Source organism: Neopsephotus bourkii, unplaced genomic scaffold (genome assembly GCF_033783945.1).
Source record: "Neopsephotus bourkii isolate Nb327-2 ecotype Australia unplaced genomic scaffold, CSIRO-AGI_Nbou_v1 NB_962, whole genome shotgun sequence".
Classification (NCBI taxonomy): domain Eukaryota; kingdom Metazoa; phylum Chordata; class Aves; order Psittaciformes; family Psittacidae; genus Neopsephotus; species Neopsephotus bourkii.
Window position 1 is genome coordinate 2225447 of NW_026901456.1, and position 130877 is coordinate 2356323.

The 130877-nt window shown below is 38.9% G+C and overlaps 5 protein-coding genes and 1 long non-coding RNA gene across 13 annotated transcripts; 2 read left to right on the forward strand and 4 right to left on the reverse strand.

The window, feature by feature from the left end:
• Positions 1-31730: 31730 nt before the first annotated feature.
• LOC133215349 (uncharacterized) lies at positions 31731-39265 on the reverse strand. Its single transcript, XR_009726390.1, has 4 exons — positions 39142-39265; positions 37186-37248; positions 32368-33340; positions 31731-32307 (listed from the first exon to the last, which is right to left on the reverse strand). It is a non-coding gene; the product is annotated as an uncharacterized LOC133215349 (long non-coding RNA).
• A 2248-nt stretch (positions 39266-41513) lies between these two features.
• N6AMT1 (N-6 adenine-specific DNA methyltransferase 1) lies at positions 41514-47323 on the forward strand. 2 transcript variants are annotated; one of them, XM_061358991.1, is made up of 6 exons: positions 41514-41687; positions 43218-43307; positions 43910-44000; positions 44890-44973; positions 45716-45857; positions 46857-47323. In XM_061358991.1, the coding sequence occupies exons 1-6, from the start codon at positions 41545-41547 to the stop codon at positions 47006-47008; spliced, it is 702 nt and encodes a 233-aa protein (XP_061214975.1). In that variant the 5' UTR covers positions 41514-41544; the 3' UTR covers positions 47009-47323. The 2 variants fall into 2 exon arrangements, with proteins under 2 accessions (XP_061214975.1, XP_061214976.1); XM_061358992.1 differs by lacking the exon at positions 43218-43307.
• Positions 47324-49206: 1883 nt separating this feature from the next.
• LTN1 (listerin E3 ubiquitin protein ligase 1) lies at positions 49207-80892 on the reverse strand. The gene is made up of 30 exons (XM_061358993.1): positions 80742-80892; positions 79044-79247; positions 78623-78721; positions 77499-77729; positions 76392-76444; positions 75790-75970; positions 74923-75096; positions 73640-73830; positions 72895-73042; positions 71734-72519; positions 71211-71252; positions 70007-70199; positions 67470-67709; positions 66336-66489; positions 65872-66022; positions 64952-65153; positions 63938-64094; positions 63675-63779; positions 63279-63421; positions 62364-62499; positions 60742-60886; positions 58749-58962; positions 58228-58465; positions 57178-57252; positions 56061-56247; positions 53577-53748; positions 52617-52837; positions 51873-52067; positions 51050-51217; positions 49207-50276 (listed from the first exon to the last, which is right to left on the reverse strand). The coding sequence occupies exons 1-30, from the start codon at positions 80781-80783 to the stop codon at positions 50214-50216; spliced, it is 5310 nt and encodes a 1769-aa protein (XP_061214977.1). The 5' UTR covers positions 80784-80892; the 3' UTR covers positions 49207-50213.
• Positions 80893-81999: 1107 nt separating this feature from the next.
• RWDD2B (RWD domain containing 2B) lies at positions 82000-85101 on the reverse strand. Its single transcript, XM_061358994.1, has 5 exons — positions 85025-85101; positions 84570-84788; positions 84418-84485; positions 83309-83674; positions 82000-82596 (listed from the first exon to the last, which is right to left on the reverse strand). The coding sequence occupies exons 2-5, from the start codon at positions 84774-84776 to the stop codon at positions 82359-82361; spliced, it is 879 nt and encodes a 292-aa protein (XP_061214978.1). The 5' UTR covers positions 84777-84788; positions 85025-85101; the 3' UTR covers positions 82000-82358.
• Positions 85102-85254: 153 nt separating this feature from the next.
• Positions 85255-105889, forward strand: USP16 (ubiquitin specific peptidase 16). 5 transcript variants are annotated; one of them, XM_061359003.1, is made up of 18 exons: positions 85255-85358; positions 87372-87470; positions 90026-90204; positions 90834-90937; positions 93314-93417; positions 95210-95391; positions 96425-96517; positions 97193-97323; positions 97678-97765; positions 98558-98636; positions 99501-99592; positions 99992-100048; positions 101182-101349; positions 102309-102978; positions 103683-103774; positions 104919-105005; positions 105320-105476; positions 105561-105889. In XM_061359003.1, exons 2-18 carry the CDS (start codon positions 87410-87412, stop codon positions 105683-105685), a joined length of 2469 nt encoding a protein of 822 aa, XP_061214987.1. In that variant the 5' UTR covers positions 85255-85358; positions 87372-87409; the 3' UTR covers positions 105686-105889. The 5 variants fall into 5 exon arrangements, with proteins under 5 accessions (XP_061214987.1, XP_061214989.1, XP_061214986.1 ...); XM_061359005.1 differs by lacking the exon at positions 85255-85358 and having other exon boundaries at positions 87062-87470; positions 95213-95391; XM_061359002.1 differs by lacking the exon at positions 85255-85358 and having other exon boundaries at positions 87063-87470.
• A 2071-nt stretch (positions 105890-107960) lies between these two features.
• CCT8 (chaperonin containing TCP1 subunit 8) lies at positions 107961-119312 on the reverse strand. 3 transcript variants are annotated; one of them, XM_061358997.1, is made up of 15 exons: positions 119157-119312; positions 117481-117571; positions 116841-116920; positions 115626-115775; positions 115176-115356; positions 114391-114452; positions 113582-113719; positions 112961-113139; positions 111975-112041; positions 111810-111897; positions 111594-111709; positions 110218-110289; positions 109902-110066; positions 109379-109498; positions 107961-108195 (listed from the first exon to the last, which is right to left on the reverse strand). In XM_061358997.1, the coding sequence occupies exons 1-15, from the start codon at positions 119214-119216 to the stop codon at positions 108118-108120; spliced, it is 1647 nt and encodes a 548-aa protein (XP_061214981.1). In that variant the 5' UTR covers positions 119217-119312; the 3' UTR covers positions 107961-108117. The 3 variants fall into 3 exon arrangements, with proteins under 3 accessions (XP_061214981.1, XP_061214980.1, XP_061214979.1); XM_061358996.1 differs by lacking the exons at positions 115626-115775; positions 116841-116920; positions 117481-117571; positions 119157-119312 and adding an exon at positions 108845-108943 and having other exon boundaries at positions 115176-115410; XM_061358995.1 differs by lacking the exons at positions 115626-115775; positions 116841-116920; positions 117481-117571; positions 119157-119312 and adding an exon at positions 108823-108943 and having other exon boundaries at positions 115176-115410.
• Positions 119313-130877: the final 11565 nt, after the last annotated feature.

Genomic DNA, 130877 nt, shown 5'->3' on the forward strand with positions numbered 1-130877 from the left:
TATGTATCAAGATCCCTAAACTTCTTTAAAACAAGAGCAGCCATCCCAGCCACAGCTGTCAGCACTCACGCTGCTGAAGCCAAGAGCAGGTCACGCATATGACACTTTTTCATACTCAGGCTCGAAGCTGCATTGGTCATTTTTAAACAGGATAAATACTTTTGAGGTATTACTGAAACTGCTAGGAACTACAGTAATAAGCACAGCAAAGTTTTCAGGGTGAGGCAATACCTTTTATTAGACCAGCTGATGATACTGGAATAAACAGGCAAGCCTGTCTGAGACCCTTCTGAGCCAACACAGGCCTATATGCCTCAAAGTTTGTCCAGTTTTTCCTATGTGTATAAACTAGATAGAGAACCATACTTCTTCCTAGAAACATTTCCTCACTTAGGGGAGACCATCACAGCAACGTGATTATTGCTAGTGGCACCCACACACGAACTCAAGACCTTCCTCCCATCTGAAAAAGCAGACAAGCTGGCAGACACACAAGCTCTTTTTCAGAACAATGACTATGAAAAAGGCTTCTGCCCATCTTCCTCTTGCAGTGTTTTTAGTTACCGTAATAGGGAAAAGAACCTCTCACCACAGGCACCATCCTGCCTAATTAGGACAGTTTGTGGTAAATCTTTGTCTTCTTCAGCTCCCTCGATAAATATTACAGCACCATGTGGTATAGATCACCATTTTTAAGCATCCAATTATAATTATCTGCAAAAAGACAATGCTATTGGAAACTGGTCTTGTCAGCAAAGTCAGTGCCTGTACCTTCTCCAGAAGTCAAAACAGTCTAAGAGAACAAAGCCTGGTAAATCTGCATTTGGAAAACGCTGACTCTCGGGGCTTCATAATGCTGTTCAGATTGGCTCTACAGGCTCTGAGAAGTGGTCTCATGGCTGCTGTGTCTAGTATTTGTCATATCTAATTTTTGTACAATATTGCTTGAGTGAACTATATGTTTCCTTTGGGATACCATGAGGTGTACCAGTCAGCCTAACAGACAGCATGGTGGATTTTTGATCAACGAATCGTCTGTCTGGGTGAGGCTATCCTCTTTCTTGTACTACAAATGTGCACAGATTTTGCCTCACATGGACTTATAGAACTTACTCGCACATTGACTCTGGAGAAACAAAGAAGCAAAATGAGGATCTTCAGCTTCCTCCAGCATAAAAATATTCCATGCTCTTGGGAAGATCCACCAGCAGTCAGCATCACCCCTGTGCAGCTGAAGGAAATCCTTTCAGGGTTGTATCTTTTATAAGCAAAGCTCTGGGGTCAGACCTAGCCTTCTCTATGCTCCCCAGGTAAGTGACATTGGTATTTATTGGAGTAGGTTTTCAGCAGCATACACATGGAGTTAATTATGCAGCCCATATTGCCGTTAATGACAGCCAAGCACCTAATCCTCCACATGCAGCACGCTGAATATGTTACCCTATGAAACTGCAGCTTCACAGTTATTGTACTTCAGTTTATGTAGTTTCCCTTATGCTGTGCTGAATGGATTTTCATTCTGTGTCCAGGAGCATTCCAGTCCCTCCAGTAGCAAACAATAAATGAATCTTAGGAGGCTCTGGTGTACTTAGGAGGCTCTGGTGAACCTATCAAAAGAGGCAATTTATTTCTGAACTTGGCACTAGGCACGGCATGCCTTGTAAATGTCAATTTGTGTATGTGTGAGCATCTGACACTGCTCAGCAGCACATGGCTGAGGCCAAGAATTTGTCTGAGTTTGGCTGATTTGCAAGCCTAAAAATATTCTCTTTTATCAATATCCATTTTTTAATGCTTATTTGCATGCTAAGAAAATTCTAAGCAGGCGGTGTTTTCATGGCTCAGTCCACAACAGCTCTACTGAGATCAAGTACGTGATGACCTGCCATAAACTGTGTGATGACACAGTTAGAACCATTGCATAAGAAGTGGCCCATATATAGGCATACTTTGATTTTCACTGTTTGTCTGTTCTAATCCTGCAGGAATCAGAGACATTTTATTGTTTTGTCTTCATTTACATGCAGTGCCCAAAGGCCTCTGGCAGGGCTATATAAGTCAAATGGGTTGTTATTACTACAGTAGTTCCTATCATGGGCCCAATTCGCTTCCCATTGACGTCAATGGCAAATCTTCCAATAATTTTTGTGAAAGCTAGATTAAGCCAAAAATCTATGATCACACCCTGTTATGTTTTGTACCAAGAGTATTGTGGGCTCCAGCTGAAAATTTTTGCATTTACTACAGTATGGGAAACAAAGGGGGCTCTAAAAGAGGCTCTGATGGCAAATGAGTGCACACGTGTGGCAAGCTGCTCTGTTTGTCATTGGAACATGACAACGGTGGGTGCCAAAATAAAATCTTCAGAAATACTAAGAGAAATGTAAATTTTTAACTTCTTTTAGAAAAACTCAGGAGAGTTATGTGAGTTTTATGACAGTTTTGAACATCAGGAACTAGCCTGATAATACCGCACCACAGTAAAGCAGTAGAATTACTCCAACACCACCATAGGCTTACAGCTTGGATGCACTATTTTTTCCATTTCATCAGTCCTCTTCATTTGGTGACTATCAGTACTGCCCTATTACTTTCAATTTCATGCACTGATCTTTAGTGAGCATTTTCCTTCCTTTCCCTAGTCTTCTTGATCTTTTTCCTTGATTTTTGCACTCTCATCTGTGCACTGCTTTCTCTCTCTAATACGAAGGAACTTAGCCACTTATAGGCACCCAGCTTGTCACACCTGCAAAGCATTTTCTCTCTCTTACCAACTTTTGTCCTTTTTCAAGACCAAAACCGCTCACTGCTTCCAACTTCTACTTTCAGTGCTACTGCTCCTCCATCCATCTAAATGATTCAGCTTTTCTTCCTCTTCCTTAGAACTTTGAAGCGCCCCCCCCCCAACTCATTGTTTTCCACAGTCAAATTTTCTGACACGAAAATTCTCTTGTCTGATGGACTCTGCAGCCCATAGGTCTGCACTGGCACCATTGATCCATCTTGAAATCCAAAGAAGAGGTCAAAACAAGATGGATGGAAACACAGATAAAAGCTCAAAATGTGATGGTTAATTAATGGCTCAAAATTGAACTGAGGTTGATATGGGGTCCAACATTATTAAACATATTCTTCAGTGATCTGGATAATGGGACTGGATGCCCACACCAAGTTTGTAGATAACACAAAACTGGGAAAAGAGATATGGGGTCCAACACTATTAAACATATTCTTCAGTGATCTGGATAATGGGACTGGATGCCCACACCAAGTTTGCAGATAACACAAAACTGGGAAAAGAGATACGATGGAAGGAGATAAGCCACCACACAGAGAGACCTCAATAGGCTGGAAGTCAGCTGAGAAGATTGCTGTTTAATATGTTAAAGAAACAAATGCTTGAGGTTTAATGAAGACAAATACAAAGTTCTGCAGCTGGGATGGAATAGTCCCAAGCAGCAGTACAGGCTGGGGACTGGATGGCTGGGAAGAAGCTCTGCTGAAAAGGTGCTGGGGGTCTGGGCAGACAGCAATCTGGGCAGCGCCAGCAGCCTGGCCTGGCAGCCAACGTAGCAATCTGTATCCTGGCTGCATCAGCAAAATTACAGCCAGCAAACCAAGATATGTGATCACTCCTGTCTATTCCACACTTGTCAGGCCACACCTGGACTATTTCATAGAGTTTTGTTTTCTCCCTGCTCAAAAGAGACATTGAAAAATTGGAGACAGCTTGGTGGATGGCAATCACCAGTGATTAGAATGCTGGAAAACTTGATGCAGAAGGAAAGGTGGAAGGAGTTGGGTATTTCATCCTCAACTCCTAGCCAAGAGAAGGCCATGAGGAATCTAATCATAGTCTTCTAAGACCCAAAAGGTAGTTTTAGATAGGTAGACAGAGGTCAGAGGAGTATTGTCTTTACAGGGATTCACACCAACAGAACAAGAGGCAATGGGCATAGGTCACTAAAGAGGAAATGCAATCTAGGTATTAGAAAAAATAATATTCACTGTGAGAACAATTAAGTATTATAAACCATTTCTCACGGAAGTGGTGGAATCTCCTTCACCAGGACCACTCCAAATTTGGCTTGACAGGGCTTTGGATAACTGAACTCAAGGTCCCGCTTTCAAGAGAGGGAGAGATGATGTCAAGGAGTCCCTTCCAATCTCGGATTTTATGTGATGCTGTGAAACCACGGGGGAAGAAGCATGTGTCAAATTCTGGATGTCTCATCCCAAAGAAGCTTAGAAGCATTAAGAACAAGGCATGCAGGTGATAGCATAGGCATAGGACAGGCTCAGTAGATGAAAGCAGATGAAAGCAGACATGTACAAGAAAGTACACATGAAGGGCAATGATCTTTGCAGGCTCTTCTCCCTGATGAAAGCAGAGCTGATGTCTGAAAGAAAGAGATGAAAAATGAGTGAGCTGTTTTTCACCTTCACACAGTGACCAGGAAATTCAGCCTGGAGCAAGACACTGCATGGGTAGATGTTGCACAAGTGATGGTTCCTGCCTGGAATAATTTGTCCATGTATACAACACAGTATAAGCCAGAAGGTAAATGAGACTTACAGACTCTCTGGAGAGTGCCAGAGACTAACATAGTATTAGTCAACATGACAGCACTAGTTAGGAACTAGCTCTGGGAAATGGCAGCTGAACAGTTCAGGACCAGGATGTGAAGCCTTCAGTCAGTAGCATGTACCACTGGAAGCAAGCTGAAGATGTCGCACTCTCTGGAAGCTGCTGAGCTGAGCTGCCGACAGCCTTTCAGCTCTCACTGTGCTGCTGAAAACTTTTCTGTAGCCTGTGGTGATGGAGGCCTGAAGTCATCTCTGGTGGCCCTGAAATATCCCTACCACCTTACAGCCAGCAGAGTCGTTTTGTAGATAGTACATATCTGTGGGTTAGGGAGAAATTCTAAAGCAGCAAGGGGCATGTATGTGTAGGGGGGTCCTATGTGAGAAATGTACACAGGTGTTAGAGTTGTGTGAAATGTTATTCTTTAGAAATTATTTGGTTCTCTTTTACTGACACAGTTTCTCCTGGGTTTTGTTTATTTATTTTATTTTTTTTTTTATTCTGGAGAGGTCTGAGATCACCGAATCATAGACTAGTCTCAGTTGGAAGAGACCTTAAAGATCATTTAGTTCCAAACCCCTGCTCAAAGCCCCAACCTACCTGGCCTTGAATTTTTCCAGGGATATGGCAGCCACAATTTCTCACAGGGCAACCTGTCCCAGTCTCTCAGCACCCTCATGGTAAAGAGCTTCTTCCTAATAACTAATCTAAGTCTACCCTCTTTCAGTTTAAAGCCATTCCCCCTTGTCTTGTCACTACATGCCCTTGTAAAAAGCCACTCTCCAGCTTTCTTGTGGGCCCCCTTTATGTACTGGAAGGCTGCTTTGAGGTCTCCTCAGAGCTTTCTCTTCTCCAGGTTGAACAACCCAAACTCTCTCACCCTGTCTTCACAGTAGAGGTGCTCCAGATCCTCTTTGTGGCCCTCCTCTGGACTTACTCCAACAGGTCTGTGTCTTTCTTTTGTTGGGGGTGCCATAGCTGAACACAGTGCTCCAGGTGGGGTCTCAAAAGAGTCAAGTAGAGGGCGAGAATCACCTCCCTTGACCTACTGGTCACACTTCTTATGATGCAGCCCAGGATATGGTTGGCTTTCTGGGCTGCAAGTGCACATTGCTGGGTCACACTGAGCTTCTAATCAACCAGCACCCCGAAGTCTTTCTCCTCAGGGCTACTCTCAGTCCATTCTTGAACTTCATGAGGTTTGCACTGGCCCATCTCTTAATCCTGTCCAGGTCCTCTGGGTGACACCCCTTTCCTCCAGTGTGTCAATCACTACACAGCTTGGTATCATTGGCAAACTTGCTGAGGGAGCGCTCAATCCCACTGTCCATGCCACCAACAATGATGTGTCAGTGCTGTTGAACAGCACTGGTCCCAACACTGATGCCTGAGGAATGGCTCTCATCACTGAAGATCGAGCTGCTGACCACAACTCTTTGAGTGTGACCATCCAGCCAATTCCTTTTCCATCAAGTGGTCCATTCATCAAATCCATGCCTTTGCTGTTGAGAGACAAGAATGTCCTGTGGAACAGTGTCAAATAACTTGCACAAGTCCATGCATCACCAGAAAAATCAGGCTGCAAGAGGGAAAAAGGAGATTGCATTAATGTTGCATAGTAATACCTCAGCACATGCCACAGGCCGCACACTGCTCTTTACTCCTCAGTGTAGTCTTTCCAGGAATAACTTCCAACAAGTAAACTAAGCCTACAAAACTGCTGATCTGAGATTTCAGAGTGCTGATCAACAAGGAGTAGGACTATGTCATATTTGTTGTGTTCAGACACATGCAGTGCAAAGTGTAGAAGACAGTCAGCAAGGTGTAGGCACATCCCATACCCCACCTTACTCACAGATTGCTCTGTTTGTGCAAATGAAGAAAATTTGTCCCTCAGGGAGGAGCTGCAGGATCTGCATTCACATATGCTAAATAACTGCAAATGTTAGCAGGTTTAACGGCTTGCTCTTAAATGAGCCACCCAGGTAATTTACTGCACACATGACCCAAAATAATCTGTGAGTTTTGACAAGTGACACACTGCAGTTTAAGAAAAATCACAGTGCCCACACAGACTAACCTGCTGGCTGGAAGAAAAAAAAAGCAACACCACTTTCAGGACAAATAGTTTCAAAATACTGTATTAATGAATTTCACAATTTGTGCATGATCATCATTCTGGAAAACTCAACACAGTAAAGATTATTTGGTATTCCATAAGCATATGACAAGACTAGCAAGACTAGTTGTTGCAATCTGTTTAAGATGTATCTACCCCAGATATTGTTTGGGGTTTTTCATAACTTTTGAGAAGCAAGAAAGCGAATCACAAAGAGTTTAAATTACTTGATTAAGTGAAATTATAGAATAGGGGAGATCTGAGTCCTATGATACCCGTTCTATGGACCGCCTTATCTTAGCCTCTAAATTATACATGATGTCAACTCTAGTACATAACAAGAGTCAGTTCCTGCCCTGGAAAACAGAAATGTAAAATTAATATATATTTGCAGATATTAAGAGTCATCAGACTTTCTTTCTTTTCACGAAGCAGATACTGATCCTCATTTCTACCTCTTGTAAGCACTGGAAAGCCACATCCATTGAGGAATAATGAGTAAGATTCTGCTCCGCATCACGTATCAATGTTTTACTGCTCTGCATCACGAATTACCAGTTTTCTGCTCTACATCATGTATCAATATGTTTCAAATCCAAGGCCATAATCCTGTCTCTCCAGACAGCAGATGGAAGACAGGGAATGGAAAGGACTAACTAGAAACAGAATCTGAAGGACGTGTGCTTGCATAAATACAACGCAGGACACACTTTGGCTGGTGGAAAGTTATGGTGACAATGAAGAAGTCAAGGAGAATGCAGCTTGGATTTCAGGAAGATCAGAAGCCTGCAGAGCTGGAAGATGGACAAATATGTCTTGTAAATGTAATAAAATTTGATGAAAGCTGCTGTTACATAGACATGAAACTATATAACACCATATTTTCTGTGTTATTTTTCAGAGTACATCCTCAGTAGTGTAGAAGGCCTTTCAGTTGTGTATTTTGTACTCACTTTTTTGTTGTTTGTTTGTTTTTTCTGGTGAAGAAACAGCAAAAGAAGGAAAAACAAGATCTGATTGCACATTTAAATTTTAAAGGGATAAATCTGTATCTGTATTCTAAGGGATAAATCCACACTTTCAGAGCTGCAGGTTTTGGGCCAGAGAATTTCTTCTGCATGGCTAAGCTTTTAGGAGAGTAGCGTATCTGAACACCCAGAGCAGATGAATAGTGGCAGTTGAGCAGAGGTGGTGACAATTGCATTTAAATGGGTCATGTACAGTCATGTACACTGGCACAACAGCAGACCCACAAGAAAGTCAGAAAAATAAATCATGAAAAATGTTATAAAAACATTAGGAGAAAGCATAAGCTTTATCCCTAACTCTGTATCAACCCTGAGGCCAGCTTCAGTTTTATGTCAGTGAGGGAAGCGGATGGGTAGAAGTAGTAAACATTTATTTGCCTTAACATACAAAGTATGTTGATGATACTTATATCTTTTTTTCCTTTATGCTTAATGGTTGAAAATGGTAAGAAACCAGAATACACACTCTTCAGCTTATGGTAACTGCCAGCAGAATATAAATTGCCATCAACATTCAGTTAGAGGCTTAGTCACAGGATCTTATCCCAGCTCCCACCCCAAGAGTAAAGATTTGCCTTTTCTACAAACCAAACAAATGATTGTATTTTTTATAAAGATAGCACATCACTATGGTATATTATGTGGTGGGTTTCTTCTGTGAATAACCACAAATTGCTACACACTGCAAGTAACCACACATTGTAAGTACTGCTGCAAGTACTTACAGAGCCAGTAGTTTCTCAGACTAAAGAACCCTGAAATAATGGGTCATACAGGCTCAGAAGACATATATCTTTCGAGAAGAAGGAAAAGTAATCACTGGACTCAGCCTACAGACACTTAATGTTTTATTCTACTTTAATCAAAGCCCAATTAGTCACAAGATAAACAGACTTCAGCAATAAAATGATTGTCTCACGCTCATCTTACACAACCAAAGAGAAAAAAAAATACTGGTTTTCTTAATGGAAAACATTTTTGTTTGAGTTAAAGAACATTTACAAAATGATCTGCCAAATCACAATCTTTGCAAAGGAAGAATATTTTAATTGGCTTTCAATTTTTTCCTGATGAGGCAAATTTGTTATCTTTTCTATTCACACACCTAAAACCAACCTTTAAAGGAGTTTTTCAGGTACTGTGTTAGTGCTATCAGTATTTTTCTTAGTATAACACCTAGGCTATTGTGATACCTCTATACAATGTTCTCCTGATGGCACAGAAACCTCTTCAGCAAATATACTTTAGTCCGCTCATAGCTGGTGTGTACTAAAGATAAATAACTAGTGAATTATACATGTGACTTCATTTAATATTCTTGGTAAACTGTTTATTATGTCTGTGGCTATGCACTGTTCTCCCTCTGTCTCCCACTCTTTACTTTGCACAATTTCGTGATTAATGGTTAAAAAAAGACAAAACCTCTGCCAGTTTGAACAAATAGTTCTGGGGACTTGATACAGCTGGGCAAGATTCCAAATTTGAGGAGGCGCCAGTAAACTAATGAAGAATGTTGCTGATCTGCTCTAGCCATGCAAAATCAGGATTTCATATTGCACAAACTATGCAGGGTCAAACACAGTTGACATTAAGCTTAGGAGTCCTTAGGATGTTCTTGGATGTTGGTGATTCATCAGGTCTGATCCAGCTTCTCAGCTTGTTCCTAGGAAGCACTATGCTGATAGATGTGATACTGAAGTTACAGGTTTTTTTAAGTTCTGAAGTCCAGTAAAAATTCCTACGGTACATTTTTCTTGTGAGATGAGCTCTATTAAAGTCTGCTGTGTTGGACAAATTCCATCTCTGAATAATTTATGCCCTCTTAAGTGACCTATAAAAAATTAAGTGTATATGGTTTTACTCCTTGCTTCCAGCACTGGGGCTGGATGCAGATCCAGACAACTGAGAGGCACAGAGAGCCACTAACAACCTGCTAAATACAGTGTTTTGTGAGTGAAAGCAAGAGATCTCTCCTGAGATCTTCTGAGTTGTCCAGAGACAACTAAGTCTTGGTGGGTTTGCAAAGGTTAGGAATCCCAGTTTCTCCAGGCAACAGTACATCCGTGTATGATAGTCAACTGGGACTCTTCAGTCTGGAAAAGAGGCATCTGAAAGTGAGTATGATAGCAGTCTCCAAAAACATGGTATGACATGGAGGGGTAACTTTCTCTTCCACTGTAAGAACTTCAGGGCATTAAATGAACCTCTTGGAATCTAGGTTCTGAACAAATCAACAGGTGTGTTTTATCATGCTGTAGATCCACTTCCCACAGGACACAGATGTTCTGGATGCCAAAATTTTACACGAACAGCTACAACAAATGCACAAGTTAAAGGTTTTCTTAATTAGACAGAAACCTCACACAGAAAGCTGGAGGCTGAGAAAATATTACATAGAAGTGCTATACATGTGAGCTCTATACTCTTCTCCAGCCTCTTTAGGCGCTGTCAGAGGCAGAAAAAGTGAGAAAGCTTCATCTGTGGCTTGACATTGTTGCTATTGCCATGACTACCACTTTTCTTCTAGAAAAATAAAGCACCCCTCTGCAGTAGTGGTGCAAACCAGCTCTGTCTGGTTTCAGTGTCTGGCACAGGTAACCATAACATTCAGATTCCTCTCTGCCACCCTACCTTGCTGATCTGAATTTAATAAAACTCCTCAAAATCAGAAGCAGATCGTGAGGAATGGTACTGAAATCTTTCATATCATTATTCACAATGAAACATCAAACAGATGCCTGTAAGAGACAGCTTCATGGGAAGAGTGGGATGCAATTCCCCTACCTGCTGATCCTGGCATGTAATCTATTTTGCTATCTGTTACATAGGACACTGATAAGACTTGTTTGCTATCAAACATAATTGGACATCTAAACAATTATTGGTACAAATACCTGCTTCCATTGATCTGCAGCTTGAGGCCTTCAGCAAGTTGTGCCACATCACTTTTTACACATCGCCAGCAGGTCAGTAAAAGCATGTTTTCCAAGCACAGCGCTGGGTACCTCTGTTCAGTGACAGCTGCAGCTGCCAAGGAAGTATTTAAGATGGCAGTTTTTTCTTAAAAACATGCAGCTTAAATGCAAGGAAAGGGGGCTGTGACAAGTTGTCAAAAATGAACATTGGCAGCGGTGTATGGAAACAGTAATCAAAGTTTATAGATATCTTTCATTTAATGTGAAACTGAAACCTTTCCAAATCAAAATCATCATCAGAAGTTACTTTTGAAAGAAAAGATGCGGTTGCCGCCATTGTTTGCTAGGGCCCTGAATTCAACAGAAAGGCTTTGGCATGTGTCAAGTACATGTTTGCTGAACTGGATCCTCTGTGCAACACAAAGAAAAGCTACTGGGTTGAGATGGGTAATATGTCCCCTCTTCAGCAGGAGACATTGTATTAAACTGCAAAGTCTAAGACTCTAATACCTCTGTAGGATAAAATTGCATAAATTTTATTTAATCTATGCCAGATAAACATCTAATTTGAAAAAAAACCAAATCATTTCTTTTGTACATAGAAATAAAATACAGAACTGCTTTGCAGTCTTTCATGCACTGTAAATGAGATATGGGCCAGAATATTTGCAGAACTAATTCAGAGACATTGAGGTTTGCCAGAAAATCTTATTTTAAATCAGGTACTTAATTTTACTACTGGATATCTTAGGCTTTTATAAATGACAGAAACGTTTTAGGAAGCTTATTTAGTTGATTTAGACTTTTTGCCTTTTTCATAAAAAATACTAAACATAAGCTGTTTTCCTGTATTCATGCACAAATTCCTGCCTGTGCAACTACTGCTGAATTCTAGGCCCACCTAGATATATCCTGCTTTCATTATTTGTTTAACTTATCGATCCTGAAACCATTCGTGCTCCTTTATGCTGAATTTTGCATTATGACAGTAGGCCTGGGGAGCTGTACACTGAGTTATAATACCTCTAATATGGTATGAAACTCTTAGAACAAGGCCAGATCTCTTTGTTGGATGGCTACCCCAGAATCCAGTCATGGAGGCAAGTGCACACTCCACCTGAAATGAACAGCATCTGTTGTTGTTCTTGACTTGCTTCAGGAGACTGTAATTTGCATCTGCACAGAGATGGAGATGGTTTAGCCTTTATCAAGGTCTGCAGAGAACCTCACCCCTTAGCAAAAACCCAGATCAGCTGTATTCAGAACTATGTGGATTAATTACTCTAAGGACTGTATAAACAAGAGCATTCTTCTTGCAGATTTGAGGCAGGACAACTTGGTAACATATTTTTGCAGGAATTTAAATCTTGAGTTATTTCTGGAATTCTTAACAGCAGTGCCAATTAAATGTGCAATTCAATAAGTAGTGAATTGTGTCTATTAATTAAAGGCTACAGGCACTTTGTATCCTCAAGTCTAAAGAGTTGCACAAAAACATTTGCTTTGGCTGTCTTTTGGAAGCTTGTGTTCCAAGATAAGTGATCAACTGTTAACAAATCTGAACAGCATTTTTAAACACAATTTAAGAAAGAAAATAAAATGGGTTGGTGTTTGCTTTTCTTTTTTTTTTTTTTTAATAATTGAAGGCCTGATCATAGAGAGGAAAGTCCCTACTTTAACTAAATACCGTAATTAAAATAACAAGCACAAATACTAGCTATAGGGCAAAGCAGAAAAGCATTATTTCACCATCCCCCTCAAAATAAGAGAGTGTTACCTCCATTTTGTATGTGAGAACTATAATGTGCAACAAAGCTGTATGCATTTTCAAAATTCGAACAGAGCCATCAGAGTCATGGTGAATGCCCAGAATTGCCTGCATCCTCACTATGGGCTGAGTTTGCCTGACTGCTGCCATATAAGTCTCATGCTACTGACAGACATGCTTGCCCTCACTGTAGCTACAGGCAGGCACTTTTATCTACACCTGCTTCCCACTGGTAGCCAGACCCTGAGCACATCCTGATGCAGCACTCACTGCTTATTCAGCCAATGTGGCATCTTCCAAAACCACCATATAAGATCATGCAAGGTCAAAGGCTGAGGGGAAGGTGTGTAAGCACATGTGTGTCCCCCTGAAATGGATTAATACTATCAAATTCTTTCACATGAATGACTAACAGCTACCAGAAGTACAAATTCTGATTATCCCTGGTTTTGCCAAGTTGAAGTACACTTTTCCTGAAGTGCCACTCTCGAAGATAAACCTGACCTATCGTATCATGCTGAGCAGACCAAATACTTTGTGAGCTTGCATTTATAAATGTGGCCCTGCCCCAGTCAAAGCAGGGATTTTGTGTGGTGCTACTGCCAATGAGAACTTCTCTGTGATCATGGGTTGAGGAGGCGTGAGGCGGGGAGAGCTATAACAGGGATGCCGGAGGGGTTCAACCTTTCCAGTTCTTCTGACTCACGACATAAGCCTGAAGTTTTGCATACCAACCACTTAAAAATATTTTGAAGACATTATAATTGTTTTCTGTTATTATTATTTTGAGGACAAGGGGGAATGGCTTTAAACTAAAAAGAGTAGATTTAGATTAGATATAAGGAAGAAATTCTTTACTGTGAAGGTGGTGAGGCACTGGAACAGGCTGCACAGAGAAGCTGTGGTTGTCCCATCCCTGGAAGCTTTCAAGGTCAAATTGGATGGGGCTTTGAGCAACCTGGTCTAGTGGAAGGTGTCCCTGCCCATGGCAGGGGGGTTGGAACTGGATGAGCTTTAAGTTCCCTTCCAACACAAACCATTCAGTGATTCTATGAGTCTATGAAGTTATAGCTCTTATTAAATACACACCAATTTGGGACTAAAAATATGTATCATATCTAACCCAATATCAAACCAAACAGTAATCATGCATTTCATGTGATTTCAAAGACTGTGGGGGATGCCATTTTTATCTCTCCCTTCAAAGTTACTGCTAATTTATCAGAGAACCAAGTTGATGTTTACGTGGCAGCAGTCCTGCTATCTCTGCAGATTTTTTTTCAAAGGCAGACCAAAATACTGCTGGATTATCATCCCTGTGACACATAGTGGGCACCTGAAGACTGCAAGCTATATTTCCCAAACGGCCCCTAAGAAACAGGTACACTTTTGCATGTCTACATATACAACGATATGACATGGCAACACCAGGCTCCTTAACCCTGATGCCCTGTCTCTCACCGTAGCCAAAACCAGGGGTCTCACAAAGAGCACAAGAATACAGCACTGCATCACTGCGAGAAGCCAGAGGGCAAGCCTGAGATACACACTCTACAGCAAAGGAGCCCATGGGGACAAACTCAGTGGGCTTCCTCCTGGAAAGATGCAGTCTGAGATCCTGCTGGTGTAGCACAGGGCAAAGGGCAGCCTCCGGGAAGGCTTTTGCAGCCCACACCAAGTCCCATGGTGCCAGAGCTAGTCCCTTCGTCATGGGCTAGAGTTCACCACAATTCAGAAGTAGTTATAAGAGACACACATTAGAAGAGGAAGAAGGGGATCACCCTCAGGTCTCCCTTTTCAAGTGGAGACTGTAACGAGGACGGCATCTCCCTAACAGAGCAATGCTTTAATTTTCTCCTGACTCCCTTGGTGTCTCTATACATCCATCACAGTGCTATTCTGCAGGCTTTATCATATATAGTTAAATGTGTGCATGCATTATAGGTTTTAATTTACAACTCCGGTTTTAAAAAACTGAAACATAATCTGCCAAAAAGTAATGTTTTTCAATTATCCGTTCTGTTCTAACACCACATTTTTAAGACAGAGAAAACCACTCAATTTATTTTAAACTTAGATTATTACTTTAACTTCTTTTAAAGTCTTGGGGGTTTCTTCTGAGTTTAACGAGCTTCGCAGGGTTTTTACAGAGCAAGTGTTTAACATGTGTTGGTCATGCAAGCAGGAATTTCCACTGAAGAAAATTATTTCAAGTTGCATAAATTAGAAGAGAATTTACAATGTTCTTCTCTGATTGTTGGAAATAGTTTGAATGCAAGAGAGGAACAAAAATATATCAAAGTTAAAAAAGGATATTTTAGTATATTGCAAAAATCTACTGTGTTATTGTAGTGAGATCAATTTATTAATTCATTATCCAATATCATGGGAGCCCTAAATTCAGATGTTATATGTATGTATCTGTTATACGATGCTGTCTGCAAGCTGAACCAATTGTCTGGGTAAAAAAGGAACAGGAAAATAAGGAAGACCCTCTCACAGTACACCTGTGAAACCTTTAATGCACAGAAATATAATTACCAGGCTTCTCACAGCCTGTTAGAAAATCTTTCTCATAAGAAAATGTGTCGAAGACATGTAGGAGAAGACTGATGGCATTTCAAGAGGTTCATTTCAAGAGAAGAATGTTCCTTGTAATGCTAAAGTAAACTACAAAATAAGTGCATACACGAGAATTAAAAATCTGCTGAAGCAGCACAGCATAAATGGAATCTTAAAATAATAGTTTTTGTTTTATTAGCACCTGAAAGCTAAATCAGAAGTTAAACCCTAAATTCCAGATAAGCCTGTTTGCAATATGAGCAAAATACATCTGCGGGTTCAGGCTAGGAGCGTGGTAGAGAAATAAATCTCCCTGTACTTGCAGGTGTTAAAAATCAAAATAACACTCAACATCCAACACTTGTTTGGAAATCTATCATGAGCCAAAGTTTCCCATGTTTTATAGGTTAACCTATTATGCATTTTGCAATCACTTGCTGCATGCCACATGTAGCATTCTAAGAAATAAGCTAACTAATTACAAAGTCCTGAACTAGACTCATACCCATGTTCAGCTCAAAATAAACTTCCTTCTTTTCTGTTCACTTTAAAGCAAGATTTGGAAATCGGACACAGGATACAGCAAATCTGGATTTCTGCAAGATATCAGAGGGCTTTCAAGAGTACATCTAGCACTTCCAGACATAAAGGTCTAAAGCTTGCCTGGTTTTTGAGATCTCTTAATTGTGTCATCATTGTCCTCAGAGGTCACCCTGCACACTGCAAAAACACTGCCCAATGGAACATGTCTGGCAGGTTGTATTCAAAAGGAAGTTGAATATGAGGTCAAAGGGGGTGTTGGAGATCAGGATCCGACTGTGACATAAATGTGTGTGGAGCTTACACAATGCCTGCATTCTCCTGACTCTCATCTGCCTCTGACCAGTGCTATTAGTTACACCTGTTCATAAAAAACACTGTGCCTTGTGTGCAAAGGCTAATGTATCTTCCTTAAACTCCTCTTCCTGGTGCTTTCTAGCCTCCCTTGTGCTGGTACTGGAAAAGGCTGCAGACTCAAACTGCCAGAACTACACTGATCACCCAGATACCAGAATGATGAAAAGTAACTTTCAAAAATAGGAAGGGGATGCTGGAAGCCCAAAAAACCCTGTCCACTGCAGCATGGCAAAGATGACAGCCTGATTCATACGGCTATAAAGGATGCAGACGTCCTGAGGTAGCTGCACCAAAACCTCTGTACCAGACAGGATTGAGAAGAGCAAGCTGATCGGGAAAAAGAAAATGCTTTGTGACTTGGCAACTACACTTCATAACATTTAGGTTCTAAACAGCCTGCCTGTTTGCCAAAAATCCATCTAAGAAAAAAATACACTGGCTATTTTCCCTTTGTGATGATCTGTCCTCTGATGGGTATCTGTTGTGGGAAGAGAGATGGCTGGTGGAATGTGAGATCCATTTAAGGATTGAATTGTGCAAAGAATACACATGGGGAAAAGCAAATGGAAACCGTACTGTGGGCACGGGGGTGTACTGGTCCCTACCAGTCCTGAGTCTAAGGCAGCAGAAGCCAATGCCTGCACTGCAGTGCATCATTTGCATAAACCCAAGCTACTTTTAAGTATGAATATAACTTCAACCACTAGAAGATGCTAGTGCAGTGACTATACCTGTACTGAGTAGGGCTGCGTTCAAAAGACAGGAATGATTCTCCTGGTGAATTTATCCCTTTACTTGTCATATTTTCTCTATTTAAATGTTCTGCCAAAGCATCTGAGGATGCCTGGTGATACTGTTTGAGGATGTGTGGCTTACTGCGCCAACTTAAAGGCCAAAGCTATTAAAGGGACAATGTCTGTATATTGTGCAGAAGAACAGGGTAGTTCATTTAGCAAAATACCTGTTGTATCTGGAATTTTGTGCCTTGTATTGCATCAGTCTTTGTTTCAGTTAAGAAACACCTGACTAGACATGTGATCATGTCATTCTAAATTCCCTTTTTTCTTCTTCTAATTTAAAAATTTTTATGGAAACTTGTTGGCACAGCTTTTCAGTCTGTAATGCATACCATTGCTAATGAGCACAGCTGCAGTGGGCTGTAAATAAAGAATCAAATATAGAACATGAATCCGAACAGATTTACTCTTCCTTCCTCCCTCAAACCCACAAAGTACAACTGGACCCCAAAGCCACCACCATTTCCATTGATTCATGTGCAAGTGGCTGTGTGTGGATGGCAATAAACACAGCAGCACTGGACGGGGATAAAAGCAGGCGTAGTAAAAGAAGGGGATGCTCTCATCTCCTCACAAACCAGAGTGTCCATGCTGTTTGACTGGCAATTTTTATTCCCAAGGCATATTAAACCTTCACGTTTTTCAAATCCTCTTTCTCATGTTTAACTGCCATGTTGGTGACTTCCCCCTTAGCAGGGATGATGGAGCCATACTTTTTCCATCATTGTAGGGTTCTTTTACAATCCCCAAAAGACATCAAGAACAAACTAACAATGGAGCTGATGATTTATTCTAGTTTCTTGCAGCTTAGGGGAGATATAATGAGGTTACTGCAGAAGTATCTCCATGTTAATGTTATGCATTTCAATGTGTTTGATTGTTACAGCTCAGAGGCAATGTTCAAAGTGAACATCATAATTAAGAACTAACGTGGTTAATACATCACTATCAACAAAGGGAACCTATTGCACAGATCCTTGTGTAAACTGGTTATAGGAGACAAAACCTACAAATGAAAGGATAGAGAACACGCTCTAGATCCTTGGACAGAAAATTAGGTGGATCAGCACTGATGAGCTAAACTGTTGAATGCTGTTTTAACATATTGTTTTGAGCATCCAAATAGAGAATACTATTTAATTTAGATGAGCTGAATTTTAGATTTTTAAAATAAAATACTGTGGCAAGCATAGACCTTAAAGTAGTTCCTGAAACCAGGCTCTCGTATTCTTTCAGTTAATTGAAAGAGAAATAGTTTCAGGTGTGAAAAAGTAATGGCTTTAAGAAGATAAAATCTGATTTTTTTGTGTACCTAATTGCATGGCTTCTAGCACAGCACTATTCAGTGCTTTGACAGTGCAGCTGGCAGTGTTTTCCAAAGCTATATGATTGAAGAAAAGGTAATTGATTCTTGTTTACTAGAAATGGATGGTTTAGCTCAAGGTTGTGTAGCAAACACTTAAGTTTCATCTTGTAGCTATAATGTAAAGATCAGTATAGGTTATTTTTTAAATGTAACTGATGCTGCATTTGCCATTAGCAGTGACTTGCACGTTCTGCAGTAGAATGTTTCAAGGTATTTATGAGGCAAGCTTTTCCTGTATGTTCTCAAAGGTTTGGGCTGTTTTTCACTTTATTCCTAAGTGGATTGAAAATTCAATTGGTTTACAACTGTAAGAAGGTAATTAAAATGTTCTCCATTGCTGAAATATTCTTTAATATAAAAGTATGGGTTTGATATTTTCTTCTGGTGTTTGTTATGTGAGAGGTATGTAATGGGAATGCATAGGAAGAGGAAAACAGGAGAAAAAAAGAATTCTAGTGAACTTAGAGAGTGAGCACATCTCCCTATGTGTTGATCTGTGATTTTGGTTGCCTGCTCTATCACAGGTATCTTCAGCAACCTGAACTAAGGGCATCCATCTCTCTGGGACTAATTTCTTTATCTAATTGGGCAGTCTTTCCCTACCTTATCAGCACACAGATAACTCCTATACACCACAGACTGGAAAGATTAAGTACTATATTAATGAAGACTGTGTAAGTGCTTAAGGAAAGGGAAATATTTTATATGCTCAGAATTACTGTTCCAGGTTCTCTGGTATAAAAAGGAAGTATGCCTTGAATGTTTTACGCTGCAGTACCCCTCAATACCTTTTTCTATTGCCCCCAAAAGAACCTTCTTTTAAAAGAAATAGTGTCAATACAAAAAGCCAAGTTAATACTTCTCATTTAATTGTAGATAGTTAAATTTATTATTTAAATTTAAATCCCTCAGAAAATCAGAAAGAAATATAGAAGTGTATTGATGCTTTCTTACTATATCTAGATAAGATTCTATTACTGCAATTCGATTTTAAGATTATCATAGAATTATAGAATGGTTTGGGTTAGAAAGGACCTTTAAGATCATCTGCTATAGGCAGGGATACCTCGCATTATAGCAGGTTGCTCAAGGCCCCATCCAGGCTGGCCTTGAACACTGCCAGGGATGGGGCAGCCACAGCTTTCTGGGCAATCTGTGCTAGCGTCTCACCACTCTCATAGTAAAGAATTTTTTCCTTATACCTAACCTGAATCTCCCTTGTTTAAACTTGAACCCATTGCCTCTTTTCCTATTGCTACAGTCCCTGACTGAGAGTCTCTCTCTGGCATCCTTGTAGGCTGCTATGAGGTCTCCATACAGTTAACTATATTCACTTTGAGTTGACAACCTGTGGCACCTTTGAAAGTGTTTATTAGACATTTCTTGAAAACATTCTGTATTTAAACTGTACCTAGTTGATCATGTGTGGAAACTACAGTACCAAAATTGCTGATTATTTTTTTGAAACTTGACTTTAAAACTCAGTTTTCTTTTTGCTTCTAAATTACCATTAAAAATTACTTATGTATTAAGACCTGCAATGTTTGGGGCTTTAAGCATGTATCCTTTTGATTTCTCATGCTACTAATATTATGTTTAATCAGGAAATACAGTTTTAGAAGATACCCAAGATACTTTGATTGCAGCTATAAAGGGCAACTGAGGCAAGATTATTTCTGACCAAATAGGGGACCTTGAAATAGGTTCTGTGATGATGCTACTGAAATGGAAAAAAGCATCAGTTTTAAAAGTGTAATAGTGCAAGCTAAAATTATTTTTATGATTCTAAGAATATGTAGCTTTAAATCTCAGGAAAAAGTAGACCAAGAATTGCTTTGTCAGTAATTTTTCTGCCACTTTTGCAAGGTCTGTAAGACTGCTTTGAAGTTGCACGAAAAGAAAGCTGCATTGCTTCATTCATAGTCAACACAAGACAAAAACAAAAGCAAGCAAGGTAAGTGGAAAAACAGACAGTAACAGTCACATGCAGCCTGGTTGTTGTGGAAGGAAAAAACAATAACTATTACAGCTGAAACCAGGACACTGGGTACGAGACTGGAGGTCTACCACAGTCTGCCAGCCCAGGTTCAGCACTGCAGCATGTATAATGCGAGTCCCTGGTACAGCACTGCTCCAGCTGGCAGTGGCCATCAGCTCAGAGTCTGGGATTTCAGCAAACATGATAAAATCTACCTATTGCCAATTTCCTCATTCATGTTTTTCCAAACTGCTCTGACACATCTGTGCTGCTAGTTGTGTGACTCTTCTTTGGTGGTCCATTTTCAAGGCTACAGCATTCCGGTGTCTTAATTTACAACAGAACAAATAAGCCAATAAAGGCTTATCTTAATGTAATCTCACTAGCACCTACTCTTATTGAAAGAAATTTAGAAGACTTTGGTCAAGATTGATAAAGGATGGTAGGTAGATTTTTCTACCTTTTAAAATGCATTTAATGGGAAAGGCTAGTTTCAGTCTGCAAGGCAGACAATGATATTAGCTAAAATTTTGTGTAAAAAAACCTTTCAATTAAACTGTCCCTAATTAACTGTATGCAAATAAGCCCCTTGGGCCAAAGCTGACATGTAGCTGCCAAAGTTTTCATAGGCAATCTGTACTCGCTATAAAATCATCAGGTTTTCACTCTTACTGACACCCTAACTGCTCCACCTCATTATGGGTGCTTAAGAGCCCTAAAAATGAGGATGCATTTATCTAGGTAGGTGAATAGAAATGTAGTCACCCAAACCAATACACCTTAGTCAATATAGTCAGGGTCCTTTCACTATCTGCTAAGCCTATACAATTGAATTTACCAGTATTTTTCTCACTTGCCTAATTAGAAGGATGAGTTTTCATTTTAGCTTTTTCCCTATGTATCGAAACGACACTGAAGCCTTCTGGCAGACTGAAGCGTAACAAAAACCCACTGTACTTTCTTCAAACAGGGAAGCATCATGAACTATAAAAATACATCAAAGAGACTTATTTAGAGAATAATAATAGTAGTATTGGTATATTGATACTAAGATGTGAGTGAAAATATACAGGTGTTTCCAGTGCATAGTAAGAATTAAAATACTGGAGACACCTTCCTCCAGAAAGCAACAGCTGTAAGTTGTTCTAGATCTTGGAGGGATGAGTTGAAACTCATCCATTAATGTCTACAGAAAATGTTAGCATTTTCTTTAAATGTTCCAGCTAATTTAAAATGTGCTACTTATCTATTTCTCTTCCACAAACCTCATTCTGAGTGAGGAGAACCACATCCTAAATATTGGAACCAGAAACCTTCAACAACTCTTCAGCTGCAAACTCTTTTCCACAATTGCACTTTTTTTTTTTTTTACCTAGAGACATAAAAGGGGATTGGAAAGCTCCGGCTCTCCTGTGGAACTGCACCAATGCTCAGATACAAATATGCTCCCAGCTACCAGATAGGGTACTAAAACAATTGAAAAATGGTTGAGCATTTCTCCATCACCATTAACTGGAAAAAACCCACTGCTCCTGTTCTTGAGGACTGGAAGGCATAGATTTCTGAACAGCTGAAACTAAAACAGTAAAAGTTACTTCATACTGATCTATCCTAATGGATATACTGAAAAACATTACATAGTAGAAATTAGCTTTTCTACTCTAAGAGATATTTTGCACCATCAGAGTCGTTAGAATTTCCTCCAGGAGTGCAGGACAAGCCAGCCGCCAGAGAGAAAGTCAGCAAAAGCAATGGGGTAGTCCCCACGTCATGAAAGTATTCTCTTGAAGAATTTAGGAGAGACTTGAATTTTTGGAAGAGTCAAGACAAGGTGGAAAAACTAGTAGTGGTTGTGTTTTAGGGGTAATTTGATCAGAACATTGCATAGTGTTTAAAGAGAAGAGGCTGGAACAATGGTTATGTCCTGTGGAAAGATCTTTCTTGTGGAAAGATCTAGGTGAGGTTAAGAACTGGAATAAACTTTTGGAAAACTATTATTCAGTAACTTTTTTACCTCACGCAATAGTAAGTAAAACTTACTAAACTTGCCTCTCTGGTATTGAGACCATAGGGGATATGCCAGCACTCACATTGCATGAAGCACATGTATGGTACTGACCTTTATTTCCTTATTCCCAGTTAAATCCCTCAACCATTCTTCATACATAAAACCACATGCAATCCTAGCAACAATGGGATATATTTATACAATTTAGAAATCTCTGTCTGAAGATACCCAAGAGATCTGCTGAATCTTGAGAAGTATAGCTCTGTATAGACTTCAGTGTAACTAAAACCGGCCTTGCTTGATTAAAACCAATTAGATTGTGCAATCCTTTGGCTCCAGGGCTTTTGAAATTCAGGATGCTGGGCTACATGAAGGGCAGGATGATTTTGAGCTCTCACTGGTCAAATCAAGGAACATTGTTTGCTGTTACAAGAGCACCTTCTACTGCCTGTGTAATGTTAGGATGGCTAGATCTTTAGACAGGTCCCTCTGAACCTTCAGTTGCATCAGTGCCTTCCCAAGAAATTTTAACGAATGCTTTTACGTGGCAAAAGAAAATATGTAGATTTCAAACTACCTGTATTTTTAGAAATAGATTCTTTCAGCTTCAATTCAAAATCCCATCTATTTCCATGCTTATACTCTGATCCATACAGATGTTTTCCCCACTTTGTAATAGATTGTATTTATGTTGAACTTCCAAGTCCTGTTTCAGTTCATCAAATATGGCTGTTAGCACTATTTCCTATTTTGTTGGAGTGGGGTATCCTATAGCTCACAAAACACCTATTAATAAAAAAGTAATTTTAATTGCAGTATATTTCCAATATTTAGGCATATGAATTTTATGTTCTCAAGGATTAACAGTGTCCTGCCAAACTAAAGGAACTCTAATTGTTGCTTAGGAAAATTCTACTACAACCATCAAATACGTGTAGCCATAACAGATTTATCTGCCAGGGAATACTGGAGCTTTTGATGGTTATTCAGAGTTTTATTTGGGGGAGGGGTTGTTCATTTGTTTGTATGGTTTGGGGTTTGAGGTTTTCTTGGAATTTTTTTGGGGTTTTTTTTTTGTTTGTTTGTTTTTTGTCCTGTATCCTCTTCATAAACCTGCCCAAGCCAAGTTAATATCGCATATCATCATTTAAATATTTCTTTCAGATGGAAAATAACCATTAATGAGTTGCATGTTAACTATTACATTAAGCAATTCAATTGCAATATGACACCAGAAAGAAGCTCTGACCTTAATAAACCTTATGGACACTAAAAGGAATGACTCTGCAATTAAGTGGAAAACAATAGGCTCCAGAAGTTAGCCATTAAATCATTCAGTGTTGACAATCTTTTTGTGCCTTTCAAAAGATTTGTACATCATGTAATTTCCAGCCTTTCCATGAGTTAGGTACCTATTTCTCCACTAATATTAGGCACCATTGCCACAGAAAAGTGTACTGTAGGCACTTGTGCTGATTAACAGCCTTGCTGTTCCCTCAATTACCAAAGTATTGCCATTAGGTAAAAGAGAGGCTATATCCTATTCAAAATCTGATCAAGTTTTCTACTATACCTCATAACTCCCTTCAATTTCATCATGATGTATTTGCACCTCTGGTCTTTCTATTTCCTCTGCAAGATCTCTCACATACATACACAAAGCAATTTTCTGCAATTACACCTGCATTTCCCTCATAATCAGTTCCTTCAGCCTCTCCCACACAGTGTGATATCTCTCCAGGGAGGCTGGTTTCACCTCCCAGAGACTTTAGGAGATGAGTTGCAAAGTCTGCAGAGCCTGAGCTCCTTTCTGTAGGGGACCAGAGGGAGGTGCCAGCCAATGTTACTTACCAGCAACTGTAAGAAGAAGGGGATGCCAACATTTAGAAAGGCCCAGCATCCTGAACTGGTAGAAGACATAAAGTTTTCTACCTCTCAAAGACAGACTTTCACTTACAGAAAATAATGCTTTTAAAGACACTGTATTCCAAATGTTTCTTCAGAAAAATCCCACTCAGTTTTAGATCTCCCTCTCTGCCAGTTTCTATGTAGACAACATAGTTTTGGGTGGGTTTTTTTTAAGAATAAATCTAAGGAATCATAAAAAATCTAACCCAGGACCCTGTTCCAACTGGTTCCTATTTCAGACATGCTATGCAAAAAGCAGCCTACATACAAGCTCAAAAAAGCTTAAACACTGATATGCACAGCCACCTACAAACAAGTAACGAAAAGGGACGGTTTTGTTCTCTTAGAAAACCAGCTTGGGACTGGCACTGCAGCACATTTCTGTTTCTGGTTTTATTCAGTCATCTTTGAAGGTAAGGCTTCCAGGAACTGTTCCGTGAATATTCTAACAATGTGCATAAGCACTGGGAGTTTATTATATTGCTCAGTTAGGATGCAACAAGATAGCCTTGTGTATAAACTACTGTCATCCCTTAGCATAACAATGTCTCAGCACACCTAAGCACTAAATGAGAATGCTAAAATAATCTTCAGAGATGAATACTTGGCAGAAATCTTAGCACCTCATTTTTCCATAATATTTTTTCTAATCAAAATTCAGCTCAGTTTAGCTTTTCTCCCTTTTCTAAGCATGTCTGCATAATATCAAATGCTTGCAGTTAGGCTAATTTTGCTCGTGTGACAGAATTCGACATCATGCTAGACTTGGCATCAGTTTTGGGTACATACCAGTGGGGACAGGTGGAATTTCAATAATAACTTGTCTCCTTGGTTGTGTTATAAAAGCTAACCTGTGGAATCCAAGCAGATGAAGCAAAAGTGGGCTGCAGTAAATTGTATTTTAAAGAGATCAAACTTTTTTAGTATTGAGTATATATCTTAAAACCTATAGACAACACTGGTTTAAACACATTTTACATCATAAATCATACAGAATTGTGATCTGCTTTTATAACACCTATTTCCTTTGCCAACTTCTAAAATTATATTGTAAGAGCCCGGATATAACAAGAATTTTATAGAACATTTGTGGAATAAAAAATTTGAGGAATGACTGCAGTTTGTTTATTTATTTAAAATGAACTGCAGTATAAAGCAAGTTACACTGCACTTCAAATATTTCCCCATATGCTCTTAATAAGTAGCACTGCTGCACTACACTGGTCTGAAATGGATGAGGGTGACCATCTGGGACCATTTCTCACACAAACAGAAATGGCTGAATAATTTTGTTATTTAACATGACTGCCGTAATTAGCCAAGATGTAACACAGTCACATAATTACTCCAAATATAGACTTTCTGAGACTTCGAAGAGCTTCGCTAGCTGTTTGTAAAAATAGCTTCTTTTTCCCCCTCCACAAGCAGTTTTGCTATACTGGCTAGCGGCTGCTCCACTCGGTCTGTTTTTGCCCCCGTCTGTTTGTGCATTGTGTGTTGACAACTGTATCATGTTTGTACTACAAACCATGCCTTGAATGAGGGCTTAAATCTGTTCAAGCTTTCTAATGTGAAAGGAATGTTGGCACAGCTAGAGAGAAAAAGAAACCCTTTTAAAAATCTTCCTGCATGAAGAAAGAAACTTTTTCTCCACAGTAAATGTGGTGTTAATAGAACAGAAGGACTAATTGTTTTCTTCTTGTTCTGGCACATATGTTGTGAGTTGGGTGTGACCATATTTAACTTCAGCTTCTATTCAAACTGGTAGCAAATAATTGAGCACTAAATAATAGTTTTATTTGGGAAGGAACTTTAGTACAGCCCTTGCTGTGGATTTCAACATGTACTCCTCAAGTGGAACGCTTTTTCAGAGATTATGCCTTTAGAAACAAAGTATATATATACAAAATATACATAGAAATATACATTATTATATATATACAAAATATACATATATACACACACTGAGCAGATAACTCAAAGGTGCTCTAAGTGACAGTCATGATAACTACAGTTACTGGAAGGCACACTGGCTGACACCTGGAAATTTTCAGCCTCCTGTCTCTTGTTATGGCAACCGACTGCAACCTCCAGCATCCACCACTGTTCCCAAAAAAAAAGTCTTTAGCTGAATTCAGGTGTTTTTCTGACCATCTCACTGCTGACTGAAGACCTCCATTTTTACCTCATCAGAGCACAGGGCTTCAAAAGAACTAATGCCCTGTTGGTTCCTGACCTGTTCTCTTCCTTCTTCCCCTCCATTAGAAGATACCATGTCTGCACTAAAACTAGACTTTACCAAATTCTGAACTTCTCATTTTATCTCAGTGAAATCCTCTTAGACCTAGAGAAATGTCAGATTGTTTCTACTTCCACATTATGAAAATGTAGTAGGAAAACTTTCAATAAAATTTTAACATTTTAAAGAGTTTCATTGATTTTTGAATGCAGCTTATACTGTATGCAAATAGTTCTAAAGGGTGGGTTTATGAAGTTATATATCGTGTGTGAAGGAAGATGATTTTTCTTATCAATAAAAAGTGCTTTTGACATAATAACAATCCTCGTAAAGCAACTGCATTTTGTTGCTTTTTCTTCTCTTGGGAAAACCACTTCTTTGCTTGCTCTGTCCACATCTGCACAGAGCCAGAGATTATACTGGAAATAAAACAGTAGCTGTGTTATTTCTGTTCCTGGGTTCTTTGTCTCTCAGACTGGAGGATCTGGGAATGCTGGGAAGACATTAGGTGATCAATTGTTTATGGAAAAAAAAAAAACACCAACAAACAAAAAGCCTTATATCTTGAAAAAAACTTGCCTTACATCTTTCACTGGTTATCTTCCTTGTTGGTTAAAATACAGCACTTCCACAGCTTCGAATCCAATTTTCCTTAGTCTGAACACTACTGGTAGGCAATGAAGGGCCTATCAGTAGAGAAATGAAACAAGAAAGTCACAAAAAATTGGAAGAGGACGGCAGATGCTGTACAACTTTAAATTAAATAAGATCTTGTCTCCTTAGCAAAACTATGTACAAACATGCCAGTAATGATGGTTAAGAACACAATGTGGTTTTAGGGAGTTGGGATTTTTTTTCCTGTTGTAATGGTTGTCCCGTTGCTTCTGAGTGAAGAGCAGCCAGCTTCAGAAGAGCTGCAAGGAGCCCACCATTATCCCAGGTAGAACAGGGGAAGCAAACTAATGCAAGCCTGGCCTCTAACTGCCACTAGCCTGATTCAGAACCAGGCTGACATTATTCAGCCTGCTGATGACGGGGTAGGGGTTCTTTTTCCTGCTCCCCTAGCTGTGGAGTGCTGGAAATGCTCATGGATGGAGAACAAGTGGCTTTGCCCAGGTACAATTTCTTACTGCAGCATTAGCAGCATGACAAATTTCAAATTTATATTTAAATAAGATGTGTCACACATGGCTATCTACTTGTAAGCGATTTTGGGAGGAGGAACACAGGCTAGTGCCCACTACTTTTTATTTTTCCCCAGTGTACCCTCAGCACAACAGCCACAGCAGCAACGCCACTGTCCTGCCCACACCATACTAGCAGGACCCTCAACAGATTTGTATGCACCCAAGAGACTGAGCAAGACTCCTTCAGAGAAAAGTGCATATTGTGCACTTTACCCTGTGCCAGCACTCAGTTTCACCTGAGAAGTGACCTTTTTTGTTCCTGCACCCCTCCTCAGGATGAAATGCTGTGTGCTGTTCTTTCCATGTAGCACATGCAAGGAAAAGTTATTTTTATAGAGGATGTTCCATATACTCTATTTGAGGTTAAAAGCTTCTGTTCTACAGGAGGGTGGTCTGCATTGTAATAATTGGCTTCCTTAACCTTTAAAACCATTAATTTACAAAAAGTGTCTTTGCTTAAATAAGTTCAACAGACATTAAGTTACATGGCTAAAGTATGCTAGGATGTCTTTCCACTCAAACTCCTGGTTTCTTATTTGTTCCTTTTTGGATGGAAAAGGAAGTTTAGTTAGACTCAAATTTAACAATAGGACCTTTGACACGATGAAGTATTTATGGCTGATTTCAGCCATGCGTTCTGTGTTGTTTTTTTGTTTTTGCAGAGCTGCCAGTTCAAACAGCTGTAGAAAGGAGTATCACATCACTTATTTTTCTTCCTATTTGTTTCTACATCTGGAACTCTAATGAAGTACTTGTGCTAGGAAAGACAACTCTGGTTTATATATCGTCATCAGGTTTATAAACATCACATCCTTACCACAGACAGAGAAAGAAAAATGGTCCTCAGGAATGAACACTAACATCAGCATTCATCAGAAAAATCCCATCTTCTAGCTATAACTCCATACATGGCTATTTGTAGGGTCTTAGGCAAATCACATCTTCTCTTTGCCTCATAACCTCCACCTATAAGCTATAGCTAAATAAAAGAGTTAAAAATGTGACAGGCAGATAGGGAAAAATAATTGATGAGTGAAAAACCTCCCACGCATCTTATACCTTCAGAAAAGCATTGTTCTGATTTGCACCATTTCCAGTGAAAGGAGAATGAATGGTACTTTGAAGAATTACATCAAGGCAAAATATTGCATTTGGCATTTAAATGCAAAGTTGATAGCTGTTTCAGAAATGCCCAAACCAGATAGTCAATGCCAAATGCTACATTTTTTGTATTCTGTAATATTCTTCAATAATCACTTCAAGACTCCTACAGAGAAAACAGCACACAATGAATGCTGTTAGCAATACTTTGATCAAAGTCATATGATTTGCCCTTCTGATTTCTTAAAACTTTCAAAGCTGGTTTTGGTTTGTTTTTAGTTGTAAGAGTTCTAGACGCAAAGTACCACTTACACATTCTCAGCAGCTCCCAAGGTTTGTACATGGGCCGTGTAAGTCATAACAATGAAGGCGCAGTAAATTTCCTGAGGATTAACGACCAGCTGGGATGAGACGAAGGTCAGAAGCACAGCCAAGGATCATTAACCCAAGCTGGTCATTAATCTCAAGAATTTACCTCATGCTAAGGTCAGTATTGTTATTTTAACCCGGAAATCAAAACACCATGGCCATATGAATTTTTGTTTGATAGCTTTACCTGTAACATCTAGCATATTTTAGAAAAAAATGTATTTTATTTGGGAGAATTGCATTAGTTAATTAGACCACCAGGTCACCTTTCAGTGTTTGATTAGTTTTGCTTTCTTTAACGTATGTACTGGACTATGACAGGCAGAAAGGATTTATAACATTTTTCTTCCATATGCAATTGCGATGGACCTATTAAATAGTGACCTTGTTTATATACCTATTTACAAGTTTTGATTTCGATCCCAAATTTCATCTCCTAGAGCTTACCAACCTCTCTCATAAAATATTTGTTTTGACTGAACATCTGTGCAAGTGATTAGAGTTTGAAAGCGGTGTTTCAAAAAGATCGTTGTTTATAAAGTGAGGGTGTTAGAGATAACTAGAGAGTGTCTACAATTTAGGTAGCTTTTACTCCCTTTAGAAAACATTAGTCCTTTTAGAAGAAAAATAAAAACTTCATAGCAGCCTTCCAGTATCTGAAGGGGGCCTATAAGGATGCTGGGGAGGGACTCTTCATTAGGGACTGCAGTGATAGGACAAGGGGTAATGGGTTAAAACTTGAAAAAGAAAGTTTAGATTGGATATAAGGAGGAAGTTCTTTACTGTGAGGGTGGTGAGGCACTGGAATGGGTTGCCCAGGGAAGCTGTGAATGCTCCATCCCTGGCGGTGTTCAAGGCCAGGCTGGATAGAACCTTGGGTGACATGATTTAGTGTGAGGTGTCCCTGCCCATGGCAGGGGGGTTGGAACTTGACGATCTTAAGGTCCTTTCCAACCCTAAGTATTCTATGATTCTAAAAAGGCAATTTTGCTATCCAACTAATATTCACCTTTTAGTTCATGGTCATTTGGTATTTAAACACTGCCAATTAATTCTTTCTGTAGCTATTTATCCTATTTCTGTGTCAGTACAGATATGCTGGGCTTAAAAGACTTTAAATCCTTCATGATTAGGAAGGAGCTGGCCATCAGCTCAGCAGCATGCTTCACAAGGGCAGACTCTCCCACACACTTCCCTGAAATAAGTCTCCAAAATAAAGAGGTGCTGGCAATCCTTGTGTCTATGCACAAAAGGTGCCTAAATGGCCCCCAGGTCTTCTGGCACATTCCAATTTATCATTGATACATGTTACAGTTGAAGAAAACACATGCAGACTCAGAAAAAGGAAAACATAGCAACCTACCTTATCCAATACACAACATATTTAGATCTTTCTACAGCAAATAATGTTTTACTTATGGAGCTTGTTTTTTGCTTTATAATGTTTCTTCTTGCAAGGAAATTTGTCCCTATAAATTACTCCTGAACTTCCCAGCCTTTGCAGTTTTAAATCCAGTCTATTATTTCCCTCTTTGCTCCCAGCTGGGGATTTGCTGCTGAAAGGGACCAAATGGATCTCTAAGTTCAGTCCTCCACAGCTATGCAACAGATGCAGATCTACAGAGTTTTGACTGTGTTGGACCCAACTCACCACAGATCACAAAATCTTTTCCAACATTTCTTACAAACTTCAGCTCCACACTAAAAGACCAAAGTGAGAGTGTAATGTGCTGTACAGAGAGCAGTAATGACAAGGATCCACTGCAGCAATTTTACTTGCTGGCTATATCCTGTTTCCAGCTGAGGTCAATCTGCAGTGCTTTAGAGCATGGCTCACCAGCCAGGCACCTTGAAGATTTTAATACAATTCTAAATCACCTCATTTATTCTTACTGACATCTGTTATGTCTTTACTTGCAACATATTTTTAGTATTTCCTTTAAAATATATTAGCAGGTGTGCATGTGAAAAGTGGACAGCTTAAGGAGCTTGTTGTTGCTGGACAAAGACTCAGTTTGAGTGTAGTCCAATGAAAATGTTACACTATGTAGCTTTACAAGCCAAAAAAAAAAAAGTTGCTCAAATCTCACATTCTGATTGTAGATCAGGCTAACTCTGCCAGAAATAAGCTAATCTTCAGGCTCTTTCCCGCGATATATTTAGTTTCTTCTTTCAGTCATGCTTTTTTTCTACCTTCTCATTTTACACTTCTCCTGTAAAAACCTAGGAAATGTAATTAAAGTATTGATATAAAGTTATTGAAAGTCTGTAAACCATGAAACACAGGATTGCTTCATTATTTATTAAGTGCTAGCAGACTTTTGTTGCTATGGAAAGGTACAGCAAACATGGACTCCCATCCATAGTTCTTAGCATGAAATTAAGAGTATTTTGGTGGCAGCCTTATCTTGGCTGTCTTATACCATGACAAGGTCCTTCATTATAGGCCAAATGTTGCTGTTCGTTTTTTGACTGAACAATGTGTGATTTCAGAAATTATTCTACTGAAGCAGCATTATGTGAGTACTTATGACATGAACTTTTTTACCTGAATATACAGCTACACACAATGTGTTTTGCCTAACATTAGTATCTTTTTCCTAAGTCTGTCAAGATGCTTTATTTATTTAAGCCACAAGAAAATCTTTTCTCTGAGGTGCCCAATGACATGTTCTATCCAGTTCCTACTAAGCTTGCTACATCAACATTCAGTGTTTTGGTAGACAGCTGCTTAACCCCCCCACACCCCACTTTTGAAGCATGACTGTAATGGAACATCAGATGTCATTATGAAGGTGATTATGAAGTGAAAATCCTTTTTAATCTCTCTTTCTTAGATTTTCATACTAAAATATATATAGGGAAAACTGGCATGCAAGCCACAATTACATGCAGATTTTTGTTCAGGTTCTTAATAGTCATGCTTTACTAACCTATGAACATATTAATATCAATATTAATGTTGTCCAGGAAATAGTATGGGTAAGAAAGTGCTGGCAAAATATTCACAATATAGCCAAACAAAAAGAGAAACATAACATTTACAAATTCAAGAACCACAGCCTGCCTAATCTAGTATTGCTATCAGTGCAATCAGTATCGGCAGTGTCAGCCAGAAGTTACACAAAATCCTCTCCAAGTGGGTGCTTTCCCTGAAGTTTTTATGAGCACATTGAATTGTAATGGACTCCCAAGCAAGCTTTCAGGTGAACAACTGGGAAGACCAGTTTTGTGGTAGAAGGACAAGAAGCAGTGAACACAAGTTGAAGCAAGAGAGGTTTGGGTTGGATATAAAGAAAAAACTCTTACCCTGAGGAGAGTCATGCAGTGGAACAGGTTGAGGCTGTGCAGGCTCCATCTTTGGAGGGTTTTACAGCCTGCCTGGAGAAAGCCCCAGGCAGCCTTATCTGATCCCAGGGATGACCCTGGTTTGGTCAGGAGGTTGGACCAGAGACCTGAAGCCCCTTCCCACCTGAATGGCTCTTTGATCCTATAATTAGAAGTCTTTTAATAGAAACAATAAGACTTAAAAACAAAAACAAATACGGTGAAACCTTCTCACAATGTTTGGTTGTTCTTTCCCTAGCTTCAACAGCTTTCCATCACCCATTTATGAGCTTTTTTACAAAACCAATACACAATATTATATATGTATATAAAAATATATGTACACATAATCGAGTAACAAATACTATATGTATATTTTTATATAATGTCATTGTAAATGTATGTATGTATATGTACATCAACATCAACATATATAACAGTATTATAATATTTCCAATTTTATTTTCTCTCCTATTCTAACCTAAGCTATTCCTAAGGTACCTCTTGCAGTTGTTAAAGAGATTTTCACTGATTTTCCATGACAGTAGTTGATTTTCTGAAGAGTGACAACAAATTTATTCTGAAATGTATATGGACACTTGTAATTGTTCTATCCAGTTTTTCTATGTTCCATTTATTAACACCAGAGTAACGATGACTCTGCTGAAGTCAATATAAGCTATAATAATTTAAACTAGGTAAAGATTTAATCCACTGTATTTATATCTACTCAGATGCCTAAGCAAGACTGGTGTTCATTATATTTTTTTTTAACACTAACTTAAACAACCAACTGACTGTACTGTTGCTGCTTCTCTATACAGTCCCACACAATGTCAGAACTATTGCAGATAATTTGAACAACTTGTTAACCCATTTGTATCCTGGAACTTGAGCAGATATTCTTTGATTTCCTTGTTAAATGTTCTCTAAGTCAAAAAGGAAGCTGTTATCTCTGGCTAGCTCATAGACTTTTATGTTCTATCAATCAAGGAGAGAAAGATTAGCAAGCAAAGCACTTTCTTAAGGAGATGCAGGAAAAACTGTCCCTCTTGGGATAACTTCTGAATTTATTCAGTCACTTCCACATAGCTGTTTAGGAAGTTCTGTTTCACTCTAGTTCCAGTGGACTGACACATAAACCATCCATTATTCATGCCATGAAAATGTCAGTTCAGCCTCAGTCCTGAAACAGAAGAGATTTTTCATCCTTTTTAGAAATGCCCTTCTAGCCACTACATTTTCTCCTGTGTCACATTGCTCCCTGCAGATACATACATTTCATTAATAATGCAATTAAAAGACAGTAAAAGTGTCTCAATTACATATGCATACACAAACCAGCTATTTCTTTGGTACATTCCTTGCCATGATCCTACTGAGCCTAACTGCATTGCAATTTTGCTATTTGTAGGAGACTTCAGATCAACCTGTTCCATCTTCCTGTAGCTGATGGCTTTAGCTAAAGGAATACAGCTACATTTTAGACTATGATGAGTGCTGCTGTCAGACTAACAGAGTAATTAGAGTAATTCATGTTATTTTTAACCTTTTTAAAAAGGACTCTGGATGTTTCATATATGTCAAGAAGGAATATTGCCTTGTGACCGCATATAATTTTCCTGTTTTCTCTCTTTTTCTCTGAATTCTCCATTAAAAGTCTTGGAGACAAAATAAGAAAGCACATTCAACACTAGCTGTCCTGAGAGAGGCTTCTCTTCAGTATTTGAGCAGGCAGAAAGTAAGGGAATCTCTTACCTTGCTAGTTAGTTTGTCAGAATCTAATGCAATAGAACACGTTTTAGTCTTACCTCTAAAAACTAGCCATTTAAAATGACAAGAAGAGGCAGAAATGTCCTGAAAATAGCTAAAGAAGCCAATTTGCCCTGGGGCACATTGTTGTAAATTCCTGAGGAAAACAGACATCATTCTTGCCCACTAAAGGAGGCAATGTTGGTAAGCCAGTTGTAAAGGAAAGCTCAGCTACAACTCTGCTGCCTGAGGTGTTGTGCATTAAGATATAAACCAAAGAACTGATCACTTGTACCTTAAAAATCCCAATTCCATTTTTTGCATTAGCAGTAGTTTTTTTACTAGGTTTCTGGCCTACATCCAGTTAAAACAACTATATATAACTACTTACCTAAACATTCTCTTTCTGCTCAGTTGATTATGGCATTATTTATTTTCTCTCCTGAAGTGTTGAAATACTTTCGTACACTGTTAAAAAGTTCCTTGCCTTCTCCCTAAGGTAGCTGCATTTCAATGATGAGCAATGTAATTCATCATCAGTTCAATAGAACAGTTGGTAATTGGTTTGTAAAGTTTAGCATGCACTCTGGGATCTTTTCAGGAAGGGCTATAAACAAGTACCCATCATTCTTACTCTCTAATGTGTCATCCCTGGACCTCTCACTTAGCAGGTCTAAAATTCCAGAGCTGTGATGAAATATTACCATGCCATGGTGTACTGAAGCAATGTCATGATGTAAGGGCAAGAATTTTCATCAGTCAGTAGGGAAGTGAAAAAACGATTGAAGCTACTCCTTTTAGAAATACAAAAGAAAGAACAGTGTGTAAAACTCAGCATTGATTCACCTGACAGTATCTATGGGGAACAGGGAGAAGGACACTTTTATTGGAGTATATTCTCCAGGGTTTGGCTTTTGGTATGGTTAGGGAACTTCATAATATGACTAGAAAGGGAAATGAAATTGGGAAATGTGACACTTGGAAAAAAAATGCTAATTATCCAAAGACTAGAAATGAGTAACATCCAAGTGTTCTTCACATCACCATAGTTCTTCACTTAATAGTTTAGGAAGTAGTAAAAAGATGATACTATTTTTGTCTTTGCTTAGTAATGATTCTACTAGTTCAGGAATGTCAGGGAAAACAACCTTACATGACTGACCATGGAATTATCTAATATAATTAAACAAAGGATTATAAAAAAGAGGTCTGTAACTAAAAGTCACTATTCTATGACAATTTTTAATAATTAAGAGAATAATTAAATAAAATTAAACAAGTGATGGCTGGAATAATGTTTGTTAATTATTACTGGTTTTAAATTATGATTTATTTGGGTTTTTTTGCCAGCTCCAGAGAGGAGCCTTCAACCCCCGGGAGAGGGGAAACCCCGCGTCCAGGAGCCTCAGTTCTGCGCGGCGAGAGCCACCGAGCGAGCCTCGAACCCTCTCCAGGCCTTGCCCAGGAGCCGCAGCTCCGCTGAGGCGAGCAGGGATTCACAGGGGGCGGCCAGAGGAGGATAAAACAGCGCCGTAGGGAGCACGGGTGGCCAGGGTTGTGACGAGCAGAGTGGGCAGTGGGAGTGTGGCGCGGCAGTTCGAGTGAGCAGGTGAGCGCTCGCCTCAGGGCCAGGGCCGGCTCAGGGGACTCTGCTCTGGCTGCTCCGGCGGTGGCAGCGTCGGCACCAGACAGAGCCGGTGAGAGGGGAGGCTGCAGCGCGGAGCTCGGGGTATAGAAAGGTGGTGCCTTGAGGCAAGGGTGCACAATGGGCAGGGCTGCGCTCGGTGCACCCTAGCGGAGTCCTTCTGCAGCAGGGGCTGAGCTGTGGGATTCTGTCGGTAGCTGAAAGGTGTCAGGGGAGCTGAGGGGGAGCTGGACTGCTTGCTCCGGGCCCGAACTGTGCAGGAGTCACAAGCGTCCATTTTAGCACATACAGAAAAGGAGGAGGGTGTTAATCCAGGAAGCTGGGAGCTAGTTACAAAGCAAAAAAAAAAAAACAAACAAACCCAAACAAACAAACAAACAAAAAAAAACAAACCAAAACCAAACCAAAACCAAAAAAACCCAAAAAACAAACAAACAAAACACAACACACCAACACACACCCCCCCCCCAAAAAAAAAAAAAGAAAAACACACAAAAAAAACCCCACAACAACAACAACAACAACAAAAAAAGACAAAAAGGACAATTAAAAGCAAGGGGCTTCCTCCTAAATCCAACATCCCCACCCAGAGCTGCTTCGCAGTTCTGCAGGAGGCTAACAAGGACACACACACTGCACCAAATGAACAACCAGATGTTGCACCAGTGAAGAGGATCACTACTGATATCTCCAGGAAAAAAGCAGTGGCTCACAGCAGTAGGTGACTCTACTTTGAAAGGCGCAGAGGCACCCATCTGTCAGCTTGACCCAGTCTCAAGGGAGGCGTGTTGCCTACCAGGGGCTCAGATCAGGGATGGTGCTGAGAGGCTGCCTGGTCTAATCAGTCCTTACCCACTTCATAGTGGTCCATGTGGGTGCTAGTGATACTGACAGCAGCAGCCTGGGAACCATTAAGAAGGACTACAGAGCCCTGGGAGAGGTGGTTAGGGGCACATGTGTTAAAAAAGACAAGAAGGAAAGCAGCATTAAGATGGAATAACAATTAAAAACCCCAAAGGGATTATGATTTTGGCCATGCTGGCAAAGGCAGAACATCTTGCTACATTACTGTGGTGTCTGTCTCCATCTTTAAACAGGAAAAATTAAGCACATTGACTCTTCTTAGGCTCCCATGCAGCTTTTGATGTGATGTTATGAGGAAAAGTATGACCTAAGCTGGAGATGATGGAATTGGCAAAGGGAACATGAGGTGAACAAGAAACTGAACAAAGGTTAGATAGTCATACATCATACTGAAAATGAATAGTATCAGGTTAAAAGTCACTAATGGTGACTTCCTGAAATATCAGTCTTGGGGCTGATTTAATTAGTGTTTTTACAATATCCTTGACATCAATCTGATGACAACATTAAGTCAGGAGACGTGACGCAGGGGGGAACAAAACGACCAGAACATGAGCAACAGGCATGCAAAGTGGGCTAATAAAAACAATAAAACCTTACAGAATTCTCATATTATAGTCAGTTATTTGGAAACCATTGAGGAAAATCAGTGGAAGAACAAATGGTAAGAAATCATTTCTGAGAGGAAAATGCAACCATAATCCTGGGATATACCAGGAAAGTTCCAGGAAAGTGGCAGCTAATTCTGCAAAACATCAGTGAGGCATTACCTGGAGTAATCTGTACAAGTCACATTCAGGGTGAAGTCAGACTTGAATCCACATGCGGAAAGTCTAAGAGAGTGGTAAGAGAAATGAAAATAGTATCTTATGACAGGAAACTTTTAATAGCACGTCTTTCTTAGTCAAGCAAATCAAAGGCTGATGAGAACCTTTCTTTGTCTACATATCCATCAAGCTAAAAGTATGAAAAGAAACACTTCAGCTTTCATACTTGCCAGAAAAGTGAGTATCAAACCTATCACCACCACATTTAGGCTGGGAATGACAAGGTTACTAATAAGCAGAGTACTGAAGTGGCTTTTCATTACAAATATGGATGGCAAGAAACCTAGCTACTTTTAGGAAGACACTTTCTCAGTTTAAGGAAGAGATTATATGATGTGGTTGCCTGATGGGCTACATAAAGAGATCTCTTCCAGACCTCTCTTAGCAGTTCTCTTTCTGCAGTGGACTTTTCCTGGTGGCTCCACTCCTTCAAATGCACTGAAAGAGGAGCATTCATGGGGCCGGCACAGGCCTAGGTTTACTTCCGTGACATGGAGGGGCAAACACAGACCTGTTTGAGAAGTTTACAATGGAGACTTCTGAGGGCTGACAGACAGCTAGGAAGTTATGGGTTAAGTATCACTGCATGAGAGGAAGGGCACTGAACTCCAAATGGGATAGAGCCATACAGCTTAGTGTAAACAAATGGTTATGATTCCTGTCAAAAACAATTTTTCATATCCCCATAAAGCCTGGTTTAATAACATGGCACAAGCACCACTGATAATGGGAATATTAGTTATCCAGCAATTTCCCAAAATTGAAATATAACCTGTTTTGGCAAAAACAGTACAGTTTTCTACCAAGAAAAACATTTTAGCTAGTTATATAAGCAATAAAAATAAATGTTTTATTAAATTCACCCAGAAGGACTTACAAGTATTAAAACCTCCAATAATAATTAACCAGATTTCATGATGTATGAAACAGCCAAAAGTAACAGCCAGTACAGCTGAAGATGGTGAAGTCATTTCTTCTACTTGCACTCCAAAGCCTGACCACCCGTAGAGGTTAAAAAAAATACATCCAAAGAATTAATTTTCCTAATATGGACACAGTGCAAAATTCTGTCTCTTAGCATGACTTCATTTTGCCAAAGTAATGGAATTTTATGCAAGCTTAATATGTTTTACAAGTACTTGCTCCTCTAGTGTAGCAGCAAATCATTGGGAAGAGAGATGAAATGACAGAGTATCTTACTGAGTTTCCTTTCCCATTTAAAAAACTGGCATTGTCTCCAGCCAGGCTCCTGCTCACTACTGCCCCTTGAAGCAGCCTATCGTGCTCCACTGATGACCGAGATAGTTTATTAAAAGCAGACTTTAATTAAGATTAATGTTAACCTCTGTCAGAACCTACTGTTTTGTCAGAAATGTGATAATCCTACTCTGCAAAGCAGCAGAGTACGATTATAGGGAAAAGGATTTTCAGTAAAGGAAACCATCAACATCTCACAGGCTAAGATCTTGTTTAGCCTGTATGCAGACACCATGCTGAAAGACAGAATAACTCCTATCAGAACAGGTTTCACAAGAGAGCATGATAAGGACGTAAATTAGGAGGCAACAACGGATAATTCTGTTGCAAAAATGGTTGAGATAGGTTATGACAACACTTCATATGGGGGAATAAATTAAAGGAAAAATAGTATCTTAAACTCAAAGGTAATACAAGATCAGGACCATAAATAAATTTACTCAGGAAATTGAACTTTTCTAAACTTCTGAGTTTCTAGAGTTGCTTTACATGCTAGACAGTGGACCAAGACACCTAAACTGCTTTAAGATAAAGCTTGATGCTTTCATTTCTGTGACAGGACACAAAAGTGATCCATGGGTTAAAACCTCATCTTTGGATCTCTGATTATTAATCTCTGGATATCCAATTGCACTGACTTACCCCAAAAGACTGGACATGAAGGACACTTACTACTGACTGATCATAATTATTTGCATGTATTTCTGGTATATTAATTATGAATCTCTGTAATTTGTTGGCTACTTGAAAAAGCATTGGCTTTGAGGTGAAAGAGTAGCACATTGGTTTGACTTGGAAATGTACAGCTAAAGGCAGATGTAAGGCAGGATGCACTACTACTGAAGTTTCAGCTAAATCTTCCAGATACCTGGCTGCTGAGCTGGTGTCCAACAGTTGGGTCAGGTAACACCAGTCATCGCACCTGCAGCGAAAATGGAACTTTGCCCTGCTGTAAGACTCCCAGAGATTCAGCAGTTGTTGCTGTGTTGTTTGGGGTTTTTTGTCTTCAGTGAGCGGGAGCAGTCCTTTCCCCAAGAGAATTTACCCAAACAGATTTCTTGTTACTGCAAGGACTGAGTATATTGAAGAAATAATTTTTTCCTCACATGTTTATGTGGAATAGATAAACTATGAATTTTCAGGACAACATATCTATTTCACAGCTCTTTTCAATGAGCATAAAGGACAAGACCCTCCCATGAAGCAGGAACTGCTTTTCTGTGTTCTCCTGTATTCCTGTGCAAAACTAACCTATGGCAGATACAGGAATAAACAGAATAAGCCTAGCTTCAAAATGAGTTAGCTGTATTTACAAACTATGAGCAACTCAGAAATCAAGTTCTTCTATAGGAATGGAAGATACCCTCTGTTCTATAGAAGCCACTTACAGTTGCAAGTGAAAAATGGAAATTGGTTATCTTTCCCTAGTTCCAGAGCCAAAACTGGAGGTTAGCCAACAAGCAACAACCCCAACCTTTAAATATACTTAAATCATCAATCTACTGGATTACTCATGGGGTGTTTTTTTGGGGTTTTGGCTATTTTTTAATTTTTTTTCCTTCTTTTCCAAAACTTATGTTCTTTTAAATTATTACAAAAATAATGTTTTAAGATTCTGGCCTGTTTAGTAACATCACCTTTTATTGACCTAGAAATTCATCTCACTCTCAGAATTTGAGTGTTCAGTGCATTGATGTGTGAACTCAGACGTTTTATGGGAATTAGAACTTGTACACCGCTCCTGCTTCTGATCAGAATTTGTTTGCTCGCTTGTGTTCTGTTGTGTAGGGCAAATCATTAGTCTGATTGGTGCTCTGAAATTTCCCCTCAATTCATAGTTCTGCAGACCTAATTTTTGTTTGAATTCTGGAGTTCATAGGGTTGGGCCTGAGGATGCTGTCAGGTGTTGCTGGCAAAAAATCATAGAAACATATCCTTTTGTAACTGGAAAAAAGAGCTTCATTTGAGTATTGATGTGTTTCCCATGTGTGCTTCACTGCAGGACTGGCACTTAGAAACTTCCTCAGCACCTCCTTTTGTTTGGCTTTGTGTTAACTTTATGTGCAGAGGTGTTACTTCTCATGAAGGAAAAGCAGTTTGGGAAGCTGAAGCAAAAAAAAATAAGAGTAGTGGGTCCTTCACATCAGTGTTCATTGGGCAGCAAAGGCCAGCAGCATCCTGGCGGCCAGCAGGGGCAGGGCAGTGATTATCCGCCTGTACTGGGCATTGGTGAGGCTGCACCTCAAATCCTGTGTTCAGTCCTGGGCCCCAAGAAAGACACTGAGATGCTGGATTGGGTCCAGAGAAGGACAACAGAACTGGGGAAGGGCCTGGAGCACGACTGTGATGAGGAGCGGCTGAGGGAACTGAGGTTGTTTAGACTGGACAAGAGAAGGCTCGGGGGAACCTTATTGCTCTCTACAGCTACCTGAAAGGAGGCTGTAGTGAAATGGGGTTGGTCTCTTCTCCCAAGTAGCGACAGGACAAGAGGTAATGGCCTCAAACAGCACCAGGAGAGTTTTAGATTGGGTATAAGGAAAAATTTCTTCACTGGGAGGGTGATCAGGTATTGGCACAGGCTGCCCAGGGCAGTGGTGGAGTCACCATCCCTGGAGTGATTAAAAACCCGTGTACATGGTTTAGGGTGGGCTTAGCAGCGCTGGGGTGGACTTGATCTTAAAGGTCTTTTCCAACCTAGCCCATTCTGTGCTTGTGCTGCGGGGATCGCCACGCGCACCTGAACCGATTACAGTGATGGGTTTTAATGTCCGATAAACTGCACCGGTACGACGAAGCCGAGCTCTAGAAAGTACCCCTGAGATGCTCACCGGAAGTGACGTCAGCAGACCCCTAATACCGAGTCCGCAGCGACAGCTGCCGCCGTTGGCGCGGTCAGCACTAGGGCGGGGCCAAGCCGGCGCCCTCATATTGTCGGTGTCGCTGTCGCTGTCGCGACTGCCCCGGCTGCCCCGGGGCTCCCCTCCCCTCCCCGCCCCTCCGGGAGCCCACGCATGCGCACCCCGGGGTAGGACGGGATGGGATGACATGGCGACGTCCGCGCTCCCGACACCGCGGTACGATCACGTGGGGCCGCACGGGCCCTACCGCGATGTGTATGAGCCGGCCGAGGACACCTTCTTGCTGCTGGACGCGCTGGAGCAGGACGCGGCCCTCCTGCGGCAGGCCCGGTAGGCACTGCGGGGAGGGGCGGGAGCGGCCAAGGGACGGGAGGGGGCGAGGCGAGGCGAGGCGGTCCTGTCCGTCGCCCCTCCGCGGGCGGTTGGCTGGGGGGAACGCGGTAACACCGCGTCTGTCGCGCTTCTCAGAACGGCTTCGGGCTCTGCTGGTTGTCCGTAGGGTGGCGCTTCGGGGGTAACATACGAGCAGCTGTGCAAGGACTGCACCGTATTTCGGTGGCACCAGAACGTATTTTGAGTATTTCAGCTCTGGGGTCCCCCGACAACTTAAGGACGTGGACCTGTTGCAGCAGAGTCCAGCGGAGGGCCACGAAGATGCTCGGAGGGCTGGAGCACCTCTCCTGTGAACACAAGCTGAGAGAGCTGGGGTTGTTCAGCCTGGAGGAGGCTCCGGGGAGACCTTAGAGCAGCTTCCAGTGCCTAAAGGGGCCTTCAGGGATGCCGTACAAGGGCATGTACTGACAGGACAAGGGGTTATGGTTTGAAACTGAAAAGTGTAGATTTAGATTAAATATCGCAAAGAAATCATTTACTACGAGGGTGGTGATACATGGCAGAGGTTGCCCAGAGAAGCCGTGGCTGCCCCATCCCTGGCAGTATTCAGGGCCAGGTTGGAGGGGCCTTTGAGTGACTTGCTCTAGTGGCAGGTGTCGCTGGCCGTGGCAGGGGGTTGGAACTGGATGAGCTTTAAGATCCCTTCCAACCCAAACCATTCTGTGATTCTTATAAATGTGGTAAAACGTTTGTGTCCTAACCCCAGTGAAGCTGTATGAGCTGTGTAGCTGCTCACGTTGCTGCCCAGTGTCAGCAGCTGAAGTATGCCTCTGTAACTATAACCACTACAGAAATGGCCCAAGGAGTTAATGCTATGAGTGATTATTTTGAAATTGCCTGCCACTGCTGTTTGTCCAGAGCTGGCTGAAACTCTCCTGAGGTATTCTTTGAGTCCTGCTTAGTTGTGTGGCTTCACAGAATCATAGAATAGTTTGGGTTGGAAAGGACCTTAAGATCATCTAGTTCCAGCCCCCCTGCCATGGGCAGGGACACCTCACACTAAACCATGTCACCCAAGGCTCTGTCCAGCCCGGCCTTGAACACTGCCAGGGATGGAGCATTCACAGCTTCCCTGAGCAAACTATTGGAGGTGTTAATCAATTCCTATTGGAGTTCAGTCTTGCTGCAATAAATCTGTAATAAATGCTGTAGGAATGTAGCCTCTACTCTTGAGATTGTGCAGTTAATGGAAACTTTAATGTTAGTAGCATGGGGGGAATGTTATCACAGGCTACTCTGAGAAACACAGAAGGAATTTCTGTATGGTCACCAAGAGGCCTGAAAAACACTGTGAAACCGGCAACAAGACATGGGCTTTGACATGTCATGGGCTTTGAAGGCTGTATGATAAGTATTTCAGCACATAGAAGGGCATCAGGTTTTCTAACACTGCTTTGACTAAGTCTGCATCTGTTGTAGGCGGTCTTATACATTACAAATAAGTCATCCAGAGTTTTCTCTCTTTAGAGTTGAGATCTGCCTTGAAATAGGATCTGGATCTGGTGTGGTTTCGACATTTGTAGCTTCTTCCATTATTGGATCCAGTGCACTGTATATGTAAGTATAATAGCACTTAAACTGCTGCATGCACTAATAAACAATACTTAACCTTCACATACTTTCCATTTTTACATTTTAAAACCTGTTCTTTTCACAAAGCAATATCAGTTCAATTCTGCAGGTATGGAAATCAAAGCAAAGGAAGCCTTAAACTACTTCAGTTTCTTTAAGTACTGGTGCCACTACAACTCCATTTTCCCACTTTTGAGACAAATTGCTAAGTTTACTATTATATTCACTTAGTTAAATTCTAAATTTTAGCCACTGACTAGTCTTACTGAGGTCTGATGACATAACATTAGTTATGGATGCTGGCAGTTTTATGAGAGACTTGTATGCATACGTATTTATGCAGAGCTAGCATTGAAAAACAAATCCTGCACTTTAGCTTTCATACAGTCATTGAAACTCCAGCATGGTGTTGAGTGGTTTAGCTCCTGATACATTGTATGTATTTTACTGGTTATTTTTCACTATAGACTTGAAATGTAAAGGATGTTTTCATTGAGAGTACATAAATTAGCGTATTGTTCACGGTGATGTTACAGTACCCAGATATAGTACCCAGTAACTTAGACTTTGTAATATTTTGCTTCTAGATGCACAGATATCAACCCAATGGCAGCTTACTGTACACTGGAGACAGCTCTGCTTAACAACGTTCATCTTCAGCCAGTCATTACTGACTTGGTAAGATGTTTCAGTAATATCTTTATAGTTTTTGTAATTTTTTAATACTTATTAGGGATACTGAAAAGTAACTGTGGCCTGGAATAAGCATTCTCTTAAAAAGCACAGAAGTAAAAAAGAAAACAATAAAATTCATCAGTGTTTCTGAAAGAAGGGAAAACCAAACTGCTTCAGCTCTAAAATTCAAATTTAAGCTTTAAAATTTCACTGAATTAATTTTAAAACTTAATTACGTATATATAGTTAGAAAAATCCTGCACAAGGAACTCTGCAGTGAGCTGACATTATCATAGCTCTTTCTCTAATGTGATGCATTTCTTGGTTCTTGGCTCTTTCTGATTTAATTAGGAACTGTGTAGTTACTTTTTCCTTGCAAAACTTGATATGGAGAAAAGCTAGGTTTCTCATCTCTTTAGCAAGATGTTTGCTTAAAATACCCTAAATATCTGTGTTTATAAAAGATAGTGAAGATAGGCAACAACGAATGTGATCTAAAATGGATGAAATACTGCTTGTACTTGAGACATGAACTGCACTTGTCACCAATTGGTAATTTTGGGTAACGGATATTAACCAATGATAACTTAAAAATTCTTTTATATCTAACTTATCCATCTAATTTTGTGTCACGTATGTGTCTTTCTCTTCTACATCCCATACATAACATACTCTTCAATATGACTGAAATGTTCTGCTGTGCATGGATCCTTCTTGGTGATGCTTCTCTTGCACTTCGAAAGCAGAGTTCAGTGTTCCCGAGTCAGGCTGAAATGCTCAGAATATCCAGCATTATGTAACTGAATTTTTACAAAATGCTTGCATTGTTTCCAATTAAAAAAAAAAAATAAAAGAGGGAACATTAACAAAAGAACCTTCAACTCATCTACAGGTCAAAGGACTGTCTCCAAGATTAAATGGGAAGGTTGATCTACTGCTATTTAATCCACCGTATGTGGTGACACCTTCTGAAGAGGTAGGAAAAATTGGAAATACACAATAAAAATTATATTTCTACTGTTGGAGGAGAAATGGCAAAACAAGCTCTGCTATGAAAACTGAAGGGGTTTTGTTTTATTAAATAATAGAGGATGTTGTAGGACCAGCACTCTTGTAACACCACTGTTGTAGTGAAAATTATTTACTAGAGTTGCTTATAAAGACTACGTGGGAATAAGGATTGCTAGCTGCTGCTTCTCAAGACCTAGTTTCTCCATCAAGTATAAACTGTGTAAGACTTTTGTTAGGCATGCTAAGGCATTCCCATGAAAGACTTTCAATGTAAAATGCACTTGTTCCCTGCAAAATATCCGCTGCTTCTGCAGTCGCTATTCTCAGAATTTGACCCAAAAACACTTAAAGGGTTTTCTGGCCACCTTCCATTTGGCAAACACACTCATAAAACATTACAAGAAAATATGTAAACAGCACATGACAAAATGTAGCTCTTTTAATCCAGTTTAAAGAGTAGAATTTGAAACAAAAAAATGTATGTTCATTGTGTAAAAAGTAGTCTTGAAGTAATTTTGCTGCATGTTATGTATTCGCATGCTTCAAGCTGAAACATTATCACCCTGAGCATATATTAATCTGATGAATTAAAGTTGACAGATTTCTAATGGCAGACATCTAAAACTAGAGATTATGGTAATGTTTCTCTTCTGAGTGATCCTTCTATCGTTCTGTATTGTGACAATCTTTGCCTTCATTCCTTCTAGGTGGAAAGCCAAGGAATAGAGGCATCCTGGGCTGGTGGCAAGAAGGGCAGAGAAGTAATGGATAGAGTTTTTCCATTAGTACCAGACCTACTTTCACCAGAAGGATTATTCTACTTGGTCACAATTAAAGAAAATAATCCAGGTGATCACTTTCCTTGGATCATTAAGTGTGCCAAACCAGATCTAACACTATATTAAATCCAGATGTTGATCACTGTAATGTTCTCCAGCTTACCAGACTTCAGTAAACAAATAGTACACAACATCAGTTGAATCTAACATGTGACAGCAAGTAATTCAAGATTGACAGCATGTATTGACATTCATCTAGGTGTTTTAGGTCCTCATTTAGAAATGCTGTAGATGACCATATCTGCCTGCTTCATAAAGCCCAGGCCATCTCTGTGGACTCTTGTGCTTCTTGTCTTTTAATTTTATGTGGGTGTCTATAATCTACAGAGGGACTTTTACATAAGCTGATGTCTCTTGGAGTCCTTTTCCTGAATTCATGGCTTTTGCATCCAGTGTGTGGTGAGCTAGACCAAATATATAAGCAAATTTACCAAAAGAACATCCTAACTTAGTTTGGAAAATGGTATTATATAGGTCAGGACCGCACACTCAAGTGTGGGCTTCAGTTCCACACTTGAAATGTGACTACATCTTAAGTATAACAAAGCCAGGCCCATGCTTCCTCATCAAAGAGAATTATGGTGTGAACTTCAAAGGCAAGAGCCTTCAGTTGGGTATGTACTCTTTCATTCTGACAGGCATAGAGAAGTTGCAGACTTCTTTATTCTAATCTAGTGCTTAATGGCTGTGCATTGTTTTAAGAAACACTATTCTTTCACACCCTGTAGATTGGGCAGCTTCTGGGAGAAGGTGCTACAGATTTTAGTTTCTTCTACAAATTAGCTTCATAGCCGAATTGTTTATTGCTATTAGTACCAAAATACAGAACTTCAGTTAGCAAATTGTCAACTTCATTTGTTCTTGGTGGAAGACTATTTTGCATAAAACTTAGTGACAACACAGTTTATAATCTTTGTTTTACAGCTTATATTCAGTAGATACTTTAGCACTGCCTTTTACAGCTGCTTTCCGTATGAACTCAACTGTAATGCTACACTTTCAATTACAGATGAAATCCTGGAAACAATGAAGAAACATGGATTAGAAGGCACACGAGTACTTTCCAGACAAGCAGGACCAGAGATGCTTACTATCCTCAGATTTAGGAAGTCATTGATAACTGCTCTTCATGATCCAGACACTAGACATGCAGAAAGCTGAACAGAAGAGAACTGAAGTTGCCCAATCAAATTTTAAGCCAAGATTTTCCATCCTCTTGAAGAATATCATCACTTCCTGATTACTGCAGTGAAACTGATCAAGGTGCTACATTTATTTTTATTCTGGATGTCAACCAGCAATTGTTGGCTGTCAGAGGTGTAGTGGTCCTCTAGCTATCCACAGGACAGTTGAGGGGCAACTGTGAAATACCCTGCCTTGTTGTATTTGCACTTAATATTGAAAACTTTTTCCTTTCTAAATAGGTATTTGTATATTTTGTCATTGTGGCTTATTAAAATAATTTACTTGATATAATTCTTCCTGATTTAATACATCCTTTTAATAGCTTGCTATCTATACCCATGCTGGATTTGAATGAACACTTAGAATTAGTGTTATTTTGATGTGGTATCGGATACTTTTACAAGTCTAAGGCACAGTTACTGAGTTTCCTTCACTTGCAAGGAAATGGTGTACTTCTGAACAGCAAGATGCAGTAAGTGTATATCAAGAGCTAAAGCAAAAGCAAGCTATTACTCTCCTGAAGTCTCATGGGCAACAGTGGGGTGATTGTGCTCCCTCTTAGGTCATTTTACAAGGAGGGTGCTGCTGTAGATTAGATGAAAAGTTCTCATCCATGAAAAGGTATTAATAGGGGGAAAAGGAAGAGATGCTATAGAACAGGCTGGTTACTGGGTAAGTGAAACCAAGGACGTTAAGTAGAGAAGTGGAGTAAAAGTCCTCCCTCAATCGCTGTCCAAAATGGGGAACTATTTCCTGACCACTGGATCCAGATGAAGAGCTTTCCTCTGCAGTTTCCTCCTCCTCCTGCTGCCCACAGAATGTTAATGTACAGAGGTGCCCCAGCTGTGCCTCAGCTTGCACAAACATTAAAGGTTCTTCCATGCTTTGAACTGACCACCCAAAAACCTTACCTAGGACACTGAAAAAAGAAAGTTTTGAACAGGAAGAATAAACCATGAGAACTGCTGTTAGCAGAAACACATGACTATAAACCTAGCTAGGCAACTTTCACATGGAAAAGGATGTTTTACTGCAAAGGAACATGAGAAGCTACCCTCCACTCTGGACTTGTCTAAGGACTATCAAAGGTGAGGAACTGGGGAGAAACTTTGTGACCATCTGAAGTAACGTGTTTCCAGTTTTCCACTGAAAAATTCAAGCAAAGTTCTGTTCTTGCAGCTTAGTAAGTAGACAACTCTACAGTCTTATTTCAGTCTGCTTCCTGCTTCTAGGACCTGACTTGATGGCAGACCCTTTGCTAAGCAACACTTTTTTTGTTGTTGTTTAGTTTTCCCTCACAAAGCTGTAAGGAGAAGAGGCTTTATGCTTAGTGATTTTACTTTGCTGTAAATCATGGCTTTTAAAGTAACAGTGATAGCTGGGGGGCTGTTAGAACCAAAACATTATCATCCTTACACCACTCTAAAAGTTTTATGTTAACCACTTTGGCTAGCAAAGTTAAGTTGCTGAGCAAAAGTTGTAAGATCAAAAGAGGATTTTTAAGATGTAGTCAAAACTTTTAATAGACTAAAACTACAGGTTTAAGAAAAAGAAGTTTAATTAATGTCTAGTGTTTAGTTATAACTAAAGAATTGGTTTTAAATGGTAATCAAAGATAAAAACGGGCAATTATCTGGCACATACTGCAATGCTCAACAGTGTGTGCAGTTTTAAATTATAAAGAACAGAATAATGAAGATCAGAACAGAAACGAATAAAACATAACAAACATCCTTTCCCCAGAACATGATTGCACTGGGCTATCTAACAGCTGCATATTTGGACAAGGAAATACAAGCATCCAGTTCAACAAATCATGAAGTTCAATTTTCCTGGCCCCTCTCTACTGCTGTCTGCTGCAACTCTAGAGTTTTAGTATCAGTAAAAATGAAAAACTACAGCTTGCTCCCTAATCTGTGTTTCCAGTTAGAGCTTTTCAGCACCAGCTTTAAAGCCTTTCCATTCTGTCTTTCTCAAAAACTGTGAAGAAATTTCTCCTCTGGAAGGTCAGCACTACCTGTTAAAAATACAGACTTAAGTTATCAACAGCTAAAACTCAGTTCTAGAGCTTCCACGTCAGAAGGGGCCAACTTGTTATCTTAAAATCTGTATTACTGATTTCTGAAACTTTATCATACGAACTAGTAGAAAACAATCCAGACACTACACAGATCGATTAAAATTTATTTATTCCCCCCCTTTTATTCACTTTTCAAAAGATACCCACCCCAAATACCATTCCACTTTGATTTTATTAGTATACTGCTGCTGTTTAAAAAATAAAAAGCATGGAAAATGTATAGTCGGCAACAATATTAAGTTTTGATATATCTGTCATATTCACTTGGAGTCCTTGTAATTCTGGGACAGTGGAAGTACAGTGTCCATTCAGTGATAGCTACTTTGCCAGCTAACAATGACATCAACTAAAACAATAAGGGCTGATCGGTGCATATACCTTCTCGTTAAAAGTCAGTTGGCAATAAATAGGTAGCATTTTTCATTGTCATGCAGGAATGATTGTATTCTACTTACTTGGGCTTTCTGAGTTTTTGTGGTTTTAGGGTGCTGGATGGTTAAGGGATTTTTGGAAAATGAGACTGTTAAAGGTGAAAGCTTGGTATACAAGCATGTTAATTTAAAGCATGCTCTGTTTAAATTTTACGCTTTAACTGAAGGCTGTCACCCTAGATCCATGCCTTCATGTCTAACAGCAACAACATTCTTTTTTTCCCATGAAAGGAACTATTATGAACACACTATAACCAAAAATCAAGGTTTTATACCACCTATGTTAAATTCACCTGCTATATTAAAAGGCATGAGCTGGGTTAAGTGCCTGACACCGTGTTAGAATACATCTAAAATAAGAGGTTTTCATCAACTATGTTGTGGCCTAAACACCACTTCTGAAACATAACTGCATTATTTCCAAACTTTTAATATATCTCAGTATCTTAAAAATATACACATTAAAATAAATTATTCTTATATATTTCTTTATATCAAAGAAGAATCTTCAAACTTACAAAAAGCAGTCCAGAGGTAACTATGTGTCATATATCCCACTAGTAAAAAATTTGAAGTAACTGACATTATTTCCAAGTAGTTAGCTTCTTACAACAGTTTTTTGCCTTCTCTTCATTTATTACTTAGCTCACAGAAAGGAGAATGTTTTAATTCAGAAAAATGTCTCTCGACAGAGTGGACAGGTGGATTTGTTGCTCGATGTGAACCATTTGTACTGGAAAGGAAATACAGTGGTTTAAGACACACATGCAAGCTCTCAGGAATGACAGTTTATCACCAATAATAACCATTATTTGCCAATTAATATAATTATCAAAGCATTAACTGTACTTTAAAAAGACCAAATAAACAACAACAGTAAAAAAAACCTTTCCACTTCTGTATGTATGCATGTGTACATATGTACATGTACATGTATCTGTATATACACATCACCCCCACATACTACTAAAGTCTTATTCTAAAAAGCCTGATACAAAGGAATTCTCATCCAGTCTCATTTTAAAATAAAAAGCTAGCATTTTTAAAGCAGCAATAATCTCTCAATTTCATGTCCATGAAGGTGCCAACCTGTTCCAATATGCTCTGTACAACCACTGCCTACAATGACCTGGGTATAGTAAATGTTAATTGTCCACATCAGTATGGTTTACTAAAGAGCATGCTGCACAAATTAAATTTAACCTTTTCCATTCCCATATTGGTGTGGATAACAGTGAGATGCTGTTGCTACACCCTACGTAGATGTAAGGCCTATGTCTTAGTGAATGTGAAACGCATCATTATCACCTCTGAAGTGTAGCAACCCCTCTCTCATTACATGCTCTTACATCCAATTACAAAAGCCATACAAATAACTTGTGAGTTTAGTTAATCCCAGATACTCCAATAACATAACGGAGAACTGATGGTATTACCACAGAAGTTCCTGATTCAAACTACAAATGGATATTTTGCCTATGTGAAAGATTTAGTCTAGGTACTTACCAAGCAAGCTGAATGAAACTTTTTCTTGCATGTTCTGCAAGCTTTTTTGGGAAGTGAATAGTTGGAACCATGAATGACTGAAAAGCAGATCATGCAATCTTCAACACCCTCAAAACGTTTGTCCACGTTATTTTTCCACAAAGACAATCCTTCCATAATACTTCCATTCTAACAGAGGGAAAAGAGCTATTAATACTGCAGAATTCCTTCACAAATATCCGTACTGTTATTCATAAGCAGATGAAGGAAACAAAGCCTGAAGGCTTTATCTGAAATTATATGCAATACGTGTGGTGAATAATTTGTAGAGCAAATGCATGAAATACAGATGATCGTCTAGTCTATAGAAAAGCAATGAAAGGAATGCACTTAGAAGCACTTAAAAGGGGATTTCAAAATTTTCAATCACTGTTTTGTTCTAACCACAGATGATGCAACTTCAGCAACCACCAATCTTTTACAGAATTTCATGTACTAGGTTTTGGGTTGGGTTTTTTTTTGGTTAGGTTTTTTTTTTTTCCTTCCTTCAAATGATAGTTGAAATGGAATTGCCACATACAGCAGAAACTGGCCCGTGTCTTAAAGGATCTAAATTTCCAACTTTGGCTATGGATTTAACAGGACTTACTAGGCCGGTAATTTTACTTCTCTCTTCCAGCATCTGGAGAGATGCAGATAGAAGAGTGACCAAACCCATGAAGTCTCTTGAGACCTACTGATGAGATTCATTATACAGATCTAAATAATACTGCATCACTAGGAATGTTTTTCTATTTTCATGACTGAATTCAGTTTCAAAACTAGGGGCTTCCTCTACACTTACCTGATGTGTAAGGTAGGTGCTTAACTGTAGCATCCAATTGCGCCATTGCTGCACAGCCACACCAACCCTCTTTCCACTCTCAACTGTTATGGATCCCAGTGGGTAATTTGATGGAAGCTGTATTATTAGTTCAATAAATATATCATCAACTGAATAGGTAGCAATGACTTCCCGTGCTGCAGACCGAGCCTTTACCTATTCATAAAATAGAAAAAAAAACCCAAACATATACCGAGATACAAAGATACACTAATCTTTTCTTTTTATATATATATTTTTATATATAATTTTCTTATTTTTTATCTTTATATATATATATGTATATATACACACAAACCATAAATACTTTACTACACACATCGAATAATTTTCTTACACCAGAAAAACGCTCTTCTCACAGAAAATAAAATTCTGCTCATATGTTGGTGAACCAAAGAAAAAGTTACCAGGCATTTTTCAATCTACTGATTCATTACTTTTTTAATAAACTGAAGAAAGTGTATTGATAGCCTTATCTTCCACTTACCTCCTCCAACATCATAAAACCCATTATCTTGTATTTTTTTTCCATGCAGAATATTAACAAACAACTTAATATACAGATACCAAGCTAAACGTTGTTTTCATCAGCCGTTTAGAACAATAAAAAATCATACAACACACTGTAATACAGTCTTATAATGTCTTAATGTTTGTGAAAACCTGAAGTAAATTAGAAGAAAAAGGACAAAAAGTCTTACTAACCGTCATGCCATTAAATAACTGTGTGCTAGTCTGAACAGAAGCTATTTCCTGTGCAGAAAGTACGCTGCTGACGTATTTGCTTGTAAACTTGTCTACAACATTGAAGACGCGCTTCTCACAGCTATTCCACCAAAGCCTGACCATGGCTGGAAGGTCTTTCAGTGTTATATGGTACACAGAGCAGGCCAAGTGTGGAATCTGGGATGACAGGACTCCTGTCCCTGGGAGGGAAAGAAAAGATGTTGAAATGTGTTAATCACAAATGTCAATTCCTCCACAGCATGTACAAAAATATTGACACCACCCTAACTGTCATGTACATGCTCCTTAGATACTCGCTACCTTAACTGCTTGTTTGACTGTGTCTTTCTCCATCACTCTGGTCTCTGTTTCTTAGACTAATAGTTCACAAATGGAAATTAATCTGCTACTTTAGAGATTAAATCCAGGAGGACTACCAGAAGTCAAGAATACTTTTGCATTCTAGAAACTACAAAATGCGCACTTTGGAGCAAACAATAAGAAATCTGGAGCACTTCTGAGATTTGCAGTGTTCCTATAGAAGTTTATAAAGAGCTAAGGGAGATTGTTCTCTTGGAATGTCACATTAGTAATTCTTGCTTACTGTCATGCAGGTAAACTGCTCTGCAACATACGGTAGTGTTCAAGCAAAATAACAAGAAATGGAAACTCAATGTCTTTGCTCTCATCTATACAGGTACGTAACAATTTCAGTGAAGTAACTTTAAAAACTAATGTCTTTTTCATGTTTCTCAAGAAAAAAAAAAAAAACAAACCCAAAACAACAAAAAAAAAAAAACCCCAACCAGCATACCTTCTCACATCATTGTTGATTAGCTGGGTCTTCTGAACAGCGTGATGAAAACAACACATAATTTAATGTCGCAAACATTTCAAAAAGTATGTATTAAAATATGCATAATTACAATTTTTACTAACCTTTGACATCTAAACGAAGCTCTTCAGTAAAAAAGGTTTTTGTGTCCTTATTTGGAACTTCTGAAGTTGGCCCAGAAAAGATGGGGCTTTCAGGCATAAGCCTGAACAAGTGATACAGCAGTTTATTCAAGCTTTTAGTTCTTCTAAGGTATTGTGAGTAGAGAACTCGCAGCTGATAGTGTAAAATAAAAAAGTCAAACCAAAAACCATAACATATAGATGAGACTTAACAAATACAGCTTCCTCTATAAATAATACAAACTTGTTTCTATAGGGAAGAAAAGCAAGATTATGATTCAGAACAAGTGTTTAGAAGAGTGACTTAGTTCTCTGCATCACATTGAATATTAGAAAATGTAAAAGTAGCAAGCTTGTTTGAAAATGCAAGAATCATCTATTAATGCACCTTAATGCTTTATTATTCTAATACTACCAGCCTTAACTACTGTAGTGCAGAAATCAAAGTATCACAGTATCACAGTATGTTAGAGATTGGAAGGGATCTCAAAAGATCATCTAGTCCAATCCCCCTGCTGGAGCAGGAACACCTAGATAAGGTTACACAGGAACGTGTCCAGGCGGGTTTTGAATGTCTCCAGAGAAGGAGACTCCACAACCCCCCTGGGCAGCCTGTTCCAGTGTTCCGTCACCCTCACTGAGAAGAAGTTTCTTCTCAGGTTTAAGTGGAACCTCTTGTGCTCCAATTTGTACCCATTACCCCTTGTCCTTTCATTGTTTGCCACTGAGAAGAGCCTGGCTCCATCCTCGTGACACTCCCCCTTTATATATTTATATACACTAATAAGGTCACCCTTCAGTCTCCTCTTCTCCAAACTATAGAGACCCAGCTCCCTCAGTCTTTCCTCATAAGGGAGATGCTCCACTCCCTTAATCATCTTAGTTGCCCTGCGCTGGACTCTCTCCAGCAGGTCCCTGTCCTTCTTAAACTGAGGGGCCCAGAACTGGACACAGTATTCCAGATGAGGTCTCACCAGGGCTGAGTAGAGGGGAAGGAGGACCTCTCTCGACCTACTAACCACCCCCCTTCTAATACAACCCAGGATGCCATTGGCCTTCTTGGCCACAAGGGCACAGTGTCGGCTCATGGTCACCCTGTCGTCCACCAGGACCCCCAGGTCCCTCTCCCCTACACTGCTCTCTAACAGGTCGTTCCCCAATCTATACTGGAACCTGGGGTTGTTCCTGCCCAGATGCAGGACTCTACACTTTCCCTTGTTATATTTCATCAAGTTATTCCCCGCCCAACCCTCCAGCCTGACCAGGTCCCTCTGGATGGCAGCACAGCCTTCTGGCGTGTCGGCCACTCCTCCCAGCTTAGTGTCATCAGCAAACTTGCTGATAGTACACTCAATTCCCTCATCTAAATCGTTGATGAATATATTAAATAATACTGGTCCCAGTACCGACCCTTGAGGCACTCCACTAGATACAGGCCTCCAACTAGACTCCACCCCATAGACTACAACTTTCCGGCTTCTCTCCTTCAGCCAGTTCACAGTCCACCTCACTACCTGATCATCCAGACCACACTTCCTCAATTTAGCTGCAAGGATGCTGTGGGAGACCGTGTCAAACGCTTTGCTGAAGTCAAGGTAGACCACATCCACTGCTCTGCCATCATCCATCCACCGTGTTATTTCCTCATAAAAGGCTACGAGATTGGTCAAGCATGACTTCCCCTTGGTGAAGCCATGTTGACTGCCCCTCATAACCCTCTTATCCTTGATACGCCTTAAGATGGCACCAAGGATAAGGTGTTCCATCACTTTCCCAGGAATGGAGGTGAGGCTGACTGGTCTATAGTTACCCGGGTCCTCCTTCTTGCCCTTTTTGAAGACAGGAGTGACATTTGCTTTCCTCCAGTCCTCAGGCACCTCTCCCGTTTCCCAAGACTTGGTAAAGATGATGGAGAGCGGTCTAGCAATGACCTCAGCCAGTTCCCTCAGCACCCGCAGGTGCATCCCATCTGGACCCATGGATTTATGGATGTCCAGATTGCTCAACTGGTCTTTAACCCATTCCTCATCGACTAAGGCAGACCGCTCCGTTGACCTATCTTCATCCGAGGTCTCAGCAGTACAGGGCTCTTCAGGACTGCCTCCAGCAGAGTAGACAGAGACAAAGAAGGCATTCAGTAACTCTGCCATCTCTGTATCTTCTGTCACCAGGGCACCCGTCCCGTTCATCAGCGGGCCTACATTGCCTCTGGTGTTAGTTTTACCTGCCATGTATTTGAAAAAGCTCTTTCTGCTGTCCTTGACCCCTCTCGCCAGCTTTAATTCCAAGGAGGCCTTAGTCATCCTAGCAGCTTTCCTACATCTATTGATGCTTGAGAATTCCACTAATTCCACAAAACCAATACGTGCATAATTAAAAGAATAAAAAGGCTTGATGAAACATCAAGATTCAAACCAAGTACGGACATTAAGAAATTCAGTTAAGAGGAAAGGAGTCAACATATACCTGAGAAGAAGCTGCTTTGAAGAAAGCTAATGTTAACTTCCAAGTGAGAAGGTATCCCAGAACAAGGCAGAACTCATCACTCAGGGGCTGAATAACTGCAAATTCTCCAACCGGAATGCATTCCAGGATGTTTTCTAGCAAGACTTCTTGAGTGGCCAGGACAGACATAAGAGCTGCTGGAGGTGATCTATGGAAAAGTGTTATCTGGTTTAGTAAATTCAAATCTTGAGCAGAGCATTAACTGAACTTATATTCACAGATTTCCTAGAAAAGTCATGTCAGTAAAACTATGTATGTAGAACATAAAAGGGACCTTTTATTACAGGAAAAAATACTTTTAAAATCTATCACAAATATGTGAATTTAAGATTTTTCATTTTTATTTTCTTTTTCCTAAAAGACAGTTGAGTTTTTTTGCAAGACAAACATAAACTGAATATTGACCGCTTAACCTGGAAGTGGTCTGTGTATAAGCTAATTCAACCTAGACCACGCACAGCTGGTTTGCTTGCTTGCTTGTCACACCAACAAGAGAGCAAGGCAACAATGGATCTCCTAATCACTGCATGTGTTGGGTTTAGGTTTGGGTTTGGATTAAAAAGCCTTTTGCAGCTCTATAGTAAAGGTAGGCATTGATCCCTAGGGTAATGTGAAGAAAAAAGATTTTATTCTTTTTTTTTTAAACAGTTACCATGCTTTCTCTTCAAACTGTTGACTTATCGTCATATTGAAGCTGTATACAATACCAAGGTCAGTTTTGGAGGTTCAGGTAACTGAAGCTACCTGTGCAGCTGGACACAGTCTGAATAGAGCAGTCCAGTAAAAATCTGTGAAGATTTCACAATATAAATCATGTACATTGTGCTTACTCTAGTAACTGTACCTAGAAAACAACTGCAAATATTGCTTGTAGTTTTAGCACAAAGGCAGATTTAATCAATTATAGTGAGTATTTTTTTAATTTTAGTATTTTTAATATTACCCTACTGCCATAGCCATATCTTTTTTTTTTTTAAATCTCCTGAGAGGTGACCACTATGCTGCTAATCTCAACTGCTATAGCGCATTTTAAAAATACAGAAGAGCCACAAAAAACCCATGAGATAAAAATACTCACAATGCTGATTCTTCCTCTTCGTCACCATATGATTTCAGATCTTCATCATCAAATTTTGGCAATTCAGGCATTAATCTACAGAAATATGGAAAGAAAATCAGATTTAATTTTTACTATGATGCACAGTTCTTTGCTTATCAGTGTCAAGTTAATGAAAAGCAATAACGGCAATTATTCATTATTAAGAACACAGAATTTTTAAGAGTCATGTCACCAATGCAAAGATGGCTCCTGAATGACTGCCAACGAGCATGTAGCCTTGCTCAGTTCTTTTCCAGACTTTCTATATTTCCTGAGTCACACTATTCTCAATTAACTTTTCTATTGGAATAAAGCTACTGCAACTTTATGCATCAATGTAAGTGAAAGATAATGGGAGCTTCTTATGCTTAAACCACCTGCTTCACAACCTGCATTTTGAGCAGTCAAATGTGCACAATATTTTTCAAGTTCTGTATTCTCTCTTTTGGTATTAGAGGGATCCAGAAAGTTCACAAGACTACACATTTTATTTCACTTTCTTACTTTCTATTCTGAATTAGTTAAAATAAAAAGGCCATACGATTTAACAATAGTCAGACCTAGATCAAACCTGGACTAATTCAGTTTTTATTTTAGGATGCTACAAGTATTAGAATAGGGACTAAAAATAAATAGCTTTATAGTTACAATACTGTTATCTATGTAAGTACAGTACAGAAAATAAAACTGCATGACTGTATGTTCGTTACTGCAGTAAAATTTCTCAGTATCTATTTAGTCTACTTTTACAATTAAATTTAGCATTCATAGTTTTATATAACATCCTCCAATACAGAACGCAAATTTGCCCAGTTAAGGATTTTCTCCCATGATTGAATATGAGTTTGCTAAACATACATCTGTAAGTGCATGTTCTACAGAATGGTTCTGGGTTTGGTTTTTCGTTTGGTTGGTTCGTTTGGGCTTTGTTGGGTTTTTCCTTGGTTTTGTTGTGTTTTGGGTTTTTTTAATTAGAAAAAAAAAACATGGGATGGAAGGTGACAGAAGTGAGAAATTGCTGATTCTTACTTATAAAACATGTGGTAGACAGAGATTTGTACAGGTCTAGCCCGGAAAAGCAACAGTGGAGATAATGTATTTAGTAGAGTCTGGAGCTTATCTGGAAGATTTGTTTTTTGGCCTGCAACAAACTTTGCTGGCAATTTATGGTTTAACAGCTGGTCCTTCGAGATGTAAGTTAGAGCTTCACCCAAAGACGTTAACACAGAGTTCTGAAAAGAGCCTTCAGATGCGTTTTTGGTTTCTCCTATTTAAAATACAGAAAAATGAGCTGTGACAGTGTGTATGGATGATATCATAAACAAGCATTACTATGAACTCAGATGGCACTTATCAGAATCCACCTAAACTTAAGAATAACAATGTTAAGTGCAGTTACTTTACTAATTAGCATGTAAGTGTTAAAAAAGGCAAGTTTTTATAAGCTATGTTGACATAATATTACTATAAATTAAAAAATACGACCCACTGGGTTATATTTCAGAATAGCCTGATGGGTACCACTATGACCCTCCTTGCCATATACTTGCCTGTGATTTTCACCAACAAAGGTAATAGCAAATTGTGAATTCCTTCAGAAAAGAATTCTTTCCATTCACTGATCAAGTTCACAGGAAGGTTTTCAGTAGTTTTGGAAGTTGCAGCTTCAAAGTAAGAGCTAAGGGCAGATGCCAAGTCACAACTGACACAAGCAAAAATCTGCACAAGTGGGACATGATAAAGTGAACGGTTTTCACTTGTTGTCTAAAAGGAAAAAATAAGAGAACGATATCTTAACCATAAATTTGCTTTAAAATATGTTTCACGTTTGCTGTGTACACCAGAAAGTGTAATTTCCAAGAAAATTCAATTGCAAAGGCCATTTTAATATGACTGGGGGAAAGTTTAAAAATGTAATCTCTATCTTAGCAAGACCTACTGAAATGAATTTCCAAGTCTCATCAACATTTAGAATCCTGGATTGCTTCCTTTATGTGACCTTCTTTTCAATGACAGAAACTGCCACCAAGTGGATTCAAACAGAAATTTATGCAGCTGAGCTTTTCTGTGGCACTTGTGCAGCCAAGTGAGACAAAACTGGTATGTAAAGTGCTCTCACTTTCCTCTCCCAAAGACAAAAGCCGTATGGATATCATACTTGTATTTCCAACTTGCAGAAGGAAATTGACAATACACTATTGTAAACTGGAAATTACTGAAGTGGCTATCAGGAGAACATTACCTCTCTCCCAGCAGAGTTTATTCTTCTAATTCATATTCTTACTATTTTCCCCCAAGGAATAACATTAAATATTAAAACTATTCCCAAGCACTTATCTATGCAACAATTTTTTCATACACGTTTGTTGGATTTTTGTTTGTTTGGGTTTATTTGGGTTTGGTTTTTTGTTGCTGTTTTGTTTGTTGTGGTTTTCTGCATATACAGCATAGGTAAGGAGATTAATCCCAAGACCAAGAAAGGCCACATGGAAGTTTTCGGCCTGCCCTTAGTAGTGACAGGGTGAGGGATTCTGCATACTTATTTAACAAATAAAGTAGTCAGCTGTTCACTCTAACCTGTTTTCTAACACTGCCAGAATACATTTTGATGGTTCAGGTGATCAGTTTAATATTGCAATGCAGATACTGCTTTACATTCAGATAATTTTTATATGTCATATTAGAATTTGGTCTTAAAGGGATATTATTTTTCAACATAGAGACCTACAGCAGACATATTTCAAAATTATTTTCCAACCACCAGTGCCATCGCTAAACATCATATTGCTTCAAGAGTAAGGTAATTTCATCTCCAGAAACAAAAAGAAACCAGAGATTTAGTATTGCTTGTGCCTTTAAGCGATAGATGACTTTTGTCAATGCTCAGTAAAAAAGGATTTTGTGCAATTCAACAATGAGACAAATATTTGCTAAGATGAGATGACTATGTCCCTGCCACATGCAGGGAATAATCTAAAAAGGTAAGTACATCAAAAGTGAAGATGCAACATTAGCACTCGTGCAGTAGGTAGAGTTTATGTTCTTAGTTGCATATCTTAATAGAGATATGTAAAATAAGTTATCCTCAAAATGCTGGGTACCCAGCTATTAATACTAATCATTACTCTGAGATACTATAAAGTTAACACACACCAGATGAAACTAAAGCTGTAAAGCCCCACCATGTTCTACAATCTAAGACTGAAACATTACGAACACTCTGACTTCCATTCCTCTTGGTAATCCTCATGCATCTTATTCAAATTGCTATGTGGCATTGCTTCTATAGCGTTTTATTGTATCATACCCAACTTTCCACTTTGTAGATAGGCGAACTTTCAACATAAACTTTTAAAAGATTTAGGATGAAATTTCAATCAGACAGCCCAATAAGATTACAAAAATTCAGTATTTTGTAGCCTATTTTTTCAGTTGTTTCCCCCTTCCCCCTCCCCTGCATCAATCCATCAGGTTTGGAGGGCATCAGGAGGATCCTACTAAAAGCTGCAGTGCAATGGTTAGTAATAATCTCTTTCGTATTACCTCTAACCAAGCCAGCATGGAGCACATGATGAAGTCCCATTCACTGTTGTCCAAAGGAGCTATGGAATACTTCAGCAACAAGGGAATGTAACGGATCACCTCTATGTTGAAACCAAGCAATTGAGCACTTGTCTCTTTCAGATTACTGTAATAAAAATACAACTAAAGCTTACAAATCTTCATGTTGTAAACATGAGTATTTATATTCTTGTCTTCACTCCTCTTAGGACAAGTTAAGTGTTGCAGTAGACTCTGCCCTATGTGCTTTTGATACTCCCTCCGTCTTTCAAAGTTAGAATGCTGTATTAGCTGTCAGGCTTAAGTAAGCCAGTCAACAGGTACAAAAGAGACTGTAGGAGCTACTTGCTCATTTGCATGTTAAAAATATTTCTAAAAATTGTACATTTTACATATTTGCTCAAGTAATACACTTACATGGAACTATGAAATTTAGCAATTTTAATTACATCAATGCAATCATCATTTAAGTTACTGATTTTAAGAGTAAGATAGAAGTACTCAAGTGTCCAAATAGCATATATTATTTTGAGACTCTGGCCTGGATTTCTCTCACTATACTCAAGACAAATGAACCTCAGTATATTTTCACTCTTTGATGGAAGATTTCCAAGCTACATTTGCAGATACAGAATTTTAAACGACAACCACCTAAGTTTACTATTCAAGTTTTCTTTCTGGTACCTAAATATGCAACCAGAATTAGGAGCAACACCTACAAAAATTGGTCACTTCTGAATGTTTTGAAAAATTTGATACCTAGGTGCATTAAAAAAAGTTCCTAGTTTCCTAGACTTCAACCACCCAGGTAATTTTCTTCAGCATGAGTTATAAGATACATGAAGACAGGTATATTGAACTAAGGGATGCAGTTCTACAATGGCTTAAAAATGTAACGTTAGAGTACTGGATGGCAGTTGTAACTTTCAAATTGATTTTGTTAAGTTAATAACCACTCTGTACTTTTAAACTCTCGTGCTTTTTTGGCTAGGACAGAATTAATGTTTTTCATAGTATCTACTATGGGGCTATGTTTTGGATTTGTGCTGAAAAGAGTGTTGATAATGCAGGGATGTTCTAGCTGAGCAGTGCTCACACAGAGCCATGGCTTTTTATGCTTCTCACCAGGGAGCAGGCTGTGGCTGCACAAGGAGTTGGAAGGGTACACAGCCAGGAGAGCTGACCCCAACTGACCAAACGGATATTCCATACTGTATGACATATGCTCAGCATATAAAGCTGGGGAAGAAGGAAGGCGGGGGAGAGTTTTGAGTGTTGGTGTTTGTCTTCCCAAGTCACTGTTAACATGCGGTGAATGAAGCCCTGCTTTCCCACACATGACTGAGCACCTGCCTGCTAGTGGGAAGTGGTGAACAAATTCCTTGATTTGCCCTGCTCATGCATGCAGCTTTTGCTTTACCTATTAAACTGTCCTTATTTCAACCCACAAATTTTCTCACTTTTACCCTTCTGATTTTCTCCCCTACCCCATCGGGGGGAATGAGCAAGTGGCTGTGTGGGGCTTAGTTGCCAGCTGGGGTTAAACCACAACAACTCATTTTAGAAATTAAAAGAAAGTCAAATTATCTCAAAGTTGCACCCACCAGCTAAAGAGAAAACTGTCCTCACTGTTGTTTTTCCAAGATATTATGACTTTTAGTATTCCAGGTAGTAGATGATCACAATCAATACTACTATCATTCAAGCAGGAGTTCAAAATGGAAAGACACCCAAATGCTCCTGTAACATAATAAAAATACCATACTCATTAGACCTTTATTATCAAGAGATAACAAGTGTTAAAATGTATGTCAACTGACTATTTTTATTTGAACTTAACATCAATACTGTAAGACGATTTGGACAATGCCTACACTTTCTTCTTTGAACACTTAATCCAGAGATGGCATCATTAAATCAAAACCACTATATCCAATCCAAACTTTAGGAAAAAAAAAAACCCTACGAAGAACTTCAAACCAACCACAAATCCTCTATGATTTAAATATATTTGTGCTACTAAAAGTGTGTTATAATATTGCTTAGCGTACGACATCTCAATCACCTCCAAGTAACTTTTCAAAAGCTGCTGAAACTATATGCACTGGAAGAACTATTCAAAAAATCATGCATAAGCTGTGAAAGAGCTCTTGCTAAAGCATCTAAATACAATCATGACACTTCCAGTTGGCGGTATTTTTGCATGTTGTGTGAAGCCTAAATGATTAATTGAAAACTTCTGTATTTATAGATATGCTTAAATCAGACAATTACAATACAACAGTATCAAAATTCTTCTAACAATATCAGCCTAAATACTTTAGTTCTAATTTTGTACCAGGCAGTATTGCTTGTACTTCCTTAATAAAGCAGAAAACTATTATGCTAAACCATACAGAAACATGCAAACTGAGAAGATATTTCTAGGAAAACCAATATTAACAGATTTTCTCTAAATGCAAACAGTATTACAAGTAACAGTCTTAAGTTCTTGTGGACTGAGATAAGAACATACTCACCATTGGTGCTGGAAAGCTCTATCTGCGTGCATGTCATAAGTTTGGCCACACAGTGGAAAACAAGTTCGTTCTTTTCTTCCTCAAGCAGAAAAGGTGACAGGCACTGAAGTGTATGTAATCTGCCCTCTGTTAATGGCGGAAACCTATTCATACAAGCAAAACATCATAGAATGAACCCCAAAAATCCAACTAGTAAACAAAATGTCAATTGGTTCACAATGATGGAAGATCCTATGACATAACTAATCCCAGGCACTAAGCTGAGTCTCACTTTTACATAACATACACATATTACCAAATTTTCAGTCTTCAATTGTCATTCATCAGAATCAGTATAATTTAACACTATCAACATTTGCAACAAACAAAAAATTAAAAACGTCAGGATTAAAATACCCTTCTGTTGTCTTAAAAAGTTGTTTCATCTCACAGGATACAGCATTTTCTGCACGAATCACTTTAGCCAGGGTTAAGGACCAGAGCCTTCCATGTTCCTCTGATCTTCAAAGAAGAAGAAAGACCCTGGTTAATATCGACAGATGAACAGTTCAGTTCACAACACAAGCATGTGAAGTTTGAGTCAGTACACATAAGGAAATACGGTGGCACTTTATAAAATGCAAATATGCAGACAAGTTGGTTTACTTCTGCTTACATACCTGTCAAATAGTGTTTGCTGAAGGCCAGTTGTATCACTAAGCATCCTGAACTTCTCATAGGTGACATGTATTTCTTCTAACATATGGAGATATTCCTGAAGTGGAGGAGGATTTTCCAATTCTTCAACCCATTGTAATGAGTACAAGAGTTCTGCAACTAATCAAACCACAAAAGCTGTTGCTTACAAACAACTGCTGAATATATTCAGTACATAAGCAAGAATGTTCAGGTCAAGGTTTTGTTGGGTTTTGGTTTTGTTTTTTAAATGCATTAAAAAAAAAAAAGATATTTACATGCAATTTCAGCTGCTACAGAGCATAAACATGAGCATCATGAAATACAAAAGAAAAAGCTACAATAACTTATTCTATATGTTCAGGATATTTGAAAGTAAATCAAGAATGACAAGAACTGTAGCTTGTCTCTATTCTCTTTATATATACATATACATATTTCTTGCAGACAAGGTACTTAAGATTTAAGTCCAGAGAGCAAATAAATTTTATGCTAACAGCATGTGTTTTCTTTATTAGCTTATTGAACAATTATGCTTCTCATCATGGTGAGACTTCCACTTAATTTGATAATGCTGCTTCTAATTTGAGCCCTCTATAAAGAAACAAGATTCCACCTGATAGAATTAAGAAAAACTGCTGCCTCAAAATATCTTTATGTTATGGCTAAATACTCAGGGCATTTATTTGATGGCATAGATAAAGTTCCTATTGCCCACTCATGCCAATGCACCACATGTTTTGGCAATGAACAACTCTGAAGTTCATTGTAAATTGAAACCTCCAAATTCAAAGTCCTGTTGAGACAGCATGTATGTAATCACAAGAGGCCCTGGAAATATATTACATTACACTTGTGCATTATTTATACTTTTCAAGAGATAAAAGGATGACTTCTCATACCTATGTGCCAAACCTTAAATACACACTTTCTAATTATCAATTCAGATTAATTTCCAACTACTATAAAATCAAAATCCTTTAAGTTTTACCACTTACTTATATTATCTATTTTCCTTCTTTCAACATCACAATTTTCATGGACTGTATCATTTTCCAATACAAGTAGCACCATTTTACTTAATAAGGCTGAAGTACACAGATGGCCTGGAAGTTTAGTTGTGTCACACAGCTTGACACATGATGCCAAGGGTTCACAATTCATACTAAGCCTTCCTTCCAAAAGAGGCTTGTGCATCCACTGTAATACATGCATAAGAAGAGTATGAACAAATAATCTACATTTTAATGATGCATAGAAGAGCTTTGATCTGTTTAACCTTGAAAATTCAGAATTGTTAAAAAAATAACCATGAAAGACACAAATGAACACCAAAAGCACAATGGTCATGGTGACCCACTCCGTCCTATTTGAAAACCTAAATGCACAACAGTAGCTTGAAACTGCATTGCTGCCTCAGAAATAAATATGGATCTTTTGAACTGTAATAATTTTACAAGAAATACTATAGTTAATGAAGATAACTGGTTAGACAGAAAATTTAGTCCTTCCCCACTTTCCACAGTATGCATATCAGAATTTTGTTTAGAGTCAGTACATCACGTTTCTCTGCAAATATCAGTGTTTTTCACAAAATTTGTCTTACAGAAGAATGAAAGATAAGAGCATCTTCATGATACATATTCTGTCAGATAAAATTTCCTGGACTGTAAAGCAAGTTGCTGGTGTTCCATGCAGAAAAGAATGATTATTATTTTCTGCAGTAATACTGGATGGGACCATAAACAAACAGAATTTGTCCTCTATCATTGGCAGAGACTGAAAAGAACCTTTGCCTAGACATGTGCATATTTGTTACTGCAGTGCCATGTCCAAATAAAGAATGGTTACCACCCTAAAGAACACAGACTTGAGGTAAGATTGACTATTGCATGCAAGTCTATTACCATTTTCATACCTCAGTAGACAGAGGTTCGTGCAATTTCTCCCACTCAGTTTTGTTTGGCATGACATGTTCAACATAAGCTCCCACAAGATATCCAGACTGCCGGTCAGCTTCCATAAGCTTAGACAGCAAATCACTAACTGCAGAGATCAAAACCTGAAGGCTGAGATAAGGAGAAAACACTGCCAACGGAAGTTTGACACTATCCATTTGACACTATCCAGTAAAAGCAAGCGGCTTTATTTTACATTGATACAATGCTATGTACGTTGTATCAATGCTAGATACTTTGTATCAATACTGTATACATACTATAGAAATGGCTTTTTAAATGATGCTCCACCTGCAGTTCTCACCTCTGACAGGCTGAAACATCTCTTACTAGTAAAATGCTAATTAAATAAAGAATAGTATAGCACTGATCTTACTTTGTTTTGGAGAATATATTATGAAATGGACATTTACATCACAATTACCTTTTAACATCCAAGGAAGAAGACTGAATTTGATTCTTGACCCACAGTGCAGATTTATGCAAGAAGGTACTCTGTTTCTGCATACTCCGAAGTTGATGCACAAGTGAATTTACTCCAGACATCCAAGTGTGTTTTAATTTACATAAAAGTAAATCTATTGTAGGGAAAAAGAAAATAAAAAGAAAAAACAAAATGACAAGCACAAGCAAATCCACCACAAACAGGTAAACTCAAATTACAACCTACAATATCAAGCAACAATCACATGTCTACAAGTCCTATAGCAGAAAAAGAATTCATTTTTCTATGTGGTTACATGCAACAACTACCAAAGACAAATACACAAGTTTCTTCTTGTACAGCAATTTTAACATAAGCCCACCACAAAAGTAGTATTTATTTAAGAGGGATGTTCCTGTTGTCTTCTGGTTTATGGTCTTATGGTCTTCAAAACCAAAGAGCTTTTTTAAGATACTGAAATACTGAACATTCACAACAGAGTCATTTACAAAGCAACAGTGGTTTTCAGGCTATTGTTATCCTACTTCACTTCTATGGCTCCACTGCAACATTTCCTCCTTTGCATCTACGTCAGTAAACACATACACTGATTTACCATCCAATTCTGGACTAAAGAATATAAATCAGGATTTCAGGCTGACAATGAGACACTGGTGGAGAGAGGAATCAGTCACAATCTGTCAGAGCAACTTGACCCACACAAACTGTTTCAGAATAAACATATGTATCTTTAATGAAGTGATTGCACACATTTTTTCATAGGAACCCCATACTGCAGAACGAACAAATAAAAGCTCATTCTTTGTACTTCATAGATCTTAAATAGTTTATGTAACACTCCAAAAAGTGTTGAATATCACAGCTGCAAAGATAGCTGAAGCATAGGGATACTAACATCAAAAAAAAGTTTAAATCCTTGTAATGATGTACTACTCAATGTTGAGTAGTAACTACTGACATTGTAAATTAAAGCACAAATTTTGATGTGAGTTACAGCTGCAAGCTCCATGTCTATGAACTCAATATTCTATTATATAATCTGTTTGATAAAAAAGAGTTCATATGTAATCATCAACCACAAAAAAGTTTGGTTGAAGTTTTTTTCTAAATTACCTGTTAAGTGCGTAGCATCCTGCCTCTGAGCACACAGTTGGAAGATGGTAAGCAGCAAGTCTTCTGAGGATGGCATCAGTAAACACCCTTTAACTGAACTGAAAAAGCTTGAGGCTACATCACAGATGAGAGATACCAATGGTTCAGTATTTCCAGCTTCAGAAAGATCCTTAGCTTTAGACAGAGCTGCCTGAAGTTTATCAATAATCCTTTCAACAAAAGTTTCACCAATCAAAGATTCTATTAGGGAGAAGAAAAGACAACATGCTTTGATTACTCGATAAACATGATCATTAAGAGACATCACATAAATACACACCTTTTTTTCTATTTACTAATTTTGAATTCAAAATAAAGGGCAAAGTCGTTTCAGTCTCATGTATAGCTGAATTCTCTTTCTTACTCCACAGTTAAAGGATCATCTAGCCAAAGTTTCACATTGCAAAGTATCCTTTCTCTAAACCAGCTGAAGCAGCTTAGATAAAACATATATAAAATAGAGCAAGTGCAGAGTGGTCCCTTTCCCCTTTTACGCCTTCTTAGCTTCTGGCCAACAACTGTGAGCCAGAAATTACACCTAATTACCCCAATCACACAGATCTTCCATGAATACAGTTACTCCATTTCTCATGGGATAGAAGTAGGCTAATCCCATTTATTCTCAAACTCCACAAATTCTTGTGGCAACGAATTCTATTATTTAATTATGAAGTGTATGAAGAATTATAGTTTCCTTTTTCCTTAAGCCTATCTAAACAATGAAAAACCTCTTCCTATTTGCTTTTTCCATACATATTATGATTTTATGGCTCTTTACCACAACCCCATCCCAATCACTTTCATTGCAAGATGAAAAATTCTAGTCTGTTTTACTGCTCCTACAGGCAGAAGCCACGGCATTTGCCTAACAACCCCTGCCATCTTTCTTTTGGAACATTTTAATTCCATCACACTTTTTTTCAACAGCATATAGGTGACAAGAATATTGCAGGGACCAAAACAACAGGCAACATTCAAAATATTGACACACCAATGCTATAATAATTTTCGTTTGTCCCTTGTTCTTTTCAAGCAACTCCTAATAAGCTGTATTCCTTTTTTCATTGATGAGCACTATTTACAGAGAACCTTTACAATACCATTTACAGAGAACCTTTACAATGACTGAAGATCTCTTTTCTGAGTTTTAACAGCTCAGAGCCTATTACTGAACAGATAGTTACAGTTGTGTTCTTCCCATGTATACTTTTGATATTTACTGGGTTTGAATTTCATCTGTAATTATATCAGTTATTCATTCAAGAACATAACACACTGCTATGGCTCTGTGAAGTGTCAGTTTTGATAATTTATCAGAAACAGTTATCATCGTCCCAGTATTTAACTTTCTTCACCTTTAATTCATATCATTTGATAGGTTACTGATCCATGAAAGGCCCTTCCACTTACTCCACGACAGTTTACCTTCAAAAATTTAGATGAGAGATCACACAAAAAAAAAACCAAACCAAAACCCCACGACTGTTTTAAAGTCTATATACTTTATTCTGGCCCAAATCTAAGTCAAGAATCACCATAGCTCCTGAAGGTCTAGACTTCACCCAACATGCATTAAAACCAGGTCACACAGCCCAAAATGAGCTCAGCAATACCTCCAGCTCTAGAGCCAAAAGCAAAGTTACTGGAAAATCAGCCCTAGGGTACCACTGACTCACAAGTGAGTAAGTTTGTTGAAAACTCTCTGGACAGAGGGAACAGGTTTTCCTGCTGCTCCTCTACATCAGAAGTTCCAGTAGCCAAAGTGACAATCTTACAACATCTTCAGGATACGCTACCTATGAATATCCACTGCAGTCAACTTATTGCATGCAATCTTTGATGCATGAAAGCACCACAAGTGTGCCCAGCTTTCAGATAAACCAAAGTATGTTACCTCAGGGATTAAAGCAAATGCTGAGGTTAACAAAACAGAAATAACAAGTTTACATGGAAAACATAAAGGAAATTGAACTCCACTAGATGTCTATATGACAGATACCACAAAACGCAATGAAGACATGAAACAGGAAGTTACTAATAGAAAATAGATTGCATATATAGCATAAATCCACACACAGAGAGTTTTTAAAGTACATGAATTTAACTGAAAATGGCTGAAAGCAATTTATAGGTCCTGTAAGAAGGCATTAGCATCACATGCATGGGTCCATAACCATGATCTTTGATATTCTAGTTCTGAAGGTAAATATCAGATGTAAAGTAATAAAGTATTACTTTACAGCACATCAGCTAATAACTCAAACTTTCTTAAATTTTCTTCAGGTTTTCCAGACTTGCAAATGTGAATCTGCTCTTTAAACACTGACTTTTGTTTAGCAATAAAGACAAAAAAAAAAAAACCTATTAGAATGTCAATGCTGCAATCTAGTGTTTACAAAATTAAACTTCACATAGTTAATTGGCTCAGGTAAAAAAAAACAAACACAAATACATCCCCTCTTTACACTTCACAAACTCCAAGGAATAAATATGCTCACCATTTTTAACGTGCTGCGACAACACTAAGCTCAGGAGGGTCCACCTTTCAGAAGAGAATGAGTCTGATGAGGTGGCTACAGGTTTTAAACCCAGGTGACACAAATCATCTGTCAGCATTACAAGTCTTTCTCCAAGTGTATCTCCTTTCAGCCAGTCAGAGACTAAGGAAAGTTTTGTTGTGCTTGAGCATGCCTGAATCACAAGAAAATAATCTTTTGGGATATTAACTTTTATTACTAAGCACTAGACCAATATGCCAAACCTGCACATACAGAGTGGGAATCGTATTATCTGTCAAACAATAAGCCTCTAGGTGTTTACACCTGCAACAATACCCCCAACTTTCTTTTTTGTCAGACAGCAACTTAGGCTAGGTTAGACCTCTACTTTAGAGTGAAACAAGTCACCTTCTGAAAGCCTTTTTTTCCCTTTTCTCCAACTATAGAACCCAGGGAACACCTACATTGACATTATAAAGATAACTTACATTTCATTTCAGCCAACCTAGTCATCCATTTGCAACATAAAATCTGTTTAGTGTATCTGAATTTCTCTAAGAATAAATAAGATGCAAACCAGAAAATTATTTTGGTGATAAGCCATTAAAAGGCACAATATCACAAAAAAAAAAAGCGGATACCAAAAACATACATTATCTGTAAGGAAAGATACTGTGGTCAATCCACTGGATTGCAAATCAAATGCTATGAGTTCTTGTCCAAAAACTTGGAATATGCTTCATATTTCATCCCAGGCAATCATATAAATGTCAGTCTCTCAGTACCCCGTGTGAAAAATGGAATATTGTCTTTCCCTTGTAAGCTTGATGTGAGAGTGATTATACAAATAATCCTTTTAACGATCGGTCTACTACTCAACTCCATTCTCTCTCTCTTAGAAGGAATAACCAGAAGGAAATCAGGAATCCCTCCGGCTCAACTAACAAAAACAGAAGGGATAAAGATGATTTTGTTTTGGTACCATAGTTCAATTTTTAAAACCGTCCACAGATTTAAATGCACTAAATGCAGTTTTACCATTTGTTGCTAAAATGAACACTCAAAGTATTAGTACAAGATTTTCAAACTACTGAAATTCTCACCACTTTAAAAAAAAATAACAAAATTTTCAAACACATGCAACTCTCAAAAGGTAACGTCAGGGAAATATTCAAAACAAGACTAAAAAAGTCTTAAGAGGTACCTTTTGAATTATCTGGAGAAAAATAATCCATTTCAAATCCATCTGAAAAATAAAACAAAATTCCATAATATTTAACAAATTCTTTGCTGAACAGGAAGTATTTCATACCTTTTAAACTCTGTTTACAACTTTTCTATAAGGGATAGAAGAAGCTGCTACATTTCAGTAACAAAGTTAGCGATTATGTTATTTTTGGCTTCCAAGTCCTTCTCTACTGTGCATATTTACTTATATGAATTATAAGAAAGGGTCTATATTTGTAAGAAAGGCTACCAATTATAAAAGCACACTGTATAAAGCAGCAAGACCAGAGAAATTCTGGTGTTACTTTATTGATTATACCATACAGATAGGGATATGCATCGACCTTTTAACACAACACTGCTATGTCAACCTTCCCTAAATTTACCTGTTAACTTATCAAGTTCATGTGGATTATCTTCCAAAGTAAAATTAACTAGCCACAGCCCACAAAAAGACTAGCCACTCTGATAAAAACTACTAACAAAATTAAAAGTCATACCTTCGTTAAATTGTCAAGAATGATTTTCCTTTCATCATTACTGTCGCAACAATTAAGCACACTGTACAAAATGTCAACCAGAAAATGGGTGTCTCTCCTCCAGTCTTCTTTCAGCCAAGTTATTAAATTCATATACAAAAATCTCACAGATGGATTTTCATAATGAACTTTCATTTCATCTGGGGATTCAGCTTGAGTAGAGCTTGCATCATTGCCCTGCTCTAAAAGTACTTGAAAAACTCTATTTGATGAAAAAGAGTTAAGCAGGGCAGAGAGAAATTTCAAATGCCGGTCTGACTTCTGTTCATTCACATACACAATACTCAGTTCAGCAAGGCTGCAGACTAAATTCTCTAAAGGTTCTTTCCTTAGAAGTGAACTATGCTGCAAGTCAGCCTCTATTTCAGAGTCATTATTTCTCATTTCCATAACCTTTCCATTCTCTGCATTTCTTTCAGATTCATCCTCATCTGTAAATCTGATTTTTAGAGATTTTCTGTTGTTTAGTTTTGTAGCACCTTTTGGATTCTGAAGAATTTTTAGCATACCAGATATGGCAAACAATGATTTCTCATCAGCATCCAATGTATCAACATGAAGCACACACATTTTTAAAAGATGGTCCCAAAAATTTGACAACAGTTTCTGGAAAACTTCATCCGTGCCATCATCACTGGGGAGTTCTGCTTTACCTTCCCAGGAGCTCAGCGTTTCTGCTATTTGATAAAATAATGGTCCATTTTGTAACCTGGGCTCCTTAAGTACAGCATTGGTGAGAGGAATTAGCTATGAAGACAAAAAAAGTTATTAAAGAACAGTGATCCAACTAAATTATCATTTTACTCTTTATGATACCAGCAAACAATCTGGAAAAACATTTCAGAAGTATTTCTGAAAACATTAGAATTACTCAAGCTTGAACACTTAATAAAAATATACAGGGCGGGATGCCTTTTTTTTTTTTTTTAATATAATTTAAACTGCACACTAAAGGGGTATTTTATAGGAAGGAAAAAACCTACTAAATTCAGTAGAACTATTTTTTTTCCATAAAATCTAGTGAAAATTTCAACACAGAAGTAATCCCCACAGAAATGTACATTTTTCTTCAACTTGGAGTTATTGAATGTACACTCAATACCACATATTTCTAATAAATACCTGGTCATATACAAGCATTTGATGAATTTGCCTTTGGTCATCTTCTTCATCTATTTTCTGTAGTATGGCAAAGCGCAGACACTCCATAAAAGCAGTTATAATTGCTGAACTTTCTGAAGGGCTGGCTATTGCTCGCTCACTTGACAACCTATTGAAAGGCAACATTGGAGGGAGTGAAACTCAGTCATACAAGCTTCTAAGAAACCCAGTATGTGTGTCATGAATGTAAACTTGGTTATGCTGCTCTTATCCAGATACCATCAATGTAAGAATATAGAATCACAGAATCACTGACAGGATGTCAAATCAAAACAAATTCAATAATATTTAAAGCATCCAAACAATACATCCAGGTATTTAATGTAATTTACATTAAAATAACTTTTTCATGTAGCTTTAGCATTCACAAAAAAACCCAACACTACATTAATAAAGGAAACATATCTGGTCAAGCATACTGTCTACTGTTTCAGCTGTTTGTCAAAACTCCTTTGCAATCTTCTACACACACCTCAGAGGCTTCAAAAGTATCACTTTCTGTCATTACAGAAGAAGGCAAAAAAAAACCAAACCAAAACCCAAAACCCAACAAACTACGAAACAAAAAATTTCACCATAGCCAGTTTGAGATTGAGCAACTCTGAGCTGTTATTCATCTTTAAATACTTAAAAATTACTACTTCTCCTATTTCCAAATGTAAAGGAAACTGATTTCAGAACAAATAAATAATTTTGTAGTACATACCCTTGAATTATAGAGCTGAAAAAAGTCCTGAAATATTCCAGCTTTGGTTCTGCAATGCCAGCAGGTACCTTGCTAATGAACGGCAAGAGATTTGGGTATATAACAGTAGCTAGTCCTCGTCCACCTTCTCGAAGCACTGCCCACAGCTTTGGCAGAACTCCCTTTTTGGCATTTACATGAGCCCAACAGTCCTACAGAAAGAAATACACTTGTTGTAAATTAAATGGGAATATGTTGTCTTGAAAGAACTCCCAAGCTAGATATTTAATATACCTCCCTGTGTTGTAGCTGAAACTAGTTATTGTACAATTTAAATTCACTTACCACTATTTTTAAGAAACACTGTCTCCCTACCTCAGCTTGCAAATTTAAGTTAACATGATAAAACTGTTCCTGCATTGTTTAACACCAATTGCCCTTCCTTGTTAGCAAAATGCACTTAAAGGCTTCTCTTTAATAATTACTTTAAGGATGCTTTGTAAAAATCATTGTAACTCATTGGTCCTATATTTAATCTTGAGTTCTTCTTATTAAGAATAAGCAATGATTTCAAAATCCTAACTTTAGAAGCACCACTAACTTCAAAATTCCCCTCAGAATTTTTCTGATGGTTAAAAAATGACTTGGCGCTTATCCCCATACTCCAAAGTTTTTTGTCATCTCATCTGATTTATCATAGTTCAGATACCTATGTTTATAGCAAGCTGAAAAACAAAGCTGAACAATTAATCCCCCACAAGTGGTTATAGTTTATACCAGCAGTTACAAAAGAGATCAGCAGCATTAAGCCCTCAAAACATCCCAGTCTATGGCAACACCACTCATCCTGCTAATAAATTCAAAGCTGGTATTTCACTTAAAAAGAAAAAAAAAAAAAGTCTACCAAAGTTATAGAACCAAACATTAAATTAGAAGAGAACAAACAAACCAAAAATGCATATCAAGTCATTTCTGTAACTGTCTTTAACCAAGAAAAAGGTTTTAGGTATTGTTTTATTTATTAATAATTATATTTACTCAAAGGGATTCAGGTTAATTTGACTAAACTCATAGAACATCTGATTTTAAGACATGCTGAATACAACATATTTGAAAGTTACACTGAAACCCTAAGGGGGTGGGGGGGGTGGGGAGAAAGGAGCATGTAGCATTGATAAGTTCACGTTATTAATCATACAGAAAACCCAGTCAAGCTGTTCTTCCTAATTCTACACAGAGAACAATGGCACTTGGTGAAGTTAAATTCAAGCAAAATATCTGCCCCTTAAGATTTCCCACATTACCTCAATAGTAGTGATAGCATAAAGTACAGCTTCCCAAAGAGCAGGACACACCACTGCATCACTGTCATCAATGCTGAGAAGAACAGCAGTACAAGCTCTTGGTGCTTCAGCTTTCACCAGCTCAGGCAAGTACTGGCAAAAAGCAGAAGCCAGCTCAAAGAAAGCTGAGCGAACCTGATACAGGCCACAGAAAAAAAAACAAACAACACACCACTAAATTTAAGTCAAATTACAACACTCTGTTGTAGTTTTTCCACGTTCCTTTCAAAGTCATCATAATTTACAACTCACGATTCCCATATTTTATCACATCATCAAACATTTAAACATCAAAAATAAAGAAAAATTAATTGATAAACCTGTTTAACATTCAAAAGTAATTTTTTAGCTATAAAATGCTCCTTAAAAATTTTGTTTTAATATACTTCTCAAAAGGCACGTTTCCAAAATGCACCTTAAAACTTTTAACAAAATACCGGAATCAATTAATTACTTTATGCACCATTGGTCTTAGCAGACCAAAGACCAATAAAATGGTTTAAAAAAACCCAAACAAAACACCTCCAAAAAGCACTAAGAACACATTCAGTAAGATGACACAGTCTGTATCTTTTACATTAATTTGAAATGACAGAAAATTACCAAGAAGTAGATGGTGGTGACACGTAAATAACAGATTGGCCTACTGGGCAAAGTTTAAAATTATATTATCCATTTAAGGCCTAGAAATCCAAAGACTGTTTGAAACATAATTCAGCAAAGGACAAAGTTCACTCTTGTAGGATACAAGTAATTAACACTGGCTTAGGCTCAGTGTATTATCTTTAGCTAAAACCAACCAAAAGAAGAAATAAATTAAAAAGTCACCTGTGGCATGTTATGTTTGCTGTATTTCCAAAACTTGCTTTGGGACAGAAGTGACATTAACTTTTCCTCCAGAGAACGCACCTCTGTCTTTGGCAACATGCTCAGCAACTTCTTTAAAGCTAACAACGAACAGGTCAGAATCCGGAAAAATTTAGCTTCCCTTTCTTCCTCTGGTACAGTTCTCAGAAAGCAAAGCAAAACAAATTTAAGTGAACCATAAATAAATCAGAAGGCTTCTCAAGCTCTTCTAAACTGAGTAAACTAAACTGTCTTGAGCTGTTCTACATTCTTTTGATTTCAGAGACCAGCAATGTACATATGTAAACTTTCCATAGGTTCTGATACTACCAAATCACATTACAAAGTGTTAGTAAAAGAGAGTTTCAAGTCATCTGTCTTCCAGCTATTCAAAAATGCTATTCCTCAAAGAGCTGAAACAAGAGTTATAAGTATAAATGCTTTTGATAATGTTAAGTCCCAGAGAAAGTTGCTGGGACTCAAATAACTATTCTGTCTCCTAAAACAAAACTAAATCCACTATCTCCAGGAACACAGAACCCAATACAGACTTAAACCATATACATTAGAGAAGGCTAACGTACTGGGGGTCACTGAGTGTATCGGGTGTTTCTTTCAGAAGGTGATCTTGAAGTACCTACGGGAAAAAAAACCCAACATATTACACATGAGAACCTGATGTTTATATGTTAATAATATAGAATCACAGAATAATTAGGGTTGGAAAGGACCTTAAGATCATCTAGTTCCAACTCTCCTGGCATGGGCAGCAACACCTCACACTAGACCATGTCACCCAAGACTCTGTCCAACCTCGCCTTGAACACAGCCAGGGATGGCGCATTAACCACTTATTTGGGCAACCCATTCCACCTCCCTCACAGTAAAGAACTTCTTCCTTATATCTAACCTGAACTTCCCTTGTTTAAGTTTAAACACATTACCCTTTGTGCTATTGCTATAGTCCAGGATGAAAACAGTCTTCACGTGATGATAGTCTTCATATTTTCCAGAAACAGCTCTAAAACTTCACAACCTCCAAGTCAAGTCTTTCAGACACATTTTAGACATGCTAGTAAACAAAAATATGATTTAACTGACTCCTGCTGAACAAATTAGCTGTGGTACTGTTTTAACCAAGACTTCACAATATCTTGTAACCTGCAGTTGTATGCCAATATGCTTCTGGTAAAAAGAAGCCAAACTGAGACAAAGCAAGAATGGTTATGTTTGCATATGATGGCCCAGCAATGCAAACTTTGACCTTTTTAAATTCAGTCAGTTCAGTTTCATATACGACTGGCAGAAGAGTATTAACCCTGGTCAGAACTCAGTTTGCAGAGGCTCTTTGATACACAGCTCAGCATTCAATCCTTTACCCCTGAGGATAAACCCTGTCATCATTATTCCATCTGTCAGCATTACATGATGACTGAGCATCATTACACAGAAATGCACACAAGAAAATTCGCTTCATACTCTTTTCTCTGATTCCAGTCATTCTAACTGCAAGTCACAGAAACAGAGGATGTGTTTTTGCCTCAGTCTTCACATTAAGTGGAGCTAAGTTTCAGGCAAGGAAGAAATTTAACAATGAAGAGCAGATGGGAGAGGATGAGTTTTAAACTTGTAATAAAAAATGACATATACTCAACACAGAGCCTTAAAGAAATAGAAGAGTATAAACTCACGTTAAGAATTTCATCTTTACAAAATACTAAGGCTTCAGGTTGCTTGCTTGAAGGAAAAGCTTTTTCAAAAGCTACTTTTGCAGCAGAAGCAGCAGGTGAGTAAGTGTCACACTGAGCAATCAACCAGTATCCCATGATACTTTTTAAGTAGGGGGCTAAGTGCTTCTTTACTTTAAGAATCAGTTGCTCAAAAGACTGCTGAGTTGCTTCTCGAACACGGCGATCATGATCCTGTTTAAAAAAAAAAAAATGTTTGTTTTAAGAATTATACCTTGACTGAGAGGTACTTCAAAGCAGAAGTAATGATGAAGAAAAAAGCTGTGTCTCAGTTTAGCCATTTTTGCAAAGAATTGGGCTACACAGATTTGAAAATACACGACAAAAGTCTTTGTAACCCTAGGTACAGGGATAGTTCCAGCTCAGCAGCACTGTATTCCCAATGCGTTATAAATTCAAAACTGTAGCCTTTTCCCAATATCCCTAATGACAGTTTCTATTTTCACTTTAAACAAACATTTAACAAAAAGACAAGAGGCAAGAGAAACAGGAAGACCTGAAGACACTTTCTTGACTAAAATAACTATAAGCCTACATAATCTGTGCATTATTATCCAATTTTTGTGTGTGAATTTATATCATCATGCATTTCTATGCTCTTGGCTCCTGAAAGAAACACTAGAACTTCCTCTCACAAATCAACATTGTGATTAATTTTGTCCAATATTTGTTTGGTTTTGTTTGCTTTTTTATTTATTTATTTAAGTCTAGTCAGGTATTAGTCCTAGATCAAAATATTTATAAGAGCACATTCTCTTTAGCCATTCTGGAAGTGACATAAAAGAACTTTTAATGAAGAGAAATGTCATCTTTTAAACATAAAGGTCTAATGAACAGCTATCTCTATCCAGTAAGTAGAGCCCAGATTTCAACAGTTCAAGATTCCACTTACTGCTAATACTGACATTATCTCCACAATAAAGAACATTACTTTCCTTCAACTTCACGTCTGTTTCTAGAACAAGTCAGTAATTCCAACATAGTTAGATATATCAATAAAGACCACCCCAGACATTTCTACAGGAAGTATCCACAGAGCTTTTTAATTTAGATACTTTAATACTTACCAGTGAGATTTTACAATAAATTCTTGGCCAGTAAGGAAGAACACCTTTAACAACTTCTGCTTCCCTTTCCTTGCACATTGTTCCAAATTCTTGCATGGCCTAAAAAATATCAAAAGCATGATTTAAGAATTCAAATAGATGTCCTGTAATTTATCAGCTGCTACCATACAGTCTAACTCTCTTTTTCAAAAATCAATTAATTTCCTGCAATTAAGCATCTACAGATTAGATGATTAATTAGATGCTTCTACAGAATCTAATTACTTTTATGAATGCTCCATCAGCACTGCGTGACGGACCTTTTCATAAGCCCTCCAAGATACATTCTGGATTGCAGCTTTAGCAAATTTATCAATATGAAATTAGTATTAACTATCTTGATATATTCCTCTCCCACAGAGAGGACAAAGGATATACCTACTTTTAATTTTGTTGTGATATCCCTTTTAGAAAGTTTTCGCAACACCATTCGAAAATCAGCATCCACAAGGCTGTCTATCTCCTCTGCTCCTTGAACTGCAGGAACATATCCTAGATCATTCTGAGATGTTCCAAAGCCAATAAACCCAGGCACTGTTCCACGTTCTTTGGCGAGGAGCTCTGCAGCTCGCCCGCTGCTAGAAGGCTGACAAAAACAGGGACAACATAAGTCAGTTATCTACTTCAGTCATTTTATTTCAGTTTGCATTTGAAAGAATGCTCCTATTTAAATTGTAGAATTAACCTTCTATTTAAAACAAAATCTCACACACACACACACACACACAAAAAGAGCCACCACATATGCTTTACACATAAAAGTTTGACCCAGAAAATTATTCTTTGTTTCAGAATCAGCATTCCCTTTTCTCACAATCCATGAATACTTATGGAAAAAAATGTTGGTTTTATACACGTACAAAAAAGTGTAACAGACAAGTTCTTCTGTAAGTGAAGGATTTATTAAGAAACCATTTATTCTCCTTCACTACTTCTGGTTTTCTTAGTTCTTTTCATGTTATTGCATATGGACTGACACAGCCTCCAAGGAATGCTCTTCATATCATTGGGAAAAATAAGAATACGCATGAAACAAAAGATGATACCAGCAGCAAAGAGGCCAGGAAGGAGTTAGAGGAACAGAGTGAAAGGATGCATATGTAACAGTGTGACACTATCCCATTAGTGCTACAGTGACCATTTCAGGTTTCAGCATCTCTTCTAGTTTGCCCCAGTTAAGTCAACACCTTGTTCATTGTATCAATGGCTCATGTTTATTTCAACCACACGCTTCTCAAAAGACTGTCTCCAAACCAACTGATGCTTTAATGTTCTCTGTGATACCTTTAATCCAACTATCTTTTATTTCATAATGATCCTTGAAGTTTAATGAGTTTGGGTTTGCTTGTTTGTTTTTAAAATAATTACAATTTGCTGAAGCCCACTGTACTTTTCTGATTTTTTTGAGGTACGTAAGCCACATTTTACCTGACTATTGTATCTACAGGCCTGAGTACTGTATCTACATTCTGCATGTGAAATCTGAAATATAGGGACTGCTTCTTTGTGTTCCCTATTCTTCTCTAAACACATGTAAGTATTACATCACCTAAACACAACTCTTCACGCACAGTTCTCCCATACCAATCCAGCGCCACACAGCCACCACCTCAGGCTCGGTGTCGGCAAGAGATTCACGTAGACACAGCAGGTGTGCTCCAAACCACTCCACAGAGGAACGCACTACTCACCAGTACCTCGCTGAACTCACACCCGCAGTGACTTCCCGGTTACACCTCCGCCCTTACCCCTCCCTGGAAAGGCCGCACTAAAGCCACAGAAGCGGCAGGCACACTGCCCTGAAGAGCGGGTCCAGGCCAAGAGTCGCCTGCAAAGCCCGGCGGTGGCCCTGGCTACAACAGCCGAGCCCTAAGACTGCGCCGCCTCTCAGAGGGGGCCGCCTCCGGCGGCCTACAACCTAGTCCCGAGGGCACCGGAAGGTGAAGTACGGCCTCAACCCATTCGACAGTGCCAGAAGCCCCAGCGCCAAGGCCCGAGCCCCGCCACCCTCCTCGTCCAGACTGCCCGCCGGCAACTCCGGCAGCACGGGAGCCGGGCCCCAAGGGCAAGGCGCGCTCACCCGCAGGTTGCCCTTGGTTCGCTGCTTGTTCTTTCCCCCCATAGTGATGGTGATAGCAGCGGCAACGACACTGCGGAAGAGCCGGGAGAAAGCAAGCCCGCGGCCGGGGCGGGAGAGGAGCCACTTCCGGGGGGGCGGGGTCACGCCCCTGGCTCTCTCGTCAGCGCAGCCGTGTCAGGCCCCTCGGTAGCGGCGCCGTTTCTGTACGTTTACGAAGACCTGGGATCTGCCAAAGGATCGGAGGGAAGTCGGCGCTTGCCGAAAGAAATCACCGAGGAGTATTGCTACGGAAGGTGTCCGAGTGCACACCAGAGATATGAATGTTGGGGCTTTTAACAGATCATCAACATCAGAAGCAAGCAACCCCTGGGGGTGTTCAGCCTAGACAAAAGGTTCTGGGGAGACCTTATAGCAGCCTTCCAGTACCTAAAGGGACCTGCAGGAAGGAGGACTTTTTACAAGTGCATGCAGTGACAGGACAAGGGAGAATAGCTTTAAACTAGCAGAAGGTAGACTTAGATTAGATGTTAGGAAACAACTCTTTACTGTAAGGGTGGTGACTCACTGGAACAGGTTGCCCACAAAAGTTGTGGCTGCCCTGTCCCTGGCAGTGTTTAAGGCCAGGCTGGTCTAGTGGAAGGTGTCCCTGCCCATGGCAGGGAGGTTGGAACTAGATGAGGTTTAAGGTCCCTTCCAACCCAGCCCATTCTATGATTTATGATGTGTGATTTAAATACACAATCCATAAACAAATCAAAATATCATTCTGATACAACGTTGTTGAAACTGTATTCAAAAGCACATGCAGTGTAATTCACTTTCTTCCTTGGCTGCAACTCCACAAGCTCAGACCAGTGAGGGTTGCTTCCCTGCTCTGGAGTGTGCTTGCTAATAAGGCAGCCCGTCCCTGGGTAACGTTCTGCTTTAATGTGAGACTAGGCTTCTCAGCTACAGGTGCAGTAGAAACCTACCACAGCGTCTCTCTGCACACAAGTCTACCTATGGAAAATTCTTATGCCTTAGAGTAGGCATCCCAGCTCATCCTGTTTGCCTAAGCAAGACTTTTGTGAACTTGCTCATTCCTTTTGTGTTTGTTTTGGCTAGCTTGGTTTTGGTTTGGGTTTTGTTTGTTTGGGTTTTTTTATAAAATGGCAATATCTCAGCTCAATACACTTCCAGATAGAAAGCAGAATAAAAGCTTGCTACAAAAAAGCTTTCATGTAGTGTATGTAAACAGCAACAAACGTTTTGGTATCTCTCCTGAGATACCCATACTTGAATTTTGTCTCTTCTTACTCATACATGCATTCACCACAGTTACACCTATTCATTCACCTATAATTCTGTAATGGCCTGATAGTTCATCAAACATATTTTCTTTCCCAATAATTAGGTATGCACCCTAAACATCCAGAAAGTGTAATAAAGCAGTTATTTTAATTTTCATTATTCAGCAACTCACTGGATATTTATTTTAATTGAAAACTGGATTCATTGTATAAAACCACAAATTATTACTTCCCCCTCTGATAAACTCCTGTAGAACAGCTAAGGAATCTGTTATGAAGATTAACTTACAAATGTAGATGCTTGGACCAGTGGTGATTGTCAACCCCTTCAATGCCCTTCAACCCCAAAGTACATTTGAAAGATGTCAGCACATCCTTTTTCTTCTAAAAAACGATATAGCTGCCCCAAATCCATATGATTTCCCCTGGTACCATGTGCATCAAAACATTTTTCTTCCAAGGTGGAAAACTTTCTTTGTTTCTGAATCTCAGCATGTCCTCCACCTTCCAAAGAAACATCTTCTCTGTGCCGAATGAGAATTCTTTTCCATGTTAATCTTCTCACTCTGAAAGAAATTGGAGAAATATTAATCTACCTATAAAATAAATATTATTTTAGAAAATACTATGGAATAGCTATTATCACAGAAGTCAACAAACTTCTTGCACCTGTATCTTTGGCAGATATAATGGTTCCCTGGCTGGTCACAGAAACACCACTCACATGCAAACACTTCCATAAGCAGGAGCTTGTTTCTTTGTATTGCCTCAGGATTCAAGAACATTAATGTTATTGTCACAAAATAATTGATGAAGATGTGGTTTCAATTTCAGTGCTTATTTCTGTCTTGCCTGTGCTAAAAACTCTCATATTCTCGTACTCTCTTAGCTGTTGCAATCAAATAACAATGTTCATTTAGTCTGCACCACCCAGAAGTAGAAATGATAGGAGCAGAATAAAACACGAATGCGGAGGAATATAACAACATACTTATCTAATGCAACTAGGGTACTGCAGTCCACTGCTATACAAGTGAAATATACAGGAAGATAAAACAGAAATGAATAGGCATTGTGTGGTACTAGCAGCTTTGATTTCTGCAACCAGCACTATGGTTGATATTCACAGTTGGAAATACATTATGATAAGCAGACGTATCTGTGCAAACCTTCACGGGCTGGAAGGTGGTTGGATTTCCCACCTTCTGGCCACATATACAACATGAAAAATGTAATAGTCTAACTAGTAATGACATTTAAGAACAAAGAAAAACTAACCTTGACCAGAACTCTTCACAACTACTTTGAAGACCTTCTACACAAACAACACCTGGTTTTCCCGGCATGCAAAACCCTGACAGAGAGAGCTCCTTGGCCCAGTCTATAATATTCTTTCTTTTTTGCTTATTGTAAATGTGATGACTATAGATCCACAGTCGAGTAAACATGATGACTTCTGACTGAGTGGCATTCGATGCTGTCACTGAGGAAGATGAAAGCTCCTTGTCAATGTAAGCAGCTGCATGGTCTTTAACCCATTCCCTTGCACTCAACATGCAGGGCTCACCACTGCAGTTTTGCATCAAATACGTTTTTAGATCCGAGTTCAGGTGAAGCTGCTGAGAGCGGCTCAATAACGATGACCTAGAGAAAAATATAAAAGTAGTTCTAATACATTTACAATTTAGATGTTTTTAAATTTTGTTTTTCAGTTTTACTTCAAACTGCCAAGAAAACCCAGGCCGCATTTAGATGGTATACACTTGCTATTATTTAAGTCATTATTAGCTATGAAAAGGTGTTAATCAGTATTTAATGTGTGTGCTAACTCTTTCAGTTCACATATAATACAACCAATCTGAAAATCAAAATCAAGGAAAATGTACTTGAAAAGTAGGCACCCTGGCTAAACTGAATTCCTGCAATATGCCAGGCTACTTCTTTAAACAGGTATGTTGCAATAAAAATAAATAAATAAATAAATATATATATATATAAACAAACCCAAACAACCAAACCAGAAGCCTGCAAGTGACAGCATTTTGTCAAGGGAAGAATAAGTAACTTTTTACTCTTTTGGCTAGTATTAATCCTTGCCAAAATGGACAACAGTTTCTCTTCTTTTAACATCAAATCTATGAATGGTACCTATGTGTAACCCTTCTGTACAGAAGATGGCGCTCCTCCACTGTCTTCCTATTTTTCTTGCTGAGGACAACAGAGAAATCATAACCTTGTAGATTTGTTTTTCTTCAACACTGCTGTCCTTCTGGCTTAATTTGAGAATAAACTATCAAAATGGGACTGCCTTTTCCTTTTATAATTCTATCTATGTAGTACACCATAGCTTCTTAATATTTTTGTTACCTGTACTTTTAATGCCATACCTCACAGTAATTTCTGGTAGAACAGCTGGATATTTAAACGGTAAAGCACAGGCCATAGAGAATTCCACCTAAGAAAAGAAAACAAATAAGCAAGTGCTCAGGTCAAGTAAGCCCTAAAATCTCACAAAATCAAAAATAAGCGTTTACCATACCATAGAAGCATTAGAGACCTCTGACTTTACATTCAGCATAAACTGAACTTTTGAAGATGGCATCTCTGCAACCTCATTTTCAACATAGTGCTTTAGCTCTGCTACAGCCAGCTGGTCAGTCACAAGGAACTCTTCCTCATAAGGAAACATGCTAGAGAGTAAATCCAATTCTGAAATTTGTATCTCAGCTTCTTCTCGGTTAGTCATTTCTGTTGATTCCTAAGCAAAGAGGAAATGAGGAAAGAAAATAAAGGCTTGAATACGGGACAAAGTTCATGAACTACCCTTAAGAAATCACATTAATCTTTATAACCCAGCCTTTCGAAACTAGCTCACACATGTACGCAGTTCAGGAGCACGAACGCACTCTGTGACAGCCCGCGAGGTTTCCAGAGCTGAGACGGGACAGGATGTGGTGCTGTGCCAATACATTTCCCTCTCACAAGGCCGCACACCTGGAGCGGAGCCGCCTCTGCTGCTGTGACAGCCGTAGAGAGCTAGACGTTACTGCCCGAGCGTCACTCAACATCCCCCAGCACCGATAACCCACCCTGACGGGGCTGAGGGGGCTAAAGGCGTGATGCGCATGCGCACGCACGTCCACATCCCGGTTCCGTCCACTGCCTTCCCATGTCGCCGTATCCTCACGACCCCACAATGCAACGCGCCGGAAACGCGTATGGCAGCTGGTGAGCCTTGCCCAACCGGCTGTATGATGAGGTGAAGCTGTTGGGGTGTCCCGAGACGGAGCCATGCACCACCAAGCCGTTCACCCCGAGGCACCGTCAGGTAAAGCACGGAAGCCCTTCGGTACTGCTGTCACGGTCCTATAGCCTCGGCTGCCCGACTTCCGCGGCCCGGGACTCGCTCCTCCAGCGTTCTGCAGCGTCCGCTCCGGGCCGAGACACTCGGCTCTTCTGTTGGCTGCGGCGCCTGTCAATGCTGGCACAGGAGGCGGGCGCAGGCCAATCGGAAGCAGGCGGGGCGGTGCAGCACGGTGGGGTGCGCGGCGGCATCGGGGCGAGGCAGGGGTGCACGTGGGTAGTGCGGCCCAGTGCGCGGTGAGTGGGGGTGTCGGGGGGTGACTGCCCTGCGGGGGACCGGCCCTGCGGCTTGGGGACGGGATCAGCCGTGCCGAGTCCCGGGGCGCACCTGCTTCGCGCCGCGGTGGGTCCTGGCTGCGTCTGGGACAGGGAGTGTTGGCTCCCCGCTGTTGTCCGGCGGCCCGGCCTGGTGCTTGGGGCAGGCGCTTGCCGCGCCCCGGTGTTTTCCCGGGCGTTGGCACACCGCTGTGTCTTACCAGAACACCCCCAAACCACCCAAATTGTCGTTTTATTACTTTGGCTGCTGGCTTTGCAGCACTTTTGAGCGGGCTGTTCCGTGAAAAAGGCTAGCGAGGAGTATACTAGACAAGTTCATCCAGAGATAGTGTGGGTTAAACTAACAGCTACATGTATTGATACTGCCCTGACCTCCCGGCAGGAGCAAAGTCTATTTGGAAGGGATTCTGACGGTTTAGAGTTGTTCGTGTAGGATCAAATGTTGTAGATCTTGGCAGAAAAACGTGCTGGGGATTGGGGGGGTAGTTCTTCGGGTGAACTGTCATTTGTTTTCCTGAACAAACTTGAAATGCTAATTTGCAAAAACTGATAATTCTGCTGTTGATGATATGGCTGCCTGTCTGTCATTCAGCAACGGGGTAATCTGTCCTAAAAGCATGCTTCAGAAAGGTTTTCGTTAAGACATCCTCTGTGCCCTATCTGTCAACTTGACTGGTTTGTGAATGCTCCAGCAGAGAGTTCACCCCTAACAGCTATCATGCCTAAACTCTTCCCAGCTCAGTTTCTTTCCAGTTCTGTTGGGCTGGCTTTAGTTGTTGTTTGTGACAGCCCCACACAGGCAGCCGTTCTCTGTGGCTGGTGTGCTGGTGAGTCCAAGCTAAGAAATGGTTTTGAAAGGATGAGTGTTACACAAGTCAGATTTAGTGCGGTGCTAACATGTTTATGCTAAGGGTGGACAGCTGGCTTAGGCCAGCCTGCGAAGACTGTGTAAGGCTGCAGAAACCTGGTTTTGAACCTGCTTAAGTTGTGCGCTTTCATTGTATAGCATATGTTGGGTTTTAAGTTTACCTGATGTTTGTGAATGTTCTTTTGTGAGTTAAGGCACAGACCTCATGGGGCTACAGACTAGAAGCTAAATATATCTGAAGGCAAGTACTTGACTTGGAACTCTGTAGTAACAGATTACTCTCGTTTGGAAGGGTCTACAGGCATATAAATAACAGACCCCTTCTGAATTAGTTGGTTGATAGGTTGGAAAGGTGATGATAAACCTCCCCCAGTGAAAAAAATGAAAAGTTTTGGCTTCCATTGTGTGTATATTTTCAAGTATGTTAGCATATTGGTGTGTGTCAGACTTCTTCAAAGATACAAGGTATTTGCAGTAAACTGAAAGATTGTAATAACTTGGGACAAACCCAATTCTTTTGCCTGTTATTAGTTAAAGCACAAGTACTAAAGGTTTATGGGATTTTTGATGCTTAAGTTTCCCATCTTTTGTATAATATTTTTTATTTAAGGTTTTAAATCATTTCACTTTTATAGTTCACGCTGTCATCTTGCTTATACAGCAGTTCCATTTGTTTCATGCTAAAGTATAATTAATTTATTTTCTTTTGAAAAGCCAAATTAAAACAAGTTAATTCACCTCAAGGAAAATCTTGGCCACAGAAATAATGTATTGTTTAGCACTGAGCAAGTAAAACCAAAGCCTGTTTTCTAATTTATTATTTTTCTTTGCTAGGTCACTGTTCCATGTAAGAAAAATTACAGACTACAAATATGGGAAAGAAACGCATCAAAGGCAAACCTTCACAGTCTGATGAGTCTCCAGATACGCTGGGTGTGTTTCCTCTGAGAAGTTTGTGGTCCTAATGTTTGTTTTAACCTCAAAGAGGGCTTGAAAACTCATTAATATTAGAAGGCCTATACATTAGTCACTGGCTTTGAAGTCTCATTTACAAAGTATAGGTTTGTATAATTGAAACTGGACTGCCAAGAAACTGGGTTGCTACTTAGGTTAAGTATGCTAGAAAATAATAATAATCCTGTCTTGAAAATTAGGATTATTTTCTGGTTTTCAAGAAACTCTGACACACAATTGTTTAGTCATACACAGATTCTATAAAATTCCTCAGAATATAAAGGGTTTGTGGAGTCAGCTGCCAAACTGGTTGTGGTAGGTTTAAGTAGTATTTTCCTAATGAAGATTTTGTTGCAGAAGGTTCTTGCTTCAGTGACAAAGATTGTGATTAAAATGTTCCTGTGAAACCATTTGTCTTTACACTAGCACCTCGCTTAGTACTGTCCCTGGACATCTTAGCTCTCTAGTCATGGTGCTTCTTGGCTAAAACCTCCTTCTCATCCTTGCCTTCTGCTCCTAATCCCAAGTTCATGGTACCCTCCTAGCTCTGCTGGAGCTCACCCCTGTTTTGAAATTTCATGATCTTGTTTACCCTGGTTGATCTAGCTCTTAATTTTGCTTGTGCTGTGTAGTATTCTGTTCTACCACCTTTTCTGGCTGGGTCGCAGATTGTGTCTTACCCATCCCTTTTGCTGGTCCTGACTGGGCAAATGAGTTGGGCCATCCTAATTAGAGGGCACTTACAGTTTTAGCTAGGAGGCTTGGTGTGATGACCTGTCTATTTTAAGTTCAGATCTACTTTACTTTGGTTTCCTGGTTGTCTTGGTCTTGTGTTGCCTTGTATCTTCCTAGCTTCTTTTGTATTTTCTTCCTGAAATCAAGGTCAATGTCTGCTGTGAGTGTTCCACCAAAGAAATCGGTTATGGTGCATTTGCTGATGACATCTCACTTCTTTGGCTAAAAGTAGGCTAGTTTACCCTGACAAAGTCCTGTAAAGCCACAAATGTAAACTAAGATTGATCTTTGTAAATAATTTCACTATAGTAGTAGTGGCAATAAACAAAAGCTTTGTTTAAAAAGACAGTTTTGAAGTTGTAGATGAAGCTTGCAGGTTGTTTGCTGGGGTTTTTTGGTTGGTTGTGGTTTTTTGGTTGGTTTTTTTTTTTTTTAAGGCTTAAAAAGTGTATCTAAATGTCTGTATTTGGCTCTTACTGGCTTGCACTTGTACTCTGGTAAAATCCTGTAGAACAGTAGAATCAAAACTTTTCACCAGTTTCAGCTCATGCCAAGAGAAGTTTCCTGTCTCGAAGCCGTAATCTTGGATATGGTCCCCAACAAAGATAGATTGAGGTTTTTACTCCATCTGAGCAATAAAAGTACTTCTGTAGCAAAGGACTTAAGACAGTTGAATTCTGTGAACAGCTATGTAATTCTTAATAATAGTTTCAGAAAAAAGTGATTTTATTTATTTTTAACATATTAAGTTCATACAGCATTTTCTTTTATCACGGGGTTTGGTGTTTTGTTTTTTTACTTTTGAGGTAACTGTACTGTCAGATATTTGACCCTGTATTTGCAAATTTAGACACTTGTAACTACAAATAGTGAAGAATTGTAGGCTGATGTAGGCTAAATGTCTTAGAAACATGCACAGGAGAAAAAAGGGGGAGGGATTAAAATGTGTTCCTCTTATAATTTTTTTTTTTTCATTTTATTTGGAAGATCTTGAAACAGTTTGCATATGCATTGTTTGTCAATTGCAGTTTCTCTGTTCATGACTCAAGCTTAACAGCTTTTCTTCACGCGAGTGTAGTGTAACCAGCAATCTTAAAAATTAAACAAAGAAGAAATAAGGTAATTAAACTCCTGATAGTAGCTCTTAGCAGCATATGCCTGGTCTCAGTGTAGCCATTCTTAACAGAATGAGGTTAAATAGATGGAGTTCACACCATGCCCAGAAGGTGCAGCTCCAAGAAGGGTGTAGTATTGCAGTGTGGAGTGATAATGGTATAGGCAGGATGACTCTACCATTTGCTTCTACCATAGTCTGCTGTATAATTTCATTGATGCAGCTCAGCTAGAAGTACAACCTCCATACCCTCCACTTTATAGGCTAGCCAGGTGCTGCCTTGGTGGCTGGAAATCATGGCAGTGGGTTGTGTCTGCATCCTGCGTGGTGTGGGAATCGTAAGGCCACCATAACAGAAGCCCAAAGCCTGACACAGTAGGTAGGTTTTTATGCAGAAGTTTTGTCAATAACTCTGACTAAATGTAGGTTTGAGTGATTTTTTTTCTTGGTTTGGTTTGGTTTGTTTGGTGGTTTTTTGGTGTTTTTTTTTGTATCTTAGGATGCAGTAACAATATCCGTGTATGTGAAAGGAGGTAACGAAGGATTTCTTTCTGCTATATCCGCTAAATTGTCAGTGTTTCTTTGACTCTGGAAAGGCTGTCCTAGCTTCTGGATTGCTGTCTGTGTCTTCAACATTTCCATTTGTTATGATACCTGCAACCTTCTCGTGCTTTTTATTTTGTAGAACCTGTGTGCAAGCATATTCGTAAAGGATTAGAACAAGGTCATCTGAAAAAGGCGCTGCTGAATGTGGAATGGCATGTTTGTCAGGACTGCAAGGCAGATAATAAGACACAAGAGAAGTCTGAAGAGGAGACCAGTGAAAGCCCTTCAATATGGTTATGTCTAAAATGTGGCCATAGGGTATCTCTTGTTTTGTTTTTAATTTGTCTTAGTATCTTTCAGTGCCTCATAATATAGTGGAACAAGAGAGTTTCTAATTCAACTCTTATATTCTTTTTATAATTTTAAAAGTGGTGGTACATAAATCATTTTATCTACTGTGGTGTGATTCAAGAATACCTGCTCCGAATTGGAAATGAAGTACTTAGAAGCTTGGCACAAAGGCATTTAGCAGGCTTAAGGCTAGAACACCATCTTGAGGACTTGTTTTCTTAGAAAGTCCAAATTATTTTCCTAAAAAAACAAAAATATCTGTTAATGCTCCTGATTTGTGATTCTTACAGTGAGATCTTATGCTCACATTAGTTTAGTAAACTTAGAACTCTGCATGCTGAAGAGGTTTTTGTCTTGTTCCGTTCTTCAAGCTGTTCAAATTGGAATTTGTAAATTAAATGTTCTGTCCCTGAGCAGCTTTATAGTTATTCTACATCCATTTCTCTCTGCAGAAATAAGGGTCTTAAAATAGAGACCTGACCATCCTAAATAGTTCAACATGATTAAACAGTTTTCATTTTAATTCTTTGTTTATACTTTATGTTTCATTGATAGTCAACTGGATTTTGTGACACTTCTGGTTATCGACATTATAGGGCTGTGGCAGAAATTCTCAAGAACAGCATGCTTTAAAGCATTATGAAACGCCAAGATCAGATCCCCATTGTTTGGTTCTCAGTTTGGACAACTGGAGTGTGTGGTGAGTTTGTCAGGCAACAGTTATAAGCCATAGCTAGAGGGCATCAGAGGCTGGGATATAATTTGTTTTCTTTTCTTTGTGAATTCTAGGATTTACCTTTAGACAGGTATAAAGCATTTCCACACATGAAGTTCTTGGCAGTCTTTGCTGATGTTTGCTAAATAAATACTACTTTCTTGTAAAATTCATAACTAGAAAATTTTTGTAATTGAAGTTGAAATTGACCAACAAGTAAATGGTGCTTTTGCTTGGTCAGAATACTAACGTGGCAAGCAATGTTGATATGTAGCTCTAAATCTTAACTTTCAGTTTTGGGAGAAGCTCCTTTCTTGTGCGCTTCATGACAAACTTATTTTCTCAATAGTGTGACTTCTTAACAGAAAACGTAAAGTTAAGAAGCACAACTGTAGAGTTACAAGATGCTACTGGATCAGTCGATACAAATTGCATCTCCCTGGTAGTTTATCTTCCTCTTAAAAGGAATAGTGCACTACATAAGGGGAAACCTTAATTTTCTAAACTGTGCTATACACAAATACTGTGCCTGACATAAATTTTCATTTTGCCTAGTACCCTTTTTTTTTATAACTCATCTGTCACTGTTCATTTTCATAGTCTTTTTTATATAACAAGATCTTCTTACTTGATTATATTAAACACTTTTATGTGTAATGATCAATGTTTTCATTGAACTCTAGAATGGAAGTAGATATTATTAATTGCATGTATTACTAACGAATTAGTGAACTTTTAAAATTTAAATTAGCATTAAAAATACGGTTTAGAAGTGCTTTATTTTCTCTTTTCCAAAACAGTTTTTAAATCTAAGTGCTTGCAGCTGAGAGGAAGTTGTTGAAGGAAGTTGTTTTGCTTACTTTGCTTCTCGATTTTCTTGGTTGTACAAACTTGCATGAGAAATTAGTCAGTGATTGGTATAAATTGTTATAAATCAAACCTACAGTCAAGAACTGTATTTCACAGTGGGCCTGGTATACAAAAGCAAAACCAGTTTTGGTCAGAATTTATTAATGCTGTGATGTGTGAATAAATCATTTTATGGTGTGTATGCATTTGTGGCTGAAATTGGCATTTAAATAGTACCTGTAAACAGTTAAAATAAATGTTTTGAACTTGGAGAGAAAGAGGAGAGTTCTAGTAATTCATTAAGTTCTGCTGTTTTGGGTTTACAACAAGTGCTGTTGTATGCACGTTCACTACTGGCGTGACACAGCAGTTGGACCTACTTACGTTTTTTCCCCCTACCAGTCAAACAGCCATCACTGGGAAAAAAAAAAAACCAACTTCTTCCAATGCCTTGATTTCCTCAAGGTTACCTACAATATTTTTGACAGATAAAAGTTATGATGTAAACATTACCCATGGAAATAACTATCTTTTATTATTCAGGAGTAAGAATGCCTATTTTTATAATTAACCAGACAGACCATAAGTACATAATCAGGGGTACAAAAGTTGAGCCGATTTTGAGCAGATTTTTTTACTATGACATGAAGAAATGTGAAAATTGCAGCTAATTTCAGGGATGCTGGAGATTTAGGGAAGCAGTTTGCTGCAGACTTTTACTGCTTTTAATATCAGAAAGTAGTCTGATTTATGGTAATCCTGAAATCTGCTAAATGCATTTGTGCCTAAGAACTGTAATTGGTGTGTTTCAAAATGTTAAGTATTTGCAATTTCTTCAATTCTTTTTCCACCTATTCAAAGAGCTGATTCGGCAGAACTGCAAAAATCTATACAGACAACTCTCCTTCAGCTCTGTGTGTTCTGGCAGAATTTTACTTAAGCCTTTATCACTGCAGCTTCTTGCACAATTTTGTTTTAAACAGACTAGTGGCCTAACCATGCGCTTTCTTGCTCATAAAGACACAAATAGGTTTGTATCAGCAATGGAAGAGCAAATAAAAATGTGCAGGACTAATGAAGGGCAACAATTTATTTCTTACCCAGTTTAAATAAAATTAAATACTTGCTTGGCTAGAATACTCGTAGTATTTTTACATGCCATAACAATGTAAGTAATTCCCTCTAGGTCCTGATATCTTTGTTGATTTTGGCAAAATTTTCCCTGCATTTATCTTACTTGCAACAAGGTTTCTAAGCACAGCTTTTTAGAGTCTAATTTATACTTATAAATCACAGCCTCCAGTCATTGAAAGAATTTAGTAGAGATAATTTTTAAGCTTTCTTTTCTTGATTAGAAATAGATTGAACTCTTCTCCAAGACTTCTAAACCTTAAAATAAATCTTGTAATTTTGTGTAATGAACTGCATCAAACAAGCAAATAGTTTAGGAATCTTAAACAATAGAAAAAAAATAGGATTAATTCTCTTTCTTTTTTGGGGTGGCGGAGACAGGTGCTACATATGTGATAATGAAGTTCCGTATAATACTTCAAGCCGATTGGGCCAGACTGTGGATTATATTAGAAAACAAGTTTGCACTGGCTCATCACATACAGGTAAGTAATTGTAGTATGCATACAGTAAATCGGAAAGTCCCTTAAATGTAGGAGATACTACTGTAAATCCAGAATGTACACTAAATAAGATTTAACTTTTGGAGTATTTTGTAATTAAAGTAAAAAGCTAATACCCTGTTCTTTTTTGATTTTTTCCCCTCCTGTATCAGAGTTCAGATAGCATAAGCACTGTTTTAACCTATGCCCCTAATTGGACCAGGATTTTGCTCAGTGTTTCCTAAGCTTTTACAGACCAGAAATACACGAATAGGAGCGGAAAAAATACAATATTACTGTGACATTTTTAATTTTATTTATTTATTTTTAATGTGTTGCTCAGTTGTTCTGTAAGGCATTGACTTTTGGTACTTAGAAGTGCTGTGTTTATTCATCAGAATTGCTTAGTCTGTCTTGAGATTTGAAGGATACTTTGAGTGTTTAAAAGTATTTTTGTAGGTCCTTGTGCATGTATTAGCTGGAATTACTGTCTCCAGCTGTTGTAGCACATGAAGACATATACAAGAGGATTTGTCTGCTGGGTCTGTACATTTCGTTTAGGTAGCTGCAGTGCCTTCAGAATGCCCCTAAAACAGCATGTTCAGCCTGCAGTCCGTAAAACGTGGTTGTTTAAAAGGAGATAAACGCAGCAAACCCGCCCACTTTCCACAGTGGCAAAACTGGTTTTGTGCAAGGAATTTCCACTAGAAAACCTGGAAGAATTTGCGTATCAAAATAAATGCTGTAACTCATAGCTATCAAAAATTACACATTTGGGTGAAATTGTAGCCCTCTTGGGAAATAGATCACAACCATCCAGCAACGCCAAGTGGCTGTCTCCAAATATTTGTTCAGGAAGCAGCTGGTGTTTTCCCACAGAGACCAGAATCTTTGAGTGGTTTTGGTCAGTCTTTTCCAGATGTATAGTTTTTCTGCATCTAATATCCTTGACCTTCATATTGGTTCCCAAAATTCTCCCTTTCAGGTTTGAACTGGAAAACAAATGAATACCTGGTTGTGGTTGTTGCTTCAGGTGCGCTATCTGTTGTCCATCCATCTGTTTCTTGTCCATCTGCAGAGACTGTACTGTCTGTTGCCCTTTCTTTCTTTGAGCTGGTGTTACGTTATTTTAAAGTTAATCTTGGCTCACAGCTCTATTTGTCAGAAACTGAATCAATAGTAGACTGCCAAACTGGCAGAACCAGTGTGGGTGTTATTCTGAAAATTAACCAGAATTCCTTTATACTTTTATTATGGTCATTGAAATTTTGAACTATGCGCCGAAGTAATTTTAGGGAAGATATCTTAATGTTTTAAAGAATATAAACCTTCCAGTTTCATCTGCCTAGGTTCGTGAAATGAACATGTGAATGTGTTCACAGTGGGAGGCCTGTGCATTTCATTTCAGTCAAAAGGGGTATCTCAGATACCATCATGTCAGATGTTGTATAAAGCCCTAACATATATGGTTTGCGACCGGAATTAAACTTCAGATAACACATGCAGAGTTTCAGAGATTGATGGTATGAATGGCTTGTGGGCCAAGTGGCGTGTTTAAATTGCACGCTGATCTGAAATGACATTTCATGGGTTTGTTGATGTTTTTGTTTGGTTTGTTTGTCAACTGCTGTTACCTAGACAGTTTAAGAACCTACCTCAGTAGCATTACGCAATTGCAGAATTAATTATATGTTGTAAGTTTTAAACATCATAAATTGCTGATGCCTGTATTTTTTTCCTAGCACATTCCCTGTTACTGGATAATATGTAGTATGTTTTTTCTTTATTATTTCAGTAGAAAAGCAACAAGAGAACAAAGAATTTGAAAATAAAAAAGTAGAAAAGGACAGCAAAAATGAGCAAGAAAAAGAAGTCTCGCTTAAAGAAGAGAATTCTAACTCAAGTACTAACTCAGAAGTGACTGTGAAGGGACTTAGTAACCTGGGGAATACATGTTTCTTTAATGCAGTGATGCAGGTATGGTAGTTACTGCTTAAAAAAGAAACCTTAAACAAACCAGCCAACAACAAAAACCCAAACCTTTGAATAAAAACAAACAAACAAACCAAAAAAAGCCAAAGTCAATCAGCGCACAACTCCCCTGCCACCAGTATTTCACAATGACACAATTAAAACGTTTGGGATTTTTGGTTTGGTTTGCTTTGTTTTTTTTATCTGCCAAGAACGATGCGTTCTTTCTAAAAATAGAGTGTTGGCCCAGAGAAATATGAAGTAATGGAGCTGCAGGTTCAGACTTGCTGAAAGGGAAAATATGACAAACTGCCTTGTCTTTGAGGGACAGCATCTTTTGCTGATGTAGACTGAGCATGCCAAATTCTTGCTTTTATAAAAAAATAGTCTGGCACATTGCCCTTGCTGACCTGTTAGAATATAAGAGATTAATACCCAAACACCATGTGTGTTTACTGAAACACAAATGTTTCTCTCGGCAACAGGAAATCAAACAAAACTCAGTGTTAACAGGAGGAGCATATTGCATTGCTATCTTGTGTGGCTTGCTCATCTAAGCAGTGGTTGAATATAATAAGCTTGCTCTTTACATGCAAGTTCTAGTACACATGAATCTTGCGCTCTTTGGCTTTTGATACTGAAGCTTTACTCAAATTTGTACTCACAGGTTTTAGTAAACAATTTGTTTTATTTTTTAAACATGTTTTAAACCAAGTGAATATACACACTCCATTTTACCTTTTGATTTTTAGAAAACAGACACTAGGAAATAGACAGAAGATCAGTCTGTAGAAGAATTTAGGGTTTCTGCAATCTAATACAGAGAGAACACCTGACTCCCATTAGCTGTATGGAGTGTACCTTTAACTGTTAGACACCATTAGAATTTCTGGAGTGGTGGTTTCCACTCTAGTTCTGTATTTGGGAAAAATAAATTGATACTAATCTGGTTGCTGCCAGTTCCATGACCAGTGGAACTCAACTGCTCTTCCTCTTGTTCCCAGTTACCAATCTTTTTTCTTTCTTTTGTGTTCTGCAGAATTTATCACAAACTCCAGTCCTGAGGGAGCTGCTTAAAGAAGCTAAAATGTCTGGCACAACCGTTAAAATCGAGTCACCTGAGTTATCCGTGGTATATATGCTTCGACTTCCATACTGTTTCTTTCCACCTTCAGAGCCTGTTAAAGAATCAAGAAGCACTCATCTCTGGATTTTAAATCTGTTTCAGCTAAATAATAAGATTAAGATGTAAAATCAGCAGGAACTTCACCACTGACTTCCGTAAAGCTGCTTCTGAAGTCCACAGAGTTCTTTCATTCAAAGTGAAAGAGCAATGATTCATTAGCTATTAGTTGTCAGTTGTTAGTACTTACATTATGATTAAGTTATTTAAAGGGTGAAAATATGTAACTTTTCCTGCAATGGTGCTTGTCTAAATGCAAAATAGGAAACTAGAGGATGTCTGTGGTGGTAACTGAAATAACACACCTCTCATTACAGTTAGGGATTTGGAAGGGAAAGAAGGGTTGTGCATTTTAAGAAATTGTTGGGTTTTTTTTCTAATAAAAGCAAGAAATCTAGAGTTGCAACTAAGCAGTAAATAATGATTCTTAGCCCAGTGTTTTGGTTTCACCTCAATAGAATCCACCTGTTGATTGTTTTTGTTAGGTTAATTTACTGCCATTTTGGAGGGTTTGTTTATAATAATGTTTTCAAGTGCTGAAGTGTTCAGGTAAGGAGAACTTACCCCAGAAGGATCTGTCACCAAATTAAGGCAAAACAACTTTGTTGCTTTTCTTTAAAACAGGAACCTCAGCTGATAAAACTCGATCAGCCAGGTCCTTTGACGTTAGCCATGTATCAGTTCCTGACAGAAATGCAAGAGACAAAAAGAGGGGTCGTCACTCCTAAGGAACTTTTTGCTCAGGTTTGTAAAAAGTGAGTATCTTTACAATTACATGTCATAGTGACTATGAAAAAAGTTTGCTATTTAAAAAGTCAGTTTTGTAAAATTTGCATAATATGTAACATATTTTACGTAGCCTGTAAAATTTGTATAATATGTAACAAGCTTTGAAATAAGAGGATAAAAAGCAAATATAAATGAAGTAAAATGAAAGATTAACAGTGACATATTCTGATTAGCTAACTTCATATTTTTAGAAAACACCATATGTAGGCATTTGTTGCTTTTTTATACATACACTCTTAAGACTTTGCCCTTTTATGTCTGATTTGTTTTTAATTTGTTCAAGTTCAGTTATACTTTACAACCATCATTTCACTTAACAGAGCAATACGATTTAAAGGTTATCAGCAACAAGACAGTCATGAGTTGCTTCGTTATTTACTTGATGGAATGAGATCAGAAGAAATGCAAGTGAGTGCTAATTTCATAGTTGTGCTAACCTGTCTTCTTCATGCTGTAGATCAAGACTTTCCCCTCTGCTGAGAGGAGAAAGAACATTCTTTCTAAGTTGAACTCTCAGAGTGGTTTGTGCTGCTCATAACACGCACTTCAGGCAGGTGAGCTACAAAGCTGTAGAACAGGGCAGCTTCTAAGCAGCATGGTTGTAAAGGAACAACCATGGGTATTACAGGCCACAAACTTCCCTCTTTGAATACTTTTGTTAAATTAAAGTAGTATCTCCTGCATATATTGCATGTGCTGTTTAGGTTTCTAAGGTAATGATATTTTCTACCATTTTACAAGGCAGTGAACTGATTATTCTCTATGCTTAAGCCAAGTAGAAAGGTTCAGTTTTGCTTGCTTTAAAGGTCTTTGGTTGCTTCAACACTACTAACATAAATGTCTATTGTCCTTCAGAAATAGATTGATTTGTCCAAAATTTCTACAGAAAAGCATGGCGTATGTGTACTGTCCCTAACGAAATGTTCTTTTTTAATTAATTTCTGAAATGCCTGAAAGCTCACTTAATTTGGAAAAGTATTTTACACTTAGGCTTACGTTCTTACATCATAATTGCAACATTAGAGTTCCAAGCTTGTTTCTTGGTTGTTGTTCTTTTTTTGGCATTTGTGGTGAATTGTATTGATTCTCTTAATTATTGGTGATTAAATTTTTTTCCTCCATCTGAAACATTTTGTGAAATTAACTAGTTAGAATTAGTTTAGGAAATTTTACAGCATGTGTTTGGTTTGAAAATTTCAGCAAATAAGTGTTGGAATACTGAAGGCACTGACTGACTCTAACAAACAAAATGAAGAAGAAATGAAAAAGAAAATTAAAGGTAAAATATATGTTCCTGATATTGTGGTAATTTAAAACCTTGTTTCATTGAAGTACACAAAGTAACACTAATAGTATCAACTATTAAAACAATTTATGTTTAATTGTACAGTTTTATGGGATCTCTTGAGTATGTGTGTATCTAGAGTATAGAGTTCAATAGTGTTAAGTCTATTTAAATGTCTTACCGAACCTTAACAGTCCGAGAGAGAGTTGATTCTATAGACATTATACATTAAAATATGTTTGGGTAGTGTTTAATTATTCAGATATTATCACATGAATGTAATTATTCATTTAATAATATTCATCTAATAATCCATTGGTACTTAACAGTGGTATAAAAGGGAAACAAACATTGAAAGAAGAATTTTTAAACTTTTCAACATTACTTAGGTTAGAAGATGAAGAGCAAGTTTAAGTTTAAATTGTATGCTACACTGAAAATACAGCTTGAGGAAATTGCTTTTGGTTTAGGGCACTTATACAGACCAAAGTTGGTGCTTGGTTTTTAGATTCAGACAGCTTTTTGAGTTAAGTCGTGAGAGAAAATGGGAACTCTTACTGGGATGCAGTACTTCTGAGAAAATGAGGAAATGTGTTTGGGTTGAGAAAGTAGTGAAGATGTTGGTTCAGTCAAGCTGTCTTCTGCAAGTCTGTTTTTGCTTCCATTTCTTTGATATATGAAAGAATCTTAAGAATCTTGCTGTATTTCTGAAGGAAACTAGAACAGACCAACACATTCCGTCATGCATCTTGTATATGTATTCACTTTGTTTTAAAGGTGGTATGCCATAACTAAATTAGGTGTCGGTATATTCAGTGTAATATTGCTAACTTTACTGTATACTTTGTCAATTCTCAGAATATGAAAAGAAAAAGGGAATACAGAGTTTTGTGGATCGGATTTTTGGTGGAGAATTAACCAGTACAATTATGTGTGAGGAATGCAGAACCGTAAGTAAATTGCCTGCTTTGAATAGCCTAGAGTATGATTTTATGTAATCTGTGTAATGTAGGAGAACACCAAAACAGCTATATGTAGATGTAAGTGAAACTAGTGAAGTGGGGTTTTTTGGTGGATTGTTTTTTTTTTCTTCGTTTAATGCATTTCTAGGAGTTGGCTAGCTACATGCATTTCAAAGAGGAGCATGGTTTGGCTGGAATCTTTCTTCCCTTATGTTATAAAGCTATATTTTAGTCATGGATAGCTGTTTGTCAAGGTAGATTAGCTGTGTTATGTTTGTATGCACTTGTGAAAACATGACTTAAATGCAAACAAGGCTACATACAGCCTCGACAGCAAGCCAGCCACTTCCAAACAATATTAAACTGGACTTGTATATGCATTTAAAGGTATCCTTGGTCCATGAGTCTTTCCTTGATCTGTCACTTCCTGTACTGGATGATCAGGTAAGAAATTATATGTGCTTGCCTTTTGCATTAGTTTTTGTTCCCTTACATGAACACACCTTTATTATATAATCAGTAGGGAATGAATCTATGCATATTTCTAAATGTTTCTTCTGAAACTTAAAATAAGTCTGCCCAGAAGGCTAGAAAATAAAATACATTTTTTTGAGAGTCATTCTTGTATGTCGTGGCTCATAAATGGTCTCTAGAAAATCTGATAGTCTGTTGGTAATATTGCTGCTTTGTCAATTAGCATTTCTAATGTAGAGGTTGGCTTAGGTGGTAGTCTGGAATGTACCAATGTTGTCTTACTATTGTAAAAGGCTGTTTCAAAAAACAAGGCTTCCCAACTCATCTTCACTGTTGTAAAACTAAATTGCATGACAATGATGGGTGCCACCAAACAAGTGGTTGCTTGAGTGCCCTCCCCCTTTTTTTTTTTTTAATCCATTTTTCTCTGCTGAATGCAGAAATACTTCTCATAATATTCACTTTATTACATAAAGTTGGTAGGATAGCATGTAGTTTGATCAGTACTGATTTATTTGATTGATCTCTAGATATTGAGTGTAGGCTTGATTTGCTTTGGATTTCGTATTGATAATCTTTATATGTAATGTTTCAGATTTGCTGTGTAGCCCTGCTCACACAAAAGTTAAAGAGTAAATATCAAAATGAAACCCCCTCAACCAAAGGGATTGTATATCTTTTGCAACAAACAAATTTCACTGTAGCAGAAGCAAACAAATTCTGTGGCAGGCAGTTCAACTGCAGATGTCTCTGTGTAAAATGTTATTCCTCAGTGCATTTAATGAGACTTACATCTGTTAGAGCCAAAGGTAATGTTGCCCCTTTACAGGTTCAGAATTTGGCCCTTGATTTTTCATACTGTTTCATTCTGGAAGTCATTGTTTGACGTGGGCTTCCTCTGGAGTGAGACACTTCTTTTGTAAATGTTAGGGTGGCATAAATGAGTTACTTGTATGTTATAGTCACTAAAATGCTTTCTCTTGAGCTGAAAACTCCAATAACTTCTCATCCGTAGAGTTTTCTTTTGAATATTGTTATTTGAGACAGTAACATCTCTACTACTGTGGTTGTTTTGTGGCTTTTTGCATGTTTTTTTTTCACAGAAAGTAAAAAATACAAATGAGAGAAACATTAAGAAAAACAAAGAAAAGGAATCTGAAGATGAAGAGAACAAAAACAATGACTGTTACCTTAAGCAGAGAGATGAGCCCCCTGGTATAAGTAAGCACCTTCAGAAAAAAGTAAAGAAACAGGCCAAAAAACAAGCCAAGGTTGGTTTTGATCAGTATTTCACTTTTATTAATGAAGTGCTTGCAACTTCTAGTAAAACAAATTCTTTTTGCTTCTTCAGATTAGGTAGAGACCACTTAGAATTTCTACTCTGTAAATGCACAACTGATAAGACCAATTTTATCTCCATCATTCCTATTAAGAAGTTAAATATTTTGTTAAAAGTTGCTGTGCTATATATAAGCTAATATCCAGAGGAATGTGGAATTGTGATGCTTGTATGAAGTCATTAATTTGCTTCAGACAGCTGTTCTCTAGTCATTGATTGCAAGAATACTCACAAAACTATATCCTTTCTTATGTCTGTTCTAAAGAGAATCCTGAATGTATTTTGAAGATACTGTGTAACAAGGAACATTGGGAACTATAGCATACAATCACAGAATGGTTTGGGTTGGAAGGGACCTTAAAGCTTATCTAGTTCCAACCCCCCTACTGTGGGCAGGGACACCTTCCACTAGACCAGGTTGCTCAAAGCCCCGTCCAACCCGGTCTTGAACACTGCCAGGGATGAGGCAGCCACAGCTTCCCTGGGCAACCTGTGACAGTGCCTCACCTCCCTCACAGTGAAGAATTTCTTTCTAAATCCAATCTAAATCTCCCCTCTTTCAGTTTAAAGCCATTCCCCCTTGTCACTACAGTCCCTTGTAAAAAAAGTCCCTTTTCAGCTTTCTTCTAAGCCCTGTTTATGTACTTGAAGGCTGTTGTGAGGTCTCCCCAGAGCCTTCTCATCTCCAGGCTGAACAAGCTCTCTCGGCTTGTCTCAGTGAGAATAAATTCAGTATATTAGTCACCTCTGGTTATTAAATCATATTTTCCCACCCTATGCATCTATGGCATGCTACAAAACTTTTGATAAAGAAATGGTAATAAATGCTAAATGTAATTTAAACTTGCTCTGGTTTTTGTATTCTTCTATGTTACATATTCCAATTTGCAGAGCCAGCGCCGTCAACAAAAACTTCAAGAAAAGGTGCTTCACTTGACAGATATCTGTGCAACTGAACAGCCAGAAAAAGATGTTGAATACAACCAAGAATCAGAGGCAGAAATTGACTCTGAAATGCCTGATATGAAGCAAGAAGAGGAGTCATCAAATGATTGCAAAGATCACTGCTTAACTCAAAAAGACTTGAGTATACAGGGAAAGAGTATAGAAGTTCAGAGCATGCATGAAAATACAGGAAAGCCAGAACAAGAGTGTGTAGAAAAGGAGTCTCTCAGAGATCTCCCTATGGAAGGCTTAGATTGTCCTGGAGAGTTACTCAATGGACTTGACAATGTATCTTTGAAAGATGAAGATGATGAAAATAATGAGGAAGAGCTTGCTACTGACTTTTCAAAACTACATTTGGGTGCCAATGCTGAATCTGATATGAGTACCTTAGATGACCTACAGTCTGTTCCCATCAAGACATGCGAAGTACTGACTGAAGATCCAGAGAAAGCATTTTGTACTCTTGCGAATAGGGAAGATCTGAACCCGGAAGAAGGTTCAATCCATCACTGTTTGTATCAGTTTACCTGTAATGAAAAACTTACTGAGACCAATAAACTACTCTGTCATGTATGTACACAAAGACATTATGGACCAAAGAAGAACATAAAAAGTATGACAAGTTATCTTTAAGAAAACAAATATTCTAAATATGTCCCTTTCTGCTGCTTGGGTGGGTGAGGGAGTGGAGAGCAATGTCCCTAAAGTGGCATTGGTGTAACTTTAACTTGGATATGTGGAACTAGTGTTCAGTGGGTAGGTTGTGAGAACCTTTTTTCATACAGGTTAATACAAGTAAGTCCTTAACTGAGCAGAATAATAGGCTCACAAGCTCAGGTACAGAATACTGCAGGACTGAAAAAGAGGAGTGGGTTTGGATTTGGTGGGAGGAAAAGGGCATTGCAGTCTAAAAATAAATTTTGTGAGTAAATGTTGTGAGTAGAGATTTAGCAGGTGACTTTTTTTCCCTGTTTACTCCTTAAATAGCAAAATTCTGCTGAGACAGTAATAGGGAAATCCTGTTGGTGTTTGCACAAAAGGCTGGTAAAAGATGCGTGCAATTTCTGATGATGAGACTTGTGGAGAAGGGGAGAGAATTCATCCTGCTTGTGCGGACACTGCTTAGTAACATGAGGGGTTACTTTTGTTATATGGAGTCTGCAAGATGGCAGCTGTTGTACAGTTCATCAGGTTAAGGGGGAATATTCCATTTCTCAGTTCTAGTAGATTACATTAGAGCAGCCTAAATAGTGAAAATAAATTCTTGGTGTAACATTTGTTTAGACATTAATCATTGGTGGTTTTTCTTTTCTGCAGGTGAAAAATATATTTATACTAATGCCAAAAAGCAGATGCTAATCTCTCTTGCTCCTCCCGTTTTAACTCTTCACTTAAAAAGGTTTCAACAGGTAAGTAGCAGGCTGATAACTGCAAAAACGCGTATGTAAACAGTATCAGTTTAATATGTATATATGCACATAATACTAGCTTAACTTAAATTATTGTTAGCATATTTTCATGCGGGACTGTTTTGGTTTAGGGTTTTCTTTTCCAATGTTCAGAAGGCATTGGTGTGCAGCATTGTTTGTTGTGGCCTTCGAGGAGCTGGGGTGTATTTTCCTGAAAGAATATTCCTTTAGTTACCTGGAAAACACTGTTTTATGAGCTTATTCGCAGTACGTTCCCTCACCGTTGTTACTGCTTACTGGATTAAGCAGCATCTTGGCATTAATTGTTTCCTGCTACTACAGCAGGTTCAGTACAGATAGAATAAGATCCCTTACTAAATGAGTGTAACAAGTAGGTCCATAAAATTGGAAAATATTCTGAGCCTTATGAGGTGATGGTGGTGAAGGACAGAGAATGGAGAGTAATGTGACTTGAGTCTTATTTGTAGACACTGAAATAAAGTGGCTTATGTTTTTTCCAAGTTGTAGGAAAAATTTTAGGGCTTTAAGTTTTAAGGAGAGAAAGAGGAATGGGATGGGGATGGGAGACAGTATCACCTCTTCTGAATTTAAAACTGTTCAGTGTTTTGGTCAAAAAGCTTGAAAAATAAGGGAGGTAACTTTAAGTAGATGAAAAACAATTTCAAAATGGAAATGTGTAGCTTATTCCAAGAGACTGTAACATAATTAAGAAAATAGTATTTGTCATCTTCTCCTTTTGTTTTTCTAGTTTGATACTGGAAGATTATTTACATAGGGCAGGAGTAGAATTTACATCAGTTCTGATGATATAAAATTAGATCCTCAAGCATATCACAATATCTGAGAAGCAAGAGATGTCCTCATAGCTACATAAGTGCATTAAAGCTGATTCTTTCTCTACTTTTGCTACCTTTAAGTTACCGTGAGTTGAAGACCCATGTTAACTTGTGCTTCAGCGCAGCATGTGGGGGCATTGGAGAGAAAAAGAAGTGTTGCTTTTTCCCCAGTTTTGTGGGATGTAAACCTGAGTTTGTATTGTTGAAACTTCAACCCAAAACACTTAGTAACTAAGCGTGGCTTTAATACCTACATTTTAACTTTATGGGATTTTACTTTGTTTAAGGCTGGATTTAATCTCCGGAAGGTTAACAGGCATATCAAGTTTCCAGAAGTGATAGATTTGGCTCCTTTCTGTACAGCTAAATGTAAAGTAAGTGGGAAAACAATCAGATTCTCCTTTCCCGTGTTCTAACAAGCTTTCCTGATTAAGCTGTTTAGCAGGATCTTTGTAGAATGGTTGTCAAGCTTCCGTTATTTTGTGTGATAATACAGGGTAACTTAAAAGCGCAGCTTGTACTTGAGTCAGCATATGTCCATTGACCATCGCTGTACTGCTTGCATGAATCTGCAGTGACCAGCTTCCCTTTCATCAGCAAGCAGATCAGAGCATAGTGAAGAGTTTGCATTCTGGCCTTGCTTAAACCCCAGTACCTGACTGGCATGCCTAAACTTCTGCTTTTGTAGAATGTGGCTGAAGGGAATACAAAAGTATTGTACTCTCTCTATGGAGTTGTTGAGCACAGTGGAACAATGAGGTCTGGGCACTATACTGCATATGCTAAAATGCGAAGTATGAGCAACCATCTCTCTGATCTTGTCCTTCGAGGACAATCTCCTCAAGGTAAATAATTTGAAATATTTTACAAATTCTTGATTGCTTCAATTCTTCATAATAACTTTTACTCCTAAATTCTTCCTTTCACAGCTTTAGAAACTGAACCAGTAAAAGGGCAGTGGTTCCACATCAGTGACACCCACGTACAAGCTGTGTCTGCATCAAAAGTGCTGAGCTCTCAAGCCTATCTTCTCTTTTATGAGCGACTCCTTTAACTCATCTGAGGTGGTGAGAGGTGGTTATCTTCAGGTGGTCTGAAAGAAGGAAGACTTGCAAATCATGGTGGTAACATGTTGTAGCTACTGTATACAACTGCAGGAATATACTTTATGCTTCTCAGACACACTGACAAGTGGTTAACTTATACTTTTCCCAGTGTTTTCACTGCTTTTCAATAAAGGTCTTTTACAAAATTACAATGTTCAGTTTCTGTGGAGTGCATTGGCACAGACAAGGAACCACTACTTTTAGTTTCCTGCAAGTGCTATACATTTCAGTCAGCTTTCACTTTAAAGGGAACAGCTTCAATTATAAATTAGTTATCTTGGCTATCATCTGTTCTAAGTGTATTTTAGAACTGGGTTCCAAGTAGAAGTTGTTTCTTCCTACACATCTTAAAGCTGAGACTAGTTCAGCATCAACTCCTTTTCTACTATTGGGTTTATGCCCAATAGTCGTCCCTGGTGTGCAAACTCTCTGGGAATTCTTCCACATGGGAATGTTGCTGGTATTTTGGCAAGGCTGAGAGCTTGGGTCTTTCTCCCTTTTGCTACAGGCATTCCTTCTGCACTGGGGAGGGGTAAGAAAACTAGTCCTGCAGTGACTTGTACCTATAAAGTTCTCCACAGGCTAGGCTTCACATTGGGTTTCACATAAATAAAATCCTGGCTTGTACATGCTAGAGCAGCAGCTGCTTACATTCAGTGCATTTTTCACAACCTCACTAAGGAAATGGGCAGTCTTACATGTTGTTGTTACTCTTACAGTCAGCAGCAGCAGCACTTGTGCAGCTGACTGTTATCAGTATGCCAATCCTTCTGAAAACTTGCTGAGTTTATTTTTTGGCCACACCAGCAATGGACTATAAAGCAAGCATTAGTGTAGCTGCTGTATGACAGCCTTATTTAGGCATAAGATAGTTCTAGACTTGATTTAGCCTTCCACTCCCTTCTGGCTGTGAAACAGTAGCACCGGCAAGAGTAATAAAAGCATTAATTATTGAAGTGGCTTGAATTTCAAGTGCAGTTCTCCTTTCAAGTTACTCTAAGACACACAAGCTGTTTACTTTCCAAGAAGAATCTTAACAGAGGGCCTCACTTGAAAGATTCCAGTATTCTGCATCATGCTAGCTAGTGCTGCCCAGCTTTTATTTTTAAGGCCATTAGAATGAGATGCAGTTCACTGCAGTCAGGCTGCCATTTTGAGAACGTGGAGACTCTTTAAAGGGTGACAAAGCTGATGTATGAAACAAAAATAAATGAACCTGTTGCCATACTTGGTTCTTTCTTACAATATTCATTTGACTTTTTACACTCAAATATTGGGCAAGGAGTACAGTAAAAAGGTACAACCATTAGATTATGCTTTGCAGAAGTTCCTGCAGCAGGCTCAGTCTCCCCTCATCCACTATACTGGGTGCAGCTGTGGCCTCTGAGGAGAGGCTGGGCATGGCTGCAGCTCAACACACTCACCTCTAATAGGCCCACACCAGGGCACAGTTGAGCCCTTCAGCCAAGGTGGTGGCACCTTAGAGAAAGCAAAATGGTGTCAGGGCTTGAAGGGGAAAGTGTGAGAAGCAGCTCTGCAAGCATCGAAGGAGAGGAGCAGCTCCAGGCACCCCTCAGAGCCCCTCGAGAGACCATGCTGAAGCAAGTTGTCCGCCTGCAGCTCACAGAGGACCATACTGGCCTCCACACTCCAGCTATGGAGGCTCCCAGGCCAGAGTTAGAGGGATGTGTGCCTTGAAGGAAGCTGCAGTCTGCAATGAGGAACACACACTGGGGCAAGTGTTCCTGCAGAAGCCAGTTGTTCCTGGTCAACTACAACCTACAGAGGACCCCCATGCTGAAGCAGCTCAACAAGGACTGTACTGTGGTAGGGGAGGAGGAGAAAAGTGTGCATAGGAAGGAGCAGCAAAGAGGTGCTGTTACAGCCTGACCCCAATCCCCCTTCACCACTCAGGCACAGGGAAGAGGTAGAGGAATTGGAATAAAGAATACACCTTAGCCTGGGAAGAAGGGGAGGTGGACAGGAACATAGTTTAGATTTCTGTAATTCTTTCTCACCCTCCCATTCCTCTTTAATTGGTAGTAAGTTAATTTTCTGCACATGCCTGTTGCAGTAATCAGTAAGGGATCTCCCTGTCTCCACCTCAACCCATGAGCTTTTTCACCTTACTTTCTGCCCCTGTCCTGGTCAGGAAGGTCAACCCACACACAAATGCCTGGGAACAACCACATCAACCACATCCAAATAATGTGACACTTAACGTTTTAACAGCAAGTGTATTTATTGGCGTGTCTGAAGTTCTGCACTCCATCAGATACTATTCATAACTTAAAGGCAACAGAGCAAAACATCATGACAGGCTCTGGCTGAAATATCAAAAAACTCATGTTATCATGTCACTTAAGTATAGTTAAATTGTTTAAGCATTTTGGTCTTCATCCCAATCCTTCTTTCCTGATGGAGGTTTTGGGCCACCAGATGGTTTTGCCATAATGATCTTAAAAGATAACAGGGAACAGAAAAAGGTAAAGGTTAGAATCAGACTGTTACAGCCCTATGATTCTGTCAACATTCACTAAAATTAATGCAATTTCCCTAGTCTGAACCTAAGCCTCAGTCTTGTTTTTATCCATCTAATTGAGATACTCGCACATTAGTTTGGGGTTTTTTTCATTTGTAAATAGCAGAAGCTGAGCCCTGATACACAAGAAAAGGGCTTTTACCTCATTTTTGCATGCAAATTATGGTTAGTCTACAGAAAGCAAGTGCAAAAATAGGAGTGATGGGTTTTCAGAATGCACACTACAGAAAGCAGAATTATCAGAGCTATTAGTCTGAATTATAGTCTAAACTTTACTGAGTAACGCTTTAAATGCCTTAAGTCCACCCGTCCTACCATGTGAAAGGCTCTTTTTCTGTACTTTTGATAGCAACAAGCAAAGCTAAAACTGTACTTGTCATCACTTGATCGAAGCTTGGGTTTAGAATTCCTTTGCAAAGGCATAAATACAAAATGTAGCAATCAGCACACCTAAGACAGCAGTGTCACATGTCCTCAAGAAAGTTATCATCTGCCATGTGCTTGTCAATATATACTCATGCATGTGCTCACACACACAGATACCTCTCTGCTAGAGACAGCTTACTGCACACTATTTTTCAGGCTCATCTTTCCAGTCATCCTTATCCCAATGTCCTTGTTGCTTAGGGACTTTTGGACCACCTGCTGGTTTTGCCATAATAATCTACAGAAATTTTACATGCAAATACATTTTTGCTAAAGTTCCACAAAATACAGAAAGTTAACATGTTTATCATTAAGATTATAACATCTATTTTCCCTAAAAGTTGGATTTTCATGTGAAAACAATGCATGACAGAAGGTTTCTTCTGTTAAAAATCTCACTTCTACAAAAGCTAGGATAGCCTTCTGGACTATGAGCATCAAAATGTCAAATCTTAAAAAAACCCCAAAACATTAAAAGTGATCTTATGGAAGTGGCAACATTACAACATTCCAAATTATGGGCTCTTCAGAGAACGACTTACAGGCTTTCAGCAATAAACAAACCACATTTTCAAGTATTCTATTTTTCTACCTTGCATTCCAAGAAGATTCACATGTTCTGCACACTTAATTCAAGATTTCAATTCAGTGCCCAAATTACTTGTGATCTTACCTGATCTACCCTTAGAACGGTTACTGCTGCATTCGTAGCGAGCTTGATACCCCAGAATTTTCCAAGGTATGTGTCTAGTACACCAGCTTCCAGCATATCCTTCACAGCAGCAGCTTCAGCCTATCAGACAGGGTGAAAACATTGTTCAGAACTTCCTCAGGCTTCTACCTAGCACGTTACTGGGTTTTCAAGGTTACAGGCTTAAAACAAGTTATCGCTTTTCTAATCTTCTCTCTTCAGAAAACATTTGTTCCTAATCCATTAGCAGGAAGACTAAGTAATTACTAAAGACTTAATTCTCCATCACATCAGTTCAATATCTCACTTTACCTTCAACAGAAGGCTACTATACTACATTGAATTTAACTGCTTGCTGGCGGATTATTACAACTCTAAGAAGTTACTCTTCTAGACCATACAACACAAGTTCAGTAATTTAAAGTACTTCTATCAGTATGAATTATGTATATATTAAATATAAGCCTGTATGGCAAAGCACCAAGTAATGCAAAAGACTATTTACCTCAATATCAAATCCAACATTTTTGTTCCCTTCCTGATGCATAGCATAAAGTTTGGAGATGACCTCATTAGCCTTTACTCCAGAGTTTTCTGCCAGTGCTCGAGGAATGGCTTCAAACGCCTCAGCAAACTTCTTGATGGCATACTGGTCAAGCCCAGGACAAGTCTAAAGTGAAGATGAAAACCATGTCAGCATTTAAAAAAATTAGGTATAAAATAATATGTATATATTTGTATAAGTCACATATATATTTAAGTAAGTATATACGTGTGTCTAAGTTGTATAAAAAAATAAATAAAGTGCCCATTTGCTGTACCTCTCCATAGGATGTGATCTGCTTGGCTAACTCAATCTCTGTTGCACCACCTCCAGGAACAAGACGTTTATCCTGTGAACATACCATCCCAAACCACAAAATTACAGTTAAAGTGTGGCATTAATTTTCACTTTTCAAATTTATATATTCTATGAAGAATGCAACAGAACTTTATCCCACGCAGACTTATAAAGAATATGCTTTGGAACAAACATGCATTACAATACAGATTTACCAGAATTTACTCATTTGTTCCAATGTCTTTGATGAGAATAGCTTCTCATGTAAAAGCAAGAGAATAATGCAGTGGGATTTGTGTTTGGTTGGTTGGCTGTGGGGTTTGGGGGGTTTTTTTTTGTTTTTTGAGTTTTTGGGTGGAGGGTTGGTTTGGGGTTTTTATAAAGTAATTTAAACTCTTGCCTAACTAATAAAAGAATTCCTAGACTTTCTCACCTTTTCCATTAACTTTCCCAACATTCCATTGTTGGGAAATACCATGCAGGAAACCGATCTACTGTACACTAAGTTTAAGATATCACAAAGTGCTTGGAGTTTCTGTTTCCTTTTAAATTAAGCATTTTGTTTATCCTTTAGCAAACACCAGGATTCACTGAAGAACTCCCAGTGTTTCTACCAGAAAGGTAATCATAAATCGTAACTCAGGCCAACTCCTGGAGACAAAAATAAATACAGAGACTGTGGCTGCTTCTGCACTTGAACTCTGCGTGCATGTCCCGGTATGCACAGGACATCAAGTGTCAAACAGAAGCTTAGCATTTTTTACACGCCATCTTCTGAGTAAATTCACAATCATTTCCTTTTGTATAAAAAAAAAAAAAAATAAAAAAAAAGGGAAAGATGAACATTCAAGCATTCAAGTCCACAAAAGCTGCTCAGAAGAAACTCTGAAGAACTGAATTCTTCCATCTCTAAAACCTATCTCTAGTATGTGGAAGGAGCACATCTATCTTGTCATCAATGAACTAGAAATTCAGTATCCTACCAGTCCATAACTTCTGATCCCCAGTGACAAAGCTATCTAGCTTTTCTCTGCCCCTGGCTTCCAAGGAGCATTATAAAACATTTATGGAAATAGTCAAGCAATAGCTGACTATTACAAGGTGGTAAAACAAATCTATGTTCAAGAACTCATTCGTTACTAGGAAATTAAGAGCAGTACATTCAGAGGCAAGCACCATCTTTCACGTACACTGTATTCACAACAATGTTGGCAAACATCTACACAGTCTTCTCTACACCTCAAGAAGGTTCCTAAGCTGATGAGCTACAGCCTTTGTTGCAAATGAGGACAAAGCAAGCATGAGTTTTGCTTCAAACTCATCTATATAGCTCAGTTTTGATAACTGGTTACTTACCCTTGTGAGTACTTTGAAAGTATTTACACCATCATCCACTGCTCGCTCTATGTCATCCATCAGATTGTCTGTAGACCCACGAATGAGGATAGTAGAAATGGCACCATCCTCTTTTTCTGTTCAGACATATGCATTACTGAATTTTGTTAGATGCAAAACAAAAGAACATCGTACTTCTAGGACAGTAACATTAGGAGCTGTAAGGAACACACATACCATGCTTAAAAACAACCACCTGTGTATCCCCAATCTCTGATAAATACACACTGTCACAGTGACCCATTTCTTCTAGAGTAGGGGGAGTCTGTAAAGAAAAACAAGAGCTAAGAGGTGAACCTCCTCATCAGTTCTCTCCCTCCTACTCCTTTGAAAAGTCCATACCAGTCTGGGTAGGGCTGTTGCACCAACAGTTTTGCAGAGTCTTCTCAGATCCCACTTTGAGTTCAACCTTTAAAAACACATTTGCAGAACAAATGTTAACACATACAAATATTCTCTTAACTTGACAGCGTTCTGTAAACTAATGACATCTATCAAGATTTACTGCACCAAGTTATAAAATCCATTCATCTTTTTCAGTTACAATTTTCAGGAACGCTATGCAAAAACTAAGAATTTAAAAACAAGTAAGTTCAAATTGGTGAAAATTATCAATAATCTAGTACATTAAGACTTGAATGGATCTTTACAGCACTTCTATAACGATCTTTGTTACGAAAAAGATTACAGTATCGTGCTCCGTTTTCAGAAGTTCAAACTTTTTGGATACCACCAATAAATTTACAGCTTTCAACAAAGGTCTACTTATTTGTGTGAGATGAGAGCTACTGCTAGTAAATCTGATTTATGTTGTGCAGAATATAGTTCAAGGACACACAAATGATTTATTTAGAGAAGATGATTTAGGGCCCACAAAAATAAAAAAGTATTAAAAATTAGTTCTTCCACCCATCAATACACCAGTGATGCATGGAGGCATCTCATTATTGCTAAACCATCACACGAAGACTGTGACCAGGCAGAACCATTCTGGTATAGTCTTGCATGCCTCTGAGGCCACATCCCTCTTTACTAGAACCACAAATTTTGATATTCTTAATTTCAGCTGTGCTATAACGACACTTAAAGCCAGAATAACAGTACCATATACAAAAGTTACTCCCTGATTAGCTGTCATACAGAGGTGAAATACTATCAAGAAACATATGGTATGAAACAACCAAACTGCAGCTCAGGTTTTGATCAGTAAAAAAACGAACAGTCTGCAATAGTTTCTTTCCAATTTGTTTGAGAGACAAGTGCCAATACGGCAAGTACATTTCATAAATCTGGTAGATGAAATGTTTTTACAATCTTCTAGCACTTACCTGACTAACATAAGATTGTATTTGTTGGCATAGTGAAGTGCCATGTCTGCCACTTTGCCACCTGTTACTACTACATTTGTACCACTATCAGCAATAGCTTTCACTTGCAAGTCCATTAGATTTTCTTCTCCCTTACTGAAATTCATCAGCTCTTCAGCATTCTTTATAAGTACAGTGCCCTAGTAAAAAATAAAACACATACACTGTTATCAATTCAATGTTAACTACATGCCTAGAAGTTTCTGACAAATCATTTTGTCTCCCAACCTTATCCATAAACCCCAAGTCATCCTATTGCATAATACTGCCACCCTTCCCAGGCAATAGGGTAAAAGAAGTCAAAAAAAGGGCACTTTAGCATTTCTAGACAACCTTGAGGTTCAGACATTCTAACACATACCTCAAATAACCCAACAAAACCAAAACCACCTTGCAAACCCCAAAAACCCTCTGAAGTAAAATTGGGTTCAGATGTTTTTTATGAACTTTTTTTAAACTAATGAACTCAATATTAACAAAAATATCTCAATCATCAAGTGTCAACAGTATTTATAGTTAAGTCTAAAAATAAGAGTACATGAGCATAAATAGATACACAACTTATTCTGAGCTTTAACATACCTTAGTTTCAGTTATCATAGCATCAAAAGGGCAGGAATACACAGCTATTTTTGCATCTTTGACAGAAGTGACATCTCCTTCAGTTTCTTTTTTAAAAACCATGCCATGCAGTACTGAGGAAGCACAGATACCAGAACCCTGAAAGGAAAGAAACAGAATGGGGGAAAGCTGTATCAATCATTTATTGCCAGAAAGCTGCACTACACCCTTTAGGAAAGGCAGTCCTTACATTCATTTGAATGTAGCAAACTAAGTTTTCATTGTAGCATAAAGAAATGAGACTGAAGCTCATTTAGCAACACCAAACAATCTGTCTTACAGGTTTCCATTTTAAGACTATTTGGTGGTCCAGCTAAAGCCTAGGACATACATTTTCTGTGCTCAATTTGTTATGTATTTATTAGCAGGGGAAATGCATACTAGATATAAACTTGTCCCTACCCTACACACTATACTGAGGCCTGACAAAAAGAATGCAAGATTAGACAGCTACATTTCTGCCAGCCTGCATTTTAGCCTAATCTTGTGACTGCATCTACAACAAAGATGCAATCAACATCCTTGTGTACAATAAAGTTAATGTATCTGACTTAAGTGTATACTTTCATGATTTTAATGATTTTTGTTTCTGAAAGTTGCTAGTGAGCACTAAGGAATATAAAGACCAATTTCCAAAACTTACTATGCATGCCACAACACAACAGAAACAAAAATATAAAAGGCACTTCTGAAATTTAAAGATCTGAAAATTAACTTTCATTAAACTGTTTACCTTGATAATACAGTAAAGCTAGTTACTTCCAACTTACCACAATTTTGCACACTCGGATATTATCAACATTGAAATGACCGGAATCCGAAAGAATAGAAACTGTTTGGAGAAAAGAAATTAAAAAATAAAATAAATTTGTGCTGGTTAATGAATAAAGTAGAACAATGACCATAAATAATGCCTGGAGTTTTTCTGAAGTACTAAAATTCAATGGTTTGAGATGCCTGCCTAAATTTAATGCAATTTTAATCTTCTAATAACCTGCATCAAGAGAAACAGATTTTGTTTTTTACAATGTAGTAATTAGAAAGCAACACCTATTCAGGCTACTCAGTTAATTGAATTCAAATATCCATTTACACACGTACAGTCAAGAGTGAAGTCTGACATAGAATATTCTCAGAAAACACTTAAAACTAAACATGAAAGTTTTTTTCCTGGAAATCTAAAGGGAGAACACAAGAGCTCAACATAACCACAGTCCTGCTTCCATTGTTCTGTGGCTGAGACTAGCAACAGCTTATATGAAGTGTAACATATTTTCCAAATGGTAAGAGGAAAAAAGATCGTTTCTGATTTTAAAAGAATAGAAATCTGTTTCTATAAATTTTTAGTAGGAAACAGACCTTTTCTGAGCCACAATACCAATGAAGAGTTCAACACAAGAAAGGTTATACTCATTTCACAGGCTAAATCATTCCATCCAATTCAACCTGATAAACCAAACATAACTTTTATCTCACATGCAGACATTACTAGCAATCATAAACAAAAACTTTCAGTTTTTTAGATGCATGCACACATCTGTTCTTGTTCACTTACCGCAGGCCTGAGCAATAAGCTTTGCCAAAAATTGCTCATTGCCATATTGTTTGCTCATCACTGAAGTGTGCAACAAAGATGCCACTTCTTCAACATCTCGAAGGTTCTCTGCAGAACAGCACACCAAGTCTGGAAGGATTTCTAGGGCTTTCTTGCAACCTTTTTCATATCCTTCAATCACCTGTGAAGCAAACAAGAAATATTCGCTACACCATTTCATACTGCTTGTATTTTCTTTTCAAAGGACCATTAAACGTTAACAAAAGCAAAAGCTTACAAGTGTAGCAAGAAATCACAAGCAGCAAAACTTCTGTTCTGCTGCTGTCCTTCATATGTGTTTATCTAAAAAAATTACTTCAGAAGGAAGGAAGCAAACAATTCACAATACCATGATCCAAGAACTCTAGTGTGAATTCAAGCTCTGCAAGTTGTAATGACAATATGACTTGCCTCTGAGACGGATAATCCCATCCTCAGAAGGTCTTCTGCTAACTCCAGAAGAAAACCAGCAAAAACAAGGACAAAGTTTGTTCCATCTCCAACTTCTTGCTCTTGCATGTGGGAAGCCATCACAAGCATTTTTGCAGCAGGATGCTGGACCTTTAAAAGAAGTTACATATCTTAGTTACTAAAAACCCACCTAGACTACAGCTTCAGGTTTTTCTGTGCATCCAGTATAATCTCTCTTATTTTAAATTGTACCTAAATATACTAAGAGAGCACAAAATTGGAAAAAGAAAAGAGGACAGATTATTTTAACTGGCTACCTTCCCTAGCAAGCAAATGGCATGTATGAAGAAAACAGAGATCCGAACATTTTCCCTACAGCATAAATCAGACATCCCTGATATTGGTTCTGTACTATTTTTATAGGATGCAATAGTTTCACAATCAAGCTTGGCAACAGGAAGTTTAGATCTTCAAGCTGAATTTCGATGTATAACATGCCAAGTAAATGTCGAAATATCAGTTTAGTGTTTTTCCTGCTTACACACTGCACTGCTTTCCCTTTCATTCCCAGACAATAAAACCACTGTCATTTTATCCCAGAAAGTAATATGCAAGACTCATTAGATTCAGTAAATAGTCCACAGTAAGACACTGCATTAAGGAAATACTTAATACTTACACAATTTCTACCAGTAAGTACAGAATTCAGTAAAGTATTATTTGAATCAAAACACAAATATTAAGTTGATAATAAGAGAAAAAGTTATGACAGCTCACTCTTCCCACACTTTTACTGTATCCACAGGAGGATGCTGCTATATCCTCAGCTTCTTTAAATGCAATTAACCTATTCTACGCAGACAGGAGACTACAGGAAGATAAACGTAAGAGCCATCTCATGCAGAGATTTCCAAACACTGAATTGTCCAGACACGCGCTCTTCTAAATCTACACTGGTCTGGGGGACAAAACGTAGCCAATTATTAAGCATTTCCTGCAACTACTTAATGGTGCTTCACGGAAGAGTTCTGTTCCTTGCTGTGGACATAGCCCACTGACTTTACGCAAATCCAGTAAAAGATGTCAACGACTCACAAAATGACATGTAAATCATCTGTGAGCATGGCATGTATTTATTAAACATTCAGAACCATCGCAACCCATGAATGGAAACACTAGTTCACAACTGACATCTTCTGAATCAAGAAAACTTACATCCAGCTCTCTCAAGATAGTAGCAGCATCATTTGTAACAAAGAGCTTCTCCAAATGATTGATAACCATTTTGTTCATTCCTTGTGGAAGGGAAAAAAAATAAAAAAAGCATTCATTAGGAAAGCAGTATTTTGTACACAGATACTACTCCATAAACTTCAAGTATATCTTATACATTAAAATGTTAACCCTATTTATAATTCAAGAAACTAAAATATTTTTCTGAAGTAACCCTTGAGAATGTGCTACAATGAGAAGAAATCAGTAATTTCTTAATAAGCAGTTTTCTCTTCAAAAGAATATTAGTACATCATTTAATTATCAAATACTGCAGAACACCTTTTGTGTTGGTATATCTGGCCAGACATAATACAGGTATATTCATTATGACTATCTACCAAGTTAGTCTTTCCTTTCGTTTTTGTATGTCTTCCATGCAGCAAGACAGCAAAAAGGACAAGAATTCACACAAAAAATGGGCAAAGCCAGATACATTGTATAGCATAAATCAAGAGCTAACAAAACGAAGTCTTAGCTATACAGCCACAAAGACTTTTTAGCATTCCAGAGCAAGTCCAATGTGCTTCCTCAAACACAACATTTGCTCAAAACCACTAGACTGACTTTAGGATTTATTTACCATTTGGTCCGTAAGCTGTACGAGTGGTTTGTGCAAGTTCTTTGCATGCCTGGATGTTCCTATAGACAGCTTCTTCTAGTCCTGAATAATGCTAAAAAGGAAGTTATTTAGAATTAGGCTAAGAAAAAAAGAAAGTGATTAACTAGTCATTTCTCATCAAAACAGCAATAATCTACTGAGTCAATGGTTTCATCAACTTAGATTTTGCATTCCACTTAGAAGTTTAAAAGGGAAATGAAACCTTACCCAAAGACAGCAAGAAAAGAACTACTGTGTACTCCTCACCTAGGCAGTTCAGCAGGCACAGTAAGCTCTGAACAGAAAATCTGAAGAGTGACTCAGTTTTCAATACAGTCTGCATGTCCCAAGTCTTCCAAAAAAGTTAGTGGCATGCCAGAGGGAAACAGAAAATAACTAATACCAGATTAGAGAGGGGCAAGGGTTTTGTAAGCACACAGTTTTGTGCATGCTTCTTTGCTCACAGCTGTTTATTCCACAAAAATAATTTAACTCAGTTCTAGGTTCAAACATGTACAGTATGAAAAATCATAATGATCTATAAGATATCTGTGTTTGAGAGGTCAATCAGCCTGGCTTCAGTTCGGAAGCCAGGAAAAGGAGGGATCCACAGAAAGGGCCTGAAGAGCAGGGTAAAACATACTGTGCGGGCCACAGGAGAGGGGAGAAAGCTACTCGCTAATAATATTTGCTCTCTAAACACAAAAGAAAAAAAATCAGAATGCCAGCTGCCTCCTTCCTTTGTAAAAGGCAGTTCTTGCTGTTCTGGCCTTGGAATCTCTATTAGAGCATCTAGGCCACTTTGTTTCCCTTGCTTTCCCCCTGCCCGCGATGTATGCCATTCTTTGTCTCCGAGAAAGAGTCTTAAAAACAGCTTTCTGAGTTGCCAGCTTTGCTTTCCTTTCTATTAAGTAGCAGCAACCAGAACTTTTATTTTCCTCTGCAACTAAAGAAAAACCCACCAGACATCTTTCTGCCCACTTTCTCAAAGAATGACTCTGCTTTATTAGGAACAGTCTCTGACCAAAATCTACACTATGTTAGCGATACACACAATGAGAACCGATTTACGGAAACGAAATACAAGGAAAATTGTGTGTTACTCTACAACGCTGGCAGAGGTACTTTTCTTATGGGCACAGTAAGAGCGTCAAGGGATGTACACAACAATGGGGACACTTCTGAGAAGCTAAATCTAGAGGGCTCGGTTGACTTTTGCTGACCACCACCTGTACGAGCGCTCCAGACACAGGCCTTCCTGACACAGCCTCCAGGCGCACCGCTCGGGAGGGACTGCGGGGGACCGGGGTGGCTGGAAGTAAAGGCAGCGCCTCCGGGCACACGGAACGAGGATGATGCGGCCGCAGCAGAGACTTCTCGAAGACCGCGTGCTCCAGGCGCCGCCCTCCCCACGCCAGCGGCGCGACCCGGCAGAAACCGGGGCCGGTCCCCGCCCCACAACAGCCGCCGAGAGGTCCCAGGCTGGGGGATCAGGGAGCACAAAGCTACCCGGGCCCCCACCCCGCGGGACCCATGGAGCACCGGGACCTACCAGCCTTCCAGAACCTTCCCCGCGCCGCTATGCTGAGACTCCCTGCCACCTCCTCTCATCCCACACCCCCTCGGAGGAAGCAGTCCCTGCCCACTGCCGCTCCCACCTTCGTCCCTTCCTTGAGCATCTGGGCGAAGCCCGGGGCCTTAGGGACGTGAAGCGCCATCTCCGCTCCGCTCGGGCCTGGCACCGTGGAGCGCTAAGGACGACGGGAGAGACAAGAGCAGGAAACGCGCAGGCGCGCAGGGGCAGTCGGAAGCTCGCGGGCAGGGCGGGCGGGGCGGGGCGGGGCTGGGCTGGGCGGGGCCGGGCCGCGCCTCGCCTGAGAAGGCGGGCCGTGGGGAAAGGCGCCGGGCTGTGTGCTTGGGTCCCGCTCGGAATGGGCGGCAGGTGGCGCGCAGGCCGCGGTTTATGTGCGCCTGCGGGGCCCGTGCTCTGCAACCGGGAGGGTTTTTGCACAAAGCTGTGTTTTGTATCGCACCGTGTCGTCTGGTCTGTTTCTCTGCTCTCACGTCTGGCTGAGCTCGTCAGAAGGCCGCCTAGTCTTTAGCCTGGCCGCTGGGTAAAGGCGGCTGCGTTTCTAAAAGAGAATGGAGATTGATAGAATAGAGAGTATTTAGAGGTTGCTAACCTGAGAGACGGTTGGCTTGTCCTGTGGCTGTGCGTTTTGCTTTAGGTGAATGTAACCAAAGAGAGAGTAAATGGTCATTTCAGTGTTGCTGTCTATGTAATATTTATGTAACTTATTTAAAAGGAAAATACTCCTGTTCATGTTTTTCTGAAACAGGTAGGAGAGCATTGCCAGATTTACTGTACTATGTCGAACTCACTGCCGCCTTCTACCAGAGGTGCTGTGTGGTGGTGGTCTTTCCTAGAAATCGTCAGCGATATAGTAAGGTGATACGGTAACCATGGCTGATGTTGGCTTTTTTCTGTCACTGTCAAGTGCAGGGTGTTTCCCAGCTGTTTCTCTGAGTACATTAAGTGATATATGGCCCAGAAACAGTTAATAGCCTTCATTGCCACTGGTGGCAAAACCTGGTCACGAAACTTTGCAGACTTCAGTCAAGTGTTTTGCTTGGTGCAGACCTGACTTGTTCAAATGGAAGCAAAATGTGCTCATAGCACTGATAGTCTGAATAGCAGCCCTGATGAGAAGGACCTGGGGGTGGTGTTGGTCAATGAGAAGCTCAATATCACCTGACACCATATGCTTGCAGCCCAGAAAGCCAGCCATATCCTGGTCTGCATCAAAAGGAGTGTGGTCAGGAGTGTGATTGCTCCTCTCTTCTATGCTCTCATGAGATCCCACTGCATTACTGCATTCAGCAATGGGGCCCCCAGCATAAGAGGAACAGTGACCTGCTTGAGCGAGGTCAGAGTAAGCCATGAAGATACTCATAGGGTTGTAACACCTATCCTGCGAAGACAGGCTGGGAGAGTTGGGCTTGTTCAGTCTGGAGAAGAGAAGGCTTTCGGAAGACCTTTGAGCAGCCTTCCAGTACCTAAAGGGGCCTACAAGAAAGCTGGAGAGGGAGTTATTACAAGGGCAGGTAATGACAGGACAAGGAGGAATGGGTTTAAGCTGAAGAAGGGTAGATTTAGATCGTGTATAAGGAATAAATTCTTCACAATGGGGGTGGTGTGGCACTGGAACAGGTTGCCCAGAGAAGTTATGGATGCCCTGGCAGTGTTCAAGGCCAGGTTGGACAGGGCTTTGAGCAACCTACTGGGTGCTCAAAACTGGTCTAGTGGAAGGTGGTGGAAGGTGTCCCTGCCTATGGCAAGAGGGTTGGAACTCGATGAGCTTTAATGTCCCTTCCAACCCAAACGATTCTATGATAGGAAAATTACAGTCAAGTCCTCATTATCCAGGGTAATCCCAAGTAGTATGTGTGCTACAGGACACAGTGAAGAGTACTTAGGAGGCTCACCATGGTCATCATCATCATCATGGTCATGGCTTGACTTCGCGAACGAAGATTTGGGAAGGGCTTTTACCCACGCTTACTACAAGTGCACTGATGACTAAGAAGGCCAATGTGGGATAGGCAAATCCGGCTACAAAAAGCACAGCAGAAGGTCTCCTTGGGTGGAACAGGTGGGACATGATTCTTCCTGCGTTGTCTTTTCTCCTCGAGACTAGTTCTTCATGAGCACTCAAAGGAGTCAGCGGCATTATGTATGGTGTGCCTCCAAGTCTCCCGACTGGAGGCCACGGTGGACCACTGATGGTAGTCAATATGGCCAAGGCTAAGGTATGGAGGCTTACCATGACATCTCTATAAAATAGCTGAGGTCCAGCCGGGAGACAGTGGAGCTGCTTCTCTGTGGAGCTGCTTTGTGTTTGGTAAGTTTTATTGAGTTTGTTTCTGTGCCACACAAAATCAAGCATACTGTTTCAAGGCCTTAGAAATAATACTGCTGCATTTGGACCACACAGTATCTGAGCAATATGTACCGACAGAGACTGAGTTGCTCCACCTCTGCACCACAGACAGGCTGCCTGCAAGGTTAATCAAATTTCTTGGTATGTGTTGCTTAAGCAGCCTCAAGACGATGTACTTGGTTTAGGTGTACTGTCCTGTAAGTCTTAAAATTCAGTCAGTTTTAGCCTGTAACACATCTTGGCATTGTAAAAAAAAAAGAGTGATGATAGAAAGCACAACTAAATAAAGCACCCTGTGAATGAACTTAAAAAAATCTATATGCAAAAAGTCTATATACTTCTAGTAAACTAAACAAAGCACCCTGTGAATGAACTTAAAAAAATCTATATGCAAAAAATCTATATACTTCTAGTACTCAGAGGTAGATGCCGCTTGAAGTAGAAGAGGGAACCTACTCAGCCCTGCCTGTCATGACCAAGGAGTGCAGGCATTTTCAAAAGAAAGAGCTGGGGTTTGGAACAGGGGGTATAACCCCATTTATCTCTTTTTTTGCTTTTCCAATGTATCTGCACCACAGTTCAGCTAGGAAAGGAGGAGCTGTCTGTCCTGTTCTACAGCCAAGATACTGGAAACTTTTTTAAAGCAGCTTCTGTAATCTGTTGCTGGCCACAAAGATCAGAAGAGATGTACTTAATCCTAAATAAATGTAGAAGACTTTTCATAGTCATGGGCATTATATCAATAGTTTGAATGCATTCTAGTAAGAAACAGTTATTTTTAGGGCAGAGGGAAAAGATGTCTCAAGTGGTTAGACTGCTCATCAGCAATGGCAGGATGTGTTTCAGCTCTCTGTGACTAATAATCTGCATGACCTCAGGCAAATTTCTAGTGAATCATCAACACTTACTAGTTTTGTAATTTTTGCCATCTATTTTACATTCTCAATGCCGTCATCTGGATATAGCTACTTCATTGTTGCAGGACTTAACATGAATACCATTTTTCCCAGCTAGGAAGTAGAATGGTGAAATGATTAAATGGCTTCCTGGAAATTTTGCGGTCTTGGAAAAGTCCATAGTTCTTTTCCTGTAGGATCCTATCACTTGCCTGGGTGGATTGCCAGCCTGGGCTTAAATTCATATACCATTTGTATTAAAATATGTTTCCGAGTTCATTAGTATGCATTCGTATTATTGTCCTTCTCTGATTTTCATCGAGCCAAGTAACAAAAGAATTAAGGCAATAGTATGCAGGATGCTAAAGAAACAGGTCTAGTATTTTAAGCAAGAGGCTTAAGCACAAAGACCATCCCATATCTGCCTGCTTGTTTCACAACTACATTGTCCTTCCCCTTCTCGTAAATCTTCTCTTGACAAGCATTTGCGCACCCATGCAATGAATCAGATTAGGGAACTGGTCTGCATTAAGACTAATCCAAAAGAAGTCTAGCCAGCTTTCAGCTTTCCTGCTTACTACATGGCTGTACAAAATCTTGGGAGTGGCACAAGGAGAGAGGAAGGGAGACAGGGGAGTCTATTCTGTGGCAGTGCTGCCTTATGCCATCTTCAAGTACTTCTTGAGCTGCCCTTTTGTTACAGTGCTTTTATTGAACCTTATGTTAACTACATCTTTTAAACCAAGAACACCAATAAAACTGAAATATATATGTATATTTGTGATTATGAATATATATTATATACAAATATATTTATCTGTATTAAACTATTTCTAAAACATCTCTTTCTGTTAGAAGTTATTTGGAACTCGCTGTCTAATCCCGACTTTGACTTGGCCTTGATCTTTTTTTAGCTACTCGTCTACACCATTTATATTTTGCACAGATATTGCCATGCTAAAAGACCATCCAAAGGTCAGAGGGTTGGCTATTGGCAGCTGGCTGCCCTTTCACCAGCCAAAATCTATTACTGTACATGTGGAAATCCCCAGCTTACCTCTAGGCATATATTTGTCAACTTTTAGGATGGTAAAATTTTAACAAGATCTTGGGAAGTTCATAAAAAGGGCAGAATGTTGATTTCTGTTTGGTTTTCCAGCAGTGGGAACCTTAGCAATTGGAAAACAAGGATAGAAAATTGTCTGCTGAAGTTGTGGGTGTAACATCTGACTGTGTTTGTCCAACAACACTGACATCTGGCCAATGAAAAAATGTGAGTGGCATCTTGAAGGATGCCTGAGGGCCATACCTAGTTTGCAGAGAATTCTGCTTATACCTGAGACAGCCTGTGGGGCTGAACATTAAGGGTTAACATAATTCTCCCGTAACAGCAGCAGCAGTTACATCAGCTTTTCCCAGATTATGTTTATCTCGCTTATGACATGATGAGAAGGAGCACACTAATCAACGGGAGCGCTTCTAATCAACTAAGTATTTCTTAGGTCATTGGTCCACAGCTTTTGGGTTAAATGCGACCCTCATCCTGGCTTATCTCACTTGCTGGTGAAGATTGCAAGCTAGACAGGAAAGCAAGATTACTTTGCCATTTGTGTATTCTTACCTCAGTTGTATGTGATTTCTGCTGTAGCGAAGACAGCTTGAGTCACTGGAAAGCATTTCTGGGGATTTTAAAGCAGTATTGCCTTTGCATGGGATCAGTAAATTGACTGAAAACATTAACTAAATAGTGATGACAGTCCCCAGCTGAGTTAAGTATCCAGTATGTTTGATTCTACCTGCACGAGTGGCAACAATTCAGAGGTTCTGCTAAACAAACAAGATTGGGAAGGATAATAGTCTCAGAAAGGAACTGATGCTGTTTGTATTGATTTTGTATTGCAAGTACAATCAAGGTATAAAATGTTGTGACACTGGTACAGTATGCACGAAAATAAAATTCAAGAGCCTCTGCTTCATGAGAGAAAGCAAAAGTGTTGAAGTCTTTTTGGTTTTGATGTCATAAAGAAGAAATCCTAATTGGGCAAAACTGATGTCTTCTAGGTGGTGAGTTCTGTTTTGCATGAGGAGGTCAAATCCATAATCAGGTGAGGGGTAGAGAAACATTTCTCTTAATTTTTCAAAGTGTTGTGCTTTTTTTTCCAGTGGAATGCACAGGATCCAACTGCTATTGAGAGTTCCAGTGTTGTTGGGGTAGGAAGGATTTATCAGTACCTATGTGGATGTGGGAACTTGGAGAACATCAAACTGAGAAGTGATGGAAATAGGAATTTTAGGCTGTAATATAGAAAAGATAGGAAATAGTGGAAAAGGGTGGTTGGCTCAGCATTGAATAGATTTCTGCAGAAATAGCACCTAAGTGAATTCACAAAGAGTAAGATGAATACCAACTGTCTGCAGGCTCCTGGAAACAAGCTACTAGCACACCTCATTTGCATTTCTTTCATCTCTGCAGACACGCAGAAAAAAAACCCCTGTAAATAAAAGGTAGAATTCTGAGATCAAGACCACAACTTACATTGCCTGGCATCTGGGCCACTGAGACATGTGGTCTTCTTCCCTGTGTCATGCCTTGACTTGGATGCCCAATCTGTTCTAAGGATGGTCTAAAATAGTACTAGAGCTTCAGGACAAAGCCAGAGCTTTTTCCAGTTTTTAATACTTTTTTTTCTCTAACCATGTAGTATTGAAGATCTTGTCCAAGTAACTACAAATCTTGTTTCTCTTATCATCCCCATTCTTATTTGGGGATTAATTTTAAGGTTCTTAATCCTGTGTCATCTGAATATACTTGTTGAGAAATCCATTAATTGTCCCCAGCTCATGTCAGTGGGAGTCTCCTGGCCCACCTGTTTCTGAATCGGTCCTAGGGTCCGCAGAGCACTCTCCTTCCTGCCAGCATAGAGTGTGAGCCACCAGTATGACGTGGGAAACTCACCATTATTTCCTGGCTACTCTGTCAGCCCCATTTATCTACCAGAAGCTCGGAAATTAGCCTGTATCTGTGCTTGGTTGTGAATCAAAAGAATTCCAAACACATATTTGCAACCCTCATTTCTGCACTGTATAACCTTCTCAGCTGTAACTATGAATCATAGCTCACACAGTAATGCATAATCTTTCCTACATGATTCCTGAAGTGTTTAAAAATATGTTAATAAGTCAATGTTGTGCACTTCTTCAGAGCAGGAGATACCATACCATGTTGTATAAATAAGGGAATCAAACCATAGTGTAGTAAGGGCTAAAGGCTACGGAATGGATTCATGCCAGCAGTTGGGAGTATCACACAGGGCTTGTTCCCAGTATTACGTGCTAAATCCTCAAAGTGTGATCTCATGTCTGAGCAGTACATACACCACCTACTGCCTGAAAAACCCAAGAAGTTGAAGTCTATACCCTTGCTATTTAAGTTCCATAATAGAGAAAAATAAAGTAACATATATGTATGAATAATTATGGACAGTTACCAAGGTATCATTTAAGCACTGCAACACAGTTTACATATAAAGAATAAGCAGAGAACATTTTCTAATAAACAACAAAATAGCTAATTATTAATATACCATTGTTGTAATATGTACAACAGAAAAAAAAAAGTTAATGTCCTGGAAGTTTATTTAATAAGAAAACCACTCTCTTGCTATTTTTTGTACTGTGCTATGAAGATATATAAAGCTCCTGAAATACTGCATGACTTTGTTCACTCTGATTTACATGTATTTGCTAAGTATTTGATCTCCAGATGCTTTGCATACTACACAATGAATGGGTGAAATGACAATGAGGGAATTAAGCAAAAGGATGATACCAGACTCATACCAAAGTTCCAACACCACATCCCTCACTCAGCAGTATCAGTAGTTTTTCTTGTTGGGTCTCAGCCAGGTTTAATTCGGAACCATGTAATTCAGAATTGGGGTTAAGAGTCTTGAAACAGTAATTGAACAGTAAATAAATCTCTGCCTTTTTTGCTTTTGAGGGACAATTGTCCCACCTGTTTTTCATTGTCAGTATTGTTTGTCTTACCAACTCTGCAGGCTGGGTATTCATTGCTCAGCAAAGAACAGATTTTACCTGTGATGCATTTGAGCTGGGGTTTTGTTTTTTTTTGGTGGTTTTTTTTTTGTTTGTTTGTTTGCTTGTTTTTAAACATAGTACATTGAAGTGAATGTCTAAGTGTTTGTTATGCAGTTACGCATCCTCATGGTCCAGGTTCTCTTGAGTAAAATACGGACATCAGTAAGGCAACTGTGAGATTTACAGCAGATTGTCTGTTAATCATTGCCTTGTATGCAAATGGTCCAAAACATTTACTACAGCATCACGTCCATTATTTTGATCCACTAACAGATGTCCTTGTCATCAGCCAGCTGGGAAGAGCCTGCAGAAGACATCAAACCAGTGATTTGAATGGCAAGCCATACCTCCACTGTTTTACTTTCAACATCAGCAAGTGGCAGTTTTAGGAGGGAGTCATGTATGTTCCCAACACCTGCAGAAACTCTGAAAGAAATTGTCTTGTTTCATTACTTACAAAGGCTTTGGATAGGTTGGCCAAGAAGACACCACATTAAGCAGAAAGGAGTGGTGGAAAGCAGAGTGTACAGATTCCAGATCATACTGGTATGGTTTGGCTTCACTTGAACTTAGTTTGCTAAGCAGACATTTGATAATTAGACTTCCTTTGTGCATAAACTCAGAAAAATACAATGGAGTGGGGTTCAGAAAGATCTTTGGTCAAGACAAGAAACCCAAAGCAGTCATTCAGCAGTGTGTGATTCTATTAATGATTTTGAAAACACAAGTGTAACTCCCTTTTCTCTCATCAGCATCTTGGTACCTGCTTTTCAGGCCTTCAAAATCCCTGAATGTTGAACTCTCACACCTAGTGGAGTACTTCATTGTGCCTTCATGCCTCCATTCCTCTATGATACAATCTAACCAGTAATTTCTTTTTAAATTTCTGTTACTGCTGGCACATTCAGGAGAAGTACAGAATAAATGCTCTGTTCTGATGAGACTAATAAGGAGAGCTAAAAAAAAAAAAAAATAAAAGGGAAAAAAAGAAATTTAAAAATATTTGCTACAGATTTAGTTTGGAAATTTCGTTTTGTTCTTAGATTATTGTGATGACCACATGAAGAAAATCATAAAATCAAAACTGTCATGTCATTATAGGCTTGCAGGAACGTGGTATGAGGAATGGTTTTAGAATGGCGCAACATTATACAGTTCTGATCCAGCTCTTTTTGTGTTGTCTTCAAAGGCTCTTTGACACGAGATCGGTGAATTTCTCGAATGTGTCCTCTAAGGGGCAGCATTGAAGAGCAGGTCTCGCTAAACTGCTGCTTCTTTTCATGCGAAGTAGTTATTAAGTGACTAACAGATTAGTGCCTGTTCTCTGTTTGGAATTACAGGTTTTCAAAGGTAACCAATATTATTGAGAGTCATTGCTGCCAATCTGTAAAAAATCCTGTAGCAGACATATTTCAGTTTAAGTGATAAAACCATTGGGATTCTTCCCTTTGGAGTACTTGAAATCATACAAAAAAGGTGAGCATTTTGTTAATTTTTTTTTTTTGTTGGTGGTGGTAGTGGGTTTTGTTGACATTTTTTTAGTGTGAAACTGATGGCAGAGCCTATGTGCATTTCTTTCTTGTGAGAAATATCAATATTGTGTCATTTCTAGAAGCGGTATGTCATCTTGACTAATGCTAATTAGGTAATGTCAAGTCTTTCCTGTCAGTATTGCTCTAAACAGTATAGTGTGGGTGACTTGATATGGGAATATTCTGGAGTATTAATATCACTGGCTTAGTCCTGAACATTAGGTCACAAGAATATCTGCTTCTTCCTTATTAAACTCCTGTGATAAGAGGAAGATTGTGGCATTAATGTCAAAACGGTAATGTTTGGTCCTTCACTTGAAGTCAGCCTCAGGATGATGGGTAGTCATTTAGGAAGAATGAAGTTCAAGTGCTCTTTTCCCCTCTGAAAAATAAGCAGTTTATTTTCCTTACCCTGCTTCATTTCGTCAGTGAACCAATAGAAAATTGGTAGTCTTCTTTTCTGGGCAGGAGCTGTCCCTGGGTAAGATATCCTTCAGAACTGTCTTTGTATAATCTGTCTGCCAGAGCAAAGTACTTTCTTTTTTTCTTATGCGCCTTTATAAAAAGATAATATGTTTGGGTTTATAAAAATACAGTATCTTTCATTAGAACAAGCAATTTGGTTGAATTTGGGCTCATGGGGGAAAGTGGCTTGAGCACCCATCATTAAAGACTGTATCAGAGATGCTGAAGGGATCCAAACCAGCTGTAAATAGGCCAGTCATAACAGCAGTTTGTGACTTTGTAACCATAACGATTTCCTTTTCAATATAGTCATCCTACAAAACAAGATAAATTCATGTACACACATCTGTCACTGTGTGATAGTCGTGTGCCTAATACATCTACCGCAGTGCAGAACTGTCTGCTGTGCTCTTGCTAGTTATAATGTCAATCATAGATTTTCTCTTCAGGGAGGGAGAGAAGATAAATATATAGAGGAGGTGTGAGAGCTTCCTGGACTATTATAGACTGCATTTACTAATGAAAATTTTTTGCTAATAAACACTCTAGCATTAATTGTTTCTAAATGTCTTCTCTTTGCAGCTCACACTACTAACTAAGGCAGTTTTGGTGCTGAATCAGCAGTGAGGTTTCAAGTATGAGCAGAATACCAGCTGCTTTTGAGGATTTTGCCACATTCTTCTGGATGTTGATTTCTTTCTTAGAGCGTCAAAGCTTCATGAAAGTGTGTGTTCACTTGAAAGTCTTGTGCATGTATCCACGACAGCATGATGTTCTCAGCCATCATTAAGTGAGGCTGTAATATATTATAGTATCTTTTTCAGGTATGTTCTTAAGGTAAGCTAAGCATTCTCTTAAGGAATGGCAAGTCTAGTTGTAATAAGGTGATTACTTTGCTATAATGAGGGAATTATCTTGCTATTCTAGGACAGTTGGATGTGTTTTAGTGGCACAACTGGTAAGCAAAATTGAAGCATTTGTGTTCAAGTACTTGCAAGAAAGGGATGGTGTCTTTAGTTAGTCAGTGCCAGCTTTGAATGTTAGGCTGCTGATCTCCCAGTGAATTGCTGTACACTGTCTATCCATCTTGACCTTCAGTATTCCCTGTTGAGATGACCCATCATCATTCTTCCTGTAATTAGTTTCTAAAGGTTATTTCCATCTCTGTGCTGATGTGAGTGAAGCATGTAAGTTTGCACCTGTTGATTTCTGACAATAGTGAGTCTTTTCCAGTAATGTTTCTAACTTCAGCTTTCATCTCTGAAAGAGACATGCAGGGATCATTGGCGGCATCATATCTCAAAGGCTTCAGTTTTCTTTCTCTCAGCAGAATTAGGTTCCCACAGTTTCTGTCTAGAGTTTCCTCTGGAAGTGACGGATTTTTTCACCTGTTGGGTTTTCAGGTGATTGAAGGTGTGGTTATTTCCAGATGGTCTTAAGGCAGGTGTAAAAATTGTTGAGTCAACTCCTGTAAATCCACATTATTGTGATTGAGCTGATTTTTTCACTTCTCTGCAATGGCCTCTTTCATTAGATTCCTATGATCCTATATAACTGAATTCAGCTATTGCATGTCAATTTGCCATTAATTATAAAGTTTCTCATCCTATTTTTTAAGTCAGTGCTTAATGTATGTTTCATGCTGGTTTTAATGACTATATTTAATCTGATAGGGTTCGGCCATTTATGATTATAGAACTTTGGAGAAAGTGCATTATTTTACCTGTGTTAAAATACTGCATAGGCAAGGAGACTGGAGGAAGCATCTAAGAAGAATAATGAAGTGCTCTGTTGGCTGCTCTGGTTGTCAGGACTTGGGAGGTCAGATTGTGAGTGAGATGCAACAAGACTAAATAATTTATATTTGATCTATGCCTTTCCATTATCCAAAAGACAAGAAAGAAGAATTCTTTGTTTCTGGATTTCTGGCTGGGAAAATTATGATTTTATTACTTCATATTGGATGTTCAGATCTCACCTAGGATAACTGCTGCTTTAGTAAAAAACACTTCTCTACTCAGTTCCATGCAGACTTGAGATGGTTATCCTTATGGACTGCAAGAAGAGACCACAAAGAAATTCTATTTTTATGTCTGGTGTGAAGGCACTTATTCAATTGCCATAGCAGACAAATGGAATATACCATCTAGCGTTTAATAGCTGGCAAATTCTGAGCTATGTAGTCCAAGTGGTATTGGAGATTCTACAGGTAATGTGGAGTTAAAGGATGTGACTCACCAATGCTTATGGTTTCAAAATCAGTTCTCTACAGCATGCAACAGCTTCACCCTGATCAGCCCTGATGTCAGTAAAAGGGACCAAATCCCTCCCACAATGCAATTTTTAACAAAATTTGGTGCAGATAAGTTCATCAGAAATCATAAAAAATGGGATTCTGTTTGTACTCAGAGGAATCTATAAAATGATGCTTTTGCTCTGTGTCTCAT

Coding starts and splice junctions, on each gene's coding strand:
- N6AMT1 (XM_061358991.1), top strand. CDS start 41,545: ATGGCGACGTCCGCGCTCCCGACACCGCGGTACGATCACGTGGGGCCG. Junction 41,688..43,217: donor GCCCTCCTGCGGCAGGCCCG/GTAGGCACTGCG, acceptor TTCTCTCTTTAG/AGTTGAGATCTGCCTTGAAA. Junction 44,001..44,889: donor AGCCAGTCATTACTGACTTG/GTAAGATGTTTC, acceptor ACTCATCTACAG/GTCAAAGGACTGTCTCCAAG.
- LTN1 (XM_061358993.1), bottom strand. CDS start 80,783: ATGGGGGGAAAGAACAAGCAGCGAACCAAGGGCAACCTGCGG. Junction 77,730..78,622: donor TTTATTGTAAAATCTCACTG/GTAAGTATTAAA, acceptor TTTTTTAAACAG/GATCATGATCGCCGTGTTCG. Junction 65,154..65,871: donor ACGAACCTCTGTCTACTGAG/GTATGAAAATGG, acceptor CATGTATTACAG/TGGATGCACAAGCCTCTTTT.
- RWDD2B (XM_061358994.1), bottom strand. CDS start 84,776: ATGACTAACCGAGAAGAAGCTGAGATACAAATTTCAGAATTGGATTTA. Junction 84,486..84,569: donor AGGTCTCTAATGCTTCTATG/GTATGGTAAACG, acceptor TTCTTTTCTTAG/GTGGAATTCTCTATGGCCTG. Junction 83,675..84,417: donor CTACCAGAAATTACTGTGAG/GTATGGCATTAA, acceptor ATTTTTCTCTAG/GTCATCGTTATTGAGCCGCT.
- USP16 (XM_061359003.1), top strand. CDS start 87,410: ATGGGAAAGAAACGCATCAAAGGCAAACCTTCACAGTCTGATGAGTCT. Junction 99,593..99,991: donor TGTGTGAGGAATGCAGAACC/GTAAGTAAATTG, acceptor ATGCATTTAAAG/GTATCCTTGGTCCATGAGTC. Junction 105,006..105,319: donor TCTGTACAGCTAAATGTAAA/GTAAGTGGGAAA, acceptor CTGCTTTTGTAG/AATGTGGCTGAAGGGAATAC.
- CCT8 (XM_061358997.1), bottom strand. CDS start 119,216: ATGGCGCTTCACGTCCCTAAGGCCCCGGGCTTCGCCCAGATGCTCAAG. Junction 116,921..117,480: donor TACAGCTTACGGACCAAATG/GTAAATAAATCC, acceptor CCCTTCCACAAG/GAATGAACAAAATGGTTATC. Junction 115,357..115,625: donor TGGGATTATCCGTCTCAGAG/GCAAGTCATATT, acceptor TTTGCTTCACAG/GTGATTGAAGGATATGAAAA.